Source organism: Vicia villosa, linkage group LG3 (genome assembly GCF_029867415.1).
Source record: "Vicia villosa cultivar HV-30 ecotype Madison, WI linkage group LG3, Vvil1.0, whole genome shotgun sequence".
NCBI classification, from domain to species: Eukaryota; Viridiplantae; Streptophyta; class Magnoliopsida; order Fabales; family Fabaceae; genus Vicia; species Vicia villosa.
This window is the reverse complement of record NC_081182.1, coordinates 6,053,602-6,197,780: the sequence shown is the minus strand read 5'-3', so window position 1 is coordinate 6,197,780 and position 144,179 is coordinate 6,053,602. Positions and strand designations below refer to the sequence as shown.

Below are 144,179 nucleotides of genomic sequence, written 5' to 3'. Positions count from 1 at the left end.
AGAATTGAAAGAAAGAGTACTTCAGGAAGTTGCCAATTTCTTGGAAGTCATTTGATCTCCTGGTATAGCAAGAAGCAAGCAACTATTGCTCTATCAACAACAGAAGCAGAATATGTCGCTGCTGCTGGTTGCAGTACACAGATGCTCTGGATGAAGAGTCAGCTAGAAGATTATCAGATATATGAGAGTAACATTCCTATATTCTGTGATAATACTTCTGCTATATGTTTATCTAAGAATCCTATTCTTCATTCAAAAGCTAAACATATTGAGATTAAACATCATTTCATAAGGGACTATGTTCAGAAGGGTGTTCTATCTTTAAACTTTGTGGATACAGACAATCAATGGGCTGATATCTTTACAAAACCCCTGGTTGAAGATAGGTTTAAGTTCATTCTGAAGAACATCAGTATGGATTTATGCCCAGAATGAGAAGATGAGAAGTTCTTATGTATGAGTATCTTCTGAAATGAAAGTGGATTATTTTTTAATCAGAAGTTCTGATTGAAATCTTTTAGAAATTATGATTCGGTTATTACTCACGTTTCATTGTCTAAGTTGATTCAGAACCTCTTTTAAAGCAAAACAGCTGTAACGTTTTATCTCGGGATGGTAAACCTGTCTTTACTGTTCATGGGTAAGCGCGCGTGCAGTTGAAGGGACGCCGACCATAGGTAACTGTGCTAGTCACCTCATTTGTCTTTATTATCTCTCCTCATGTCACGTAACATTAAATGCTATCCATCATTTGTTTCATTTTATTTTCTTTTAAATACTCTTCAAACGCTTCTCCTTCCCTCTTATATTTTCTCTATTACACTCTGTCTCTGTTTTCTTTCTCTATCTCTTTGCATTCATATCAAACCCTAGCTGTTCATTATCTACAAATCCATCATGAACTCTTCATCAAGCCCAGGTGTAATACGGTGAACTGACTTTTTATCGATCGAAAATGTCGCGGTTAAGCATGAGTCGCCACCGACTTTTATTTTATCCAAACAAATTCAGAAAGGCTAAAAGAAACAGAAAAAACCTTTTAAATAAATCTAAGTTCGGGGGGTAATTTATGCAAAGGGAAGGTGTAAGGCACCCTTTGCATCCATGGTTTTCCATGGGCTCTTAATTGCTTTGCTTGCTCGTTTTCAGAAAATGTAGATGAAAGAGGAAAAATGGACTTTAGCTCGTAAATGAGCGTAGCCAGTTTTTTTGAAGAATTTTGAGAAAGAATATAGAAAATAGAGCATGGCAAGGCAATTAGGGGCAATTACCTTAAACTTAGATGATAGGTCTCTTTTAGCCTTTCAGAATGAAAGGGTCTATCCTTGCCATAAGAGGGCAGGAAGCCTTTCGTTTGGAGGTAGAAGGGTCATCGAATTATCATTCGCTCAAAGACTGACCCATGCCATAAAGAGGCAGGTAGTCTAAGAGGAAGGATTAGAATAGCCTTTTTTCGTAGGCAACCAGAAGATACCTCAGCCTTTTTCGTAGGCAACTTCCGAGGGTCGAGGTCATGTTAGTGTATCGAAGGCAGCATCATTAGGGACCATGACCTTTAATCGAGGCAACATGGCTGAGGTATCCTCGTATTCGAGGGACGGGCTATTCTGCACAAAATACGAGGCAGCAAGGCAACAAGGCAACAGGCAACAAGGCAACAGAGAGGTTACCCAAAAGCGTGCGTGTGTGCACCAATCACGTGATTCAATTCGGAATATATTATCTTATAATTAGTGAGGCTAATTCAATTTAAAGTTGCACTCCCTAAATTACTAACCACGCAGTTTAATATAAAGCAGTAACAATAGCAATATGGGGAAGGGGAAAATGAAACCAGCGGATCCCCAATAGGGTTTGGCATAAGTAATAATAAAAAACAGAGTTTAGGGTTACCAACGTAGCTTTGGCAGTTTGACAAAATTTTATCTTTGATGGATGAAGGTGGATGGGCAGAGGCTAGCCTTGAGGCATGAAGCATTGACACTGACCAGATTGTGATGAATCCTAAAAGATGGGCATAAAGAAAAAGGATGCAGTGAGTGTATGGCTGACTCATTTATATTTAAAAGTAAATCATAATTTATTTTATAGGACAAAAATAATATTTAAAATAATAATCAAATTAGGGACTTAGCTTTTGATCTGGCGTGGCGCGTAGGCGGACGAACCCTGATGGTAACCCTGAAAAACTGCATAAGGAAAAAGAAAAAAAATCAGTGTAGGAATGATCCTCATCAAACCTCGCAAATCCTAACCCTAAACCTCTAAGGTTTATTAAGAAAACTTGTTGTGACCTACAGGTTTTGTAAGGCTAAAATATGGTTAGCAGATAACACTAACAACAGTGATTAGTTATCATGTTAAAAAATAACAAATGATAAGATAACAAATGATAAGAAAAATACGTACAACCCACAATAATTTTTTATAGTTTTATAATACCATTATTTTTAATATTATGAGGGAAATCGAATCTTCGATTAAATAAATTCAAATGGCATGAAAATATTAATTTACTAACAAAATGATTTAAACAAAATATATTATTCTAGGAAAGAAATAAATAAAACAAAAGATTCATGTAATTTAAAAGTAAATAATAAGAAGAAAAAAAAAACTAAACAACTCAGCTTTTGATCTAGTGGAGTGCATCCCTGAAGGTCTATGGTAGATGCACAGCTTCTGAAGCGTAGGATTTGATGAAGATTGGATCCGACGATCTTCGTGTGAGGGTGCATCACAGACTTTTATGGTGCACGCGCGTAGGATTGGTGTTTAAATGATTTGAAAAATAAAATGGTCACACCTGGGAATCGAACTGGCTCCCCTGCTTATGAAAGCCTTATCAAGTGCACTGCTACCACTTGGCCACGATGCGCGTCTTGTTATCTCCTCGCACGGACTATATTATGAAGGAAAACGCGATTCCTAGAGCCGCCGCCTGCGCGTGGCTACTTCATCTTCTCCGGCGGAATCAATTTTCCGGACCTGCAAAAACGCCAAAGACAAAAACAAGAAGGACCCTTGTCCACTAATTGGGGCCTCCCGAATCCATTGGTGAGGTCCATTCATCCTGAAAACCTCTCTAAACCATGATACGAACATAATCTAAACATATGCCCTAACAATGGTATATGGTGATACCTGCATTTGAAATTCAATCAAACTATCCAGAACGCATCATAGCACTAGTATAAACACAAATAAACAATCAATTCATATGCAACATGTTTATATGTATGAATTCGAATTCAAGAAATTTCGGTATGTTTATGAATCTATATTTCGCGTTTCAGAGTACCATGGTCCATGGAGAAGGTCGATGCATGTTCAGAGAGGACCAGGGAATTGATTGGAATCCTTGGAAGGTCCTTCACCGAGCTGCAAGTCGCAAAACGAATCTGAAAGTTCCTTCAAGTTTTCAATGGTGACTATGGCTCTTGGAGGCGGTGCAGAGTCAATGGTTATGCAGAATCGATGAAGATGATGATGGCCGCATCGGAGCCGTGTTGTTGTTGTCATGCCGGCTGCTACTTTTCTTCTTTACCTACACAGGAAACAAAGTAAACAACAGAGGCAATAAGGCAATAATTTTCTAAAATTTATTTTGAGTCTTCCCTCATTGATGAATTGTTGTTGTCCATGACTTTGTATTTGTGATGTTTTTTTTTTGAGACGTGGATCATGGATTCGTTGACAAGGACCTTCTACGCTTTCGATTTTGTTGAGTGGAGATCTTGTGAAATTGTTGATCGGAACAACAGTAATAGCATAAGGGGTTAGAAATTATCCTCCTTTTGTACGTGTGATTCTAGCCAATCCCCCCCAGAACAAGGTTTTGTGTAAGGTATATATATAATGATAAATTAGGTTAAAGAAAGACATGGGCTTGGATTTTACGATAATAAAATAATAACCGTGAATATATTCTAAACAAAAATTATAAAATTATAAAGCTATAAAATCTAATATATTCTAAACAAAAATTATAAAATTATAAAGCTATAAAATCTATATATTCTAAAAAATTATAAATCTAACGAAACTATAAAATAACCACATTCTAATAAAACTATAAAATTATGAATATAAAAGTAAAATAAAGACATCATAATAAACTATATATGAAACAAAAGGATAGAAAACATATTTTGTGATTTTTTTTTGATAAACAGAAATTAACTTAACATTAAAGTTAGAATAAAAATAAAAAGAATGTCAGTAGTGGGTTTCAAACCCGTGACCTTGTACCTGCAAATCTTACCTCTTTACCAATTGCGTCATGTCATCTAATTGAAATAAAAAAATGACATTTTGCGAATATATGAGGGCAAATTTTGGGGTATGACAGCTGCCCCTGTTCAATTATCTTAAACCTGAAGATGTAGAGTGGTTTGTGTGCCATTCGGTATCTGAAGGTGGAAGATGATTGAACACCAGAATACCAAGAAATTTGCCCTATTTGAAGTAGGGACTTCTGTCGGAGATGGGCTTGTAGATGCCATCTGGTAGTTGTTGGAGTATGGATTGTTGCGAAGTTTCTGCTTTTTGCTGTCTTCTTTCTTCTTTTCTTTTTTTTTTTGTTTGAATGTTGAGGAACCGTCAAAGGTGTCGACTCAAGTCTGTGTTGGGTTATTTAAGGAACCGTCAAAGGTATCGACTTAAATTTGAAATACGTCGTTAAGGAACCGTCAAAGGTGTCGACTTAACTCTTGATGTGGGTTGTTAAGGAACCGTCAAAGGTGTCGACTTAACTCTTGATGTGAGTTGTTAAGGAACCGTCAAAGGTATCGACTTAAATTTGAAATACGTCGTTAAGGAACCGTCAAAGGTGTCGACTTAACTCTTGATGTGAGTTGTTAAGGAACCGTCAAAGGTGTCGACTTAACTTTGAAGCATATCATTGAGGCACCGTCAAAGGTATCGACTCAGATATGTAGATAGATTGTATAAGGAACCGTCAAAGGTGTCGACTTATATCTTGAAGTATGTCGTTAAGGAACCGTCAAAGGTGTCGACTTAACTCTTGATATATTAAGGAACCGTCAAAGGTGTCGACTTAATACTTGGAAATAGATTGTTAAGGAACCGTCAAAGGTGTCGACTTAACTCTTGCAAATAGAGATAGTAGTATCCTGAAAAGTAGGGGTTAGTTTTCTTATGTCATGATGCATGCGTTTATGTAATGAGTATCTCAAAATAAATGAGAAACTTTGTATGTTATGGATTTGTTATGCAATGATGTATGCGATGTATGAATATGTTTGTGTCGTATGGTATGCGAATATGATTTAGTCGAGAAAATAAATCTCCAAGTCTTTGTAGTTTGGATTTCGTCTTGAAGATACTCAGCTGGGGATTTATAATTTCTGCTTGGGGATGATCAGTAACTTGATGTTCCCTGATTAGGGATTAGAGATATTAATAAACCATGTTGGAGAAGAGCAAAGTGTTGGAGAACCGATAGTGTTGAAGATGTAAACTCTGTTGGGGAGTCATGTCTTTGTCGGGACGAGAGCATTTGAAGATGATTGCTCTGTGGGGATATGATCTTGTGAACCTGGCTCTATGGGAAGACGTGGATGTCTTGAATGTTGCCCCTAGTATTATAGTACTTGCCATCCCTGGATTTTGATTAAGACACTCCACTGAGTATTGATCAAGATGTCGAACTGGACTTGCATAGATTTGCCCCTGCTAATAGGAACTTTGGAAAGATTCGCCTCGCGAGGACTTTATGAGATGTGAACTATGGGCGATATGCCCCCAGTAATCATAGGCTCATGACAATGTCTTACTTAGATTGGGGAGTAGCTTTAGATATGCTTGGATGCATGCCCCTGATTGTTCAAGCATCCATGAGAGATTCTCAGAATCTTGACTTGATTGCCCCAGATTGATTGGACGAAAACATGTCATGCCCCTTGTATACGTAAGAGACAGGGCTTCCTTGGAGTAATTTTGTCTGTCGGGATAACTTTCAATCATTAGTTGTACCCTGTGCAAATTCTTTCTGTTGCTAACATTTGAAATTATGTAGCAGAATATGTTTAATAATGTATTCATGAGATGCAATGCATACGTTTGTCTTGAGTTTGTTGAAAAACATTAAAATTGGATATGTAAAAGCATGCTGTTTATAAAAACGTGATGTTTGTAAAAAAAAACGAAGTGTCAACTCAGCATTTGTGGTAAACCTTAAGGAGTCAGGATACCTTTTTTGTGACAGTATGCTTTCGAACTAACCATGCTTCAGTTAGGACTTTTAAGGGTTGTAACGTGGCTTGGTTCACGGTTTAAGAAACGAAGGATAAAGGCTCAAAAATTGATTGTACCCACCCCTCTTCGTGATGATCTTCGATCCTAAGCTCAGTTAATTCAACTTGTGCATTCAGGTTCCAAGAGACTTTTGGATTTGCACCTTTGATAATGATGATGGTTCACAAGCAAGGAAAGCTTTTGAGATGGCAGTCGCTTCTTCCTTTGGTAGTCACAACATTGTGTTGTATATTGACTTCTCTTTTTTCATCTTTTTGATATCCCTAACTTTTGCCTGAACTGTTTATTTCTGAGATTACAGTCAGCGGGATGCCTTGATTTTGCCTAAGTCGTCTTTTGATTTTTGACTTAGCAGGCTTTTCTTTGTATATATATTTTTTCATTTTTTTCTTTTGAAGATATTGACTGTCTTGTTTGATGATTGATGAACCATCATTGTCTTTTGATTGACATCTCCAACACTTCTTTGATGTGTATGGTTGAACGTTTATGATTGAAACCTTTGTTGGAAGGTGTACTGAATGATTCTCTTAAAATAGAATGCACAGCCAAATTAACTGAGAACTACCCTGCCCCCGGGTTATGATCAAGGGTTTTAATTAGTACAAGAAAGAAAACTTCTACTTCTTAGGCTCAAAGGGGTTAACGAGGGATTAACATCCTTATATCTCCACTGTTTAGGAATTGAAACAATGCCTGTACATCGTCAGCATAGTCCGCTCGACAGCATATTGTATGAGGTTGCGGTATCGTTTTCGTCATCCTCCCTTAAAAGGCTTACAACTTAGCAGGAGTTGAATATCACAAAACACATGCAAAGTAAAGACATAATTTAAAATGAGTGATAGCGAAATAATTTATTCAAGACAAATATATGCAATGCATTGATGATGATTATTAAAACATATAATTTCTATCATAAGTCAGATGTTTAAACAAATAGAAAAGAAACTTGCAAATGAAAGTAGATCTAATGATCTCAAAGTTCGTCCGTCTAGACGTCAATCAGTCTTGTCATGACTAGGCATAGGAGCGGTGATCACCACAGGAGTTTCAGGAGGGTTGAATTTGATTTCTCCGTCATTGATCAAATCTTGAATCTTATTCTTCAATGTCCAGCAATTGTTTGTGTAATGTCCAGGACTGTTGGGATGGTACGCGCACTTCGCATTGAGTTTATAGTGGAGGTGTTAGAATTTGTTGGCTCGATTGCCCTGAGCGTCTGGATCATATGAGCGAATTGATTGTTGTGACTCAGTTGTCGTGACTCAGTTGTCGTGATTTTGTTGTCGTGACTCAGTTGTCATGATTCCATTATCGTGACTCAGTTGTCGTGACTTTGTTGTCGTGACTCAGTTGTCGTGACTCAGTTGTCGTGATTCCATTATCGTGACTCAGTTGTCGTGACTTTGTTGTCGTGATTTTGTTGTCGTGACTCAGTTGTCATGATTCCATTATCGTGACTCAGTTGTCGTGACTTTGTTGTCGTGACTCAGTTGTCGTGACTCAGTTGTCGTGATTCCATTATCGTGACTCAGTTGTCATGACTTTGTTGTCTTGACTTCATTGTCGTGGTCTTTTCTGATTTGAGTGTCATGATTAATTCTTTAATGGCACGCTTCAACAGTCTACCATCCTTTACACCATAACCAGGATTGTTCGAACAATAAGCGCACCTCGCATTATAATTGTACCCCAAGAATAGGAGTGCCTTTAATTCTTCTTGCCCCTTGGGTGAGTTCAGAATCAAAGTCTGGGATCGGGTATTCCGAGCCTGGAGGTGTTTGACTGATTGCTCGAAATCCATTTATGCTGAAGTAAACAACAAGAGAGGATGAGATACCTGTTGTGAGAAACCTGTTATGCGATGTTATGAATGCAAATGCAATATTTTCAAGGATCTTTAGGCATTTAGTTAGCAACATTAGAAAATGATTTGGTCGCGCCTTTGTTTGAAGAATTATGAATTTTGTCTTTGAACGTCTTTTTTTGAGAATCAAGCTCACCATATCGAGTGGGTCATCGCCTCTGATTCGGGATACTTCTGAATTTGAAGGTGTATGGCTAGAGGAAAATAAATCCTCTTGCCCCTTGATAGGTACTGTGTCTCTGAATCGTAAGGTATGCGGCCAGAGGAAAATAAATCCTCTTGCCCCTTGATATGGATTCAGTCTTTGATAAGGGCACCTGAAATTGTGCGCCCTAAATTCCTAAGATCCTTGAAAGGGTTAGTTGATCATGTTATGCTTATGATGTCATGATGTCATGATGTTATGCAAATGAAGTTCATTTGGCATAGTGTGAGATAGTAAGGACAAACGAGTCCTTTTAACAAAACCTGCAAGGAAGCGAATGTTAGTAGCAAACGCAAACAAGTCACACAAGTCACGCAAGTCACACAAGTCACACAATTTTGGCTTAAGGCTTGCATGGAGTCTGATCAGGTGTCCTTCCCAAGGGTATTTCTATGGATAAGGAGATTTCAGCAACGGGTTCTACCGAGTTACCCAGAATTGTCAGCCCTCCTAAAGCACCCTCGAACATGATACATACATATCATGCAATGATACTTTGAGAAAGAACCTATCTGAGCTGTAGTATCGGGTAGCGACTATGCTCTCAACATACATCAAGAGTAGTCCCCCCACTACGTTCCTAAAAGTCAAGATGGGTTAAAGGTAATTAAAGGTCCTTAAGCTCCGACTCACCCACGGACATCCGCACGAACCTCCCTCATACAAGAGAAGCATGCAAACACCCATAGAGGCCTAACTTAAGCGTGAACTCTCATATTGACCAATCCTCCACATACATGAAGGAGGTCGCCATGACTATGCCACTTCCTATCTTAGATGTACTTGAATCCGGGTGTAGGATTCGTCCTTCAGTTAATTCCCAAAACAGCCCTGAAAAATAAAGCAAGCAAAACAAACAATAGAATACAATTAAGTGATCCTAAACTTTTAAGGTAACCCCTCTTTTTATCGAAAATCCCCAGCAGAGTCGCCAGTTCTGTAATACGGTGAACTGACTTTTTATCGATCGAAAATGTCGCGGTTAAGCATGAGTCGCCACCGACTTTTATTTTATCCAAACAAATTCAGAAAGGCTAAAAGAAACAGAAAAAACCTTTTAAAGAAATCTAAGTTCGGGGGGTAATTTATGCAAAGGGAAGGTGTAAGGCACCCTTTGCATCCATGGTTTTCCATGGGCTCTTAATTGCTTTGCTTGCTCGTTTTCAGAAAATGTAGATGAAAGAGGAAAAATGGACTTTAGCTCGTAAATGAGCGTAGCCAGTTTTTTGAAGAATTTTGAGAAAGAATATAGAAAATAGAGCATGGCAAGGCAATTAGGGGCAATTACCTTAAACTTAGATGATAGGTCTCTTTTAGCCTTTCAGAATGAAAGGGTCTATCCTTGCCATAAGAGGGCAGGAAGCCTTTCGTTTGGAGGTAGAAGGGTCATCGAATTATCATTCGCTCAAAGACTGACCCATGCCATAAAGAGGCAGGTAGTCTAAGAGGAAGGATTAGAATAGCCTTTTTTCGTAGGCAACCAGAAGATACCTCAGCCTTTTTCGTAGGCAACTTCCGAGGGTCGAGGTCATGTTAGTGTATCGAAGGCAGCATCATTAGGGACCATGACCTTTAATCGAGGCAACATGGCTGAGGTATCCTCGTATTCGAGGGACGGGCTATTCTGCACAAAATACGAGGCAGCAAGGCAACAAGGCAACAGGCAACAAGGCAACAGAGAGGTTACCCAAAAGCGTGCGTGTGTGCACCAATCACGTGATTCAATTCGGAATATATTATCTTATAATTAGTGAGGCTAATTCAATTTAAAGTTGCACTCCCTAAATTACTAACCACGCAGTTTAATATAAAGCAGTAACAATAGCAATATGGGGAAGGGGAAAATGAAACCAGCGGATCCCCAATAGGGTTTGGCATAAGTAATAATAAAAAACAGAGTTTAGGGTTACCAACGTAGCTTTGGCAGTTTGACAAACTTTTATCTTTGATGGATGAAGGTGGATGGGCAGAGGCTAGCCTTGAGGCATGAAGCATTGACACTGACCAGATTGTGATGAATCCTAAAAGATGGGCATAAAGAAAAAGGATGCAGTGAGTGTATGGCTGACTCATTTATATTTAAAAGTAAATCATAATTTATTTTATAGGACAAAAATAATATTTAAAATAATAATCAAATTAGGGACTTAGCTTTTGATCTGGCGTGGCGCGTAGGCGGACGAACCCTGATGGTAACCCTGAAAAACTGCATAAGGAAAAAGAAAAAAAATCAGTGTAGGAATGATCCTCATCAAACCTCGCAAATCCTAACCCTAAACCTCTAAGGTTTATTAAGAAAACTTGTTGTGACCTACAGGTTTTGTAAGGCTAAAATATGGTTAGCAGATAACACTAACAACAGTGATTAGTTATCATGTTAAAAAATAACAAATGATAAGATAACAAATGATAAGAAAAATACGTACAACCCACAATAATTTTTTATAGTTTTATAATACCATTATTTTTAATATTATGAGGGAAATCGAATCTTCGATTAAATAAATTCAAATGGCATGAAAATATTAATTTACTAACAAAATGATTTAAACAAAATATATTATTCTAGGAAAGAAATAAATAAAACAAAAGATTCATGTAATTTAAAAGTAAATAATAAGAAGAAAAAAAAAACTAAACAACTCAGCTTTTGATCTAGTGGAGTGCATCCCTGAAGGTCTATGGTAGATGCACAGCTTCTGAAGCGTAGGATTTGATGAAGATTGGATCCGACGATCTTCGTGTGAGGGTGCATCACAGACTTTTATGGTGCACGCGCGTAGGATTGGTGTTTAAATGATTTGAAAAATAAAATGGTCACACCTGGGAATCGAACTGGCTCCCCTGCTTATGAAAGCCTTATCAAGTGCACTGCTACCACTTGGCCACGATGCGCGTCTTGTTATCTCCTCGCACGGACTATATTATGAAGGAAAACGCGATTCCTAGAGCCGCCGCCTGCGCGTGGCTACTTCATCTTCTCCGGCGGAATCAATTTTTCGGACCTGCAAAAACGCCAAAGACAAAAACAAGAAGGACCCTTGTCCACTAATTGGGGCCTCCCGAATCCATTGGTGAGGTCCATTCATCCTGAAAACCTCTCTAAACCATGATACGAACATAATCTAAACATATGCCCTAACAATGGTATATGGTGATACCTGCATTTGAAATTCAATCAAACTATCCAGAACGCATCATAGCACTAGTATAAACACAAATAAACAATCAATTCATATGCAACATGTTTATATGTATGAATTCGAATTCAAGAAATTTCGGTATGTTTATGAATCTATATTTCGCGTTTCAGAGTACCATGGTCCATGGAGAAGGTCGATGCATGTTCAGAGAGGACCAGGGAATTGATTGGAATCCTTGGAAGGTCCTTCACCGAGCTGCAAGTCGCAAAACGAATCTGAAAGTTCCTTCAAGTTTTCAATGGTGACTATGGCTCTTGGAGGCGGTGCAGAGTCAATGGTTATGCAGAATCGATGAAGATGATGATGGCCGCATCGGAGCCGTGTTGTTGTTGTCATGCCGGCTGCTACTTTTCTTCTTTACCTACACAGGAAACAAAGTAAACAACAGAGGCAATAAGGCAATAATTTTCTAAAATTTATTTTGAGTCTTCCCTCATTGATGAATTGTTGTTGTCCATGACTTTGTATTTGTGATGTTTTTTTTTTGAGACGTGGATCATGGATTCGTTGACAAGGACCTTATACGCTTTCGATTTTGTTGAGTGGAGATCTTGTGAAATTGTTGATCGGAACAACAGTAATAGCATAAGGGGTTAGAAATTATCCTCCTTTTGTACGTGTGATTCTAGCCAATCCCCCCAGAACAAGGTTTTGTGTAAGGTATATATATAATGATAAATTAGGTTAAAGAAAGACATGGGCTTGGATTTTACGATAATAAAATAATAACCGTGAATATATTCTAAACAAAAATTATAAAATTATAAAGCTATAAAATCTAATATATTCTAAACAAAAATTATAAAATTATAAAGCTATAAAATCTATATATTCTAAAAAATTATAAATCTAACGAAACTATAAAATAACCACATTCTAATAAAACTATAAAATTATGAATATAAAAGTAAAATAAAGACATCATAATAAACTATATATGAAACAAAAGGATAGAAAACATATTTTGTGATTTTTTTTTGATAAACAGAAATTAACTTAACATTAAAGTTAGAATAAAAATAAAAAGAATGTCAGTAGTGGGTTTCAAACCCGTGACCTTGTACCTGCAAATCTTACCTCTTTACCAATTGCGTCATGTCATCTAATTGAAATAAAAAAAATGACATTTTGCGAATATATGAGGGCAAATTCTGGGGTATGACACCAGGAAACCATGAAAATGATCAAAAAAAAAGAGAAAAGCTGTTGAAACATCTTCTTCCAAACCCAAAAAAGATAAAGATCACCTATGACCCTCTCAAGGTGAATCCATTCGAAGCAAAGTTGTCTGGAAACTATTCTAGACGTGTGTTTCAACCCCCTGGTGAAAGCCCTCCATCATCTCCATCTTCTTCCTCATCTTTTTACCTTCAAGACTCAACTTCCTCTTCATCAAACCTTTCCTCTCCCTCAACCCATTCCAAAGAAATCTCTTCATCTTCACCTGCTGAGAATGTTGTTTCTGATAGAGATTGTGGAAGATCTGCATCAGAATCAAGTCTCCCTGACCCCTCGCCTGGAAGCCCAAGAAGCAGTCAATGATGCGTTTCACTCCTTCATGGCAAGGAAAACTGCAAATTATGACAGGGTTCAAGACATGCTGGCGCAGATTTTGTCTTAGCTAGGGTCTTAGTCTTTGGTCTTAGTAGTTTTCTTTCCTTGTTGCATCTGCTTGTTAAACATCTTCTCATGTAATATCTTTTGATTATCAATGAAAAGTTTCTTTGTTTTGCATTTCATTGATTTTGTTTGTCGTTTTATACATCTGAATCTTTTGATATATTCTTTTTGATGATATGACAAAAAGGGGGAGAAGATAAATGATAAATGATTTGATTAATCTATCAGTTGCTTGGTAAAGCTCCCACACATTTACTAACAAGAACTGCAAGTTCTATATGGTTTAAGTGTTTTGCAGGTATAAAGAAGTGAAGAGAATCTTCAAAGCACACAAGAAGCAAAACCATAAGAGGCGTTATTCTGTAAAAAGAATAAGCTTATGGAAACTGAAGCAAGCTGAGTGCTGTCAAGCTTCAGAAATCAGAAGCAAGAAAGAAGAATGATCAGAATTTCTGATAATAGAATTTGATCCAAAATTTGTCTATTTGCTCTGACAAAATTCTATTTGCTCTGATACATTATTTTAGCCTATATGGCTCTGATACATATCATGTGTTCTAATATACATTTTATGTTCTGACTCGTTCATGCTGACTTTTATCGTTTAGTTTTTGTTCTGTAACATTTCAGGATGTAGAGATGCTCTGATGATGCTCTGGTACATTCAACAATGTTCTGATACAAATCTAGCATGAAGTGATGTTGGTAGAAATTCAAAGCTCTGAAGCTATCCGAGGGAAGCAGAAATCAGAAGCTGTGAGTGTTCTAAAGATCCAGAAAACTCAAGTTCTGAAGCTGTCCTAAATGGAAGCAGGAATCAGAAGTTGTGAATGTTCTGATGATCAAAGAAATTCAAGTTCTGAAGCTGTCCTAAACGGAAGCAGGAATCAGAAGCTGTGAGTGTTCTAAGGATCTAAAGAAATTCTAGTTCTGAAGCTGTCCAATGGAAGCAGAAGTCAGAAGCTATGAATTCTCTGAAGACAGAAGCTTATGTGATCGTCTCTACCGAAATAATCAGGGAAGTCTTTTATTAAAGTTCTTCGAGTATTTATTTCAGGGGGAGATTATTTATCTCAGGGGAAGATTGTTAATCTCAGGGGGAGACATATTCACATGCTTATGATATAGCTGTGTAATTTGTCTTTTGCCGACTGCTCTTTCTGATCGCAAATTCATATCATTTATATATGTTTTTGTCATCATCAAAAAGGGGGAGATTGTTAGAACAAGATTTGTTCTGATCAATTATCTTAGTTTTGATGATAACAATAATATGAATTTTGCTTAAGATAATATGGTACTCTAATCCAATGCAATTTCCTTTTCAGGAAATATATAAAGAGTATGCATAATTCAGCGCTCAGAAGCTTTGTCTCAAAGGGTTCAGCATGCAACATCAGAACATGGTCTGGCAAGACATCAGAAGATGGTTGAAGCAGAATCAGAACATGGGTCTATGGAAGCATCAGAAGAACATGAGATCAGAAGCACTGAAGTTCTGATGGTATCACGCTCAGAAGCACTTCAAGGTCAGAAGATCAGAAGATGCTTTGCACCAAGCTGTTTGACTCTGATGATATTCAAACGTTGTATTCACAAACATCAGATCAGAAGGAAGTACATGTGGCAGGCTACGCTGACTGACAAAAGGAACGTTAGAAGCTATTAAAGGCAACGTCAGTAGACACAGCGTGAACAAGGCTTGAGGTAGTTGACAAAAGCGTATAACATTAAATGCGATGCTGTACGGAACACGCAAAGCATTAAATGCACTCAACGGTCATCTTCTCCAACGCCTATAAATATGAAGTTCTGATGAGAAGCAAGGTTAACAAACTAACACAATTTCTGTGAATATTAACTTGCTGAAACACTGTTCTATTCAAAGCTCAGAATCTTCATCTTCATCAAAGCTCACAACATTGCTGTTGTAATATATTAGTGAGATTAAGCTTAAACGTTAAGAGAAATATCACAGTTTGTGATTATAGCTTTTAAGAAGCAATTGTAATACTCTTAGAATTGATTACATTAAGTTGTAAGGAACTAGAGTGATCGTGTGGATCAGAATACTCTAGGAAGTCTTAGAGGTTATCTAAGCAGGTTGTAACTAGAGTGATCGTGTGGATCAGAATACTCTAGAAAGTCTTAGAGGGTATCTAAGCAGTTGTTCCTGGAGTGATCAGTGTGTGATCAGAAGACTCTGGAAGACTTAGTTGCTGACTAAGTGGAGAACCATTGTAATCCGTGCGATTAGTGGATTAAATCCTCAGTTGAGGTAAATCATCTCTGCGGGGGTGGACTGGAGTAGTTTAGTTAACAACGAACCAGGATAAAAATAACTGTGCAATTTATTTTTATCGGTCAAGTTTTTAAAGCTACACTTATTCAAACCCCCCCTTTCTAAGTGTTTTTCTATCCTTCAGTTGTTACAATGACATTTTTTTAAAAACTAAAAAAATGATTGTATGGATTTAGGAGAGCACTGACTCCACATGGGGAAGGTCTAGATTAACGTAAGCCACAATCGTATTGTTGAATATGAGGAGATGAATGAGACAATTACGTGTTTGGTCTTTACTCTTATTCATCTTGTTGTGAATTTAAAGGATTTAAGGATGTACCGATTATAGGGAATCCATTTGAATCATATTCCATATGCTTAAAATTAAAAATCATACTAAAATCGTTCTTGAATTGACTAAGAGTTATGTTGGTTGTGTGTTGGTGTTTGGATTTGTTGGTTCTACTGATGGAAAATATCATTATTTTTATATGGATGTCATAGGATATTGAGGCAATAATAGGTTATAGTAATGTTGTTGGAGGTTTAAGTAATCAAATTTTGGATAATGCATTGGAATGTATTGTAGAGGTGGACAAAATGAAGTTTGTTATTGGGGTGTTTTTAAGTTGTAGTTTGTTTATAGAGTTGTAGTGTACGGAGGATGTTGTTGAAACTGAGGGTAAAGTAATTTTATTGTTGTATGGGTTGAGTGGAGTGGTATGTGTGTGGGTTTTTGATGTATGTTGATGGTTTTGGAAACTGTTGGTTATAGTATGGTTGAGTTTGATGTTGTTGGATCTATGTGTTTGGATATGGGTTGTTTTTTGGGATAGAAATTGAAATGTGTGTGTGTGTGTGTGTGTCGCTTTTTAAGGGATGGACGAGATATGTTATTGAGTGGAATTCGAACCACACTTACAACGGTCATTAAGAAATTGAGCTTAAACCAAGACATATACTCTTTATTGAGCTTAAATTCTTCATCCTTTATCGTGCCACTCGATACAAACTTTTGTCAACTCCTCCACTCCCCTTGCTCGTCTTTGTTAAACACAATACAATAATGTTGTTGTGACTTCATAATATTCATTTCATGATGTTCTTTAAGGCAACTTGGTGAATCGAGTACCTCTTGCTGGTAGTCAAATTGAAGTTTCACCCAATCTATCTGATGCATTTAAATAATAAAGAAACACATCAAATATGTTGTTGCATTTTAAATCAAGTTATTGTTATAGTCACTTGAATTATAATCATTACATGACCTCCATGTAAACTAAGACATAATATATAATGCTTGTTAGCATACAAAATTTGAATTACAAAAATAACCAAGACATTGTACTAAACTTCATACGTGAGATCAAAGACAAAGAAATTTGCAAAAAAAGTTGCTAACACGGGTAATTGTTCTGGGATGGCTAAAGGCTCAAATGGCTAAGGTTTAACTCATCTCAAATCCACTCAACTTGACCTAAGGTATAGAATTAGTTCACACGCAAAGAACAAGGTACATTCTCGGATCTATATTTTTTGAAATACTCATCTTGAAACTTGAACGGACTTAGGTGTTGTAGCGCTAACCATGTAGGTCCACCCTACACCACCGTGACAGAGATCAGCACCATCGTTTCAAGATCATCATCTCTTCAACTACATCCATTTATAGTTCCTGAACGGAACAGTGGAGCCGTTTGCGAGAAACGACTTCTGATTTCTACGATTTCCATGATTTCATATTCAATCTCGGATTTACTAGTTCGTAACCTCCCCAAGTCACTAAATCTAGAATATTCAAAAGCGAACATGAAAATATGTTAGTTTTGATCAAATTAATCACAGTTTTAACAATGATTCTTTGGATTCCGTAATTTTTCGTTCCATCGAGAACTTCGCAGAACAAAAAAAAGGATCTTAGATCTAGATCTAGATCTGCACTAGTGATTTGAACAAATTGCCTCGAAGATCATGTTGAAGGTTCACGATCCATCCTCCATCTAATGTCATGTGTATTTCCCGTTGCTAATGTGGTATTCACCGAGGCAGCGCCGAAGATATGAAGAGTTCATAGTTAATGCCAGACATCGCTAGGTTCACAGTTATTAGTCCTCAAACAAAGTTGAATATAAATTTTAGCATGTTCTCTCTTCTGACGGTTGGCTTGTAGTTCCTCCTCTATCAAGACGAGAGGGGCATAGGGACCTCGACACGATTAACCTCTTTGCCAACATTTGATAAAAGGACTTCTAATGAGTTAGATGAAGAAGCCCCTTCCTCTAGAGGATTCCTAGATACCCTTTTAGGATCAGAATGATCATATATAGATATTACCTCTGGTTCCTGATGATCATAATTAAGAGTATGGAGATGATAATCAGGTGATATCCCCATTCTCGAAGCAAAAGAGGTATCACGCCAAGAATCACTCACCAAGTTCACAACAATATCACTCATCTTGACTAGAAAATATGAGGGATTTGAGATGTGATTTTGATGAAGCATAATGAATAAATGAAGCAGAGTTTTGATTGAAGAGTTGTAATCACTCTGATTAATGCTCGCATGGGATAAAACTCGAAGGTGTTCTAAGACAATGAATACGAACGAACTCAAATAGCAAGTATTGCAAAAAAAATTCCAAAACCCTCAACTCCTCTTACTTATAGGTGAAATGAAACCATAGGAACGATCCAAATTAGCTAAGAGAAAGGGTTAAGAGATCAACCGCTAGATTTCTCATTGGGAAAACATGCAAGCTCGAGTGCACTCAAGTGCACTATAAGCCTCTTCATGCCCTAGCATGTCACGTCAGCACACAGGCCAGAAGAAGGCTATTAAATATTTCAATGATGAAATTGCATTTAATGCCCTCACTCCCCACTAATTTTTCAACTAATTCCAAGTGTTCCAATTCTATCCCACATAGGACAACATTCTGGAGGCTGGCCAACGTCGCTTAAGGCGTTCCTCGTCTCCTTCAGTGTCCCACAAAACCTTGGGGGAAATTGTTCTTGGTCGATCAAAGGTCCAAATCGCTAAGGCCTAATTCATCTCAAATCCACTCCATTTGACCCAAGGTACAAAATTATTTCACACGCAAAAAGCAAGGTACATTCTCCGATCTCCATTTGTTTACAATACTCATCTTGAATCTTGAACTAACTTAGGCGTTGAAGTGTTAACCATTCCGATCCACCTCGCTCCACCGTGATGGAGATCATCACCATAGTTTCAAGATAATCAGTTCTTCAAGTGTATCCATTTCTGACTCCTGAACGGAATAATAACAATCTTTATTTATCCTTACTGCTACAACTTTGACTAATATCTTTCAAATTATATTTTTTGTATTGTATATACAATATATGCATTGAGCGAGCCTACATTTCAATTCTACCACGAGGAAATGCGTCAGCAAACCTATAAGCTTTAAGTTGTGAGAAAAGTATTTTGAGAGAAACGTTAGCAGAAGTGTATAAACGAGGTCGACAATGGGTCCACATGACAACCTACCTTGTCGAGTCAATAAACTATAAGCTTACGTCTACATACAACCTACCCTATTACAACTTTGGTAAAATTAACATACTATAGGTTTGAATAACTGTTTGAAAAGCGAGGATATAATTGGACGAACATGTTGGTTTCCGGGAAGTTTACACAAAAACTTGCAATAAAGAGATTGTGTGGAAGATTGGCTAAAATCCAACTCACAATGTTATGCAATTTGACTGTCAAAGATTGTATTTCATGATCCATGAAACTGTGAACCATAATGATGGTCATCCAATATGACATTTTAATGTCGACCTCCAAAGACGGTGGTGTAACTGTGGGAAATTATGTGTCTTGCTCACATGTTATTCTGGCATGTTCTAGTATTCACCAAGATTAATCTGTGCACATACCAAATATGTACAAAGTTAATAACGTCTTTAAAGTCTCCAAACAAAAAAGCTTCCTTAATGCTCCCCATGAAGATTATTAGCCTCAATATGAAAGACACACTCTTTACTACAATGATACAATGAGCCTATGCAAATGAAAAAAATAAAGATTGCCCAAACACTACAAATATTAAAATCGAAATGGACAATATTGAAAAACACAAAAGAAAATGTGAGTTTGCACACAAAATTAAGATGTTAACTATATAAATGTGAAGAAGAAGAAAAAAGCCAAATTTTTTAAAGATTTTTTCTTTACCCACCTCCCTATGGGGTCGCCCCCAGCGAAATTCCCAACTTACCCCTGCTTCGGAGATTCATCTCCGAAGTTATTTTTTTTTAGATTTCGGAAATGCATCTCCGAAAACACCAAAAAATTGGTGTTTTCGGAGATGCATTTCCGAAATGCATCAAAATTCAGTTATTTTTTACAATCAGGTAAGAAAACCATTACAGGACAAAAATTGTAATCAACCTGATTTGAAATTTCGAAGTGCCTTTTCTTTCTCCCCCACCACTCTCAGACGGATACCTTCTAAGAAATGTGGTAACACTTTCCTACTTAAAAGCCTGCTCTCTCACCCATTTTTCTTCCAATCACATCCAAAATTATTTTCGATCTTTACTCCTTTCCTCTACTCACACATTTTCTCTCTCTTGTAACCGCTTTCATCACAATGTCTCGCCGCGGTCGAGGAAACCATCCCGAAAATTGCCGGAGTCAACCATCTCCTGCACATTCTCAACAATCATCCACCTCCTCCGGACATCCACCTCCTACTCCTACATATGTTGCAGCTCCGGTTGTTCGTCCACCTGTTGTAGCGCCGTTTGTTCCATCTGTTGCAGCGCCGGTTGCTTCCTTGAGTTCGGCTCTGATTTCCATCGAGAGCCTGACTGTCGAAGTTAAACAGAAGGCTACTCTAGAGTCAGCTCCGTCGTCTCAGAAGGCTGTTAGGTTCCCTAACCGACCTGGTTACGGTCAATTGGGAAGGAAAATTCAAGTTCGTGCTAATCATTTTCAGTTGCGAGTGGCTGATAGGGATCTACACCACTATGATGTAAGTATAGTTTGCTCATAAGTTTTTTGTTGTTGTTTATTATGTTGGTAAGTTACAATGTGATATGGATTTCTAGAGGATCAAGACTTTCTAACCTGTTGCAGCGTCTCCTCCATCGTCTTCATCCGATTAAATAAAGCGAATCGTTCTTGTTTGTTATTTTTCTTCTGTCCAGACCTTATTTCGGAAGTGCATTTCCGAAATCCTCCAAGGGGGTGAATTCGGAGATGAACTTCCGAATTCACCAATTTTCTGAAAATTAACCTTATTTCGGAGATGCATCTCCGAAATCAATATTTTTCATTAAAATATTCACCTTTTCGGAGATTCATTTCCGAAAACACTTTTTTTCCAATAAAAGTACGTTTTCGGAAATGAACTTCCGAAACAAGGGGTATTTTTGTAAATTCGCCAGAGGTGACCAAGAAGGTTAGGAGGTTGGTTAAGAAATTTTCTTTTTTTAAATAGATGGGCTAAAAGGCTTATTTAAAAAAAATAGAATTAAAAATTAAAATAAAATCAAAATAGAGAGACAAAAATGCATTTTAACCAAAGATAAAAAATATTTCTTGGGTTAGAAGTTTCAAACAAATTTTAAAAAGTCAAAACTCAAAACAAACAAGTTTTAACCACATACAGAATAAGTATTTAATCAAAGTTAACTTATCTTTGAACAAACTACAAATGATCATAAATCAAAATCCATTTCAAATCTCTACTATAAATAAAATGGCTAAGACAAAAAAATTCAAACACACTTTTCTTATATATAATTAAAAACACAAATTTTAAACAACTTAGCTAAATGCACTTATACATTCCCAAACTAAATATGAATCCAAGTTTCATCTCCAACCATCTAAATTATCAGAAAAGTTGCATATAAAAACCATACCAAAACAAATGAATTATATAACAAATGTGACATAAACTATAAAGGGAGTAACCATGGCATCAAAACGTAGGACAACCTTCAGTCTCTATCCCTTTAGCAGTAGGACACTTAGCAAGAGGACAATGCTCATCTTGTCCCCACCAGTCCAACGTTATTCCCTTATTTGCAACCGTAAAATAAAGAAGAATAGTAACAAAAGCCAATCCAGCATCTAAAGCAGCAGCAAGAACATAATTGTACCTTTTCCACCACTTCTTATGATATGTATACACAAAAAAGTTGAACGTAATTGCAACCATTAACCAAGAATTGAAATTCACTGTGCTAGCTGGTGGCATAGCTGCAGTTGCTCCAAGTAAGACAGGAAAATGAATGTGTGATATCCATTTTTTATTCGGAAAGGCTTTTGTTAAAGCCCATACAACTATTGGGCCTGATAGGCCTATCAAGAACCACCAGTTGAGCTTTGAGTAGTTACCTAGCGGGCCGAATATTCGTCTTGGGCCGACTAAACCCCATATTACAGATGCGTCGAAGAACACGTTGTCGCCCGGGCATGTCCACGGGCTACCCTCGGGGAGTAGCTCTTCGTGACATATGCCTTTTATTGAACCTAGTAACCACCATGCAACACTGACGTTCACTGTTCCAGCTATGATTGTGCCTATGATCTGAACTATGAACATTGATCTTGGTGGGACTTTCATGTAATGTCCAAGCTTGAAATCAGATAGAAATGTAACAGCTTGTGCCATGCTTATATAGCCGTATGTCTTGAAACATACATTGGCTATTGGTTTGCCAGGTGAAATCACACCCATAATGTATTCGGTAATAATATTCAAACCTGGACTCTGCAAATAGAAACAAAACCATGTTAAGTAACATAACAAATTTTTAAGGAAAATGTTTCATGTACATTCATATATGTGCGTCCGTGCGATATTTGGTTAACTCTGTACAAAAATGTGGTTAATTCAGTTGAATAGATGTTTATTTCAATTCACTGTCAAAATTATGGTCAATTCAACTATACGAATTAACCATATTTTACAACGCGGATTGAACTAATTATCTATTTTTACCAGATTATTACCTGATTAGTGGTGGCAGTTATGATGCTAATGGGAAGAGTGAACATGAGAGCAAGTCCAGAAGCAAAGATGAGTGCCCACCAAGGCATTTGTATTTCATCTTTCAAGAAAATACACATCACAAGTGCAAGAACAAACGAAATCAAAAGCGTAGCATGAAACCACCAACCAGGAATATCTTCATACCTCTTCATCATTCTTGTATGAACATCTTCCTTTCCCGTTCGCGACGACATAAATTGATGATATATCTCCTTTCCGTTAAATATAGCAACATGAGTAAGAGCAGACACAATAGCAGCAAATCCAAGCCCATAACTAACAGCGAAAAAGATACTCATATTTATATGACCTTGCTCCTGATACGCGTTCATATCGATCTCAAACTTATCGTTAACAATACCGGTGACATTGTATCTACTACCTTGAGCGGTGAATAATACAGAGGAGAATATAGGGAAGTTTTTGGCATTATAGACATTTAGTCCCCAATAAGCAACGGGAATGATTATGTAAACTAGTAAAATGTAGCCAACAAGGATATTGATGGTTGCGAAGAAGGGTGTGATGAGTGGATTTCCGAGGAATGCAGCAATGGTGGTCCAGTCGAGCGAAAATGAGCCGAGGCCAAGGCCATTTCTTCCAGAGCCAAGTTGATGAGCTGTTACTGAGTTTGGGAAAATCCAACAAACCCATGAGATAACTGATAATGTGGCAAATAGGTAACCTGGTACAATGTACCATGCAAAACTGCAGACAAGTGCTATCACAAAGAACTTTCCTTTTGACATTCGGTTTTCATCCTTTTCATGTATAGCCCTGCAATACATACAATCAAAATAATCACTTATAATAAGCACCAAGTTTTCTTTGAATGAGCACAAGAATTTATTACTTTTAAACAATAGGGTTTTATAAAATATTTTTACTCTTAACTATTGTTAAAAAAGACTTTTAATTGTTTTATCATGTGAATTCAAACTAACTTACACAGCTTTTAAAAATTTAAGACAATAGTGCAATTTTCTTTCGAAACATATATTTATTAGTATCTCACTCAATTATTTTATTTTTTAAAATTTGATAAATAATATAGTGTACCGGCAAAAGATAAATATTGTGCATATACTAAAAAAATCAAAACTCTTTTAAAGATAAAATAATCCACTACTTTTTTTATAAGAAAACAGTCTTTACTATTTTTTTATATAAGACAAGTAGTAGTATTATGTAGTATTGCTATTTAGATTGATCACATTTTTTGACGCGTCTTTCTCACATCCTTTTTAAACATAACAACATCATTTTAAGACAATGGGTATATAAAAAGATTTTATTACTTAGAAAGATTTTATTAGCCTAGTAGTTTATAACATTTTATTTTTTTCCTTAATTTTACTTACATTATTAATTTAAAAAATTAAAAATATTTTTTTTTAATATCATTAGTCCAAGTATTTTTATAAGAATCAACTAACTTTAAAATTATTACCTATAATTTCATCGGTTAAAATTCAATTTAGCCATGTTTATAAAAAACACATTTATAAATTCCTAAAAGAAAGAATATATAGACATATAAAGAAAATTCAATTTAAATATTTTTCACATACATAGTACATATATCAAATATTGTACATATATCAAAAAATCAAAACTCTTCTAAAAATAAATTGTTTACTATTTTTTTTATAATAAAACAACCTTTACTATTTTTTTATATAAGACAAAGTATGCAGTATTGCTATTTAGATGCTTATATTTGAGAGGTTATTCAGAAAAAATATATAAAACAAAAAAAATAACCCATAGCACATAGTATTACTATTAGTAAATCGTAATAAATATTCAAGAACCATATTAGCTAGCCGTACCTGAACAATGAAACTTGTATGAGGGTGGACGGCCACCACATCTCCGCCGGCTCCACCACATACTTCTTCATTATCCCCGCCCATCCATACCCTAACACCTGCCATTAATACAATAAATTAAAACATAAAAATAGCAAAAATATTTTAAAATATCATATAAATAATATTAATTTTTTAAAATATAAACAGAATATTTTCTGTACAGACTAATCTCTGGAGCCTTAACAATCATAATAGACCGCAAACACATTCTAACAGATTTAAAACTGATGCGTGCAAGGAGCTGAATTCAAACTCAAACTGAGAACATCTGGTTAATATAACTTCATGCAAAATAAAGTTACAAGGTGATGAAAGAGAAAAGCATTAATCAAGCTTACCTGAGTAGTGATAACAAGAATCCAACACGTAAAGAAAGCGATTTTCCGATAATAAAAAGCGCGAATGATATCAATAATACTAATGGCATAAGCAGTTCCACCAACATTCGCAAATATAGAAATCAGCACGTGCTCCTTCACGTTGAAAGGACCCGGGTTCAACGAAAACTCTCTCGCTCCGAACCCAACGATCCGAAACTTTCTTTCCGGCAACACCCTCGCCATGAATCGGCCAATAGGCAGCGTGGCTACTTGCACCGATATCGTCGTCACCGACAAAGGCTCCGCTCTGTAACTGAAGAATGTGTTCAAGTAAGAGAGTAACACCACTGAGATTATCCCCAGTGTCCACATTCGAAATGTCCATACCGGGAGGTTCGGGTCGTCGTCGGTGGATACCACCGCGCGAACCTCCTCGATCGGTGAAACGTCGTCGTCTATTACCGTACCCATGCTATGCTATCTACGTGATATGATATCTCTATAAAACAAATTTCTGTTATTTTCTACACTGGTTCGTTTTATATTTATATTGTTATTATTTTTTTCATTTTTTTTATTATTGAATATACAATTATGTCTATATTTTCTTTTCTGTGCTGATACGGTGAAATGAATGTGAAAGGTGAATAGAGACCCTTATTCACTATAAATTTAATTTATTTCTGTAAATTGTAATCTACAAAATGTACAGTTGCCTATTTTTTTATTATTATCATAATATTTTTTGGATAATTTCTTTGTTTACCGTTTTTCATAATTTATAATAATGTTTTTAAATTTTTATCATCATATTTTTGGAAACTCCCTCGTTAGATGACTCCCAAAATATAAAAACTTTTAATAACGTTGAATTTAGTCGTATTTTCTTTGATTCTTAATATAAAACATTTCTTTATAATTTTGATTATTATTAGTAAGTATTTCTTTTTAAAGAACAAATATTTTTCGTTTCTAGAAATTTCAAAAAATATGAAATTTATACCAAAATTTATTCTAATGGGTTGAATTTGGCGATACTATTTCTAATTTCTAGTGTAAAAAAATAGAAAACTTAGATACAATTCTTTAAATATGATTTATATTACTTTCTAATGAAAAAATAACAAGTATACTTAAATATCTTTTATGGAGTGAAAATAGAAGAAAATTACATGTGTAATAGGAAATTATATACTTATCATATTTTCACTGAAAAATAGTAAAAATTACAATTAAGGAATTATATCTAAATTTTCTACATAAAAATTGACAAAATATTATTTTTGGTCCCTTAACTATACCCCAAGGTCCATTCTGGTCCCTTATCTCTAAAAAGTGTCAAGGTGGTCCTCTAATTGTTTAAAAAGGACCACGTTTGTCCTTTCTGTCAGTTTCGTTAGTCAAAGCCTGTTAAAAGTCTACGTGGTAGTGACATGTGGATCTGACCAAGTACTGTGACGGATTTAGCGTCGGAAAAACGGACGCTAAAAGCTATTTCTGGATTTTAATTATTTTTGTTCATCTTCTTACCCAAATTTGTCCTTAAAAAAACACAGAAATTTAAGGATAACGACAAAAACCCAAAATTTCTTAATCAAAATACAAAAATAATTCTTCCCCAGATTTTAATTATTTTTGTACATTTAATTCAAATTAACAACAAACATGAAATTAGTAAAAAGAAATATTAAAGACAAAATCAAAAAGGGATTAGGGTTTCTGTGAAACAAGTTCTTTGAAAACTCAGACTCCCTCTTCTCTTTTGCAAGTGCGCCGATGACGACGGAGAAATTTTCTCCGGTCAGCTTCATCTCTTGCGAGAGGAGAGGGATCACGGGTCTGGAACGTGCAGATCTAGGAGGTTGAGCTTGGTGTCGTACTGGTGGTGCAGTCGCGGCGGATCTGAAGCGACTCCCAGCGATGATGTTAGTTTCATGCGCGTTGAGGAGATACGATCGGAAAGGGCGAAGATTTATAGTGCGTGAACGGTTCCGGCCCGAATCTCTTTCTTCTCCAAATTTTGTCTTCTGTTTTAAAATCTTTGCTCTACTTCTTTACTCTTTTCCTGCAAAATAGACCTTTGTATAAAAGATTACGTTAGTTTGTTAATGAGTTCTATGTCTGGTTTGAATGGTGTAATTGGCTTAGGTTTGTATGAAGTTCCTGTGATAAATCAACGGTTTTGTGTTTTGAAATAAAGTTTGGATTTGTTAGTTTGATGATGAATGTTTGTATGTGAGTTTGAAGGGAGGGAATACATGAGGTGTAATGATCATGGTTATGGTTGTGTTGAATTGATTCTTCGGGGACTACTTTTAATCTGTTAGGCAAAACTATTTTGATTAAGAAATTCTAGGTTTTGTTGTTATCCTTAAATTTCTGCGTTTTTTTAAGGAAAAAATTGGGGAAGAAGATGAACCAAAATAATTAAAATTCAGAAATAGCTTTTAGCGTCCGTTTTTCCGACGCTAAATCCGTCACAATACTTGGTCAGATCCATATGTCACTGCCACGTAAACTTTTAACAGACTTTGACTAACGGAACTGACAGAAAGGACAAATGTGGTCCTTTTTGAACAATTAAAGGATCACTTTGACACTTTTAAGAGATAAGGGACCAGAAAGGACCTTGAGGTATAGTTAAGGGACCAAAAAAGTATTTTGCCTAAAAAATTATTTTATATATATATATATATATATATATATATATATATATATATATATATATATATATCACATACATTCACGAGTATGAATAAGTGTTTTTATTTCAGTTGGAAAATGAATTTTACCACAGTTTTATGGGACGAGGTAAAGATGAGTGTGATAAAAAGTATGTCACTTTTTTTTCGGTTGAAATGTCAACCAAGAGGAAAGTGGAATTGATCATGGATTTTCAATCTCCATCAATAATATTTTTTAACATCATCATCTCATCATCAAGAATAACAATTCTATTGGAGTTAACAGCGAAAAACCTCCATTGAAACACAAGATGAAGATGAAAAAATTGCAGAGAGAAAAAGAGAGAAACTGTAACTAACTTTCTATCTCAAATGTGAAAAACTTAATTTTGTTACATATGCAACTATCAATGGATTTATATATACTAACACCCAAATGTAAATGCTAATGAAATGAATCTTAAATGCAAGTTAAACTCAAATGCATACTAAATGCAACTTAACACCTTGAATTTGAATTACAACTAACATCATCCCTTAATTCACATTCAAGTTAAAATCAACAATACCAATTTCATCCCTCAAATTGATTAAGTGTTCGATCTTGATAGCCTTGATCAGCACATTTACAAGTTGCTTCTGAGTGCTATAGTGAACAGCTTTAAGCACTTCATTTTGAACTTGATTTCGCAAAAAAATGATACTTAGTATTTGTATGCTTACTTCTCCCATGCAACATTGGGTTCTTGGTTAGGTTTATTTCTCACTTGTTATCAATCATCGGCTTGATTGGTTTACTCACCTTGGACTTCAGTTACTACAGTAAATTCATCAACCAAACAACTTGACAAGCTGACACTTCTCCAGCAATGTATTCAGCTTCATAGATTGACAATACAACCATTGGTTTCTTCTTGGAACGCCAAGAAATGGAAGCACCTAGATACATAAACATGTGAATTTTAATGCTTCTTTTGTCAACTCTGTCTCCACACCAGTTAGAGTCGAAATAGTAAATTAGCTCAGCATCATCTGATATTGATACTCTGGATGGAAACATAATTCCATGTGTTACAGATCCTTTTCCATACCTGAGGATTCTGACTGCAACTTGGTAATGTGACCACTTTAGTTTACTCATAAACCTACTCATCATTCCAATTGCATAGCATATGTCAGGTCTGGTATTGCACAAATATCTCAGAGAGTCAACCAACTATTTGAAGGTTGTAGCATCTACATTCTCACCATCTAGATCAGGGTCTAGCTTATGGTTTGTTTCTGCAGGTGTGACTGCAGACTTAATGTTCATCATATCAAACTTTTTCAACAACTCAAGTTCATACTTCAGTTGATGTATAATGATTCCCTTTTTAGAGCGTAGAATCTTCATTCCTATAAAATATACCATATTTTCAAGGTCAGTCATATCAAAAGCATTCATGAGCACCTTCTTGAACTTGTTTATCTCAACAATACAACTTCCTATTAGCAATATGTCATCTGCATAAAGACACATCAGGATCACATTGTCATAATAGGTATGTTGCACATACAAACCATACTCCATTTCGCATTTTATAAACCCCTGATGCCTAAAAATGAATCAATTTCTAGATTCCAAGCTCTTGGAGCTTGTTTAAGTCCATTCAAAGTTTTATGCACCTTGTAAACCATCCCTTCTTTGTTCTCTATCACAAATTCAAGAGGTTGTAACACATAAACTTCTTTTTGCAATGGACCATTCAGAAAAACATATTTTGCATCTAAATGTATCAGAGGCCAATTCCTATTTGCTGCTATAGCAATCACCACTCTAATTGTTTCATGTTTGGCTACAGGTGCAAACACTTCAAAGTAGTCTAAACCAGAGTTTTGTAGAAATCCTCTAGCAACTAACCTTGCTTTGTATAGTTGACCCATCTGACTTCAACTTTATCTTGAAAACCCATCTCGCACTAATGGCTTTCTTGTTCTTTGGTAGAACAGTCAATTCCCATGTCTTGTTTCTTTCAATGACCTCAAGTTCTTCCTTCATGGCTTTCACCCGCACTTTATTCTTGAGAGCCTCGTCTTCTTCTTCTTCTTCCTATATAAAAGGTGAATCTTTTAGATTTAGATCAACTTCTTCTTGGTGGAAAGAGATCTCCTTTCTGGGTTCTGATCCTGGAGCTAGACTTGACTAGTTTTTCAATGGCGTGTCTAAGAAGGAAGAGAACCACTTTCGCACTTATTTATATGCTAACATTTAGATATGATTGAACCCTTTGAAGAGTTAGTATCCTAGACTTTTCTAGATTTCACAAACGAGAACTAACAATTAGGTGGATGGGTCATATGTTTGGAATTTTAGATGGAGAAGATATATTTTGTCTATGACCTCAATCTGACTAAATCTCTCTTTCATCATGTGGATACAATTGCTCTATCTTAGTAGGTAGAAGGTGGATACTTATAGATGGGACAAGGATTAAGATAGGGGTTATGTCTCAAGATTTAATGACTTTAGCGCAATGTTTCTTGCATTGTAACAAGGAGACTATACCTTTCATTCATCTTGGTATATCACTTTGAAACAATCCTCAGAAAGATTCCGCATTAGAATCCATTATTAGTATAATCTCTAGGAGACTAGATTAGTGGAGTCTCGTAGGTTTGTTAGTTTGGGTAGGAGATGGATCTTCATTAACTTTGACCTCAACTCCATTTTAATTTTCTATATGTTTTTTGAAATATGCCAAAGAAAGTGTGGACGAAAATTATGAGTCTTAAAGGAGATTTCTTTGGGGAGGCGTCAATTGAAGGTTTTAGATATCTTAGGTGTCGCGGTCGGCCAAAAATTGTACCATCGAGCGCATCGCACGCTCGAGCATACAACAGAGTCGCCACCAAATTTTATTTATTTCAAAAGGAAAGGGAAAATATCAATAAAACCCACGTAGAAAGGATTAGATGGTCATTGTAACCAAATTAGGGTTCAAGAGTCGGTTATGCGAGGGGAAGGTATTAGCACCCCTCACATCCATCGTACTCGATGGGACCCATTTAGTTGGGTGCAGTTACCGTGCATAGATAAAAATCTATGCACCATGCATAGATTATTATGGACCCTTGGATCATTGGATCAAATTCTAGACATCAATTGTTATTACTCAATACTCAATACTCACCACTCAATACTCAATACTCAATACTAGATTAAAAACATGATCCAATGGCTTATGTAGGCTTATGCATGGTGCATAAGTAAAATCCTTATGCATATTAGCCTAAGCCCATTTAGTTATTCTTGTGATTGAATGCTAGCGTGATGTTTACTTGCGTTCTAATTATTATGCGAAGAAAGAAAAGAAAAGATTTTTGGATTTTTTATTATTGTGATCGCCAAGACATTGTATCTTGTGCCTACGTATTCCCTCGTGCAATGGGAAAGTCAGAGCGTCGTATAGTTCGAGGTAGAAAAACTACGATTTTGGTTGATTGATTTTAATGAGCGATGTATGAATCGCTCTTTGTGATATAATGCTCTTTGTTAAGTGGACCAATCTTTCCCTTATAGATAATAGTCTTCAAGAACTTTCCTCGTCCAATAGTCTTAAAAAGTTGTAGCATCTTATTTAGGAGAGTTAGAGCTCTTTCTAAGGTGGTCGTGTTTTTTTGGAAACTTTTTTAGTATAGGATTTCCACTAAGGAAACTCTTCGTTATCATTGGGTGATTGCCAATCAGGGTGACAATTCATGTATTTTTTTATCACACTTTGTCGAAGTCAACCAGACAAATTTTGGCGTTTTGTTTGAGTTTTTCATATTCTTAAGGGATAAGAATAGAGTTTCTCTGAAAATTTCTTATAACTCATGTATTTTTCTTGAGTGATGAACGGATTCTATCCTTTACCTGAACTGATATAGGTTCATGGGACTGCTTTTCCAAGATCAAAGATTGATTTTGGTTTGCAATATGAATAGTACGTGGTAGGTTTACAGCTAGTATTAGTTGCATTAGTGTTTAATCATTTTTGATAGTTTATTCTTATTTTTATATATTAATATAAGAAAATAGTATATACATTGACAATATATATTAATTTTATGCTATCAACCAATGATCATCCTACATCTTGTCAAATCAAATTAAATTTTTTAACTCACTTGTTTGAATAACATAGTGAGTAGGGGTGCTCGCGGTGCGGTTTGGGCGGTTTTGACGAAAAAAATCATCCGAACCGCAAGAGAAAGAATAGTATGGTTTGGTTTGGTTCGGTTGACTTTTAAAAAAAATCCGAACCAAACCAAACTAATGCGGTTTGGTTCAGTTCGGTTGGTTCGGTTTTTTACAAATATTTTATTGAGCCATACATACGCATATATATATGACAACATAATTTTATATTTAGACATTCATACACTAACAAATAACAACAAAACTCGTCATATTTTGACAAGGGTTAATTGCCCCCTGCCATATGGGGTGTAGTTGAAAAATCCCCCTGCCAAAAAAAAAGTTTCAAGAAGTGCCTCGTATTTTGAACCTTTTTCACGCAACCTCATTAAAAAGTCTGATGTGGCAATTTTTTTTAATTTTTTTTATTATTCTTAATGACGTGGTTGGCTTAGGTGGCATTTTTATTATTATTTTATTGCTTGGTTTTTGAAATGTTAAATATAAAAGCTCAAAAACATGGTCCTAGTGGGTGTTGAACCCAAGACACAAAGCAAACATGCCAAACAACATTACCAATAGGCTGCGTGTCTCTCTTTGTTGTGTATTTACCTTAGCTAAGTTATAATATTACTCTGTTAACGTTAATAACTTTAATAGTTAATTTCTAACGTTAAACTAAATTTCTAATGTTAATTAAATTATAAAATATAAACTAAATTAATATAAATATTAATTATTATTTTATAATTTAACTAATTGATATTGTTTTTATAATAATTAGCATTATTAATTAACTGTAAACAAATATTATTACTAACCTTAATATTATAAAAATGTTTTACAAATAGTTACTGTTATTGTAAAAATAAGTCTTCATAATTTAACTATTAACAATTATTATTATTGTAAATTATAATTTACGTTATTAGTATTAATATTTATATTAGCATTAATAATTCTAATTTAATATTAATTAAACAAATATTAATTAAATAATAAAAATATTGTAAATTAAATATTTGTTTAGTTACTGTTAACGTTAAGCATTAATAATTAATATTACTTATATTTTAAATTAAATATAAATATTATTTTATAATTTAACTAATTGTAAAATATAGTTTAATTAATTGAGAAAATGCGTGGGCATAAGAATTAGCGTTGATTAGTAAAAAAATATTATTTTACTAATTTAACTAATATTTATATATTTTATTTTATATAAATATATAAATATTAACGTTAATTAGTAAACAAATATTATTTTATTATTTTATAATAAATTTCTTAATTAATAGTTTATAATAAATATTAATTATTATTTTATAATTTAAGTAATATTACTTAATAACATTAACTAATAAATATCAACTAATAACTAATACTGTAATTATAAACTAATAATATTTATATTAATTAATTATGAAAACATTAACTAAGCTATTAACTAAGCTATTAACGTTAACACAGTAATATTATAACCTAGCTAAGGCAAATAAATGCTAAAAAGGAACACGCAGCCTAGTGGTAATGTTGATTGGCATGTATGCTTTGTGTTCTAGGTTCAACACCTACTAGGACAATATTTTTGAGCTTTTATATTTAACATTTCAAAAACCAAACAATAAAATAATAATAAAAATGCCACGTGGTATTAAAATAACTAAAAAATAATAAAAATGTCACCTAAGCCAACCACGTCATTAAAAATAATTAAAAAAATTTTAAAAAAATTGCCACATCAGAATTTTTAATGAGCTGGCGTGAAAAATGTTCAAAATCAAATTTCTAAAATTTTACGAGGCACTTCTTGAAACTTTTTTTTTGGCAGGGGGATTTTTCAACTACACACCATATGGCAAGGGGCAAAATAGGTATTAACCCTTTTGACAACAATTTTCCATGTAATATGTAAAAATTAAATTAGACAAAAGTGGAATATTAAACAAAAAATAATAGCATAAAACAATATAAAATTATTATAATGAAACAAAAAAAAATAGAAGAGACGAAAGATTAGTGAAGGTGAAAAAGAAAAAGAAAAAGTGTTGAGAGATTAGAGAAGAAGATGTGCGATAAAAATGAAACTGAAATACGGAACATTTACATAAAAATGAGAAGGTGAAAAAGAAAGAATATAGGAGAGTAAAGATTATAGAAGAAGAGGGAAGATGTATGTGGCAAAGAAGGTGAAATAACGTTATTAGAGATTTGAGAAGATCGGGACTGAAATTATATGTGTAAGGATGAGTATTCATAAGGCTAATGTGTATAATAGGTTTAATTTTGGGTTGGATGTGAGTTAAGTAAAATCTAGGTTGTAACATAATGCGGTTTGATTCGGTTTGGTTCGGTTTACAAAATACAAACCGCAAACCGAACCGAACCGTGCAGTTTTGTTAAAAAATGACCCAAACTAATCCGAACCAAATGCGATTTTTTGCGATTTCGATTTGGTTTGGTTTGGTTTGCGGTTTTTTATTGGGTTGGTTTGGTTTTGAGCACCCTTAATAATGACATATTCTCATGGGGATGACAATGTAAATTAATTAGTGAATCTCCATTATCTTCTATTAATAATATTGGTGATCACTCTTGTAACCTAGAATTTGGTTGAGTACTACCCATTATTCATTAATAAAAGGTCATATCATTCTTATTTTTTTCTTCATAATTTAAAGATAATTGAAGAGAAAGAGAGAGATAATATAGAAAATCAATTGATGATATATACTTAAAAATTGAGGACCACTTTTTAACGTAATATATTTTACAACACCGCGTACGTCTTTTATGCATTCCGTTTTCACCGGTTCGTATTACAGCTTATCTTCTCTTTCTTTTTTATTTTTTCAAGTCATTCTCTAAACGACATAACTTGAGACAATACGGTGATAGTGATGATAGGCAAAAATAAAGATGATTGTCTTTTTAATATAATCAGCAATCAATTTACTATATATTTGCAAATTCAATGATACGTCAGTTTAGTAATTTTTTAATTTTTTTAAGAGATTAATTGCTATGTATGATCAGTGTAAAAAGTTTTACATCATTACTGCATCATTACTATTCAATTGTATTACTTTAAAAAATTAAAATAAAAGTCAAAAATGTTAATTTATCAAGTGGTTGTGATTAATTGATAAAGTAAAACTTCTTTACACTCTCAATTATTTCAATTAAATTCTTTTTTTAATTAAAATTTTTCGCTAAATTCTCAATTAATAAAATTAAAAAATTAATAATAATTAATTAAATTATTATTTTTATTAATTAATTCTCTTCAAATTAATAAATACATATCAATCGTTCCAAATTTATAAGAAGTTGTTGATTGAATCATCTATTGATAAACTATTTGTTAACACATTTTGTTAGCTAAGGTTTAAAAGGTATGTAGGTAATACTAATCAATTTATTGTCAAACTTTTCTTTGATTAATATCGGCAAATCTCGATATGTTGAACATGATTATCGACAATTTTTTTTTTGTCGTGTCTATGTTGAACGTGATTATGTATAATATTGATGACCAATTTATTATCACAAAATAACTTCATAGGACCTTCATGCTTTATTTTCAAAACTTTCATCACCAATTTCATCCATAATAGTTCACAAGTTCTTAGTGTCATAACCATGAATTTTGCTTCAGCACTTGATCGAATAACTATACTTTGTTTCTTCCTCCAAGCAACAAAGTTTTCAACAACAAAAATACAATAATCTGAAATACATCTTCTATCAATCATAGAACCTACATAATCAGGGCCGGCCCAATCAATCTGGGGGCCCTGTTTAAAATTTTAAAAAATAGACAAAAAATAAAAATTTATACAGAAATTTTGAAAAGATTTTGGAAGTTTAAAAAAAAAACATGATTTTACACCTACATTTAAAAATCTGGTGTAAAATGTTTTTGAAAGTAATTATTTCATACCTGTATTTAAGAAAATAGGTGTAAAATGTATTGTATTTATAATTAAAAAAATAAATGGGCCCCCTAAATTTTGGGGCCCAGAGCTACAGCTCTTGCTGCGCCTCCTAAAGGCCGGCCCTGCACATAATATTGAACATCAATGTAAGTTTGCATAATACAAATGAATATGTGTAATTTATACATCTCTAAGTAAGGGCGTTCGCTTTGGAGTTTGTGTCAATTTTTCAGACAAAAATTAATTTGATCCAAATATAAATTTATTCGCGGTTCAGTTTGATTTTGGATGACTAGTTAAAATAATCTGATCTGAACTAATTTCATATGATTTAATTTGGATCGTTTTTTTGTTATCTAAATTATAAATTATAATTTTTTATTAGTATTAATATTTGGATCAGATTTTAATAAAAAATAGGCTAAATTACAGTTTTGGTCCCCCTGTTTTAGGTTTTTCACGATTTTGGTCCCCCTATTTTCTTTTTAAACAGTTTTGGTCCCCCATCCCAATTTTGTCCATGAACAGTGCATGAACAGTACATGTCCGTACATGAACAGTACATGTCCGTACATGAACAGTGCATGAACAATTGCATCAAAATTGGGATGGGGGACCAAAACTGTTTAAAAAGAAAGTAGGGGGACCAAAATCATGGAAAACCCAAAACAGAGGGACCAAAACTATAATTTAGCCTAAAAAATAAAATTAAAAAAATAAAAACGATCAATTATATTAGAAACAAATGAGATATTAAAAATAAATAGATAAAATTAATTAATAAATGGTATTAAAATATATTAAATATCAATGAATAATAAATTTATGTAATATATCTTTAGTGTTATATTTGTAAAGGACCTAGCTAAGACGATGACTATAAGTCACCCCATGGATTTCATATCGCCTAATCATGATAAACGTGTGATAAGATATTTCTTGGGCAAAGAGGGAAGTCGTGTCATTAACTGACTCACACCTCCTTAGAAAAAGGGATTTAATGATCCACCATTGACTAGGTGGACGATGATCTTTCTCAAGAAAACCATGGTCCTAAAGCCTTTATATATACTTTTTCCCCAAAGGGGGAGAAAGACAAATCTTAACTCATATAGATCACACCCCACATACGCTTATATATAAGAATACCACTCACGTATTGACCCTTTCACCTCATATGAGCAAGTCCTTTAAAGCACCACAAAACACCACCGTACAAGGATTCTCGTCACTGTTGGCAATCCTTAACCACCATACAACACAACATACCTACTAAGGCATCTAAGTGCCTCAGCCCTTACAAGGATAACACACACACCTATACTTTTTTACGAGTACAATGACACCCACCGTAGGGCTCCGGTTAAACGAACCTGAGTCACACCTCCTTTACTCTAACTCCTTCCATCTTCCCTTTGAAGAAGGTCGATAAGACTCTACATTCCAACACAAACACCATTTCTAGAGGTTTCGTTGGTGGAGGTAGCTCTAGTTCTTCCCGAAGGAAATAAGCAGGACAAGTGCTTGCCGAAAATGCAATATATATTGGTTTTCCCGTAGACGCGCGAGGGAAAACACGAGTTAACATCACCTTTTTCAAAGAGGATGCCCTCAGAGTCAATCCTCACGATAATGACCTCATGTTCATCACTATGTAACATGGAAACTCGGATATCAAGACGGTCTTGATAGATCTTGGTAGCTCTGCTGATGTCCTGTCCTAGGACGCCTTCTAAAAACTACAGTTCGACCCTAACTATGTCAAAGTGATCGGCGGCTTGTTAACAATATTGTTAGGTGAACATGTATAAGTAATGGCCATGTAACCTTAGAAACCACATGTGGCTAGGGTGCAGACGCCAAGGCGAATGATGCAGCTACCTTATTATAGACGCCTCGTTGCATCATAACATCATTCTTGTGTGACCCGTCATCAACGCGCTAGAGGCTGACATTTCTATCATGTATGTGGTCCTAAAGTATCCACTTCTTGGAGGGAGAGTCAGTACAATCCGAGAAGACCAACAGATCGCTCAAGAGTGTTACCAAAGTAGCCTAGCAACATAGATGGAAAAGCTCTCCCTTGTTTCCCTTCCCCCATATGAGGTTCCAAATACTAACCTCGAGTGTTTGGATCCCATGTTAGACGCAGAAGAGGAAAGGCTCACGCCCATAAAGGACTTGAAAGAGGTTCAAATAGGCCTTTTCGCTCATCAGGTCACTAAGAGAGACATTTCACTCTCTGAGGAGGAAAACATGAGCTATTCGACCAATTCATTAAGAATGTTGACTTGTTTTCTTGGGCTCCCTCTAATATGGTTTGCATATACATCAAAGTGGTGAGTCATCGCCTCACCATTCACCCTTCTAGTAGACCAATGGCAAAAAGGAAAAAGTAAGTTGGCGAGGAGAAGAGGGTTGCCATTCATGAATAGGGGGAAACTATCCTACGCCAGGTTCATCATGGAAACAAAGTCCCCCACATGGCTAGCCAATGTAGTTCTAGTACGAAAAACTAACAACATATGGCGCATGCATATATACTTCACTAATATGAATGTCACATGTCCTAAAGAATGAAACCCATTATTAGACATAGATTGCCTTAATGATGGATCATCAAGCTACTTCACGTTGAGCTTCATGGTTGCATGCTAATGGTATAACCAAATTCGAATGCCCCCCTGGAAGCCCCTGAAGTAACCTTTACGTCGAATCATGGTAAATGATACTACAATGACATGCCCGTTGGCCTTAAGAACACCAACGCCATCTACTAGTGGCTCATGGAAGTTGTGTTTGCCTACCATACAGGGAAAAAACTGGAGGTCTATGGAGATGACATGATAGTGAAAACTATCGCAGGGGCACAACCATGCAAAAGATTTAGATAATATCCCACAGTTAGTCAGGAAGTACGATATACGCCTAAACCTGGCCAAATGCTCATTCGGAGTTTAGGCTGGGAAATTCTTAAGTTTCATACTGACGAGAAGAATCATTGAGGCCAACCCAGATAAATTCCAAGTAGTCATCACCATGAGGAGCCCCACTAATGTAAAGGAAGTACATCATCTTATAGATCGCCTTGCCACCTTGTCTCGCTTCCTCTCCCGCGTAGGCGATGAGACTTTCCTTTTAGTTGTCGCCTTAAATAATAAAGAGAGATTCGAATGGACCACTGAGTGCAAAGAGGATTTATCCAAGGTGATGATCTTCCTTACATTGCCTCTCTTCCTCACTCGCCTGAGGGAGGAGTCATTAGTACTCTTCTATCTCTCGGTTATAGAACAGGCGATGAGGTCAGTCCTTGTTTAGAAGACATACAAGACAGAGAGGCCAATGTATTTCTTAAGCAAGGTATTCATAGGTTCCAAAGCATATTATCATAAGATTAATAAGCTAGAGTTAACCATTATCATCGCGGCGAGGAAGGTGAGACCGTACTTTCAGGGTCACAAGGTCTTTAGGAAAACCAAATATCTTATTCGTCAAGTTTCGAAAAGCCATATCTTGCAGGAGGATGGTATCTTGGGCAATGGAAATCTTGGAATATGACATCCAATATGTCTCGAGGGGTAGCATCAAATCACAAGCTCTAGCAGATTTCATGGTGGAATTTAGCTCCCTTGCAGATTTCATGGCGATATCAAAAATTAATTTTAAATATTTTGATTAATTACTTTTAATAATTTATATTTTAAATTTTATTAAAATGATTTCTTAAAATTTTACAAAGATAAATTTTTAAGTTTTTTTTTTTAATTTAAACAATTTTTTATACCATCTTTGTCCGTGTATTGTATAAAACTCAAGAGGTGCCATTAAACTTAACTAACACAATATCTTAACATTCACAAAAATATAATCCAATAATAAATAATGTTACTTTTTTATCACCTTGGTCGAATAATAACCTAAACACGCACGTCAAAATTTATTTATTAATAAGAATATTCATTAAAATTAAAATATTAAACACAAAACAAATTCAAATTTCATGTTTGAGGTGAAGCTCCATTCCTACGATTAAATATACGATCATTTCTAAAATTCTGACAGATGGGTTGGTTTCTTTGATGTATTTTCTGGTCTCAAGAAATTAAAGAGGCTTTATTTATGGTAGAAACATCTAAGACTATACTTTCCTGGCATATGAATCAAACAATGTGTTAGATAACAAAAATAAGCATGGTAATTTAACTACAAAAGTAGATATTGCAAAGACTTTTGACACTATTAGGTGGGAGTTTCTTTATTATGAATTGAAAGAAATGGAACTTGCTTCATTAAGAAGATAGAGAAGATTACAAGTTGTTTATATACACAACTAAGTGATGCATGTTTAGCTTATCATGCACTGCCTATATACAATCTTAAACTACTAACTAACTTCCAGCTGTATAACTAATCAATCAGTTAGGTAGTTACACTCTCTCCATTTGTGTCTTCATTGTTGCTTGTTGCTGAAGGAAGCTCAGGTTGTAACACCCTCCCACAAGTTAAGGGCTGATAAATGTCAAGCATCATTAACTTGGATAACAAACGATTGAATGGTTGAGGCAGCAATGGTTTAGTAAAGAAATTTGCAAGTTGATCTTTTGAAGTACAAGGCAGCAATTTCATCAAACCATTTAGCATCTTCTCTCTCACTATATGACAATCTATTTCTAGATGCTTGGTTCTTTCATGGAATACAGGATTAGCAGCAATGTGTAATGCACTCTGATTATCACAATATAGTACTGACAACTTTGTACACTCGACATGCAAATCTTTGAGCAAGTACACTATCCATTGTAACTCACAAGTAGCAGCTGCAAGAGCTCGATACTCAGCTTCACTGGAGGATCTTGAAACAGTCAATTGCTTCTTGGTTCTCCATGAAATAAGAGATCTTCCAAGAAAGAAACATTGGCCAGAGATTGATCTTCGAGTATCTGAGCATCCAGCCCAGTCTGCATCTGAATATCCCTGCAGGGTCAATTGTGAGTTTCTTGGTAGGAAGATACCCCTCCCAGGACATGACTTCAAATATCTGAGGACCCTTGTAGCTGCATTGAAATGATTAGTGGATGGAGATGACAAGAACTGGCTTAGTTGTTGAGTGCAAAAAGTAATATCAGGTCTGGTGGCATTAAGATATAGGAGCCTCCCCACTAGCCTTCGATAAGCAGGAATGTCATGGTATGGACTGCTAGCATCTTGATGAATCTTAGAGGATGGATCAGATGGAGTAGAGACAGGTTTGGCAAATAAGAGTGCAGAATCTTGGAGAAGATCAAGGCAATACTTCCTTTGGCATAAGGAAATTCCTTGTTTGGAGTGAGCCACCTCAATTCCAAGGAAATATTTTAATTGACCAAGATCCTTTATTTGAAATTCATGATGTAACTGTTGTTTGATGAGTTGCATTTCCTGCAAAGAATTACCAGCCAATATAACATCATCTACATAGACTAGCATAATGGTAAATTCATGATGTGTTTGCTTGATAAACAAGGAAACATCTGCAGCAGCTTGTTTGTAGTGGTGATGTTTAAGAAAATCAATTAACCTCTCATGCCATTTTCTACTAGCCTGTTTAAGACCACATAAGGACCTAACAAGTTTGCAAACTTGGTTAGGCTTGGTAGCTGTAATACCTGGGGGAAGAGTCATGTATACATCCTCTTGAAGTTGCCCATGGAGAAAGGCATTGTTCACATCTAATTGGTGGAGATGCCAATTGTGGATAGAAGCAAGAGCAATAACAGTCCTGACTGTGGTTATTTTGGAAACAGGAGAATAAGTTTCAAAGTAGTCTAGGCCTTCAATTTGGTTATAACCCTTAGCAACTAACCTAGCCTTGAATCTCTCAATAGTGCCATCAGCATGGTGCTTGATTTTATACACCCATCTGCAGCCAATTGGCTTGATATTTGGAGGCAGATCCACAATGATCCATGTACCTTTTTTCTCAAGAGCAGATAATTCCAATTGCATAGCTTGATTCCAACAATCATATTTGCAAGCCTCATTGTAGTTTTTAGGCTCAGTAACAGATGAAATAGAGAGAGAATGTTGACAATGAGGTATGGATAAACTGGAATAAGATAGGGAATCTGAGATGGGATATGGCATACCTTTAGAAGATGGATCTGAGCTGGCAGACTGAGAGCATACATAGTGCTGCAAGTAAGATGGCTTGTGAGACACTCTAGAGGATGCACGAGTAGGTAAGGGTAAAGGATCTGAATTTGAACTGTTAGAGGGTGGAGAATTATTTGAAGAATGAACAGGAGTATGAGGAGGAGGAAGATCAGAATTAGTAGCTATGTCAAATGTGGAAGGGTGAAGAGACTCAATGGAGGATGGAGTGGACAATTGGACTCTAGATTGGTCTGAAGAAGAACTAGGATAGTAAGACCAAGATTGACAAGAAGAGTGAGTGTAGGGAAGTATGTGTTCATGGAAGGAAACATTCCTTGATGTGAAGACTTCTGTATTGTTTAAATCCAAGAGAATGTAACCTTTCATGTGAGGAGGATAACCTAGGAAAATGGATTTTCTTGCTTTAGGGTCCAATTTGGTTCTGTGTACATTAAGGCTCGAGGCATAACAAAGAGAACCAAAGACTTTGAAAGAAGAAATCTCAGGAAGTTTGTCATGGAAAATTTGGTATGGTGATTTATTGTTTAGAATGGTGGAAGGTACTCTATTAATGATGTAAGTAGCATAGATTAAGGCATAAGACCAATAAGGTTTAGGTAGTTTGGATTGATACAATAAAGCTCTACCAATATTGAGAAGATGTTGGTGTTTTCGTTCTACCCTCCCATTTTGTTGGGGGGTTTCAACACATGATTTTTGATGGTTAATACCATGAGTAGCATAGAAGGAAGTGAGCATGAATTTAGGGCCATTGTCAGTTCTTAAGATCTTAGGGGTGATATTATGTTGATTCTGAATCATTTTAATGAATTGCTGAATTTTAGGAGCTACCTCAGATTTGGATTTAAGGAGCACAATCCATACAAAACGAGTAAAGTCATCTAGAATAGTAAGAAAATACTTGTGATTATGAATAGATGGTACAGACAAAGGACCCCATATATCTAAATGGAGCATTTCAAATTTAGAGTTTGCAATATTGGAACTATGAGGAAAGGGAAGTTTCTTATGCCTAGCTAAATGACAAATGTCACATGTAGCCTTAGAATCAAATGAGATATTGGGATAGAGTGAAGACATGTGGTTGAGATTTTTATTAGAAACATGACCTAATCGAAAATGCCATAGAGCATTGCTAGGAAGAATTGTGTTGACACTGGTGGAATGAATGTGAGACATGTTGGTATTGGTGAGAGCACCCTTAGGAGGACAGGCATTTACTTGCAGTCTATATAGGCCTCCAATCTGTCTACCCAAACCAATCATCTTTAGGTTGTTCATATCCTGGAGAAAACAAGTATGAGAAGAGAATTTAGCATGACATTTCAATGTCTGACACAATTTGGAAATGGAAATGAGATTGAGTTGAAAATCATTAGAATACAAAACATCTTCCAAATAGAGATCAGAAGAGAATTGTACAAAGCCAGCTTGATTTACACAAACAGAATTGCCATTAGGAAGAGTAATGTAAATAGGATTAATGGCATGAATAGAGGTAAAAAGAGAAAGAGATGAGCACACATGGTCATTTGCACCAGAATCAAGTATCCAATAATTGGCTCGAGCGGATGAACTAAAACTGTTACATACAATACCTGAGAGATCCTCATTAGGAGTAGAAGTAGTCATCAAAGTAGAGATAGATGCAGTAGTGCTAGGAGTGGTGGATGGGATCAAGTTAACTTGTTGAAGTAATCCAATCAACTGATCATATTGAGCTTGAGAAATGTTGGTAGCACTAGCAGCAGATGAAATTGTTGTAGAATTCTCAGGTGTATGATCAACATCAGATGTATGAGTTGTGGAAGCATTAGCCTGTGATTTGTTTTTGTTGAAATTAGGGTGACCATGCTTTTGATAACAGAAATCCACAGTGTGGCCAGTTCTATGACAAAAGGTGCATTGGCGAGGAGGATGCTTATAATGAGGAGATTTGCCTTTGGACTCAAAACGTTGAGCAGCATTCACCATGAGTGGAGACTCATCTTCAGTAACACTAGCAGAATTATGATTACTCTCTTCTTGCACTACTAAGGAATATACCTTGTTAATTGGTGGCAAAGGTTCCATGAGCAAAACTTGAGTTCTAACCACTGAAAAACGTTCATTAAGACCAGTTAAGAATTGCATAACCTGATCTTCAGCACGATACGCACGAACATTCTGCATAGCAAGGCAACGGCATTGTTGAACACACGAGCATGATGAAAGTGGACGGTGTTCATTGAGCTCTTCCCATAGTCCTCTTAACTCAATGAAGTAATCCATAACAGATCGTGACGCTTGCTTCAAGTTGTTGATCGAAGAACGAAGGTTAAAAATGCGAATACGATCAGCTTTTGAAAAACGCTCACGTAAATCAATCCAAACGTCAATTGCATTAGCATGAAATACGATAGTTGAAGCAATTTGTTCAGAAACAGAATTCAATAACCAAGAATGAATCAAATGATTGCACCTTTCCCATTGATTACGATTGAGATCTTGATGTGAAGGAATATCAAGATCACCATTGATGAATTGAAACTTGTTCTTCGCTCCCAACGCTCGTTGCATAGACTTACTCCATGCAAGATAATTGGAACCATTGAGTTTTGGTGAGATGCAAACAGAGTTTGGTCCTTCACTTGGATGGATGTAGTAGGGTGAGTCAATATCAGGTGGTGCAACACGCGGAGGCATGATGAGAAATCAAGAACACTGGATCGATGAGAAAGAAGAATCCAAAAGAAGGAATCAGAACGAAGAAGAAAAGAAGAATAGAAAGTTTTAGAAAATTCAAGAAGAAAGATCTTGATGAATGAGGCAAACGAAGAAGATGAATGAAGCAAGGATATGTTCAACTGATACCATATTATGAATTGAAAGAAATGGAACTTGCTTCATTAAGAAGATAGAGAAGATTACAAGTTGTTTATATACACAACTAAGTGATGCATGTTTAGCTTATCATGCACTGCCTATATACAATCTTAAACTACTAACTAACTTCCAGCTGTATAACTAATCAATCAGTTAGGTAGTTACACTCTCTCCATTTGTGTCTTCATTGTTGCTTGCTGCTGAAGGAAGCTCAGGTTGTAACATTCTTCTCAAGGTTCTCAATAAATTTGGTTTCAGTTTGCAATTTTGCAACTGGGTAAACAACACTCTCTCCTCTACCAGCCTTTCTATCAATTTCAATGGCGGGCAACATGGTTACTTCAACTATAAGAGAGGGGTTAGACAGGGTGACACATTTTCTCCTCTTCTATTTTGTTTGGCCGAGGATGTGTTGAGTAGAAGCATTTCAAATTTGGCGACACAATGAGGCCTTGATCTTATTAAATCATTTAGAAACAACTTAGTGTCATCTCACGTTTTTTATGTCGGCGGCCTTATGATTTTCTGCATTGGTAAGCCTTCTAATATCTAATCTCTTAAGAAGTTATTTCAATATTACTCAGTAGCCTCAAGTCAAGCTTCAACCTGGATAAATCCTTTATTTATTCTGGGTCTATCAATGTAAGTCAGCTTGACAGAATTTTAACTAGCACATGTATTAATAAAGGAGTTCTTCCCCTATTTTTGATAAAATTATGGTTAAGTTATCTCCTTGGAAGGGTTCTCTACTCTCTATGGTAGGTAAACTTACCCTTATTAAATCTAGGGTTAGACCATATTTTTCCCCTGGCGCTGTGTTGGCTTTTTATTTTATAACTAGTAGGAGACCCGTGCTGCCGCACGGGTTATTTTCTAATGATGTTGTGTAGCTCCCGACAAAATTAACATATGGCATATGACTTTCATGAAAAGATAAAACTTGCCAAATACTATATTGATAGTATTGTTAAGGTAATGAAAATGAAGGAGTGTTACTCTCAATATAAGTTTCGAACCTTTATAGTAAAATTCAACATGTTATATCATAACTATTGATAATGTCATTGTGCTGAATGATTGCTAATGTAACAGAAGCATATAAATAAGTAGTAAAATACAAAATGTATTACAAAAGCTTATAAAAGTTAAGTTGAGTTGCAACATGAGATTCCAAAATGAAGTGAATGAATTTAACCTGAAATATAGAAAGAAAAAAAACAGGAAGCAAAGTTATATTGTGCTAGAATAATATTTCTAAGTGATATAATATGATGAAAATGGTGTGGTACGTCTCAATAGTTAATTTCACACCTTTCAAATGTTATGGAACACTTCCTTGAATACCACATTGGTGGTAGAGAGCATAAGTTGTTTCTCTTTGTCATGAATAAGAATCCTTAATCCCTTTTAGGATTTGACTCTTGAGATAGCCACATACAATTGGCCATGACTAAAAACTTCTTTAGGCAAATACAATCCAACATTGTCAAGTGACTGCCCCTGAGACTTGTTAATAGTCATGGCAAATGAAACAATAATTGGAAATTGGCGTCTCACCAATTTAAATGGCCATGGAGATTGTGAGGGGGATAAAGACATTCTAGGAATATAAAAGATGTTACCAATATTTTTTCCAGAAATGATCTTTGCTTCAATGACATGGGCAGCAAGCCTGGTTACAGTTAGTCGTGTACCATTGCACAAGCCCTCTGACTGATCAAGGTTGCGCATTAACATAATAGTGGCCCCAACTTTCAACCTGATAGAATGGTTAGGCAATCCTGAGGTTTTAAGAGCATTAAGGAACTCAGGTGTCACATGCTCGTATGCATCAAAGTTAGTTACATCAGATTTATCAATGGAATCACTACTAAAGTATTCTCTCTCTTCTCCTACAACAATTGAAAAATACCAGCATTTAGTAAAGAATGTTAAAAGATTTCAATGTTATATCATATTACCAAAGATCTTTACTATTATTGTTTATAAATTGAACAAAGTCACATATGAATACCTGGAAAAAGGTTTGTGATATATTGGTTGATATCATCAACTACTTCGATTGTTGAAGCCAAGATTGCACGACTTTGAAGATAATTCGAATCAAGATAGTTATGAATGAGATCAGGATATGTATCTTCAACAATTGCCTGAATGGGATCTGAAAAGTTAGAAATTAAGAACTCATCTGGAATACAAATATCAGCATAACCATCATTAGGCTCACACATGGTCCCATCTCCTATATTTAAAATCCACTCAGAAAAAGTCCTAATCTCATCAGCTGTAGCAGTAGGTGGACCACTTTGCAACCTCATGTTCTTTGTAAGCCTCAAAACTTTACAATGATCCCAAATATAAGAAGCATTGATTGTTGCATGGATAATATCAGATCTAGTACCTCTTGGTATAACTGGGAGAATCTCTCTGAAGTCACCACCAAAGACAACAACCTTACCTCCAAATACTTTTTTAGATGCATGTGTGGATCCACTCATAATATCTTTTAAGGATTTGTCCAAAGCTTCAAAGCAGAACTTGTTAGCCATTGGAGCCTCATCCCAGATGATTAAATCCGTAAACTTTAGAAGCTCGGCAAGATGATCTTTTTTTTCAATGTTACAAATAGAAGTCTCTAAAGTGGGAACAGGAATCTTAAATCTAGAATGAGCCGTTCTTCCACCTGGAAGCAACAAACTTGCAATTCCACTTGAAGCAACCGGCAAAACAATTTTCTTTCTAGACCTAAGTGCTGCTGATAAAGTGTTCTACATAAAGGTCTTACCAGTCCCACCGTAGCCATATAGAAAAAACACCCCACCTTGTTGCCTATCTACAGCATCCATGATTTCCTCAAAAATGCTTCTTTGCTCATCTGTGTACAATGGAGGCATCAAAACAGGATGTTAATAGAAAACCTTGTATTTGTGTCCTATTCAAATGTTTATTCAATATAGTCATATTACCTGTAAGAGAAGCATACAAAGTATCAAAAATGTGTTGTTGACCAACAACCTCGTATTGAAGTTCATCGTAAAGTAGCCTATTGCCAGTAAAGGAGACGACATAATCTTTTGGATACGGCATCGTCTTGAAGTCTTTTAGAGATCGATTATTATTTTGCAAAAGTGTTTCAATGGCCATTAATGTGCGTTCTTTTAGCTCAGCATCGGTCATTGTCAGGCCTAAGAAATAAATGTTTAACACAAAAAAATGTTATACAAATATAGAAATGCTTAAAGTGACAATACTTATGCCTTGTGACCATTTAAGCAACACGAACCAATTATGAACCCATATTATAAATAAATGAAGTATGTGTTGCAATTCCCCAGCCAAGGTTTTTCATATATCACGTATCCAAACCTCTCTCAATAATTAACATATGAAGTTTGATTTTCCAGCATACAATAAACAGGGAGGTACACATGATATATATTATATATTGCCATAGTTTAGTTGAATATGTAATGGTATTGCAAGCAGAAAATATTATAATGGAATTGAAACTGCCTGAAACATGGCAGCATCTCACTTAAAAAACAATTATACTAATAACTACGAAGTCATGCACGCTGAAATCCAAACTTCATATGCAATGCATATATTCATGGACTTGTAATCTACCACTAAACATGTATTATGCAAGAGACCCCTATTGTTATGCAACATGGCAGTGACACTAAAAATAAGCAATTGGTTTAAAAAAATAGTACAGTGAACCCAAACATAAAATACCTTGATTTCCAGCGAACAAACGTTGATCATAAAGAATGCCATCCGATAAATACATCCAAGTCTTCCTCCAAACATGTTCTGGTCTATTCATGGATGCAGATAACAACATTGTCACAAATAACTTCCGTAAAAATGGACCGGAACCCCAAAGATGTGCCTCTTTGATCGCCTCGACAAATTCTCGGTCATCTTGTAGAAATCCCATAGCAAAGCATGCATCCCTAAAAGTTTTAAGTTGTTTGCCGTCAACTTTCTTGATGTCATTATAGCATAAAGGACCCTTAGTGACCGTGAGCATCATCCGCAAATAAAATAATTCACCGGTGCTTTGGGGAACCCAAATGAGTCGTCCAAGTATACCCTCGTTTCCTTGGTTTCCATGTGCGACTTCTTTTATGATAAACAAATTTGGAAACAAAATCACCGTAAGTTAGTAATCTTGCTTCCTCATAAGTTTTGTTTGCCTCAAACCAAGATGTAAACATTGACTCGGTTACACTTGGTTTGAGTAAAACATCACCAACTTGCTCGTAGTCTTTGTAGTACACGGAATTTTCACCTTCCATATGGAAAAACAATCTTTCTACGGCTGGCTTCCTTCCATGTATAGAATAAGAAAATATCCTCCAACATGCTTCACTTGGGGAGATGTATCGACAATCCAAATATTGCTTGATTTCGTCAACGTTGTTTTTGTCCTGACCTTGGATGATTGCAGAAATACGATCCGAACCTTTGTTAATATATTTGAAGAGGTACTTGATGGAAGTACTTTGGTTGCACCATTCCATGTTGATGTGGGCTTCGTATTTCAACAACAAACTTGGATTATGAGGAACAACATGACCACTGTGAAAGATGATGCCGTGTTTTTCAATTGTGTGACCGTTGTTTCTTCTCCTATAAATTGGATAGCCCTCATGGTCCACTATAGTTGTAGGTTGGAATTTCTTAGGATAAAACTTGGTGCACTTGTTATCTTTCATGCAAGGTGATTTGAGATTTGCCAAACCACAAGGACCATGGACCATGTGAGATTTTACCAAGTTGTACAATCGAGGGTGTGTTTTGGGATCAGGCACTTCAGCACTTATGATCTTGTCAATGTCTTCAGGTCCTGGATATTTGTTTGAAGGATGCAAAAAGATCAAAATATGGGCATGAGGCAATCCTCTCTTTTGGAACTCGATGGTGTACATATCTATCATGGGAACTGTCGCACGCTCGCGAAATGATGAACAGAGTCGCCACCAATATATTTATCCCAAAGAGGGAAAGGAATATCAGAAAACCTGGAATAAAGAAAGGATAAGAAAAGGTCTTGCGACCAGAGATAAGGTACGGGAGTCGGTTACGTAAGGGGAAGGTGCCAGCACCCCTCACGTCTGTGGTACTCCACAGGATCCACTTATGTTTGTTCTATTCTAAGGGTGTATAAATCTAAAGCTTAGTTACTAAGGGAATGCATGCAAATGAATAAAAAGAAACACGGGGAAAATAAGGTTTATAAATAGTTGTGCTCGCTTAGGCCCCGCGACCTAATGCCTACGTATCCTTTTCAGGAATCAGAGCGCCGTAGTTCGGCTCTTTAGTTTTCGTTTGTTTTTGTGTTTTTTAGTTGAACAGTTACATTCGCACTCCGCTGCTCGACCTCTGGAGTCTTAAGCTGGGAATGGAGCGGAAATAACGTGTCCGATTAGGAGAAAGAATGCCCTGAAGGCAAGAGAAAGAATGCCTCGGAGGCAAGAGAAAGAAGAGAGAAAATTGGTTTGTGTCTTTTAGATGTAATTCCATGATGAACAAAACCCAATACAAGGCTTCGCGTCACTTCCTTACTTTGTTTAGGTCTGAGCCTTTATTAAGTGTTTTAGATGTTTTTGGTTGGGTATTTTTAAGGGAATTTACTTTGCGATTCGAATCACATAAAAATGTATAATGATCGAGAAGCAGATTAGGGAATGAATCCCACTCACTTCTATCCCATTATGTAATGTTCGAGAAACAGATTAGGGAATGAATCCCACTCATTTCTATCCCATTAGTTAATGTTCGAGAAACAGATTAGGGAATGAATCCCACTCATTTCTCTCCCATTAAGTAGTGACCGAGAAACAGATTAGGGAATGAATCCCACTCATTTCTATGCCACTAAGTGATTGAGAAACAGATTAGGGAATGAATCCCACTCATTTCTCTATCACTTTCTTAATGTGATTCGCATCTTCCTTTATTAAATGTTTTAAAGTTGAAAAGGAAAAGAAGAAAACTAGCCTAAAATGAATAAATAGCCTAATGTCATGATTATACCTAATTGTTAGGATTTTAAGGGAAAAGACTAACCTAAAGGTTATGGAGATTATAGGTCCTAAATCTAAAGGAACAAACAAGTAAAATTACAAGCAAAAATTACAAGCAAAACAATGATACAAAATTAGTGCAAAAATGACTAAAAGAATGACTTGAAATATGGTACAAAACATAGAAGCAAATGATATAAAATATAGTACCAAAAGTGAATTAAAGGACTATTATTTTTATTGATTTTTATATGACAAAGACAAGAATTCCAATCAAGCACAAGAATTAAAATACAAGCCTAAACTAATATTTTTTAGTGATTATTTTTCTATGTCAAAAATGTGTATTAAAGGCCTAAAATTGATAGTGAAGAATTAGTGATTAATCAACTAAAAGAAATTGGTAAAAAAGACTAAGTAAACCTAAAATTATTAATGGAGAATAAAGAAAACAGGGGGTGCTAATTGAAAATATGGGTGTGAAGAGCAATTAAGCGCGTGGCCCAGCCCAAGGGCGTTTTTGTAGTTGCAGAATTTTGTTGCCAAAAAAATGGCGTGGGCCTCAGGGGGAGAGGATGGACATGGCCCAAGAGAATTGTTTTGATCCAGATTATTGAATATTAGTTTTTTAGCATCAGATTATAATTCAATTAAAGTCAACTAGCTCAATTAATTAGAAACTAAACCTTATGTTATTATTAATATGCGAGTTAAACCTTATAATAATTCTAACTAATTATTAATTAGCATTAATCAGACACAGAATTACAAAAGGGGAATTAGGGTTGTGACTGTGCGACGATTCAGCTCACGTATCCTCTCTCTCTCTCACGAAGAAAACGGCGCGGTGAACTTCGCACGTATCTCCGATCAAACAAGTACAGCGCCGCCGTGAATCGAACCACGAGCGTCGCTCTCCCTCGCCTTTCATCTCAGTCTCAGATCCTAATTTGTATCTTTCTCAGATTCTCCTCTCTTCGTCCCTAATCTAATGTAAAACGAAACCCTAGGTCTAAGAAGAAATGCAATTAAGCCTCCACGATTAACAATCGAGGAGCGAGATCATGGGAAAAATAATCAGAAGACAGTAATCTACTGTATGGCATCCAAAAAAATAGCGTAAAGAGATGAAGAGAGTTTGAGGAGTTCGCGTTTACCTACCGGAGTCAGTCCGGCGCTCCTTCGACGGCGTCGATTTGGCGAAATAAACGCGAGGAAGTCTTCACTTCAGGTACTCTTCCGTTATCTTTCTACTTCTTGCGCTATCTTCTTCTTCTTCTTTCCGTTCTTCTTGCAATTTTCTTGTTGCGTTTCGTTGGTTGATTCTGAAATCGTGAGAGACGAGGATAAGGAGATTGAAAGAGGTTCCAATGAATCGCAGTGTTGGAGTCTAGCTCTATTGGAGGAGTTTCAGAGGTTGAAACTCCATCAATAATGGTGATGAGCTCTAGTGAGGGTTGATGGATTCTGAGTGAGAGTGAGAAAGATGAAGATGAAGTGAGATTGATGAATAGAGCATGGAGAAAGTGGTGAGAAATGGTGGAGAGGAATGGAAGCAGAGTGGTGAAGATCAATGGAGTCCAGAGGCTTGAATGAAGGAGAGGTTAAGTTTATATAGAATGAGAGTGAGAGGATTCAGTTAGAGGAGAGTCATTGTGAGCCCTTGGATTGAGAAGTTTCTGTTATGATATTAAGGGTGAGAGATTGAGTTGGTTATTGTAGTTTAGAAATCGGTTATAATTCTGTTAGAGATTTTCTAGGTTGTTATAATTCTGTTAGGGGACGGTTATTGATGGTTTGGAGGTTAGTTAGGTAGTTATGATTAGTTACTAATTGGTTTTGACAGTTATGAGTTAGTTATCTTATAAGAATAGTAAATGTTAGTTGAAAATTCTGTTAGCATGTGTTGTTATGCTAAGTCAGAAAGTTTGAATCAAGTAGAAGAGTCAGTTGTGAGATTGTTAGTAAAAAAACAGTTAACTGTTTGTTTATGACAACACTGTTAGTTGGTTAAAAAAAGGGGAGATGTGAAGTTGGTTACTGATTGTTAGGGTAGTTGAATTGGAAGTTGAAAAAAACAGTTAATGGTTATGAATAATTTTGTTTAGTTAGGGATGCAAGTGGTTCTGTTCTAACTGAATGTTAGGAAAGTTGGTTAAGGTTAAGGTGACATAATTTGGTCAGTGTTAAAAGAGTTAAGAATTGTTAGGTATTTGTTAGTGAATTAGTGATGAGGATTGATGAGAACTCTCTGATAGGCTTGAGAATTGATTCAAGCTGAGCTTCAATTTCTCTCCTTATTTGATTTTCTGAGCTTTGATGTCAAGCTATTCCTTTGTGTTGAAGGCAGGGGCTAATGCTCAATAACTTAGTGTGCCTTTATTTCCTTCTATTTGTTGCTGATCTGGACTGCAGTATGATGAACTGTGTGTGGATGTATTGTATTGTGATTTTGATTTTTTGAATGATCAATTTCTTGAACATGAACTGGCTGCATCGAATGAACACCTTGAATTTGAATAGTTGACCATTGCTTGACTGTATGAATGAATATTTGATCACTGTTAATGTTTGGAACTGATATGGAATGGTTTTCGTATGTTGCGGGTTGCCGACTCGGTTTTAATTGGAAGCTGCCAGTATGTATTGGATCTATTTCTTTTTAATGCCATGATATTGAATGTGATGATGTTTGGATTTGTTGGATCGAAACTGGCTGCGAGTTTCTGAATTATGTGCATTTGTTTTGACTGAGTTTTGAATGGATATTGCAGATTAATGGTTTAGGATAAGGTTATAAAGGAAACTAGTTAAAGGTTAGGTTGCTGTAGGTTAGAATTTGCAGGTGTAATGTTTGAATTGAAAATGATGATGATAATGATAAATATAAATGCCAAACTATGTGTATTTTTTACTGATGTATGGATGGTAAGAACATGGTTTTGAGATACTTTTGTAAGGATCAATTTTGGGTATTTGAATTGCGACGTCGTAACGTCTTGGCTGAACTGTATGAAGGTTTAAATCTGATGGAATGGTGAATAATGAGGTATACGTGTGGCAGTGTGTAGATTCTGATTTGAATCATTTTTGTGTATATATGCAGGTGCATGATACAGATTGGAAGCGGCTCGGTGAACGCAAAAGGCTTGGCATAGTAGGATGAGGAGAGTGGATCAGGGCATGGGATAAGGCTTGAAGATAAGGAGAAATGTGAAGATGGAATAGAATTGAAGATTATACTTAGAAATTAGTATATACTTTACTGTATAACATTCTTGTGATGTAAGGTGCAACTGGACAGAAGCGAATGTGGATGTGGTTGTGTGATGTAAATTATAATGATTGTTTTGCCATACATTTCTGGATTTTTTTTTATAATGATATTGACTTGGAATGAATGAATGAATGACCCATCTCATATATATGTTGACTTTGAATAAAATGATTATTTTCTCTTTTCCAAATTCAATAACTAAACTTGAATGAAAACCTTTGAGGCAAATGTGTATTGTATAACATTTAAATCCAAACTCAATACTTGTGTCCCGATTGAATCTCAAATCCGTAAAACTTTGTATTCGAAGCAAACTTGATATGCACAAGACCTTGGTTTGATATACCCAAAATAGATGAACTCATTATCGTTTTACTGCACAAACCATGATTCATTCCCTGTACCTCAATCGATTGTAGGACCCCTTGAATTGGTGAGAGATAGAATTAGAAAAATAGAGTTGGAGAACGACTCAACATATTGTTCCGCATGTGAATAATTATTAAGAGCCATAGAGGAGTCCTTACACCCAAGATCCTTAATCTCACTTCAAATTATTAACGAATGCGTGATTTTGTTGATGACCTAAAAATGCAAAATGAATGAGATATGTAAGCCAATTAAGAATAATTAGATGGGCAAATTTTGGGGTGCAACAGCTGCCCCTATTTAATCGTCTTAAACCTGAATGTAAGATTGGCGCTAGCCTTTCGATCATTCGAGGTAGAAGAAGATTAAATACCAAGTGAACCTGAAAATTTGCCTGATGAGAGATAGGATCCACTAGGGAAAAGATGGTGTCAACTCCACTGAGGAATAATGTATCAATTATGGATGAACAAATTAACTCTGGGTTAGAAATGAAATGCACATCAACTCTGGGTTGAAAAAGAAAAGTGGGTTAACTCTGGGTTGAAGAAAAAATATACATTAACTCTAGGTTGAAAACGGAAAGGGAAATCAGTATTAGTAGGACAAGATATAGGTATCAACTCTGGGTTGAGGAAGAAGGAAAGAAGATCAACTCTGAGTTGAAGGCAAAAGGTAGACATCAACCATGGGTTGAGAGAAGGTGATTCAACTCTGGGTTGAGCAAGGAATTGGATAATGACTATGGATTGAAAGAGGACAGATGAATAATTAGAAATAACCGTTAACTCTGAGTGGGAAGAAAAAAGGTGACCGTCAACTCTGGGTTGAATAAAAGATAACCGTCAACTCTGGGTTGAGAGGGAAAGGAGGAAAGATAACCGTCAACTCTGGGTTGAGTAAGAGAAGGGAAAGATAACCGTCAACTCTGGGTTGAGTGGAAAAGACAAAAGATAACTGTCAACTCTGGGTTGAGTGGGAAAGAGAAATCAATTGTGGATTGAACAAGGGACAACCTTCAACTCTGGGTTGAGTGGGAAAGAAAGAGGATAACCATCAACTCTGGGTTGAGTGGGGAAAGATAAAAGATAACCGTCGACTCTGGGTCGAGTGGGAAAGGAATCAATTCTAGATTGAGTAAAAGATAACCGTCAACTCTGGGTTGAGTGGGAAAGAGATCAACTCTGGGTTGAAGAAAAGATAACCGTCAACTCTGGGTTGATTGGGAAAGAGATCAATAAGAAATATCCGTCAACTCTAGGTGAGAGGGAAAAGATAATGGATAACCGTCAACTCTGGGTTGAGTGGGAAAGGAGAAACGATAAGAAATATCCGTCAACTCTGGGTTGAGTGGGAAAATATAATTAACTCGGGGTCAAAGATGAAAGGAAAATCAACTCTGGGTTGAACGCACAAACATCAACTCTGGGTTGAAGAAAGATGAACATGATTGACTTTGGGAGATAACACCACAATGGTAGCTCTGAGTGATCCAGTGGAATATCAATTGAATGTTTTATAGGGACCTCATCTGATGAGTAACCTGGCTTATGCTTCATATGCAAATGTTTGATGCACTTCTGAAGATGCGATGCAATGATTTCTATATGCGGTGTACTGATGGATTGTTCAGGGTTTCTGCTTTGTGTGAGGAATATGTTAAGTGGAGTTCTGACACTGTGCTTGAGATTCAAGGTGAGGTGGATGCCCCTACTTTATTGATGATTGGATCATGTGTGATAAATGATAATGAAAATGCAATGATATGCATGATGTATGTATGATTATGAATGGGATGATTGTTTCCAAGATACTAGGAATGGATGGAGAATGCCTTGCGGAATGGTCATTGCTTGTGAAAGTGTTGGTGAAGGTGAGGTGTTTGACTTGACTCCTCGACATTTGTCTCGACATCTGACATTTGATTGAAGATGAAGAAATGACTTGTTTCTATCTTGCCCCAGCTTGTATGATCTCTTGAGAAAGAACTCCGATATGCTTGAATCATGGAGATTTGCGATGGTCTGCCCCAGTGTAGATCATGGAATGGATGCCCCAGATTGAAAGGAACTCTTCCACCCAATGGATTCTTCAGATATTTGCTAGTTGATGACCAACCTTTGCCTTTGTAAGATTACTCGATGGAATTTCAATGTTGATCTTTCCTTGGTATCAAGTACTTACTTTCAAGTTTAGAGACAATTCTGTTTTGGAAAGATAATGAGAATGCAATGCACATGTTAATCTCAAAGTAAAAGTTTTTATTTGTCAAAATGTTGTACTGATACTAACACAAATGACACAGCAACATTAGGAGTCAGTTTTGACATGATTTCACAGTTTGTATGCTTTCAGAACGAACCCTGCTTCAATTAGGGCTTTTGAGGGTTGTAACGTGGCCGGGTTCACGGTTTAAGAAACAAAGGATAAAGGCTCAAGTTCTACTTAACCCACCCCTTCTTCGTGATGTCCTCCAGTCCTATGTTCAGCTAGTTTGACACGAGTATTCGCCTTTCAGGAAGGATAGTGATGGATGAGGATCCTTTATGGTTTTGATGGAGGTGGCAGTCACCCTTTGGTGCTTTCGTTGATGATTATAACAACTTGTCCCTTGGAGGATTTTTGTTCTTGTTCTTTTCTTTTGCTTTCCCTAACTTTTGCCTGGACAGAAAGTTTCTTTTGATTTTGGTTTTTGTTGTCCAGCGGGATATGCCCTAATTTTTGCCTAAGTCAATTGCTTCAAAGCTTTTTTTCTTTTTTCTTTTGACTTAGCGGGCTATTGTTTTTTTTTTTTTTCATGATTCATAACTTTCTTTTCATTCTTTTTTTTTCGTTCGGGAACAAGTTGTATGACTTTGTTGATTGACTTGACGAAAAGGTTGTGACTGCCTTCTTCTTAGTGGATGGGAGACATCCATTGTGGATTGTGCTCTTCCTTTTTTTGTCGTGAGATCTGAGATATGATTGATCCTCTGATGGAATACCTGAAAGTTGAGCGCTCGGTCGCACTAACTGAAGACTACCCTGCCCCTGGTTAAGATTGAGGGTTTTGTATTTTTGAAAAAAAACTACTACGCCTTAGGCTCAAATGGGTTGACGAGGGTTTCACTCCCTTATAACACCGGTGTTTAGGAATTGAAACAATGCCTGTACATCGTCAGCAGGATCTTTGTTCCAAAAGCATACGGTTAGTAGTGCATGTATTTTTTATTTTCATCATTCTCCTTTTTTAGTTGCTTAAGACAAATGAGTGAAGTATCAATGAACATAATGACAAAGATGAAATGATTTGAGAAAAACATGTATATTGCATTATTTTTATTTATTCAAACAGAATGGGTTTCTTACAATGAGAAGTACTTGATAACAACAAAAGTAATACAATTGAAAATACTAAAGAAATCTATACAATGGCAAGCTTGGCCTTATTCTAATGCAAATGAAATGTTCTCTGACAAACATAAAGTCTTCATGGTCCACTGGTGGAAGCTCCATTGTGAGGTGGCATGGGATTATTGATCACATTAGGTGCCACAGGTGCAAACTCAATCTCTTTTGCATCAAGCAAATCCTGAACTTTGTCTTTGAGAACTCTGCATTCTTCAGTGGTGTGACCAGATCCTCCTGAGTGGAATTCACACTTAGCATTAATCTTGTAGTTTGGAGGGAGGGGGTCAGGAGGAGGCCTAGCTTCCGCTAATTGAATCAGTTTGCGGTCAAGCAAGGCAGCAAGAACTTGGCTATAAGTCATTGGTACACGATCATACACCCTTTTTGGCCTATTCTGCCTCTGTTGACCTTGTCTTTGTTGATAACCTTGTTGTTGGAAACCTTGTTGTTGTTGTTGTTGGACATATTGTTGGTAAGGAACCCAAGGTTGTTGACCAACAGGTGCCACATAAGCTTGAGGAGCGGTGGCGTTCACTTGATAGCAAGGAGCTTGATCTTGAGTAGAAACAGCACTAGTCTCGCCTTCTTTCTTCTTGATGAAGTTACCCTGAGGCTTCTTGTACCCATATTGATTTGCAGCAGCAGCATTGGCGGGATTCTGGATCTTACCAATTTTCAAGCCATTCTCAATTCTTTCACCAATCCTGACTAGATCGGAGAAACCAGAAGAAACACTACCCACCATTCTTTCATAGTAATGCCCTTGAAGAGTGTTCATAAACATATCAACCAGTTCGGATTCAGAAAGTGGTGGATTAACCTGAGCAGCCATTTCTCTCCACCTTTGGGCATATTCTTTGAATGTCTCATTGGTCCTTTGCACCTGATTCTGTAGTTGCAACCTAGTCGGCGCCATGTCAATGTTGTATTGATATTGCTTGAGAAAGGCATCAGACAAATCCTTCCAAGATCGGATCCTATTACGCTCCAGGTTCATATACCAGTTCAAAGATGCCCCAGACAAGCTATCTTGAAAGCAATGGATGAGCAATGAGTCATTGTGGATGTGAGAAGCCATCTTACGACAGTACATGATGATATGGCTCTTTGGACAACTTAAACCCTTGTACTTCTGAAAGTCAGGAGTCTTGAACTTGGGCGGAATAACCAGATTAGGAACTAGGCACATCTCTTCAGCATCCATTCCATAGGCACTAAAACCTTCAATAGCTCGAATCCTTTCCTCAAGAATTTGATACTTCTCAGCGGATCTCTCAACGGGTTGAGCTCTTTCAGCAGTTGGTATTGGATGCATTTCTGGATTGGCAAATTGAGGACCACAGAAAGCAGGATAGGGAATCTCTGTATGAGGAGGTGGAGTAGGAAATGGGAAAATAGGCCCAGTCATAGTTGGCACTCCAGAAGTTATGGGCATGGATCCTCCTTGGTTTAAAGCTCCAAGAGTATCAGCAGTCATGAAGCTAAATGGCATTCCAAGAGTAGCATTAGTCCTTGGTTGGAACTCAGGTGGATTAGTAGAAGGTGGAATGACATCAGGTTGACTAGCAATAGCTTGATTAGCACCAGCGGGAATCTCTTGTGCAACTGGAATCCTTTCATTTCTCAAAGCTTGGAGGGCTTCTAAAATAGCATCAACCTTGCCTTTCATTTGGTCCATCTCCTCTCGAATAGCAGCTTGATCTTGTTCATAATTCTCCATGATTCTTCTTCTGTGAGCTCTTGTCAGATATCGGTGTGGAGGAATCGTCTTGACGGATCTGATGGAGAGGAAGAGTGGTAAGAGTCTTGGTAACCATGGATGCACATGCATGAATGCAAAAATGTCAATGATGATGCAAATGCAACATAAATCGGATCAAGGATCAAGGCCTCTTGGATAACAACTTCTCATGGCCAATAAGATATGGTCGAACCCTCCAGATTCAGAGGTTCGACGTTGCTTTCTGGATAAATAGCTCGTGCATAAGTCAAAGATGGTCGAACCCTCCAGATTCAGAGGTTCGACGTTGATTCTGATAGATCACCTTTGCATAAGTCACATAAGGTCAAACCTTCCAGATTCGGAGGTTCGACGTTGATTATGATAGATAGTCTGAATGGCATAGGGTAGGATGGAGGCATGTTTTCCTGCAAAACAAAATTTCCCAACCCCTCTCACAGGTATGGTCTAGTATAAGGTAGGTTAAAAGGTCTCCAGCGTTAACAGTTCTCCTGAAACACCATCATTGTTGCAAATACATGCCAACAATGGTATCCCATTTGAACCTCAACTGGTCGTGGGTCTCATGATCGCAATCAACAGAACCTGACATTCTGTTGGCGTCATGACTATCCACTCTATCCTAGGTAGCCTAAGTATCACTCTGGCCTGGGTATTGGGCCTTTTACCTCAAATCAGTAACATCCCATCCCAACAGACAGCAGAATAATAATCATAGTATATGAAAATAAAATGCGATGCATAAAGAAATAAAGCAATAAAGCAATAAAGTAATAAAGCAATAAATAAACACCCAAAGAAAAGAAAACAAACACAAGCTAGGATCGACTTGCTAAGAATGGACCAGCACAGGTCTATCACATCCCCAGCAGAGTCGCCAGCTGTCGCACGCTCGCGAAATGATGAACAGAGTCGCCACCAATATATTTATCCCAAAGAGGGAAAGGAATATCAGAAAACCTGGAATAAAGAAAGGATAAGAAAAGGTCTTGCGACCAGAGATAAGGTACGGGAGTCGGTTACGTAAGGGGAAGGTGCCAGCACCCCTCACGTCTGTGGTACTCCACAGGATCCACTTATGTTTGTTCTATTCTAAGGGTGTATAAATCTAAAGCTTAGTTACTAAGGGAATGCATGCAAATGAATAAAAAGAAACACGGGGAAAATAAGGTTTATAAATAGTTGTGCTCGCTTAGGCCCCGCGACCTAATGCCTACGTATCCTTTTCAGGAATCAGAGCGCCGTAGTTCGGCTCTTTAGTTTTCGTTTGTTTTTGTGTTTTTTAGTTGAACAGTTACATTCGCACTCCGCTGCTCGACCTCTGGAGTCTTAAGCTGGGAATGGAGCGGAAATAACGTGTCCGATTAGGAGAAAGAATGCCCTGAAGGCAAGAGAAAGAATGCCTCGGAGGCAAGAGAAAGAAGAGAGAAAATTGGTTTGTGTCTTTTAGATGTAATTCCATGATGAACAAAACCCAATACAAGGCTTCGCGTCACTTCCTTACTTTGTTTAGGTCTGAGCCTTTATTAAGTGTTTTAGATGTTTTTGGTTGGGTATTTTTAAGGGAATTTACTTTGCGATTCGAATCACATAAAAATGTATAATGATCGAGAAGCAGATTAGGGAATGAATCCCACTCACTTCTATCCCATTATGTAATGTTCGAGAAACAGATTAGGGAATGAATCCCACTCATTTCTATCCCATTAGTTAATGTTCGAGAAACAGATTAGGGAATGAATCCCACTCATTTCTCTCCCATTAAGTAGTGACCGAGAAACAGATTAGGGAATGAATCCCACTCATTTCTATGCCACTAAGTGATTGAGAAACAGATTAGGGAATGAATCCCACTCATTTCTCTATCACTTTCTTAATGTGATTCGCATCTTCCTTTATTAAATGTTTTAAAGTTGAAAAGGAAAAGAAGAAAACTAGCCTAAAATGAATAAATAGCCTAATGTCATGATTATACCTAATTGTTAGGATTTTAAGGGAAAAGACTAACCTAAAGGTTATGGAGATTATAGGTCCTAAATCTAAAGGAACAAACAAGTAAAATTACAAGCAAAAATTACAAGCAAAACAATGATACAAAATTAGTGCAAAAATGACTAAAAGAATGACTTGAAATATGGTACAAAACATAGAAGCAAATGATATAAAATATAGTACCAAAAGTGAATTAAAGGACTATTATTTTTATTGATTTTTATATGACAAAGACAAGAATTCCAATCAAGCACAAGAATTAAAATACAAGCCTAAACTAATATTTTTTAGTGATTATTTTTCTATGTCAAAAATGTGTATTAAAGGCCTAAAATTGATAGTGAAGAATTAGTGATTAATCAACTAAAAGAAATTGGTAAAAAAGACTAAGTAAACCTAAAATTATTAATGGAGAATAAAGAAAACAGGGGGTGCTAATTGAAAATATGGGTGTGAAGAGCAATTAAGCGCGTGGCCCAGCCCAAGGGCGTTTTTGTAGTTGCAGAATTTTGTTGCCAAAAAAATGGCGTGGGCCTCAGGGGGAGAGGATGGACATGGCCCAAGAGAATTGTTTTGATCCAGATTATTGAATATTAGTTTTTTAGCATCAGATTATAATTCAATTAAAGTCAACTAGCTCAATTAATTAGAAACTAAACCTTATGTTATTATTAATATGCGAGTTAAACCTTATAATAATTCTAACTAATTATTAATTAGCATTAATCAGACACAGAATTACAAAAGGGGAATTAGGGTTGTGACTGTGCGACGATTCAGCTCACGTATCCTCTCTCTCTCTCACGAAGAAAACGGCGCGGTGAACTTCGCACGTATCTCCGATCAAACAAGTACAGCGCCGCCGTGAATCGAACCACGAGCGTCGCTCTCCCTCGCCTTTCATCTCAGTCTCAGATCCTAATTTGTATCTTTCTCAGATTCTCCTCTCTTCGTCCCTAATCTAATGTAAAACGAAACCCTAGGTCTAAGAAGAAATGCAATTAAGCCTCCACGATTAACAATCGAGGAGCGAGATCATGGGAAAAATAATCAGAAGACAGTAATCTACTGTATGGCATCCAAAAAAATAGCGTAAAGAGATGAAGAGAGTTTGAGGAGTTCGCGTTTACCTACCGGAGTCAGTCCGGCGCTCCTTCGACGGCGTCGATTTGGCGAAATAAACGCGAGGAAGTCTTCACTTCAGGTACTCTTCCGTTATCTTTCTACTTCTTGCGCTATCTTCTTCTTCTTCTTTCCGTTCTTCTTGCAATTTTCTTGTTGCGTTTCGTTGGTTGATTCTGAAATCGTGAGAGACGAGGATAAGGAGATTGAAAGAGGTTCCAATGAATCGCAGTGTTGGAGTCTAGCTCTATTGGAGGAGTTTCAGAGGTTGAAACTCCATCAATAATGGTGATGAGCTCTAGTGAGGGTTGATGGATTCTGAGTGAGAGTGAGAAAGATGAAGATGAAGTGAGATTGATGAATAGAGCATGGAGAAAGTGGTGAGAAATGGTGGAGAGGAATGGAAGCAGAGTGGTGAAGATCAATGGAGTCCAGAGGCTTGAATGAAGGAGAGGTTAAGTTTATATAGAATGAGAGTGAGAGGATTCAGTTAGAGGAGAGTCATTGTGAGCCCTTGGATTGAGAAGTTTCTGTTATGATATTAAGGGTGAGAGATTGAGTTGGTTATTGTAGTTTAGAAATCGGTTATAATTCTGTTAGAGATTTTCTAGGTTGTTATAATTCTGTTAGGGGACGGTTATTGATGGTTTGGAGGTTAGTTAGGTAGTTATGATTAGTTACTAATTGGTTTTGACAGTTATGAGTTAGTTATCTTATAAGAATAGTAAATGTTAGTTGAAAATTCTGTTAGCATGTGTTGTTATGCTAAGTCAGAAAGTTTGAATCAAGTAGAAGAGTCAGTTGTGAGATTGTTAGTAAAAAAACAGTTAACTGTTTGTTTATGACAACACTGTTAGTTGGTTAAAAAAAGGGGAGATGTGAAGTTGGTTACTGATTGTTAGGGTAGTTGAATTGGAAGTTGAAAAAAACAGTTAATGGTTATGAATAATTTTGTTTAGTTAGGGATGCAAGTGGTTCTGTTCTAACTGAATGTTAGGAAAGTTGGTTAAGGTTAAGGTGACATAATTTGGTCAGTGTTAAAAGAGTTAAGAATTGTTAGGTATTTGTTAGTGAATTAGTGATGAGGATTGATGAGAACTCTCTGATAGGCTTGAGAATTGATTCAAGCTGAGCTTCAATTTCTCTCCTTATTTGATTTTCTGAGCTTTGATGTCAAGCTATTCCTTTGTGTTGAAGGCAGGGGCTAATGCTCAATAACTTAGTGTGCCTTTATTTCCTTCTATTTGTTGCTGATCTGGACTGCAGTATGATGAACTGTGTGTGGATGTATTGTATTGTGATTTTGATTTTTTGAATGATCAATTTCTTGAACATGAACTGGCTGCATCGAATGAACACCTTGAATTTGAATAGTTGACCATTGCTTGACTGTATGAATGAATATTTGATCACTGTTAATGTTTGGAACTGATATGAATGGTTTTCGTATGTTGCGGGTTGCCGACTCGGTTTTAATTGGAAGCTGCCAGTATGTATTGGATCTATTTCTTTTTAATGCCATGATATTGAATGTGATGATGTTTGGATTTGTTGGATCGAAACTGGCTGCGAGTTTCTGAATTATGTGCATTTGTTTTGACTGAGTTTTGAATGGATATTGCAGATTAATGGTTTAGGATAAGGTTATAAAGGAAACTAGTTAAAGGTTAGGTTGCTGTAGGTTAGAATTTGCAGGTGTAATGTTTGAATTGAAAATGATGATGATAATGATAAATATAAATGCCAAACTATGTGTATTTTTTACTGATGTATGGATGGTAAGAACATGGTTTTGAGATACTTTTGTAAGGATCAATTTTGGGTATTTGAATTGCGACGTCGTAACGTCTTGGCTGAACTGTATGAAGGTTTAAATCTGATGGAATGGTGAATAATGAGGTATACGTGTGGCAGTGTGTAGATTCTGATTTGAATCATTTTTGTGTATATATGCAGGTGCATGATACAGATTGGAAGCGGCTCGGTGAACGCAAAAGGCTTGGCATAGTAGGATGAGGAGAGTGGATCAGGGCATGGGATAAGGCTTGAAGATAAGGAGAAATGTGAAGATGGAATAGAATTGAAGATTATACTTAGAAATTAGTATATACTTTACTGTATAACATTCTTGTGATGTAAGGTGCAACTGGACAGAAGCGAATGTGGATGTGGTTGTGTGATGTAAATTATAATGATTGTTTTGCCATACATTTCTGGATTTTTTTTTATAATGATATTGACTTGGAATGAATGAATGAATGACCCATCTCATATATATGTTGACTTTGAATAAAATGATTATTTTCTCTTTTCCAAATTCAATAACTAAACTTGAATGAAAACCTTTGAGGCAAATGTGTATTGTATAACATTTAAATCCAAACTCAATACTTGTGTCCCGATTGAATCTCAAATCCGTAAAACTTTGTATTCGAAGCAAACTTGATATGCACAAGACCTTGGTTTGATATACCCAAAATAGATGAACTCATTATCGTTTTACTGCACAAACCATGATTCATTCCCTGTACCTCAATCGATTGTAGGACCCCTTGAATTGGTGAGAGATAGAATTAGAAAAATAGAGTTGGAGAACGACTCAACATATTGTTCCGCATGTGAATAATTATTAAGAGCCATAGAGGAGTCCTTACACCCAAGATCCTTAATCTCACTTCAAATTATTAACGAATGCGTGATTTTGTTGATGACCTAAAAATGCAAAATGAATGAGATATGTAAGCCAATTAAGAATAATTAGATGGGCAAATTTTGGGGTGCAACAGGAACAACATAAAAAAATTAGAAATGATGATAGTAATTGTATTATTAAGTATCAGTAAAGGGGTCAGAAGTAACTCACAGGCAAGCACTTTCCCAAGAACGCCTTTTTTGGTTAAATCTGAAAGCAGTTGATCAAATTTGATCTTGAAAACTCTCGAAATGACATCCGATCGATCTTGAGGCTTCAGATGTAGAGGGCCAAGTACTCTTTGAATCTCAGGCCAATTTGGGTTACATGTAAAAGTAATAAACAAATCAGGAAAACCGACTTTACTGCATATAGCCATCCCATCATAGTACAATTGATCCATAAACCTACGACCGCCGACAAAGGAGGAGGGCAAAACAACTCGTTTACCTATGCTTATTCCTGGAGCTTGACTTTGATCGCCTTCTTTCTCTAAAGAGTTGTACTTGGACACCCGAAGCTTTGGTTGATTTTTACGTAGCCATTCTAGTTTCTCGGACTCTAACATCGTGTAACCATCGACCAGAAATTGCTGGAACAACCTTCTAGAAGATAACAAAGTCTTAGCTTCAGATAACCTTGTCTGAATGCGAAAGGCAAGCCATTCGTGTATTGTGAGCCTATTTCTTATGGAGTTTTCGTTTCCGGCCAAGTCTCTGTGTGCTACATCAGGTCTATAACCGTCCTCACCATAAGGAAATATCAAAGGATATTGGTAAGCCATGTAAGCGGCATGCAGTTCGTTGATTCTTTGAAGTCTTCCTCCCTTTGTATGCATTATGATATCCCTCATTTCCGCAGTGTCAATATCACCAACAACCAAAGCTGCCACTTCAGACACAGTTGGTTGATTATACACCCTCCCATCAGTGGATCTGCTGGAAATAAGACGCAGCTTCAAGTTTGGAGTTTCCCCATTATTTAACCATTGCCTTGCCATTTGAAAACTCTTGGCATGAGGGTTGAATTCGTACATCATGGTTGATAGCTGACTGACAACCAATGGATCAAAGTCCTCTTTGTTCCTTGACATGGGGAAAAAATGAAAATTAGTTAAATACTTTTAACAACAGAAACAAAATTTACAAATAAGAGTATGATATGTTACAATGAAAGCTAAGGGTTTCCAAAAATAACCTTAGTCCTTGCATTCTGTTTTCGACTTCGTTCTCTGTGTCATAAATATATAACTGAGCAAACTTAGCTTTTTGACCTTGAGGAGGCAACAAACTTCCAATTCGGTGACACGTTTGACCTTGTATCCTTAGGGTTGGAGGCCCACGTCCATTGTTAAACTGATTGTCCACCTTTGCTCCCGGTGACGTGAATGCAAACATCATATTGTACACTCGGATTTGTTGTTGAAACTTGCGGCTAACTAAACTATCGTGATCAAATAAAAGTTTTGCAAGGGTTTCCGGAGGCTGTCTAAGTAGTGGGAGTTCGACTTTCCCGTTCCCACAACACATCATAAACTTGGGGTTGGCGGAGTGAGAGCTTTTATGCATCCTCTCTTGATACCACATAATCGCCTTACAATGACGGCATTCAATAAGAGGGGCTCCGATATCGTAATAATCTACATAAGCATGAAATGCAGCAATAATTTATAAGAAACAGAAAATTATAACTGAATCTGTTATTGATATTTGCTCACTGTGTTTAAAAAAAGATACCTTGTGAATTGCCTCCAGCATTATCATGAATTGTAAAAGGTGCATCATTATTTTCGTCTTCCGAACATAAGTCATCATCGGATAGATATGCTGTTATGTTATCAACCATAGAATAAATTCTAAGTAAAAGAAGCTAATAATGCTAAGTAAAATAAGCTAATCACATGTGCAAGGATAGTTGACAGTTTAAGGGACAATAGGTGCCTTTTACACAATCTGGAGTTATAAGGTAAATGCACGGTGTACTATATTAAGATATCAAACTTACTTGCAAAAGGGTCATAGTCGCTATCACTGTCGGAGTCACTATTAAAATCCAAATTGACTGTAGGTGTAAAAATCGGACATCTTGGCTCCGCGGCATAATTGGGACCATGTGTGGACTTTGATGTTGGCTCTAAGTCGTCACCGCCAATTCTTCCAGACTTTTGAGGTACTTGCAGCCCAGGGGCATTAGGTGTAACGACATCCCTGTTTGAGTTCACAAACCACAATGAACTGTTAAATTAAGATATCATTGAAAATACTTGTCAAACCTATGTAATAGAAACACATGTTTGGTACCTTGAACTGGATCCTTCACATGGAATAGAATGCTGTTGGCTCATATTTTGTTTGTAACAATCTGTGTTCAGATTTAGAGAGAGGTTTGGATGTGTCATTTTTTTCCTAGGTCTGCCCCTTCCTGGTTTGTGAACTGTTGAACAGCTGTACATTGAAATCCAAGATCAGTAAGACTAAACATACACACATTAAGGTGATATATAGGGTAATTTTATTATCATTTTCAATTTCAGCAATTTCTTAATGAGTTTTGTCATATGGCCTTGTTTCACACGAATGTGTATAGAAAATGCGCCAAAAGTGGACAACATACACTGAATTTAGAATTTTGATATTAGAATTTACCTAGTTGGTAAGTTTGCATAGACTGTATTAAAATTGAAATTGACCGTAGGTGGAAAAATCGGACTTGTTGGCTGCGCGGCATAATTCGGACCATGTGTGGATTTTGAGACTGGCTCTAAATCGTCGCCACCAATTCTTTCAGTGTTTTGCGGTACTTGCAGCCCAGGGGCATTAGGTCTAACAACATCCCTGTTGGAGTATGTAAATCACAAACTAATATTAACTTCATGGTCATTGAAAATACTTGTCAAAGTAATGTTTTAGAAAATTATATTTTGTACCTTGAACGGGATCCTTCACATGAAATAGAATGCTGCAGGCTAATTGTTTGTTTGGAGGTATCTGTGTTCAGATTCAGAGAGAGGTTTGGATCTGTGATTATTTTCCTAGGCCTTCCCCTTCCTGGTTTGTGAACTGTTGAATACCTGTACATTGAAATCCATGCTCAATTAGACTAAAGTTACAAATATTTAGGTGCTTTCCATGGTAATATATCTTATTTTTCAATGTATGCATGCAGCTTTATGATTTTTTTAAAATGGTCCAAATGCATGTAGCTTTGTGTGTGTGTGTTATTTACGAATGTGTTAGAATTTTGATATTAGAATTTACCTAGTTTGTAAGTTTGCATAGAGTGTATCATTTTGTGTGGCAATTACATCCGTAGTCGTCGGTAAAGGAAACTTTCTGCACAAGTTAAGCGCCATATTTGGAACTCCATAGTGATTTTTAGGCCGTCCCCGACCTGTTTTGGAATCTGATGGACGTCTGTTAACAAAGACAATGGGTAGTACATTAGAATATCCACTATAGACATATAAGAAATTAAATATACAATAATGGATGAAACAGATTGTATGAAGGAAAGAATAATTACAATAACGTGGCTCTATTAGAAGAACTTCCGGCTGCGGCAACGTTGTTTTCATGAAGAGGAAGCGGCTGCTGGTTAGCTTCCAGTGTGAATTCAGTAACAGTTTCATTTTCCTTAAGTGCAGTAGTTGAAGCAAACTTTGAGAACAGATTTGTCCCTAGGGAGCCTATCTGACAGCTTTTCAAATTTCTGAAACCGTGTCTGGACAGGCTAGGTTCCGAACCTACATCACGTGGACTTGGAATAATAAAGGGTTGATGAATTGGTGTTCCTGTAATGCTGTTTTGGAATGACGGAGTCAGCTCGGACAAAGGTTGTCTCGGCGTGAGGAAGGAAGGATTATTAACCACAGTTTCCACACGTAGTACTGGCTGAGGACTAAACTTTTGACGTTTGGACCTATTTTCCTTCAAAATAATTGCTCTTCTTGCGCGTGACTTTTTGGATGAGGCAATTTTGTCAATATTATCCATATCTATAATCACAAAATGATCTACAACAGTAAGCCATTCTACAATTAGTAAACGTTTAATGACGACAGTGTTAAAACAAAGCATTCGTAACAACATGTGGCTGCAACCTGACATACTATATATCTTGGGTAACATTTATTCAGCTATTGAGAAGTAAATAAAGCATGCATTAAATACTAAATGGGAGAGTCAATTTTGTGTAATCTCTATGGCTTATAACTGTTATAATATATTTGACATGGTAGGTAATGCATTTAATAAGGTAGATGGGGCAAACATTAAAGGCTTCAACAAACTTCATCTAGTATAAAAAGAAAGATATAAGTGTTATATAAAAGATTACAAAGATGTCTGAAATTTTGAACAGAGTTTCAAAGCCCTTTGCAAGGATGCTGTGCTCGTCCTAAACAAAATAAATTTGGTTGCATTAGAAAACCAAATGCAAGCACAACTCTGCAAAGGTAAAGCCAAGGATTAACTACTGTTCTATAATATTTTGACAGTAATGGTCCTGTTTCTTGTTTTTTCCTGCTCATCTAGTTGCATATTATTTCATTCTATTCCTGTTCACCCCTAATTACAATGTCTCTATTCTTTCAATCTAATAATTTTCATCCCTAACATTGCCTCTGGTATGTACCTAGGTTTATTGGTGCATAGTAATTTCACAGGAAGTAACATTTGATTCACAAGCAATGGTAAAATAAGTTTGTTTCAGCTAAATCCAAGGGAAATTATTACAGAAGCATACATACATCAAGAAGTTAGGCAAGCTCAGATTTTAACCTGGTGAACTTAGTCCAACTTGTGGTGTCGAAGTTGTTTCTCATATAGATTGGAGGTGCCAAAGTGTTTCATAACAAATAAATGTAAACAACTGTGAAGTTTTGTGCTCAGTGCCAAGCCAAGCTCAGTTATCAATTGAAAATGTTTAGGCCAAGTATGTCGTTGTTTTAAGTGAGTCACATTTCATAATTTTGTGTAATTTGATTTATCTTCAATAGAGTTAAAAGTTGTGCATACTAATTATATGTTTAGGACAAAAATAGTTGTAGAAAACATTTCCAAGTTAGCATGTTAAACAACAAAATGTAAATTTTGTATAACTCCATATAAAATGGTTGTTTCACGGTTACAAATAGGAAACTATTGCAGACCTAGGCTGCTAGGACATCATGGCATCCTGCAGCAGTGTGCTGGCTACTTGTTTAAAGTTAGACTAAGTTAACTACTATATACCACATTTCTTGTGCCTGGCCACATCACTAATTAATGTATATATGAAATACTGCCATTAAATATACAAAAATTCTGAATAAAGTTGACTTACCGTGTAAAGAAGTAGATAGCATTTAAGGTGGATGTGACATATTACTCTAGAATATCCCAAAATGCTGGACTGTGTAACATCCAGCTGCTGTACCTGCGCATGAAAGGACAGTTTTAGAGCTATGATGCAGTTCCCAATGACTTATGATGAAAAAGGAAGCTGTGCATTGTACAATAGAGAAAGGTGAATGTGACTTGCTTGCACTAAAAAACGTTAAAACATGGTGAACAACTTAAATGCATCAGTTATAAAAATGCCCAGCCATATTTCTTAAGGAAATAGGTATTCTATGAGTTTGGCCAACACTATTTTAAATTTGCAGCAAAAAAAAACTATCAACCATTGTGTATTTATCACTTAAGAAGGTGTAATTTTGTGTAAGTTTACAAACCAATATACAGTGGAAAACAGTGTATATACGCACCAGTAAAGATAGAGATTAAACAATTAACATTTTAGTGCTTTGCAAATGGGGCAATTTTTGATCATTATAATTAGTATGATTATATTTAATGTGTTAATTAGGATTATAAATTGTAAGTGTGGCTGAGATACTATGCTGTAGTAAATAGGATCATGGCTAAGTCTAAATCTATTATTGTAGGATGTGCTTATTTGAAACTCAGACATTTTTCTTAGATTATAAGAAAGCTTGCATTGTGTATAAACTGAATTGATAAGTGGTAGGAATTATTGATACTAGAATGAATACAAAACATAGGTCATAATAATATTAGGAGTTAAAATAGTTAAGATTAACATGGGAAACATAAGTCATCATGAGATTGGTCACAAAATAAATGTGTTTAGTTAGTGGATTATATCCTTACACATCCAAAATGCTAGAATCAGCAACAAAAAAGAGACAAACTGCTGAAATAAACCCACCAAATTATTCTTTCTTCAAATGCTTAATCTTCTTTCCAGTCTTGGCCTTAGTGGCTGATTGTTTGGGAGTTATCTCTTCGGGCTGGATTAGATCGTTAAATGAGGCTGAATCTGATACCCTCTTGGCTGGAGTACTGTTGGAGCTTGCCTCCGGGCTCCAAGCCAGGTTAGCAGCCGAGTAATGCTCAGCACAGATTGATTGCTCAGAAGTTTGTGTGAGCTATAAACATTACATGGAATTTAGTCAAAATATAGCACGGGAATAAGTACTCGGACAATACATTATGAAACAGATTTGGTATGAGGGAGTTAACAATAGTTCTTATTTATAAAAGATAAGATATAATTAGTTATTTCTAACCTGGTTTGGATTGAGTATCGGAGCAGTGGCATCATTTTCAAGAACGGGGTCACTTGGCATGCTCTGTAACAGCAATAAATGGATGCGATGTCAATGGAAAGAAGATTTTATCTTGTAAATCGGTATGAATATGGTTTAAAAAAGAAAGATGAAACAGAACTTGTACCTCATCCGGGGTGAGGTATTTGTCAAACTTGGCGTATAGACCGTCCTCGTCAAGTATTTTCACGATAGAGAATTGTTGGAACTGTTTTTGATACTTGACACGGAACACAAATTGTTTATTCAACAAAACATCTAGATGAGCAGGCCAAATTTTTGGGTTGTCCTCTCCAGCCTATTCAAAACAACAATGCAGCCAATAGGATTAATAGTCATGTATAATGGTTAAAGTAAGAAAAGCAAAATGCCAATGACAATCGTCACCTCCTTCATAATCCCTCTTAATTCCTTAGCAGACTTTTTTGTAAAAGGGATACAATCCTTATCCCAAAAAACAAAGGTTCCATAGTGGTTAGCATAGACGACTTCAACCTCAACTTTGAACCTACGACAAATAAGTGAGTTTTAGGTCATAGGACACTATTATAGTAAGATATGCATTCGGGTAGAAGGGCAAGAATAGGTACTCACTTAATAACAGGATCAGGATCTGTATTTCCAGATGAGCCAGCATAAGACTCAAAATACCATCCGTTCTTGGACGCTTTGAAACCGACGGTAGTCCCAATAGTGGTTGCGTAAGAATCCTATTGCATCAAAGAGGATTGAAATCAGAATTCAAATGTTAATGGTGTGGTACTGAGTTTGAAAGAAGCAATTCCTGTTCAAAAGACAATCTATGTAAAAACAGCCTAACCTTTCCTAGTTCAGAGATTGATTGGATAGTCTTGACTTCAGCCAAGTTAGTCCAGAAACTGTTTGCAGATTGAATGGTCGAATCGGCGGTTAATGATTGGGAAAGCGCAGGTATACCGGATAAAGCAGTTGCTCCAAAACTGTGAAAAGGCAAAATTAGTCATAAGGAATGCTATTAATTTGAATCATAGTATTTACTTTCTTGCATAGTGGAATTGTTAGATTACCTAGCTTTGAATTCGGCAACCTGAGGATGATCCAAGTTAATGTAAAGTCTAGACCCGTTCCACGCGTTCGAAAGAGACGGCAAACCGGAAACTACAATGCAACGTTATAGGTTGTAAGAAGGACAGTGCAATTGATAGCAAAATATAAACATGAAGAATATGAAATTGATAGCAAAATGAAAGTGCACCAATTGATAGCACACTGAATAAAGTTTACAGTAGTTAAATATCCACATCAAGAATATAAAATTGATAGCAAAATGAAACCTGTATTTGGCTTGCACCAGGCATGGGTCAGAACGATAATTGTAGGCCCAGAAATGTTGTCCGGGGTAGTGTAGTTCATGAATTGCTTGCCGTAAGCCTCCCATAATGCCACCTCGATAACATTGCCTTCGACATCACGCAAGGTAATATTGACGCAAGATTTTCGACCAACGCCGCCCATTTGTGTCCTAACTACGTCTTGCAATACCCCTATAACATCTGATTTGTGTGCAGCAAATAAAGAAATTCATGGTGCATCAAATATCCATGGTGCAGCAAATAAAGCAAAAATCATAAACGGACATATTTCATGGATATTGTGACTTTGCAGAAGGAGGAAGAAATAAATAATCAGTGTGCAAAAGTCATAGAGTGAGATCTCACCATACAAAAGGTCATGCTTGTAGTTCCCCTTGAGAAAGTTGTCAATGGGATGAAAAATGTATTTATGGGCCGGGATGTCGGGTAACGCCACCTTGGTCATAGTAGTACCTCCGTTGAAGATGAGCTTGAGTGGGTGAGAACAAACTTTCAAAGGACCTTCGTTGTCAACGGGCTCTCCATTATACACAATAAATGTCTCATGCTCCTTGACTTGTTCAAACCAATCTTTGAAATCTCGGTTCCAAGTGGTCACGTGTATCTTATCACCCTGCGAAATACATCGTGTAACAATGTTCATTTAATAGAAAAGCACAATAATGGAAGCACAATAGTCGAAAGTTAAAAAAGCACATAAAAACCAGGTTTAGATTCTCAGAAAAAGTTATACCTTTACATCTTGAATGACCATCTCAAGGTGTTGGTGGCCATTTTTCTCACTAACAACCCAAAGATCCACAACCCTAATCATCATTTTCCAGACTTGGTTCCCCTTGACCAGATCCTTTATGAGGATGGGAGCCCTTGACATTGTTCCTGGGGTAAATGGCAAGCATAACTAATCAGTGAAAAGCCATAAGTTTTTTGAATGAAAAATCACAGTAAAGGCAGTTGGAAATCTAACACTGAAATAACTCAAACACAATAAGACAAACAACTCAAAAGAACATCAGATTTACAGATGAAGATTTTCATTTGATTTGCAAAAGAAACAAATCAAACACCCACTGCAATGGACAGTTTTGAAATCGGTATTACAAAACGAAATATTTCAAAGCAGTTCAACTCAAATGCAGATGCAAATAGCAACACAAAAAGCACAGGCGATAAAAAGGAAAAATGGAGAGAAGAACGGACGGTTTTGGAAACGAAACACTCCTGCTTGAAGAAACGAAAACAAATGACACAAAAAGCATGGAGGAAATAAGGAGGGTTTCCGATTGATACCTGATTGTTGTTTGGTTGCCGGCTTGAGAAGAAATAAGGAGGGTTTCCGATTTCTTGAGTTGACAGCAATGGAAGTGTGGAGGGGATGACAAACTTACTTAATTATAAATTTATTATTTTGGTGTATTCAAAACTTAAAATATAGTACCAGTGGTAGTTGAACCCACGCACATAGGACACAGCCACTACTGCCCAACCAATAGGGCTAGTTAAATTTGTTGTCTATAATGGTTGGATTAAATGTATATGATACAAAAGTTTTCTCTTACATAATTATTTTGATAAAATTTTATACTAAATAAATATGTATACTATTTTAAATTAAAAATATTATATATTTAATGTTATAACACATAAATAAATTAAATTTTTATTAAATATTTACATAAATATATTTAATTTAAATTTATTTTATTTTATTTTCTTTCAGTTTATTATTAATGAAATCAAGAAACCTATTTTTCATATTTAATATTTTCATTTTAATTAATAATTAAAACTAACGTTAATTTTTATTACTGAGTTTAATTTAGTATATATACTAACGTTAATTTTAAAATAAATTAATATATTAAAATGAATTTAATATAAATTAAATTAAATTAAATTCATATGAAATAAACTCAAATATATTACAACATTTACTGAAATATATTAAACTTTATAAACATTTACTAAAATAAACTGAAATTAATATAAACTAAAACTGAATTAAAATAAATAAATTAAAATAAAATAAAATATATTAAACTAAACTTAAATATACTAAACTGAAATTAATTAAATTAAAACCAAATTAAAATAACTTAAAATAAATTAAATTTACAAAATTAAAATATAACAATATTAATTTAGTTTATTTATAAATTTATTTAAGTTAGTTTTAATTTATTAAGTTTAATTTAAATTAATTTAGTTTTAATTTAATTTAATTAAGTTAGTTTAGCTTAAATTTATTTTAACTCAATTTAATTAAGTTAGTTTTAATTTTTATTTAATTTAATTTAAATTAATTCAGTTTTAATTTAATTAGTTTAGTTTAAATTTAATTAAACTTAGTTCTATTTTATTTAGTTTACTTTGAATAAATTTAGTTTTAATTTAATTAATTTAATTTAGTTTTAATTAGTTTAGTTTAATTTTAATTTAATTAGTTTAGTTTAATTTTACTTAGTTTAGTATAAAAACTGAAACAAATTCATATAAACAATAAAATAATGTGTTAATATATATTTAGTTTGCAATTTTAACAAACCAAGTAGTAGTACCCAAGTGAAAAAGCAGGCATCCCTTTATCAAGCATGTGTTGGATTCGTATCCTTTGTAAAGGTAAAATTTTGTTTGATTTTTCTTAATTCTTATCCCTTCAATAATTTAATAACACGTCACATATTTTGTTAGACCAAATATACTCAGAGGGAAAAATGATGGAATCTACAAATGGTAGGGACGAAATATATTTTTTTTTCTAGGGTTGTTTTTGAATTCTCCCCAAATGGCAGGGGGCAAAATGTGGTTTAACCCTTAAATCTATAACTCATAGTATGATAAATTACACCAACAACATTTATTTTTGGCCTAAGGCTCTGTTGAGAAAAATTGAGCAAGCTTGCGGGAACTTTATATGGTCTAGAGACATTCACAGTAGAAAGTTATTTATGGTTTCTTGGAAGAAGACATGTCATCCGTGTTCTACGGCTATGTTTGGGAGTTTGGAGAGGAGGGGGAGAGAGGGCTTCGAAAATTGATTTTTTTTTAAAATATAGAGAAATTTTTTATGTTTTTTGAAAAAAAGATTTTGTTTAGAATGATAAAATAATATTTATCATTAATGGATGTTTACTTTTTGAAATACTATAATAATAAAAATTATATTTGAACATTTTGTCTAAGCCCTCCAAAACCCTATTTAAATATAAATTTTGAGTTCCCCCAAATTAGGGAGTTTTTGTGTTATGAAGAAAATCAAATCCTCCAAAACCCTCAAAACTAAAATCTTTCTATTCCTTTCCTTCAATCCTTCCTATTTTTCAAAACTCTCCCCTCCCTACCCCTCTAAACTCCCAAACATAGCCTAAAGGTGGCTCGGGTCTGCGTTCATTGGTTAGAATAAATGAGGCCACAAATCTCAAGCTCATGTGGAATCTGAGAACTAGCAAAGAGTCTTGGGCAATCCTCCTAAAGAAGAGAGTTTCCAATAAAAAATGAGTCATTAGATATCTCATCTCCTTATCAATTTGGACTAGAATCAAGTCTGAAGCGTCGTTCTTGACGATAACTCTCGTTGGGTCTTAGGCACGGGAATTGACATAAATTTATGGACAAATTCATGGTGCGACCAACCCTTGATCCTTTCTACTTCTCTTGATTTCCTCAACACCAAAGATATCAAAGTTAACACAATTGTCTCTGATTTCATTTTCGAATGGCAATGGAATTTCCATGTTTCCTGGAATTTATGGTTCCATGCTTTAGTTCATAGTCTGCCTCCTATCCATTTCTCTCAAATCAACTTATCAAATCAGCTAGTGTGGAATCACAACATGTTGGGAAGCCTCACCCTCAATGATGCATATTCTTTTAAAGAAGGTAGTATCCTGAATGCTTAATGGCCATCCTTCTGTGGAGCATTGACATTCCGCCTAGCAAGTCGATGTTAATCTGGAGGCTATGTCACAGGAAAATTCCTACCGATTCATTGGTCATGTCGAAAGGGATCTCCTTGGCTTCTATTTGTTGTTTAGGAAATTCATCTGTAAAAATGCGGATCAACTTTTTTTCACTGCTTTTTTGCAAGTTCTTTATGGAGGTGGATGAAGGAAAATGCATTGATTAATTCTGATCCCAATTCCATGGCTGATTGGATTGAGCTTTGTAGTAATAATAATTCTAATTAAACAGGAATTGTGTTAAAGGCTGCCATCACCTTTACAATCAATCAAATTTGGCTCATCAGGAAGAAGTGCAATCATGAGAATCTTAGGCACAGTAGAAGAAACTCCATCAACAACATTATGGATCAAATTATGTTGAATGGAAACAATTCTCAAAATCTCTCTTCCATCTCAATGGTTGACTTTGTGTCTCTTAAAGGTTTTGGTGTTAATATTCGGCCGTCTAGAGCTCCAAACATTTACAGAGGTTCTCTGGTCTCCTCCGATGCTAGATTAGTACAAGTGTAATTGTGATAGAGCATATTGTTCCATTACAAACGATAGTGGGTGTAGTGACATTTTTTAGAACAACAATAGTGATTTTTTGCCAACCTACACAGAAAAGCAAAGTTTAGGTTCAACGATTTTTGCATGGTTCACTGCAGCTTTAAAGGCAATTCATATTGCGATTTGTCGTGGTTGGCAAAAGCTTTGGATAAAAACTGATTGTTCGATGGTCGTCAAAGCTTGCTCCAACCCTAGCTTAATTCCCCGCAGTCTAAGAAATCGGTGGCTGGAGAGCACCGGTCCATCTAACATCTCTAACTGTCTCATTACACACATATATAGAGAAGGAAATTCTTACGCCAATTTTTTTTTGTAAATATTGGCCCCAACGCAAATTTCACTATATTGTTTGAATCCATTCCTCTAAGAGTTAGAGACAATTTTATAAAAAATTGATTAAGTATACAATTTTTTAGGTTCTCATAATTTTACATGGAGTTGATTGTTTCCCATCTTTTATGTTATGCTTGTGACACCTTTGCCTTTACTAAAAAAAAATATTTCTCACCCTATTCACTTTACTATTTTGTTAAATTTGTTTCTTTGATGTATTAAAGCAACTCTTTCTATTTAGAAATAATCAATTAATTTATTCATTAATTAAAAAAATTATGAAAGTTGAACAATGGTTCATATAATATACAACAAAAAAGTTTTTATAAATAAAATTTCAAAAAAATATCACAGTTAGGTCAGGTTCACCGTGTCGGAAATCGGTGAATTCAAACTCAACCCTGAAGAAACAACGAAATGGTGAAGGGCGTAATCGGAGAAGAAACCCGATTCCAACCCATCGATGATCGTCTCACCAAATCCGCATCTCCAGCCGAGGCACTTTCTCTCTCTTCATCTCTCTCTCAACTCTCTCTCTCAACTATCTAACTAACCAACTTCATTACAGGTAGGTCTACTGATCGGAAAATTCAGCTCCACATTGGATCGTGTTTTCCTCTTCGATTTGATCCCAACTCCTCCCAATGATTCCGGTGAACCCGCTTCTTCCATCACCCAACCTGATAAGAAAACCGCTTCCAAGTCGAAATCTCAAACCCTCGATTCTTCTTCTTTGTTTATTGATAAGGATTGGGTTTCCGAACATGCTCGTCAGGTTCGTTTATCGTCTCTGTTGAATCGTAACGATTATTGTTTTTTTGATGTTTGTATTTGCTGATTTTGATTTCAATTGTGTTGTTATGCAGGTTTCTAGAATGTTGGTTGGTGGGATTAAGGTTGTTGGTGTGTATGTTTGGGTCAGTGACAGTGCTTTCAAGAATTCAACCATTATGCTTTGCCAGGTATATACATTTTACCAAATTCCGGTTAATTTGGTCGTTAGCATGTCATTGTTGTGCTACTCTCTAGCTATGAAGCAATATTCCATACATGCGTATGTTTGATTCTGCGGTGAAAACAATTGATTTTAAATTAATTGATTATGTGAAATTGATTCTAGTTAAAAAGTGAGTTAAAGGTAAAATTATTTATGTTTTGATAAATTTATGTAGAAATGAGTTGAAGAGGAAATTTCAATGTATAAATCACATTAAACTCAAAAGCTACCAATTCTAGCTTTAAGTAGGATCAATTCAGGAAGCAAAATCAATTATACGTTAGAAGAACCAAACCCATCAATCATTTCAAAATCAATTTTACACCTCTAGAATTGATTTCGACTCTTCCAAACGCTAAACCAAACATACACTGAAATTGACACATAGACACTGATACTAATATAATTTCAGATGATGAAAGTAATTAAACATAACCCCATGTGTTGTGTCATACACCAGAGGTGTCTTAATCCGACGGTGCTACATAGCTCTCTAGGTTTGGTATTTAGACATTTTTACCCTTTTTCTCCCTTGCAGACAGTGAAGGGAGTTGCTGAAGCAGCACCGCTTTCAGAGGCTAACTGGGGTGAAAGACTGCTTCTTCACATTTGTTATGGCCAGAGAAGGTAACCCAAATTCTTCTATTTTTTAACATTTCCAAAGGGGTCATTTAGCTGATAATATATATTTTTTGTTTCTGGTTTGATTTGGTGTTTGTTCTATTACTATTTGTGCAGGTGGAATTGTAGAAACTGCTCACTATCTTCAAATATTACATCTAGCAGTCTACGCCCTTGTGAATTTAAACTGGGGAAGGTCTTAAGTTCTTTTCAAACTTTTAGATGCATGCACAACTTTAACCTCAGGTAACAACCTCACAAATTTAGGATAATCTTCTATTTTTTTACTAGAATTCAACCTCTCTTAATATTAAGTTTTTTTATACGGCATCATGTCTTACAAGGTTACCTATATTGCATGATGGTGCATCCAAGTTCCAGACATTGAGTGATTTTCTTCATCATGCAATATCTCTTCATGCCAAAGAGCTTTCAGATGCAAAAGCCCTGATCGATGGTAAATTGGTAAACTATTTCACTTCTCAAGTTTCTTTTCACCTTTTCGCTATTGTTATCATTAGTCAGAAGTAAGAAGCCATTAAGTTGTTAATTCCTTAGTTGCAACGTATTTACCTCTGACATGTGTATTTATTGTGATACACTAGCTTTCTGCTCTGAATATTGCATGTTCCAAAATGGTTTTTCTCTGCAGATTTAGTTTGAACGTTCAACAAGAGTAACATTTTGATATTGATCTCTTCTTTTTTTCCCTGATGCACATGAAAGCTATATCTCACAGATTGTGGATATTGGGTTGAGGTTGTTAGAATAGAACAAAGTATCAATGTATCATATTACATCTTAATATTATCTTAAACTGTCTTGTTTTAGACTCAATTGTAACATACTAGAATGATGAAGACAATTAAAAAAAATAAATGAATAAAATGTGGATCTGCAAGTAGGTCAGAAAATTATAAGCTACCACTTATAGAAATAATGATGTTCATTGTTCATTTCCTACATGATATAATATTAAGAGAGGTTGCTATTATTTGTGGTTTGGGCTGGAATTTCTTCAAAGTATAATATGCTCATTTTGTTTTGCATAAAAAGAAGTTTAACATTCAAATTTTGTTATGAAAGTGATTTTCTTCCACCCGCTCTAGGTTTTGTTAATCTTCCTCTGATTTTTTGTTTTTCTACCTCTTCTCACACATTTGCGTTTGTATTGCATTAAACTGTACACAACATTTCTCTGTTATGATTATTTCATTAAAAATTGTTTATTTTTCTACAACTTTAGGTTCTTGATGATGAGCCATGCTCATCGGATGGCGTGCATGAAGTTGAATTGCTTATACCATTTTTGAATAATAGTTCTATTGAAGGTATATTTTCCATCAATCTTATATCATATGAATATTCTCGTTACATTAGCTCTTGTTAATTTTCCAGTTGGTTTAGAACTTCATTTTCTCACATTAATTGTTAATATCTTATAAAGCATACAGCCAAAAAGATGTTTCTGGTATTCTTTCCTTTAGTGGCACAGTATGTTCTTTTGCATACCTGAATTCAAAAGAGCCAATTTCACAAGCTGTTACTGATTTAAAGGTGAGTAATTATAATACATGATGAAACTTCTGCTCTTTTATTCAAGGGCTCTCTTAAGTTTGACATTTGTTTGGAAATATCTTCCCTGAAGTATGGTTATTTGGATGTACACCCTCTCATGTGTTTATGACTCCCCTTTAATCATTTCCTGATCTTTTCTAATATTGTCATGGATCACAATTCTGTGCACAGGGAGATATCATTACGAGCCTGCAAAGTAGATTGGATATAATCCGTGATGAGACAGATGTTGATTCAGATAACCATCATGATGTTGGAAGGCAAATAAGTGATGATGATGTATCAGTTGAAAAGCCTGTTTCCCAACTTGTGCTGCATTTATTGAGGTAAGTAGTTTGTAGTAGTTTCTATCTACAACGTACCACTCATTGATATACTCGAGTGTTTTTTGAAAGTAAATCTTTGCGTGCGTGTACGTAACATCTAGAAGTGATAATAAATTCAATCCATTTATGATAATTGGTACATTGTTATTTTGGCTTCTGAACAGAAAAGAATGCAGTCTTCCATTTCCTAGAAGAGTTTTCGCACCATGGTTAGCAGGAACATATGTGTGTGATTACTTGCAGCCTTCTGAGACTGTCGAGGTTTGGTTTCTATCTGTGCGTGAATTTTGTTGACATGTCTGATTTAGTTTCAAAGTCAATTACTTGCGATTTGTTCTTAGGTTTTAAAAGATCACTGTATGGAGTTGTTATCCATGAAAGCTCCAACCGAAGTCTCTACAATTTTGGAACCAGAAAAAGAAGTCATATCTTTCAAAACTAAATCTTTCTGGGATGTAGCAGTGCCATCTTATTCAGAAACTCACCTCGTTGAGGACAAATTGAAACTTGATGGCAGAGGAGAGAGTTCTAGTAATAAATCTGCGAAGTCAGGTCAAATTAGTGTTGTAGCAGCTGGTCTCATCCTTCTACTATCTATCTTAGTTGGTTTTGTGTTATTTGTCCTTAAGCGTTGATGGCTTTATCTCTGCATAAATTCTCTCATCTCTCCAACATGAATGCACATTTTTGCATAGTTTCCAAAACTGCAGGCTTTGATAACTTTTATACTTTCAAACTTTACAGCAGCCGGTTTGGAATTTGTTTTTGAAGGAATGAGGAAGATCTTTGCATGGTATCAACAGCAGTAGCAAAACCATCATCATGTATTTGTGGATTATGGAAAATTTAATTTCAATTTTATCGCGATAATAGCAGGATATATATTAGACTTAAAAAATGAAGGTATAAATATCATGCTGTATAATGGTGAAATAAGATGCACTGTTTGCTATATGCTCTTAAAACACATCTTCCTCTGTTTGTCTTTAACATTAAAAAAATGGTGTCTTTTGAATTATAAAAATCATGTGTTTCTGTTTTTAATACTTAAAAATTGCTCAATGATGAACTTAAATATAGTATTTTACTAAACATCAAGAGTACAAATATAAATTTATGGCCTTTTGATGCCCAGGATATGGGTTTAAAATTTTTTATATTATGTCTTTTTTTAAAGTTGTCGATTTATAAGAATATAAAAAATAAAAAATTTATAAATTTATTCTATTTTGGTTTAACTAAATATGGAAATTAAAATCCTTCTCATTTTATTTTGGGATGATTCTATTGTGTTTCTCTTATCATAAGAATTGAAAACCCCGAAATTCTCTTGAAGCCCTAATTTTCCTCTTTTCTTAAAACTAAAATTGGCTCCTGTTTGAGGAAAATAATTTGTTGCAAAGATGGTTAATTGATCTCTGTTCTGATTTTGAGTTGTAAATTTGTAAACCTCAATTTTAGTCTCAGACCCTCCATATCGAGAGAAGTTCACAGAAATCAAAGCACAAGATAAGGGTCTTAGAGTAGTGAAGAAAGCACGAGATGAAGTGAAAGAGATTAAAAAAATCAAGGAAACTTGATGAAACATGCATTGATGAGTTAAAATACTTAAAAGCAATCATCAAAGGGGGTCTTAAGAATCCACCCTCAAGGTCCACTTATAATTCCAATGGAGAGTGCACATAATTGTGAGATCCCATTTCGAATTTAACTAGATCAAACAATAAAGTTTTATTCCATTTCATTCTATATCAGTTCATTTCATTCTATGAATCCAAACAAAGTTTGAAATTTCAAATAGCGACTGATTCACACTCAAATTTCAAATGAGTGACAGTTTTAAAACAACTTTTACCATGGTTCTGAATTTGGTCGCCTTTTTGGCTACTATAATATTTTTTACTAAGATCCTTTCTTTCTAAGGTGAAAGAAGGGGCCAGAGGTTAAAATGTATCATGAGAAAAACGGGAAGGGAACTGGGAAAGTAAAAGAACATATCTAATATTTCCATGTAAAAATCAATGGCCATTAATGAATGTTAAATTGGAGCAATCGGAGTAATCATCATCTTGAAAAGTTGACACCTAGCTTTCTTTGCAGAAATCATATAACAGAAGAAAATCTTCTCATGTTACTTAGTTGGCTCATTCGCAGCATGTTTCTCGTCAGCAACATCACTGGGAAGGTCAAGGCCGTGTGGAATCTTGCCAGGAAAGTTGGTAGAGGACTCATTTGATCCAATCATCCTGCAAAATTGAAAACTCAGAAACTGAATTTTCTAAAGAAGCCTGAGTATAAGTTGTTCTGTAAATTCGATGCTCACCCTCTATCGATGATAACCACTGAACGCAGCTCACAATTAGCAAAGCTGTTGAAAAAGAAAGGCAAAATTTTACAAAGCCACATTATTAATATTAATTATATGTCATATATCCCCATATTTGATTTCATAAAAAACAGTTTTAAATATCAAATAGTACATCAAACCAGAGAGACATTCAAATTATAGACAGTGTGGGTTCAAGGTTCAACTAGTTGAACTGGCTGTTCGATTTTTAGAATATTGTAAGAAAAAGATGATACATTATTTTTAGATGAATACTTACTGTGTGCAGATTTCACTCTTCACATTTGGATGGCAATCATTTCCAAAAGCACTTAGAGTATGAAATAGAAAACCACTGTGAGTAACAACAGCAATCTCTTTTTCTTTACGAGTCCACAACCTGGATAAATACAAAAATATGAATAGAATAGATATAATCATAGTAGACTAATATAACTATCTGTTTCAGATGCTGTGCAATGCACTAGAAAAATAAAAACCAAATTGGGCAACCATAGGCATACTCTGGATTTCTTGATATTATCATAGTAAGTGCAAAAAGATCAGGTAAAATCTTGATCATAGTAATGTGGACCTTTTTTTCAGTGTGCTCAAGCTTTTGGCTCTCCCTACTTCTTTTTCAATAACAGTTTTACTAAATAAGCATAGTCACCGACATGAAAGGTGACTCATTTAATCACTCACCATTCCAAAAATTTCAGTCCCCTGGCAGCAACTTCTTCATTCTTCTCTCGAATATCAGGTTTCCACAAAATGTCGTCATCAGACTCAATCTAAACATAGTTCATACTAAGCATGAGTCATGTTTAACCAAATACCAATCATACCTTAGCTTTTATCCACTTTTTGAGATAATCAAAATAGATCACTTACCAGTGAAAAATCAATTGCTGGAAACATGTTCTTGTACTCAGTGATGTCTCTTCTCTTATCACAAGGATGCACCCCCTAAATTACCCAAAAAACATAACACAGAGACTAAGGGCCTGTTTGAAAGGCTTTTTAAAAACTCTATTTTAGTTTTTGAAAATTTAAAAACTAAAAACTTGTTTGAATATAATATTTTACAAATGTGTTTTTAAAAACTCTTCACAATTTTTCAGTTTTTAAAAGCAAAAAACTGAAATGGCTAAATTGTGTTTTGATTTTTACTTTTCAGTTTTTAAAAACTAAAAACAAAAACTATTTCAAACAGACCCTAAGTTTAATACAATGCCATTCTCTTATAAATAATAAAATATAGTATCCATTCAAGTTGGAAACTTCTCTCTACTCATCATAACCTAATCTAATTACTAGCTACACGATAGAAACCAACTGACAGAAAATAAGGAAAATAATTGGATAACAATACAAGTTGAGCCAGCTTATTTTGGACTTCTCTACTTCTTTAAAGTAGAAGTTGGGCCAAACAATATTTTTAAAAGCTCTTGATTAAAAAAGTAGCTTATTTGTGCATACGCAAATGAAGAGCTTTTGACAAAGCTCCACTTCTAGCAAAAGTGGAGCTTCCTACCCTCTCAAATAACAAACCCACCACTATAAGCACATAGGCCCCAAGAATTCTGAAAACCAGTCATGTCGATCTATTGTTCAATAGGAAAAGAAAGGAAAATAGTGGCCAGATATAAAATCTGGGTAGACAGTAGACTTTGATACTAATCTTAGAATTTGAAATGGCCCAAACTCAAATCCAAAATCTAACTCAAGTGGTGAGAAACTGAGAATTGCATAAGGCCTTATAAGAACTACGTTGACCATACTTATAGTTAATGTGGGATCCCAACATAAACCTCATGTCGTCATCCTACACAGAATCAACAACCTTGAAACTATTTAACATGACTTGCAAATCTCATTTAATGATAAAATAAAGTAAAATGAACTGGATTAAGGAGTTAAAGATAAGGGACTGAGATATATAGTTATTATCTTATCGCAGCTCCCAATAACCTGATATAATGATTTCTATTAAATTCAAGAAACATGATTGACATAATAGTTGATACAATAGCCCAGATTCCATATTCCAAAGCAATAAAATCTTCATTATCACATACCAAATGCTCTCGGCAAAGCTCTACTGCTGTAAATGGTGGCGAATTCTGACTAGAAATTGCAGAACGAGAGCTATCCCCCACATTCTGATTCATCAGAGGAGTGGCATCAATCACATCAGTGCATTCCCCACCACCAAAGACTCCAACTGCTGTTTGCATGGTCCTGAAATTGAAATATCTAGCAATTAGAATAACCCCCTCACCCCACCTGCACTTGAAGGAAAAGTAAATCTAGCAGAACACTCTTGTTTGTTTGTGGATTTGCAAAAAAATCAACATTATGTGAAAATATCAACGTGATCTCACAAGATTACATAATATGAGACATTTCCTCTGAATATCTGTGCTGTTAGATTATTGTCAATGAGTCATAGAGTAGGCGTTGGCAGAAACTTCAGTTTCATTCATCCTAGGAGAATCAGTAAAACATTAGACTTTAATAATAATTTAATATTTGTTGTTTTACATATGGTCATTTGAGTTTAATTCTGTCCTCTAATTATCACAACACAATTACAAGAGTCTATCAAATTCCTGATTTGTAAAGGATTTCTTCTATGCCTTTACATTATAACATTTCTTCTTTCAATTCACATCACCTAGGCAATAAGTAACAAATCTTGACAAAATGCAACTAGTGCCAAAACTATGGGAATCCCAAATTACAATCAAACTATACCTTAACAAGGGGGAAACAATAACGAGTTCAATTCTTTCGGAAAGACCGCTTCCCTTAACATGCTCTTTCAGATTATCAACCTGTCATACATGATTTTAAAAAATTAACCTGAAAAATCGAGGGAAAGGACCAGCTAGAGAGAGAACTATACTATAATGAGATGATCACCAAGGCAAATTTCTCTCATGAGAAACAAACTGCAGATATACTAAGGCATAACGCTGATACCAATCTCTATAGAAAGTCTGAAGCATTTTTCTTCTTAACTGGGAGATTCTACATTACATAGCAATTACCTGTTTCCAGCCTAGAGGGGTCAGGCTTGCATCAAAAAGATCATAAGATAAGTACGCCTTAGGGTCCTTGTCACCTTCAACATTGTGAAACCCTTGGGCATGCCTAACCTGTATACATGATTGGATAAGTTCACTGTATACATGATTGGATAAGTTCACAGTTGACAATACTATTGAAATTAAGCAAATGATCTTCCCAATAACTAAAAACATAACATACTCCAATGCATTAAGCTAAAGTTGCCACAAACCAGGTGAAGAGTTTTAGTACGGTGCAATGGATAAAGAATGCCTTGACCCGAGGAAGTATCCATATCTACAGAGACAGGAAAGAAAAGCCGAAAAGAAAGGGTGACTGCCAAATCGCATCATCAAACTAGTATATACTGTGTTAAAGCAAAACTGCATGCCTATATATTGTCTTCTTGAACAATAACCAATAGCTCTAAAAGCACACAACACAAGTTTGTTGATTGCCCCCTCCATCTAACAATAAGTGATACATTTTCAAAAACAAGTTATCAATTGTACTATATGAATTGTTATGCATCACTCCCAGATCTTTTTTTCCACTTTCATTTCCGGCCATGGCAAATACCAACAATAATTGATAAGGTTAATGTGGTAAGATTATTATTACTCTTTTTTCTTTTATGATATTAAGAAACAAGAGTGTTCTTAGCACTCCTCTTATCTTAATATGTGTGATAAACATGTCACTCAAATCTTGCAGTCTTGAGTTTATAATTTATTTTTATTAGGTTATAATTTTTTAATAAGCAAATTTAAATAGCATACCAGTGTTGTTAATATCGGATCGCGGAAAATATCGGATCACCAAAAATCCAATATGAGAAATATCGGATATCGTAACGGGCAAATAATTTTTTAATAAGCAAATTACAACTTATTTCCTCCATTTTTTTATTATATATCCATTGGAGAAAAATATTTGTTCCAAATTATAAATTGTTTTACGATCCCAACTATATGTTCATCAGCTATAAACTAGGTTCTATACAAGGTTTTAAACGCTCTGCAACTGCGAAAAACGGTTGCGATTGATGCCAATATCAATACCGTTATTCACAGTTTTATGTTAAATAAATTGTAGTAATTCAAACCGCGACGACTATAATCAGTGTCGCAATACCTATACTTTCAAAATTCAAAAGCCTTAACAACGCAACCGTTATTTAAAACCTTGGTTCTATATGCTATAGTTTCACCACTATTTTCTTTGGATGTATCTTTCTAGTAAGAGGAATCGCGATATTGCCCTATCCTACACAACGAAGATTAAGCTTCAAGTCTAATCTCGCTTCAATTATAATCACAATGATGATTTCTAGATTTGATTCAATATCAATTAACGTCAATACAATAAAACAACAAGATGAAAAGATTAAGTCAGGTTAATCTAAAGAAAAATGAATGAAAGAACTCAGAAAACGAAGCATATCAAGAATCAGTAGGGTACTATTTCTACATAATAACCAAAAACGAACAATTCCTCACAGAACCATCGTCACTGGTACTATATCATCGGAAAAGAAAAACTAGATCGTCGAGAACGTGTATGAGAATTCACGTACGTAGCAGAAGCGAAAAAATGGGAGCGAGAGAGAAAGAGAAGTGTACCAGATGCGGTTGAACAAGAGATGCGAAGTGAATGGGAAGAACGTTGGGGTGCGCGGTGGCGAGATTGTGAAATACGTGTAGGGACAAGAGTGGAATTGTTGAATAAGATAAGGGTATTTGGAGGAGATAGAAGAGTTATAGGCATGGCGTGAGTGAAATAATAACTCAATAGAATAGAATAAATTTGTTGAATTTGGCTGAATCAACAACTGCCTCTTTGGATGGCTTATCATTTGGTTCACACATGCCACGTCATTAGATGGGTCACAAATTTAATTATATAATTTTTTTAAAAAATAATAAAGAGGATCTAAGTCCAAAAACAAAGAAAAAGAAAGACTACAAACATACCATTTTAGAGATAGTTATTTTTTTAATATTATCATTTAACAAGCTCATAATATACTTCCGCGCAATATTAAAAACTCTATATTTGGAATCTAGAGTGCAACCTACATTAACTAACGCGTCAGTACACTTGTCCGCCTTTCTAAATGAGCCTTGATTAACCGTCATATCAGCTTAATTATGACCAAGACTTCAACCTTACTCGACTTTCTCTTCTCTATAGCTTGCACTATATCCATGAAATCCACATTAATCACAACACTACACAAACCTAACGACTTAGTGAGATTAAGCCCTTCAAAAACACTCCAAAGCTTTGCCATAAAAGCACTGCAATGCCCCAAAGATTTAACAAAACCACCTAATCAATGTTCTCGCACATCTATTACTAGCTCCACCACAACCAACTAAATTGTTTTCCTTGCACGCACCATCTGCATTCATTTTCACAATATTTCTAGGAGGAGGCTTCCAACCAATCATATGAATCGATTTAATGCTATCCATAAATGTAGTATTCATGTTCTTTGCAAACTCACATTCCTTTAACCTTTGAAAGATATAAGGTTATGGGTCATAAGGTCTCATAAACGATCTTCAGGCTCTTCTTTATTACACCAAATCCACACAGAATGGCACACCATTGCCCAATAACCCATCCATTATCTACCATCATTGCTTCTCACTTTGAGATTCAACATGATCCAAATTGATAATCTTGCATGAAAAAACCCATAGAGTACTCTGCTAGGCACCATTTTCTCCCATATTTGCATGGCTTTAGGGCAATCTCAAATGACTTGCATGGTAGATTCACAAACATTCTCACATAAATTACACATAGTGAGCCTTATTCCTTTCCTGCTTTTACAAAAGTAGGTGAGGAATTTGTCATGCTTTAAGAGCCACACAAAACACTTTACTCTTTTTGATAGAAGATGGGTTCAACAACTACTACCAAATCTAGGATTTACCAATGAATTAACACAAAACAAAACAAAATAATAAATTTGAACAATTTTCTACCATTTCATTAAGACATTAATCCTTTAAATACAAGCAACAATCCTATTGGATTGTACTAATGTGCCTAGCCCACTTGAAGTAATAACAATATCATAACAACAGAAAATAAAAGCATATTATTCTGTAATAAAGTTTTGCATCCACTTGGGCTTGGGTCTAATTCGTACGGGTTTGATATCATTGCTACCCGGTCCAAAAACACCCTTATCTTCAAGGTTGGGTTTAAGAAGTGATTTGGTAGGTTAGAAAGTTGCAGCCCATTTGAAGAGGAACCGGTGGGAACAGAAGTGGCCCAGTTGAGGTTGGACACAATTGGATGAGTAGGGAAACATGTATACTTTACACTGCAGGGAGGTGCATGTTTTCCAACTGGAAGGAGTGAGTAGTCACTTCGGGACTTCACAAGGGAAGGCGTGTTCGGCTGAGAAAAATGTTGGATATCGGGAGTTGTACCATCACGTGAGGAAAGGGTTTCAACATGCAGAATTTCCAATGGTTTGGATTTAATGGGCAGGGAATCCAAGGCATCCATCGGTCCATATTAAAGTGGAAGGTGAACCTTGGAACTCACTAAGTCATTAAGTGTGGTACTTTTTCTAAGAGCATAAGAGTTGGACTTATCAGTTTGAAACGTGAACTCATCCAACATTTGAGTTCTATCTCCATGTTACAACATTTGAGTTTTCTGCTTTCTCTCTTTTCGTTCTAAGTCATTCAAAACTTCACCTTCTATCATAACTTCTGAACATGTGATATTTTCTTCACCATGAACAAGGGTGCTTTTAAGGTGATGCATGTGGGGTTGATATCAGTGGAATTGCTAGGTCCTAAGTGGCATCGTCGGAGCCTTCGAACTCAGGTGGAATCAGAGTGAAATGTGCGGTGGGGTCGGTACCATAATAAGTGCGAAGTTGAGAGACGTGAATCATTAGATGTATCTTAGAAGAAGAAGAAGATTCGATTGATATGCCACTTTTCTGATCTTCTGTTGAATCGTGAAGGGGCCGAAGTAACATTTGGATAGTTTATGAGATACACGGTGGTGCACTGACATTTGACAATATGACTAGAGGCGAAGCAAAACCAGATCTCCCTCTCAAAAGGTACACTCGACTCTCTTTTGATTACTATGAGTTTCCATTTGTTTTCTGCTTCTTTTAAGGTTGAGTTTAACTGTTTACATGATTTCATCTCTCTGTTGCAGGGACACATCTAAAACATAAACATTGATAGATCCATGGATGTATTTGGGAAAAGAAAGAGGAGGTCGTCCATAAAGTGCTTCGATGGGGGACATGTTGATAGACGGATGATGAGTAGTATTGTGCCAAAACTCTACTAAGTGTAAGTATCTAAACCACCTTTTTGGGTTGTCATTTGTAAAGCATTGCAAATACATTTCCATGCAATGATTAACGACCTCTGTTTGCCCCTCTGTTTCAAGATGATTGGAAAAACTATACTTCAATGTTGTTCCTTGTGTGCGAAACAACTATTTCTAGAAGGTGTTAAGGGAAAGTGGGTCACAATCTGAGACAATAGAGGATGGAATACCATGTAAACGACAACTTTTGACAGAAAAACGAAGGGCCAGATCATTAGCATATTTTTTTGCTAATGAGAGAATGATTAAATGAGAGAACTTTGTCAGCTTATCACAAACAACCCAAATAACAATGTGGCCAAAGAAATTCGGTAAGTGAGTAATAAAATCCATTCTTAATTCATCCCACACTAGTTTTGGTATATTTAATGGTTGCAATAGTCCATGTTTCTTTTTAGGCGTGTATTTTTTGTGTTGACAAATTATGCAAGTTTTAACAAACTCCTTGGCGTCTGTGTAAATTCCAGGCTAGAAGAAGGAAGAAGATATCCGAGCCAAGGTTGGTTGAAGATGGAGTGACCTCAATTTGGTGTTGAATGATTCTCTGTAAGGGAAATTTTTTGGAGTTCTTGGGCAGCATGTAGGTAAATGTGATTCGGATAGTATAAAAGCTCATCTTTAATTTGGTATACTACTTGCATTGAGGTGTCAGTTCAAACTATGTCCATTAGGGTTTTACCTTCTGGATCTAGTTTGTAATATGTCTTTAATTGTGTCAGTAGAACAGGAACTGGAGAAGAGATGGAAAGAAAAAAGACTTCCTCATCTGTTTGTCGCCTATTGGAGATAATATGACCTAGGTAATCAACACTAGAAACAACAAAGACACATTTGGATAATTTGGCATAGAATTCATTAGTTAAAAGCAACTCTAAAATCAAGCGTAAATGATAAGCATGATCAATAATGCATAAACTGTATATTAAAATGTCATCGACAAATACTAAAACAAATCTTTGTAGATAAGGGTGAAGCAAATCATTCATCGCTTCTTGAAAGGAACTAGGAACATTAGTCAGACCGAAGGGCATAACCAAAAATCATAGTGCCCGTCAAATGTTCTGAATACTGTTCTGTGAGTATCTTACGAAGTTACCCGGATTTGGTGGTAGCCTGATTGAAGATCAATCTTATAAAAATAGATGCCAAACTAAGTTAATCTATGATTGGTATGGGTAAACGGTCACGAATAGTGACTGCATTGAGGGCTCGATAGTCAATGCAAAAATGACATGTACCATCTTTTTTTTTGGACTAATAGCACAAGGGAAGAGTAGGGGTTGTTACTAGGTTTGATGATACCTTCATTAAGCATGTCTTGAATAATTATGGTCATTGCCTCTTTTTATGAGTGGGGGGTAATTGTACGGTTTGGCGTTATCATGGGCAATGTTTGGGGAAATGGGAATATGGTGATCATGTGGTCGTTTGGGGGGGGGGGAGGCTTGTGGCTGCTTAAAAATAGTGATATAGGACTTGATAATAGTGGAAATTTGTTTGGGAAGGGAGATGGGTAGTGACTTAAAGGAATTTGTGGTAGGTTGAGGTTGGCTAGAAATAAGATCTGGTGAAGATTGGTAAAATAGGAGGTGGATAGAAGCGATAGAGTCTTTATGGGAAAGGTGACAAAATTGGTTGTATAGAGAGGGGGAGGGAGGGGATTTGGGGTCACCCGTGATAGTAATGTCATTATTTTTGTAGGTGAATGAAATTTCCGGGATTGAAAAGTCAGCAATGAGAGGTCTAAGGGTTCTTAACCATTCCATACAAAGGACTACATCAACTCCTTTAATAGGAAGTAAATGGAATGGAATAAAAAATAGGTTTTTTTGTAAGGTGATTGGGACTTGAAGGCATAGACATGAGCATAACAATTTCGAACCATTACCAACCTTAACATAAAAGTTGGGAATTGGGTTAGATGGGATTTTGAGATGTTGGGCAATACGAGGCTTTAGAATGTTATGAGTGCTGCCCGTGTCAATTAAAACGATAATTGTGAGTTCTTGAATAGAGCCTTGGAATTTAAATGTTTTAGGGGAAAATGGTCGTTGACAGCTTGTGGGGAGAGTTGGAAATAGGTGTCATCAGGTTCAAGTGTTAAAGTGTTCACATCACTGTTTTTTGGTGGTTCTTGTGTGGATGGTTCCCCATCATCAACTAGTAACAAAAGATATTTTCCTGTAGAGAATTTGTGGTATGGTAGAAATTTTTCATCACAATTAAAGCACAAACCTTGTGCGCGACACTCCTGCATTTGGGTATTAGATAGGCGTCTTATGGGAATTTTTAAGGGTTGGAATGTAGATGATTTTCTATGGGTTGGTGTAGCGTGTAGGGGATTGTGTGATGGAGGGGTTGGGCGGTTAAAAAGGGTTGGAATAGGGTTTGTGAACTTTAGGTTTTGCATCACGAAGTTTGGATTCAATTAGTTTTGCAAGCCCAATAACTTGAGAAATAGAAATTGGTTTATGAATGATTATTTTGTTCTGAATATCTGGTGCCATGCCTGAAATAAAAAAATTGAGAATAGCCTCATGAGACAAACCAACAACTTAATTACCCAATTTTTCAAATGTTGCTTGATATTCCACAACTAATCGAATTTGTTTTAACTTAAACAATTTCGCTTAGTGATTAGAATATGTGGAAGGACCAAAGTGTGAATCCAAAGCTCTAGTAAAAAAGGACCAATCTAACCATTGTTTTGATTTTGATGCATCAATTTAAACCAACATAATGCTTTGTCTTTCATATAAAAGGACATCATGGACAATCTATTTTCGGGGGGGAGGGGGGATTGGTAAAAATTAAAAAAAAAATATTCTGCTTGAAATAACCACTCTAATGGATTTGAACCATCAAACATAGCAAGTTCTAATTTAAGGGTACGGAAAGGGGGTAATGTAGGAATTTGAGAGATTTGTATGTAGGGAATCTAGTGGGAAAAAAGAATATTATAGTTTTGGGTGAGTGTAAAAGCTATTAGGAAAGGTGGGTAGGATGGGAAAGGTGGTGAGAGTTGTGCAGCAATATGTATCAACACAAATGTGAGAGTAGGGTATGGGGTTCTGTGAGAAAAGGCTGTTGAATGTCTTAACGCGTGTGTGGGTAGGGGAAATCACATGAGAAACAAGGTCTGTAATCATAAATGTAGATGAGGGTTGTTGAGTTATACCTGAAGAACTAGTTGTTGAGTTATACCTTTTGTGCAAGCAACTTGTTAAGATTGGATATGATAGATTCATAGCGAGAATTAGAAATCTGTTTATCACTATCCATTTTTTTGTTGATCTGTCCAAGGTGTTGTTGAGTATGCTCCAGATCTGTATGAACTTTGTCAAACCTTTCATCTATTTATTGTTGAGTTTGGTTAATGACATTATCTAGGTGAATGTGAGAGGTTTGGACAACTTGTTCCACAATTTCTTGAAGAAAAGATTGGGTAGGTTTGGGGCGAGGGGTATGAATTCAAGATGAAAGCACCAATGATAGAAGATAGGTTTAACAGCTACTACCAAATCTAGGGTTTACCATTGAATAAACATAAAACAAAAAAAACTAATAAAAAAACTAATAAATTTGAACAATTCTCTGCCATTTTATTAAGACATTAGTCCTTTAAATACAAGCAACAATCCTATTGGATTGTACTAATGGGTCTAGCCCACTTGAAATAATAACAAAATATCACAACAAAAAGGGAATTTCTCATTGCACCCATATAGGGTGAAAAACACTCATGAAAACCCCAAAATGTCCTTCGGACATGCATATCCGAAGGCACCCTTTTCATATTTTAAGATATTTTGAGCTCAAGAATGACGACGATTTAAAGGTTATGTGGAAAACTTTTCAACAATATTCTTTGAAGGGTTCGATCGAGTTGGATGCAAAACTTCAAAGATTAGCAGAAGATGTTACCAAAATGTTGTGCTATTCTCAACTACCCGTTTATAACAATATGTAACTTTAAATTTCTGTTAAACTATTTATGTAATTTCAATTATTTATGATAAATCTATGCTTTGTTGTTTTGTTGTTATGAATTCTGTCCCAAACATAATTTCAGATATGCACATCCGAATTCACCTTTTTTCTAAAAATATGTGACTTCAGAGATGCATATGCGAAGACACCTTATTCCAAAAAAAAAGTCACTTCGGAGATGCATATCCAAACGCACCTTTTTTACCAAAAAATATGTGACTTCGGATGTGCATATGCGAAGTCACTTTTTCTTTAAAAAAAATATATCTTCAGAGATGCATATCCAAAATATAGAGGTACTATGGAGTTTTCACCGGAGGTCTGTGAGAAAACATATGGGTGCATGGAGAATTTCTCCAATAAAAAAATATAACAAAGTCTTGCATCCACTTGGGCTTAGATCTAATTCGTATGGGCTTGCAATCACTCTTTGAAACATTAAGGCTATGTTTGGGAGTTTGGAGGGGAAGGGAGGGGAGGGTTTTGGAAAATAGGAAGAATTGAGTGAAAAAGATAAAAAGATTTTGGGTAGGAGGGGTTTGGAGGGTTTGAGTTTATTCATAACACCAAAAACCCCATAAAATAGGGGAACTCAAAAATTGTATTGAAGGAGGGTTTTGAAGGGCTTACATTAATATTCCAAATATCTTTTAGGTTGTTATAGTATTCTGAAAATTAAAAATTTAGTAATGATAGTGACTCTTTTATCATTCTAAACAAAATCATTTTTAAAAAAAATGTCAAATATTTTCTTATATTTTTTTAAAATTTTGTTTTTGGAAGCCTTCTCATCCCCTCCCCTCCAAACTCCCAAACATAGCCTAAGGTTCTAAATCATCATCCACACCCCATCCACAGTCTTATCAAAATTGGATAGAACTCTATATATTTTTAACTTAACTGAAAAATGCCACCATTAATACCGGCCACAATAAAATCATCGCTTTCATAATTTGCTTTTGGAGGGAGACGCGATTAAATTTTACGCAACATCACTTGAGGCCTCTAGTTATACGTCTTCTGCCAATTCAATTTTAACTATAATTATTTGTAACTATATTGTAATTAATTCTAGTTATAATATTTTTTAATTAATTATTTTTATAAATAATTATCTGTACATATTATTTTATTTGATTAATTTTTTTATATGTGCATTTGTTTAAGGGTCCGTTTGGTTGGGAGTGGATGGAGGGAAGGGGAGGGGATATTTATAAATATATGTGTTTTGTTCATTTTTTATAAGGGGATAAGGGGGAACAAAATTCCTCGTAGACTCACTTTTGGTCCCCTCCAAATTGAAAAAATTTGGAAGGGAGGGAAGATTCATTAATTTTTTTTCTATTTTATCCTCAATTATTTTTCTTATTTCAAGATTGTACTTATTGAATTATTAAAGATTAGGTTTTTTCTCTGTGTTATTTCACGTTTCACTTTTCTTCTATTGTATGGTTGTTATTTGTGCTTTGTTGCTTTCAAGTGAATTTTTTCCTTTTTATTTTATTGAACTTCTCTTTTTGATATTTTATTGTTTTTTTAATAATAATAAAATACTTATACCAGTTCTTATTTATAATATATAATAGTAATAAGATTTTCTTATTATACTATAAATAATAATACCAATATGCAAATATAATATGTTTATGTTATAAATAAAGGTTTTAAGTCTAATATTATTTGTCCAATTTTTTTAACATTCTAACATTATTTTATTTACTTTTAATTATAAAATTTTTTATTGGGTTGGATGAATCATCAAGATCAGATAATAGTTTGATTTGCGTTGAAGATCTATAATTCAACTAATGTGCGTTGTTGTTTACTATTATAATATGGTTTATGAATGAACAAGTTTTAATTTGATGAAATTTATTCAATATTGTTATTTAGAATTATAAGTACAAATAACAATATTTATAAGGATAAAAAGATGATTTGATTTTAAAATCCCCCTCCCCTTGTGAACCAAACATACATGTTGTTAAAAATCTCTCATCTCCCCTTCCATTCTTTGAACCAAACATTATTTAGTTAAATTTTCTCCCCTCCCTTCCCCTCTATTAAATTTCATCCTCTCTCCTCCGTTAAACTAAAGAGACTCTTAATGTGATGACTCTATAATATTATACATAAGTTAGTGATTAATATTAAGTAATAATATTACATTTTAATTAGTTAATCAGTTTAATTATTATATTGAATTAATAGTATTTTAAAGATAATATTTTAGTTGAAAGAGAATAAATTAAAATGGGTGAATCAATCCAATTCAAGATTTTAAAAGTATTTTTCAAGTCATATGAAATCACCTCAAAATGCTATCAAATCCCTAAAATATAACTCTAAGAGTGTGTTTGGATGAGATAATTAAGAATTTTTAAGGAATTTAAAATTCTAAACATTTCAAATGATTCAATTGAAAATCATTCAGTTTTAAATTCTTTTGTTTGGATGAAATATTATTAGGGACTATTTTGTAAATTTAGAAAAATTAATAATAAACAATTTAACAATCAAGTTATGGAGCAATTTTAAATTCTTTACTTTTTTGTGCCATTTGAAATTCCTTAAATTTAACTTGAATAAAATACTTTACAAATTTACATCATTTTAACAATTCTCCATACTTTTCATCCAAACAATGGATTTTGGTCAATCATTTTCAATTCCCTTAAAAAATTAATTCCTTCATTAGAATGCTCCATCCAAACACACTCTAAAAATTTTATCCTTTGTTTTTTCAATAGAATTTCTACTGTATACAACTTCCTTTTAACAAATTAGTAAAAATTCATATTTATAACTAATAAGTTATTAACGGATTTAAGGTATGATCTATTAAAACAGATTCACAAACAAATCTAAAATTGTCATTACTAAAATATGTCTCTGTTTATTCTCTTTTTTCACCCGTGATTTTAAGACATATTATAAAAGAATTGATGGTGGAAATGATGTTGCTTTTGGATTTTAGGGTTGTTGATATTGTAGTTGAGGGCCGAAATCTTGCTGCTGTTGTAGTAAATGGTGGAAATCTTATAGGGGTTGTTGTTGGTGGAAATGTTATGCTAGCAGGTATGTCAATTGATGGATGAAATTAGAGAACACCACTGGAGGTTTTGTTGGGGTAGGAACAACCACAGAAGGTGTGTCAGCAGCCACCAAAGGATCAGTTTGGTAGTGAGGACTGAGGAGAATAGAACATTAGGCTAGCACCCGGTGCAACTCCAATCACATGTTGTTGCTCTTGTTGAATTTCACATTCTTTGTCCATATAAAATTTTAAACTATAACTATATTTGACTAAATAATCATCAACATAAAATAAAATAATACATCATTTATACAGACTAACTTTTTATATATATAATTATTTTAATATAATAGAATTTATATAATAATCACTCATTACATAGTTAAATTACTCATTTCATATTTACATATACCTAGGTATTCTATTAATTTATTCATATGTATAGAACTTAAAATAATTTATGTTGTATCTATATTTAGAGGTGCAGCTGGAATAAAAAATTAATATTTCATTAAAATAAAACACCATTTAATAAGGATTTTGTATCCAAAATATCACTCATTTTGAAATAGAGATAGTCATCATTCAAAAATCTATTATCTATTATTAATATATAAAAGCAAAAGTACTTGGAAATACCATTTAAAGCCCTCTGATAAAAACACTAAAACTTTTCTTATTCCATGGATAAAAAAGACTTTTTGTAAAATAACTCAATATCATGCATTTGGCATTTATTACGGGTGATGTGGCAGCACCCAATAATTTGTTGCATTTTATATTTTTTTTATTCCATTATTAATTGAAAGATTGGCAATTAAAACGATACATTTATGCAGCCGAAATTAAAAAGCCATCATAAAGTGGTTTTACATTTTTCAAATGAAAGTTCTCTTTCCCTATGTTCAATGCACGAGAAGCTCAACCAAGACCATGAGTAAAAGTTAGAAAACCCTTTCACTATTTAATTTCACCCTAAACAATGGATCTGAAAGCAAAACACATATCTAAATTCATCCGCCCCAAATATCGCACGGTTGAATATTTAATTTAGGGTTTGAAGCTTTATGAAGTCATAATCCATGGCTAATCATCATCGTTCTCCAGGTTCTTCATAAAAAATCGTTCTTCCACCTCAAGAACTCCTCGATGATCTTTGCAGGTTAGTAATTTTCATTTTCTACTTTCGGTTTGATTTTTTTCTGCTTTTTATTTGCATTACCTAAGGAATTCTATGATATTTTTTTTCCTGATTTCTCTGATATTGTTTTTGTTTACTCTTTTTTATATTAGTTTCAAGTTTTGTTGAAATGGTTTGGCATGAATTTATAAAAGGTCAGATGAACGACGATTTCGACTTCGCGCCCGCCTAATCTTGCTGCTACTGTAGTATATGGTGAAAATCATGCTGGTGTTGTTGTTGGTAGAAATGTCGTGCTTAAAGGTAATTCATTTGGTCTATAGGATCACTCTGATTGTTGATTTTATTTTATAGATGCTTAAACATATACGTATGTTCATTTTGTTTGATTCATTTTTCAGGAAATAATTTTGGTTTTTAATACTTTAGTTGCTTCTATCTGGATTTGAAAATGAGAAAATACTTCTTATTTCATAAGTGATGCTTGAGGAAAGATTTGGTCAATTTTTCCACTATGTTTTTTCAAATTTGACTAGAAATCTCATTACTTTTTATGTTTTACCCATTGTTGTCCTTGGTAATTGCTCTAATATATTTATTGATTGGTGGATGAGGATTAGATCTGGGGCATAACCTTTTTCTTTTACCATTTTTAATTTTTATATTGAGGTTTGTCCAGTCTGTTGATTCCTATCTATTCAAGCAATAAAAAAAGTATCTACAATATATTTGTCTAATGAAAACATATTCTATATAGTCATCTTATTGTAGAGCAAGGAGGAGTATGAAGCATCCCTTTGTTTGTGTGGAAGCCAAGTATGTTGTGGGAGCTACTTGAATTTGATTGGTGAAGTAGCATTTCAAAAGGTTTGTGCTATTTCAACTCTTGATAAGAAAATTGAAGGAGATATGTGATATTTTATCATGTTTTTTTCTATTTGTACAGAGATATATTTGATACTCTGCATTTGAACCAGATCCAAATTTTTTTTCACCTTTTAAAAACTATGATATTTTATTTCTAATTACAATTATCTTTTTCACCTTTTAAAATGAAAAAAAGAACCAAGATCCAAATTAATGATATTTCTATGATGTTGTATTTCTAATTACAATTATTTTTTCACCTTTTAAAATGGAAAAAAGGAACCGAGATCCAAATTAATGGTATTTTTATGATCTTTTATTTCTAATTACAATTATCTTGGTTATTTAATATCTACACATGCTTAAAAATTATATAGAGTAGAGAATCATATTTAAATAAATAAATAATTTTTTTCTGCTACAGCTGCCTTGGAAATTCTCTCAATGGACGGTTTTAGAGAAATTTTGGAAAGGAAGATGCAGAGTTAGTGTTGAAGCAGAATGAGTCTGTAGTGCTTGATATCATTCCAAACAATTCTTGAAGATACTTTACAAATTGACATGTAGAAGTGTATTATATAAAAGATATCACTTAAATATGTAAAAGAGTTAAAATTGTAACTTTATAGTGTCATTCCATGTCAAATAGTGTGATACTGTCTGCGGTTCTTTTTAAGCTATAGTTTTTCTTTTGTCTATAATACCCTTAATTTTTAATCCTTTCAATATACTTCTTCTCTCTCATAATAGTTAATTTGAGACAATTTTGACAAAACTATAATTATTACTATTAAACATGAAATATTTGTTAAAGGTCAGACTTAATATCACATATTTAAGTCACGGTTTTTTTTTTTAAATTTCAATATAAAGAAAAACTTTATCATACATGCATCACATAATTCAAAATTTAAAACGAGAAACTTTTTAATGATTTTAACCTAAAAACGAAAAATTGAAAACAATTTATTATTAATCAATACTTATGATTTTATTATAGGTCAATTTTTATTGTCAATCAATACTTTTGAAAATAATTAAATTCATTAATTATGGTCAATTTTTATTTTTAGGTTTTCAATTTTCATTTGGATAATGATATTTGTAGCGAAACAGCTTGCTCACGATTACGACAAGCTATAGGTATATATGGTGAATTGGGACTTTTTACTTTTATCAATACATTGTTTCAATACAAGGTAGACAATCCAATGGTTATGTTTATTCGTGATCCATTCGTGAGGTTTATTTTCGTTATAAATAGCATCACTTTTTTTATTTATATGTTTGAAAACTATTTATTTAAAATCTGTAAATAAAAGTTTTATACTATTTTTATAAATTATATTGTTGATCCAATTTAAAGTAAGGGATAATAAATAAAATAAATTACTTGTGATTGATGTAATTGAAATTTTATTTATATCATTTTACAAATCTGCTTATAAAATCAAATTAATAATAACCAAATTGTCATTTTGATTTAATACCAATGTTTTTTTTAATTTCTTAATAATCTAACTAAATAAAATATATTTAAAAAAATCCTATCATTCAATTTATTAAATCTAATCAATTATTATAAATTTTAATTTTCTTATTAAACCAATTATATATTTTTATTTAATTATAATATGTTTTATTTTGAAATTTTTATTAATAAATAAAACAAATAATTTTGAAATTATTATTATTGAATGAAATTATTATTTATAATACAATTAAAAGTTCGGTATATTAGTAAATTTATACCTAAATTTTTGAATTTCTATAAGAAATTAATAAATATGTATTAAGTTGTATAAAAACTAAATTTCAAATTATTATACAATATTTTAATTGATTTTAGTTATTCTTAGATCTGAATTTTTTTAAAGTTATGTAATTTGCTTATACTACTAATTTGTTTTTTTATTTAATTTTTTTATTAAAATTAAAATTTCTAACTTGAAATAAAATATATTTTGTAATTATTTAGATTATTAGAAAAAGGTTAATAAAAACAAATCAAAATTAATAGAGATAAAATTTATAACTTTTTACTACAACTTATACCTTTTTTTATTCCAACGTTAAATATTTAGTTTTTCATTATAAAAATATAAGAATAAAAATTATTTTGTAATTATTTAGATTCTTATTTGAGATAAAATATATTTTGAAATTATTTAGACTTTTATAGAAAGTTTAATAAAACAAAACAAAATCAATTGAGATTTTGTAATTTTTGTAAACTTATGAAATAAAACTTCTCAGAATTTTTTCAAATTAACTTCATAATTGTAATCATGTTAAAAATATGTTAATGGGTAGTCATGAAAATTTAATGACAAATGGTAATCATAAGAAATTATGATAAAAGATAAAAATTTATTAATATAGTCAATTTTATAAATTGAATAATCTACGATTGTTTTTATAAACGAGAATAAGTTACAAAGCATTTTAAATTTGAGATTTTATATTTATTACACTATCCAATGGAGACTACTTAATGTGGTTATTTTAAATATATGAGAATAAATATATATTATTTACCATACATATGTTTTAAATTTCTATTTCTTCTTTTATAATTTTACATATTCAAAATCTAATTACTCTATTAACATATTCATATTTTTATTATTTGTTTAATTTTTAAATATTTTAAATATACATTAAACGTAGAAACTTTTAATATTTGACGGGAGATGTCATATATTTTAGGTTTGAAAAAATGAGCTAATATCTCAAATAGGTTTAATAAATTTTATTCTCTAACTATGTTTAATTTCTTAAGCATTTGACGGGAGCTGTCATACATTTTACGTTTGGAAAAATGGGCTAATATCTCAAATAGGTTTAATAAATTTTTAAAATTAACTCATTTGAATTCAACTAGGGTTTCTTAACTCATCTGAATTGACGGGTAGATGTGAACGTATCTATGAGATATCAGTTATTGACGGATCATTTTAATGTCTATCTTTTAACTATTTCTTTTGCTATTGTTTTATAAATTTGAAGTTATAAAAATAATTGACGGGTAGATGTGAATGTTTCTATGAGATATCAGTTATTGACTGATCATTTTAATGTCTACCTTTTAACTATTTCTTTTGTTACTGTTTTATAAAATTGAAGTTATAAAAATAATTGTACGATTTATTATAAATATGAATCAATGCTTAAAAGTTGATACATATTATTAGTATATAATTGAAATTACGTGAATATTTATGAACGGCAAAATAAGCTATATTATGTTTGATATTCCAAACACATGAATTAAATTTTGATAAATGATTATAAGTTATAAATATATTAATGTTATCTAACTTAAAATATGATGTCATATTTAATAATTTAGTAATTGATACGTGTAATATTAATTCATATGTTTATTGTTTTTACTTAAAGAGCTAAAAAAATTTGATGTATTATTAGCTCTTTCATTGTTAACTATTTTGTTTTTGGGATTAACATTGACTAAAATTTGTTTGCATTTTGCTTAAATATGTATGATTGATTTTACTATTATGTTTTTGGGATTAACATTGACTAAAATTTGTTTGCATTTTGGTTAAATATGTATGATTGATTTATATAAAAGAACTTTACAAGTGATATTTGAATACACGTAATGTGAAACTTCGACCAGACCCGTGCGATAGCACGGGTTTCCTACTAGTATAAATAATATATAAAAAATTATATATATATATATATATATATATATATATATATATATATATATATATATATATATATATATATATATATATATATATATATATATATAAATTACTTACAAAAATATGTGAACCAAATATAATAACACCAAATATAAAAGATAATCTAACTTATTCGAAACAAATAAAATAAAAATAGGTAGCCACATGGCTACTTCATTATTGTGAGTAGCAAATTCTTGTAGACAAGCATTTTAAATTGGTTAGAGAAAAGGCAAACACTCCACAAAAATATATAAGTCAAGATTATATAGATTAAGGACCCATTTCTAAAGCTAAATAATAAGAATGAAAATACAAACATTACACAATTCAGCACTGATATTTTTAGTGGACTAACTATTAAATGTAGGCAATTAGTAGATAGCATTGTTTTTCAAATTACAGTTGTGTCTCAAAGTAGGTATTAGCTGTTCGAGTTCATGAACTTCAACAATGTCAAATTAATATTTGTCAAGCTATTGTTCAGACTAGATTTGACAAAAGCCAATTAACCATAAATACAAACATAGGAGTAGTAGTTAAGTGATGAGAGACGACATAATCTACTTAGACCACTAATGGGTGTTGAAAATATTTTTCAAATAGATGAATGATTGTAATGGATGGTTGAACGGGGTGTCGAAAGTGCCATGAATTAGTAATTTATGTTGAAAACATTAACATGTTGAATGAGAAATGAGTGAGATCACTTCTAATACTTTGTAAAATTTTATTGGTTGTTGTGATTGTTTATATTTTTATCCCACCTTAATTATTTGGAGTCAAATATTTTATAGAAAATCAATTTTTTATTTTCACCAAAATTCATCATTTTCTCTCTCTAATTTTTCTATTTAGAATATAAAAAAATTAAATTAAGAATATAAAATTAAAAAATAAAAATAAATTATTAAATTAGAAAAAAATTAAAATAAAATATTTAATCTTAATTATTTTAATTTAATTTCAATCGACAATTTTTATTAATATATAATCACAAAAACATAAAAGAAAATAAAAATATGAAATAAAAGTGGTGGGATAGGATGTTGAATTTTATTAAACAAATAATAATAATAAATATAAAAATAATAATATAATATTTAACTATAACTATTAATAATAATAATATAAATAATAATAATATAAATAATAATAATAAAAATAATAATAATAAAAATAATAATATAATATAATATCCCGTTATCACTGTTATAAAAATTAGGGTTAATAACCATTTTTCCTCCAGCCATTTGAGGCGAATCCCAAAAATAACTCTGTAAAAAAAAACATAAATTTCATCTCTATAATTTGAAGATTCCCTTGTGTTGGTCCTTAAGTGGATCTAATCTCATGAAATGGTGATGTGGACATGACATGTTGGCAAGGTTCACAATTAAGTGAGATTACGTGCCTTTATAGCAGATTAAAATATATTTTAACAAATTAAAATAATGTAAGATCAACCAAAATTTTCATCAAATCACTTCGTTCACCCCCTGAACACCTAAATTAGAAATCTTGTTTTCTTCATCGTTTCCTCCAAGGTTACGAAGCCTCCTTTGGCCAACCGTGACGCTTTCTCATGTACGTTTGGGTTTTGTTCTCACTAAATCTCGAAGTTTCGTCACCGATACTTAACATATGCATGCCATTTTTTCCATCTGTAGGAATGACACCGTTCAACTTAATCTTTCACCATGGTGGTGAGTTTGTGCGTGATAGCTTTATTTTTTACAGAGGAAGAAGTGAAACTATTGTTAGTGGCCAAGATTCAGACACATGGTCGTATTAGGAAATTATGATCTTAGTACTCGAGTGTGATTACGACTGCAGTGAAATCCAAATGTGGAGGAAAATAGAAGGCATTAATAAAGGATTCTTCCACCTGACCGAAGATATTCACGTTACGGATATTGCCAATCATTCTATTTTGCACAATGTTGATGGGCATATTTGGCTTGAGCACATGGTTGGAGACAACTCAAAGCGGACACTTAATCCAAATATTGTTGATGTTGCTGAAGAGAGTGATGATGTTGAAGATGAATACGGTGTAGGGATAGGATTTGGGGATAGCGGGGAAGAAAGAGTGAATGATGACAACGAAGGTTTTATGGTTGTGGGGGTAGATGGACCCGATGAAGGTCGTAGGGTTAAAATTAGAGGTAAGAATTTAAGGTACCAGTTAAGAGCTAACAAGGATGCATCAACTGTAAGGTTTCCCAATAAACTCAGGTTCCGCGTTCCTTCAAAGTCATTGGTGGAAAACCTAGCTCATCAAAGGTTGTAGAGCAAGATGGAGATTATGAAAGTGAAGAGTTGGGTAGCTCTGATCCAAGTGTTAGTGACAATGAAAGGACGCCCAAATATGAGAAGTTTAGAGGGGATTTGCTCAACAAAGACTATGATTTCAAACTAGGTATGGAGTTTAACTCTCTTGTTGAATTTAAGGATGCTATAAGAGAATGGTTTTGTTTTAAATGATAGCGATATTAGGTTTGTGAAAAATGAAAGTAATAGGGTTAGGGTTGAGTGTAGGAGTAAATGTGGGGTTTTAGCACTTGAGATCTAATGATGGGAGCAGCAAAAGCAACATACCTTCAAGCTTGGGAGAAAAAGATGTCTGAGTTAAGGCAACTTGATAAAAAGGCTTGGGAATGACTAATTGGTGTTCTAACCAAACTATGGTGTAAGCATGCTTTTAGTCATTATCCAAAATGTGATGTTCTGATGAATAACCTTAGCGAGTCTTTAAATAATACCATATTGCAGGCTAGAGATGAACCAGTTATCACTATGTGTGAATGAATTAGAAATTATCCCATGAATAGGATGCTTGTTAGTTTAACCAAGTTAGACAAATGGAAACATAAGATAATGCCTATGCCTAGAAAATGATTAGACAAGGAGGTGGTAATGAGTGGTCAGTGGATTCCTACATGGTGTCAAAACATGATTTGGCAGGTTAACCACATATTTGATGGTCATCGACTCTTTGTTGATCTTAGTAAAAAAAATGTATATGCTGCTTTTCGGAACTTGTGGGCATTCCATGTAGACATGCCATAGCTGCCATGATTTATCAGAAATTGGATCCAGAGATAATTGTGAATGTTTTTTTATAGTAGGTAAACATATGTTAAGTGTTATTCATATAGTATGAGTCCCACTAATGGAATGGATATGTGGCCTAATGTTGATGTTGAGGATATGCTTCCACCTTCATTTAAGAAAGGTCAAGGTAGACCAAGAAAACTCAGGATTAGAGAACATGATGAAAATGGATCAAGGATGAGAAGGCCTGGTGTTAGTTACTGGTGTACTAAGTGTGATAGTATTGGTTATAACTCAAGAAAATGTCAGAGTAAAGAACAAAACTCTGCTACTCTAAAGAGAAAGGTGTGTATATTGTTTGATTATGTTTTATCTTTCACAACTTGCTCATTATTTCATTTGCTTATGTATAAGCTTTGATGTTTTAGAGAAAGGAACCAAGGAAAGTTCTTGCAAATGTGCAAGAGGATGACCATGCAAATGTGTAAGAGGATGGCCCTACAGTTGACTATTTTGAGGGTGAAATTGATGCAGCAATTGAAGCAATGGTGACCTAAGTAAAAGCCGAATATCAAGCAACTCAGGCATCATAGATATTGAATCCAACACCTACAACCATCTCTCCAAAAAATAAAAAGCAAGTGGCCTCTAAGAATAAATGAAGACAATGACATGTTTTTATATTAATGCAGATAGTGTATTTTGAATGTATGGTGCCTTGAATGTATTGAGTGTATGGTACTTTTACTGTATTGTAATTTGAATTTTTGTACCTTGCATGTATTTGTAGAACAAGTCATGGTATTTTGTTTAACAAGCCAATGTTTATGCTATCCGATGTGTATTTTGTTAACTTCAATGAAATCACTTATCATTGTTTATGATGTCAAATGTTTATAACAGGCCAATGTTTATCAATGTTTATGTTGTCCAGTGTTTATAACAAGCTTAATAGTCCAATTACAAAGCATAACAGTCCAATTATGGGTTACTTATCAAACCAATGTTTATAACAGGTCCAAACACAGGTCAATAACAGGTCCAATTATAGGTCACTTATTACAGGTCCAGTTATATGTTTAACATGTCCAATTACAGGTCCAATGTTTATGTGTGATGCATAAACATGTTATAGGTCCTAAAATAGTCAGTAATGTAGTTCAAACAAATTTAACCAAACACATGTATCTCATTGCATTCATATTCAGATATTACAAAGGATGCCACTACATGGGTATAACACGAATCTTTTACCTCATAACAATGGATCCTACATGTGCACAACACATTCTACCTAGTACTAAACATTAAAGCAAAACAAATACAAGATGCAATTAGAAGGTAAGTCAGTGCATTAATGGACTTCTGATCATTTGCAGACTTCATTTTTAGTTTCTCAATCGTCTTCTTGTTCATTGTTTTCCCAAACTCATGCACGAAATTCTTGCCAAACTCAACTCCATATTTCCTCATAATCTCCATCAAGTTTACACTTTCAGTTCAACCTCCAGCATACATTTGTTCATCATGTTTTCCAGTATCAAGTTTATCGTCCCAGTGAAATAGATTACAATCATCATCATTCTGGAAAATAAATGAAACATATGAAGATTAAAAAAAAAGTAAATCTGAAAAAATAATACTATACATGACAAAAGGAGATATGAATAAGGGATATGAAGAAATTTGAACAAACCCCCCAATATTTGAACTTCCAATATCTTCTTCCTAGGTTTGAGCTTGATTTCGAAACAAATATTCTCACTGGAAGTTCGTGCCCACAAATTGGAGCTTTTCTTCCACTGCATTTGATACCTGAACTGGAGCTTCCTATCATCGGTGAATATAATTAGGGAATAGATGAAGGAAACTTGGAACATTAGTTGCGTATACGTAAAGGATGAAGATGAATAAAAACTTAATCTGAATTTTTTATTTTTTATTTTTCATCCTTTAATATTTAGTAAATAAATAAATAAATAATATAAAGCCACATGATCTCACTTAATTGGGAACCATGACAGCCTGTCATGTCCATATCACCCTTTCACGAGACCAGATCCACTTACAACAAATTTAATTAATTCTATTTATTTATTAATTAAATATATTAATTAATATATATTAAACTTTAATAAAATAAAAAAATTTATTTTATGATGAAATTAGATAATACTAAATAGCCATATACAAAAATAACTTTTCAACTCACGGATCACCATCAAATTAATCCCTATTTTATTGTAATTAATCATTTTCATTATTAGAAATAAAAAATTCTTATTCCGAAATGTCAAATTTTTTTTTCCTCACAGACCATTATCAACAAAATACTTATTTTATTTTAATTGACAAATATCGTTATTTGAGACACAAAATTCTTATTTACAAATGTCAACATTTTTTTTTTGTTACCGATCACTATCAACTAAATACCTATTTTATTTTAATTAACAATTGCTTTTATTTGAGACACAAATTTTTTAATTTTAAATGTCAAAATTTCTCTTTTTCTCACCGGGCACTATCAACAAAATACCTATTTTATTCTAATTAAAATGGTCTTTATTTGATACACAAAATTCTTATTTTCAAATGTCAAAATTTTTCTTATTTTTACGGGACACTATCAGCAAAATACCTATTTTATTTTAATTCACAATTGTCTTTATTTGAGAAACATAATTCTTATTTTTCAAATGTTAAAATTTCTTTTTTTCAAGGGTCATTACCAGCAAAATACCTATTTTATTTTAATTAATAGTTATCCTTATTTAAAACACAAAACTCTTATTTTCAAATATCAAAATTTTATTTTTTTTCTTTTTCCATTTCACAGACCAATTTTTGTATAACTATTTAATACGATTGAATTTATGTTATCATATTATTTAAATAACTCATTTCAATTTATATATATATATATATATATATATATATATATATATATATATATATATATATATATATATATATATATATATATATATATATATTACAATTCAATATGTAACTAAAAAATTCATTAAAAAAACTGTCAAATAATTTTTTATTAATCTTTATAATCTATATCACAATTAACATTCATAAAATCATTTTACTACCTTTATAACTCTAATTATAATTGAATATTATAAATTTCTAAACTATTTTTTATAGAAATTAGTAATAATATAATATTCAGATACCATTATTAAAGATAATAATAAATATTTTATATAATTCTATATTTTATACAATTCTATATTTAGCTTCCAACTATTTTTAATATTTTATACAACTCAATATTTTATATTTCTTTCAAATATAACTAAAATATATTTTTCCTATGAATAACTGTCAATTAAAGTTTCTTACTACTAGATTGAGCAAAGTTGTTAATGAGGTAATAGACTCGAGCCAGTAAGCTTTTATTTCAGGCGGAGTTATTCATGATAACATCCTTATGGCATATGAGCTTTTTAGAGGTTATAACCGCAAGCATATATCACCTAGGTGTGCCATTCAAATGGACATCCAAAAGGCGTACGATACGGTAGAATGGACAACTTTGAAAACTATTATGAAGTAAATGAATTTCCCTAGTAAATTCATTGCTTGGTTTATGGATTATGTCTGCACAGTCTCCTACAGATATTCAATAATTTGCTAGATCACTGAATTACTTAAAGCGAAGAGAGGTCTCAGGCAGGGAGATCCAATCTCTCCACTGTTTTTTGTTTTGATTATGGAGTACTTACACAGAAGTCTGACTAAACTGCAGCTGAATCTCAACTTCAACTTTCACCCCCATTGTGAGAAGCTCTGTATAATCAATATTAGTTTTGCTGATGACTTGATCATGTTCACAAGAGGAGATACATTGTCTGTTAGCATTATGATGAAAGTTTTCAAGGATTTTTCACAAGTCACGGGCTTAAAATCTCACCCTGTCAAATGTAAGTTATATTTAGGGGGTGTCCGCCATAATGTGAAGCAAGAGATTATGTTTGAAACTGGTTTTAAGGAAGGGGATCTCCCTTTTAAATACTTAGGTGTCCCCTTGGCTAACAGAAAATAACCATTACCCAATGCCAACCCTCATTGAAAAAGTCACTGCTCGTGTCAAGCATTGGTCTGCCCGCCTTCTTAGATATGCAGGTAAATGTCAGCTAATAAAGAGTGTACTATTTGCTATCACTGCACATTGATGCTATTTTCCGTAGCTTTCTATAGAATGGCTCTGAGTGCAGTAGAAGGGCACCGATAGCTTGGGAAATAATATGCAAATCAAAAGTTGCTGGAGGGCTAAATATAGTGAGCTTGCAACAATGAAATCAAGCGACCTTGGGAAAACTGTTATTGAATATTCATATGAAAGTAGATCACCTATGGATTCTATGATTTGACACCTTTTACTTCAAAGGTTATGCCATCTTGGACTGGAAGGTTACCAACTCCAGTTGATGGATTTTGAAGAAGATCATCAAGCACAAGGACATCTTAAAAACCAAACCTTACTGGTCGGAAGTTGTTAAAGTAGTAAAGTATAAAACTGGTAGTATGTATAAGGCCATATGTGGTAATAGTGATCAAATGAGATGGAAACGTATCTTGTTTGATAATTTTGCGAGGCCTAAGGCTTGTTTTACACTATGGATGACATTGGTGAAAAGACTACCAACAAAAGAGAGGTTGCATGAAGGAAGAAGATTTGCAACACTTGCTGTTTGATTGTAGGCACACTCGAAAAATCTGGACTGAAATCCTCGGGTGTCTGAAGGTGCAGCATACACCAATGCAATGGGACCAAGAGATAGATTGGCTTATCAAAGTAATAGAGAAGAAAGACGTGCATTGGAAGTTGGTGAAATTGGCACTTGCAAAAACTATCTACGAAATTTGGCATGAGAGAAATAACATCATTTTTAATGGATGCAGTATTGATCCAAAAACAATAGTTTGGTGATTTTGACATCGTAATTTTGAGTTACTATGTAGAAAATAGTTTGATGATTTTGGCATTATATATATGAAAAACAATATTGTGAAGCTTTTTTAATGAGGTATGCACGTTTTTCTTTTTTCCTTTATGTCAACTTTAATGTATAAATTATAAAATTAATGGTTTTATAGTTTTTTGTCTAAAAGTTGATCATATATATGTTGTCTAAGGTTATATTCAAACACTTTACGTCCTGAAAATGTGTTTGAAGTAAGATTTAAGGGTTAATAGTAATTCACCCCCTGTAATGTTAGCGAATTTTTCTTTTCCCCTCCCTACCTTTAGGCAATGATTTTTTCAAAAAATCGTTGCCAAAACCTGCCTTTGGCAACAGTGGGGGTAAACCAAAACACGCTCATATTACAGGAGGTAAACTACTATTAACCCTTGATTTAACATGAGCTGAACATAGAACATGTTGGAAGGTAATAAGCCTTTGAAATATTCTGATTTAGAATTAAGAGCTGGATATAGTTAAACAAATAATTTTTAAGCTTATTTTCCCTCATGTCACCATAATATTTTTGGCCTACGGACACGCTAAATATTTCCACAACTCAGAAACTGTGGCCACATACATGCTTTTGCCATGGTTTTCAAATCATAGAAGTATGTTTTAAAAGTTGAATCCGGAGTGTGAAATTGTGGCCTTTACCTCGATTGCCATGGTTAAGTAAATGTATATATTTTAAGGCGTAAAGAAAAACTGCGGCCTTATTTTCCCTCATGTCACTACAACATTTTTTCTCTAACCTTTCTTCTTCCTCTCATGCTCTCTCAATCATTTGTTCCTCTCAAAAACCCTAACGCAACAAAAACTCCACACCACCAATTCCAAACCCTAACTCAACTTTCCTCTAATCATCTTTATAGGTTAGTATTCTTAAACTCTCATATGTGATAGGTTTTAAACCCTAACCTCAACCATCCACCCAGAAACATTCAAACCCTCATACGAATTACCCAGAAAAACCTCTTCATCATTCATCTGTTCATCCTTCATCTACCCATAAACCCTTATACGAATTACCCAGAAACATTCAAACCCTCATATAATTTTTTCAAATTTTGGCCAAAACACTAACCTCATTCATCTGTTTATCCTTCATCTACCCATAAACCATCTTTACCCCTTCACCATTTTGCAAATCTTCTTCAAGATTTCACCGAAACCCCAACTCTCTTAATCCCTTCATCCTTTTTCGGCCCAGAAACCTTCAATTTTTTTTCCTCTCATCACACCTTCATACATTCCTTTACCGTCAAATTTCAAATTGAAGAACAAACATACCTTGATTTCTCAACTAACCCATCGAATTCCGTTTCTCTTCTCTGCTTCTCCGTTTCTCCTCATCTCAGTTATAATATTTTGTTTTGCACTTAACCTAATATATATTTTGTTTTACAGTTTTGATTCCGTTGAACCAAGAGAAGCTTCCGTTGCAGTCGATTACCTGTGCTAATACAGTAGGGTTTCATTTTTACCCGTATTGTTATAACTGTTGTGTTTATTAGGGTTAGATTTTGTTGTGATGAAGATATTGTTAGGGATAGATTCTGTTTGATGCATGTTGGCTGATGTGAACTGATGTTTGTGTGCTAGAACTGATGTTTAAATTGTGAACTGATTGTATATATATTGAAAATAAGCATTGAAAACCATTTGGATATCTTCATCCTTCTTATAGAAAGTGTCATTCTCTCCTTTAGGCTTTAACAACTTGCTTGTTGTCCTCCTTAATCATCCATATATTTTCAAATTTGAGGTTATTGGTGTTGTTTTAGTTTTTGTGCCTGTTGTGTAAATATTCATCAAAACATAGAAAAATATGACTATTAGAGGTGTAGGTTCGAAGGGAATAGATTCAATTGGGTCAATCTTCATCAAAACATCAGAAGCATACTTTAATAAATGACTATTAGAGTAAAGTTAATACTTTTCCAACCAGGAATTAGACATAGTGAATCTGTCCAGCCTTCGAACCCTATGTCATTCAGATTTCAACTCTTAATAGTTTCAGTAGCAAAAATATATATTTTTGTAATATGTTCTTCTAGGTGTTTCTGTTAGGAACAAAAATATTAATTATATTATAGTAATTTGTAAGCCATTTAAATATTTATTCTATTTTTGTGATTACATATAAGTTTAGATGTTAATAATTATATTTTAATTTTGTATATTTTTGTACTTATTTTATCTTAGTAATACCTTAATTTATATAATTTTTGTAATTATAGGTTTGATATTAGTAAAATATTTATTTTATCTTAATAATTATATTTATTTTATCTTAGTAGTTATATAACTTTAAATTAGAATAATGATTATTTAAATTGTTTTTTATATTGATTATGATAATATGGATAAAATTAATCTTACTATCTAATTTCTTAAAATAAATTTGTATCACTCCTAAAAATAATACTAAATTTATTTTTGATGAGGTTATAACTTTCTTATTTTTTTTATGTTTATATTCATTAATTTTTACTTTAACAAATGAATTTTACAATAAATTTCAGTTATATTGATTATTCTTAATGAAAAAAATATAAAAGAAAAAATAACAATTATTTTGTTGAGTAATCTAAATTTAAAATTGTAAGTTTAAAATTAATTAATTAATTCTTTTGTATAAATACAATATCAGAAAATATGTATTTTTATAGTAAAAAAAGTATAACAAATAAGTACATCAAAGATTGGTGGGATGGAAAGAAAATCTTTTAAAACAATAATAGGACAATAGTAATTGATAAAAAGTGTGACTAAATCAATTTATTAATTAAAACTTGTGAGTGAGTGGATGATTGTAGTTAAAAAGTAAAAGTTAAAGAATATGAAAAGTAGTAGTTTAAAGATTGGCGTCATGGAATAATTTTTTTATAAAAATAATAAAAAAATAACAATTGATAAAAGCGTGTAATTATACTAATTTGTTAATTAAAATGTTGCATTAACATAATGACTGAGTGCATGATAGTATATACATATAAACAAAAGCTTACAAACTATAGTTATTTAAACTTGCAAACTTAATTTCAGATATGACTCTCAATTTACTAGTACGTATTTTATTTCAAATAAAATGAACATAAGAGAAGTGTCTCAATGTATAGGCTTAGAGTGATTTATGTTATATATATACATTTGATGGTGTAACTGGAATAAAAAATAAGTTTAATATTTTTTCCGGTCTTGTTTGTTAACTTTAGAGTTCATTTTGATCTTCTAATTTTAAAAAATTTATATTATTCCCTTATTTAGAAAATTTATATTATTCCCTTAACTCTTCAAAACATACAAAGTTAGTACTTTTAATCTAATTAGCAACGAAAATTTTTTTAGAATCTGATTGATAAATTCATCGCTAGTTAGACAAAAAGAATTAACATAATATACTTTGAAGAATTAAGAGACTAATAGAAACCTTTTTAAATTTAAAGGATCAAAATGAACCCGAAAATAACATAAATGAGGAAAAAGAATATTAATCCAAAAAATCAATATTTCATTAAAAATACAACATCACTTAATAACACCTTTTCTTTTTCCAAAATATCACTCATTTTAAAGTAGAGATAGTTACCATTAAAAAATATAAATAATATGCTTTCTCTTTTCTAATTATAAGATTTTTTTCAGAATTTTATTTACCTTTTAATATAAAAGTTTTTATTTATTTATTTTTAAAAATTGAAAACTCAAAATAAATATATCTATAAATATGGAGACAAGTTTGTAGTCGGGTTGCATTGTGGATTGGATTTGTTTTTAGGTTAGAGTATAACATTGGGGGAGTGGTTCGATTTTTTCAAGAAGAAGAAAGTTAGAAGTGGTAACGAAAGAGTTATTTGATTAACTATTTGTTGGTCCTTGTGGTAGGTGAGAAACAGTTTGATCTTCAATAATATAGTATGCTCTATTCCAAACATTATTTGGCATATTAAAGCAATAGCTTGGAAATGGTCATTTATCAGAGATATTTCTTATACCAAATACAACTTCTACGAATTCTACAAAGTTCTTTTGTTGTATTTAAATTAAGTTTTATTTGGTTGGCAGTTTTTCTGATACCTTTAATTTTGGTCTGTTTTTGTATTGAGCTTGGCACCCTAGTACTCCATTTTGAATATATTATTTCTGGCTTTCAAAAAATAAAATAAAAATACTATATATATATTTTTTTAATTTATGTCTTATAAATAAGGAGTGTCCGATAGTAAGGGTGTTCAAAACCAATATAACCCAATAGAAAATTGTAAACCAAACCAAATCGAAACCGCAAAAACCATATTTAGTTTGAATTTGTTTGGGTCATTTTTTAACCAAATCGCACGGTTCGGTTCGGTTTGCATTTTGTATTTTGTAAACCGAATCAAACCGCATTATGTTACAACCTAACTTTTTCTTAACTTACATCCAACCCAAACTTAAATCTATTATACCTCAGCCTTATGATTACGAACAATTTTCTCATCCTTACACATATGAATTTAGTCTCGATCTTCTCAAATCTCTTATAGCATTATCGCACATTCTTTACCACATATATCTTCCCTCTTCTTCTCTAATCTCTACTCTCTTATATATTTTTTTTCACCTTCTCATTTTTATGCAAATGTTCCCTATTTCAGTTTTGTTTTTATCGCACAAATTCTTCTCTAATCTCTCAACTATTTTGTTTTTTCTTTTTCATCTTCACTGATATCTTGTCTCTTCTATTTTTTTCATTATAATAATTTTTATATTGTTTTATGCTATTATTTTATGTTTATTATTTCACTTTTGTCTAATTTATTTTTTACATATTAAATGAAAACTTGTTGTCAAAATATGACGAGTTTTGTTGTTATTTGATATTATATGAGTATCTAAATACAAAGTTATGTTGTCATCAATATGTGTATGTATCATACATACACATATTGATGACAACATAATGTATGACTCAATAAAATATTCATAAAAAACTGAACCAACCGAACTAAACTAAACGCATTGGTTTGGTTTATTTTAAAAGCCAAATAAACCAAAATAAACCGCACGATTTTTTCTCTTGCAATTCGAATGATTTTTTTTTCAAAACCGCACACCGAACACATTTACCCGATAGGTTAATTATTACTATTACTACTAGGAGAGTCTACATACAACTACTTGTATTTATATATCAAAAAAAGGCTAGAGAAGGAAGGACCTACCTTGTAAAGAAAAAAAGGTTGTTAACTTTACAACAAGGTATTTAATGTTAACCCTAGATGTACATGTCTCGTGGCTAACTAAAAAACAAAGCACAAGAAAACAAAAGTTGTAGATGAAAAAATATTGGTGGTTTTGGTGCAAAGTCCAAAATAACAAATAAGATAGTAATATTTAGGGGTGGACAACGGGCCGGGTTGGGCGGGTTCGGGCCCAAAAATGACACCCACCCCAACCCGCGGTTGGGATCCTAAGACCCAATTCCGCCCAATTTCATTATCGGTTTTATCGGATTGGGTTGAAACGGGTTGCGGGTAAATATGGGCGGTTTTGTCGGGTTACTGAACTAGTCAAATTTTGAGGTGTAAAACTAAAATGTATCAATGAAATAATTTTAATTACTAAGTTAAAAATCAATACATATTAGAAATATTCTCACTCAATTTTGAATCATGCCATGATTGAGATTCAATCGATACACATTTGTAACTAAATCAAATGGTAAATAGAAAAATTTGATTATTAAGTATTAACATTTGAAGTCTTCTTCAATTCTAGAAGAATGTCTCTCCATTAATTTCTTTCATCAATCTGAAAAATCATAAATGAATATATATTATAAATAAATAAAAATTAAATAAAATTAAGTGAGATATAAATTTGATATTAAAAGATTGACCTTAATTATATTAAAATTTAACATTGATCAAAATATGTAAACACAACCAACATTTTTAAAAGTAGACAAAATCATAAAACATATGATTTTTAAAAATGAAACTCCAAAAGCATTCATGACCATACAAATGCAAGCTCCAATGTTATAATAATAAAAGAATGTACAACTTATTTAAAAATAAATTACATTCTTTCAAGTTAATGTAATCTAAAACACAGACATTAAATGGGGTAAGTTTTAAGGTCTTCACTATACCCATATAAACACACACAGAAGAAAAAACAATTTGCTTCTATAAGATAATGAGAGAGAACAGAGCTTCCTGTATTTATTTTTTTTCTAAATTTATATTGATATCATAAACAGAACATAAATACAAATATCTTTGTAATCCTTCATAAAGTTATAATTTCTGGATAATATACTTGTTATCTTTAACAAATTAAGAGTAATCAATATACAACAGGAAAGAGTCCAAACATATTAATAGATGAAAAATGAAAGGAAATAACATGTACTAGGGAATTAAAAAAACAAAAAAAAAAGTAAATTAATTATCAAACATAAAGATAAAAATTGAATATCTTACCTTTAGATCTAAGACATAGAGATAACAGATCCGTGAGACATCAACTGTAATATGAAATTTAAAAAAAAAAAAAAAAAGAAGCAAAAACAGAAGATAAAATGTTAGTTTCAAAATAAGGTAAAATGGAAGAATAAAAATCAAAATCAAAATATAAAAACCAAAATTAATTTAATATAGATCATTGAGAGATGAGATACTAAAAATCATACAACAGAATAGTAAGAAAAGAAGAAAAAGAATTAGAACCCTAAATCTAAAAAATAGAAATGTAAATTAAAATCTAATAAGAAACGAAAAGAAAGATGATGAAGTTTCATGAAGGTGAACTCAGTGTGGGGTTGAGGGAAGGTAAAGATTCATTAGAAAGAAAGAGGTGGCGGCTGGTGTGGTGGGTCTAGGGTTTTGTAAAGAGAGAGAGAGAGAGAGTGAATAATGAAAAGTAAATGTGTGAGTTCATCGTGTATGTGTAATGTGAGTATGAAATAAAATATTAAAAATTTAACTTCTCTTGTGTGGGCGGGTGAGGGCACCCACGGTTTTACTTTTTACACCCGGGCCCGCCCATGTGCACCCAAGCCAACCCACTAGTTAGACCCGGTAAACCGAAGGCCCATTTAAAACCGCCCAAATCTCTTTATTTTTTTCGGTTTTTGCGGTTTGGGCTGGGCCGCGGGTCCTTGTCCACCCCTAGTAATATTGTGGGCTGTCACATTAAGCTGAATCTTATAAAACAATGGAAAAGAGAAAAATAAAGAAAAGTGGCAATCAAGAATACCACTTTGTGTCGGAGAGGTAGGAAGAAAACTGCCGCGGTTTTATCAGAACACCATTTATAGTTTTGTCCTTTTTGTACGTGGCTGCTTAGGTTTTGTTGCTTTCTCTTTAAAAATTGGATATTAATTCTAATACATAATGTAATCTGTAATTTTCCATTTGATATTATGATTAGCTCTCAAGATTGTGCAGATACTTGTGAAAAGTACTTATGGAGAAGTTTATAGTCACAAACATACACAAGTCATAAAAATTAGAAAAAAGAAATGTTTTATTAAAAATGATAAAATATATAGTTTCTCTACTTATCATCTTTTTGAGAATGTATTTAAATCAAAGGGGCAAAACGAGTTAAGTCAGCATAACAATGATTATTCTAGATCGCATTTTTAAATATGCCTGTTTCGTTTTATTTTTTTACAATCTTTTGTTGGATGGACTTAGATGAGTATAATATCCATCATCAATACAAAGTACAATAAGTTTAAAAAAAAATTAAGATATGGATGTGGTATATATAGTTAGACAACCAAATTATTTAATTAAAAAGTAAAACATTACAATAAAAATTAAAAAAAGTATTTTTTTTGGGGTCAAGTTACGTCAATAAGGAAACTAAAATATATAACATACAATATATTAGTGTATAGTGAAAATAAAATAATGAAAGGTAAATGAAGTGCCACTACTACATAGGTGTATTTTGTACATATACTTCATCATTTTAAAATTATTCATGTATCAGAGTTTGTGATGGAAGTCTTACTCGTATATATGTTGTTGAGAATAATATTTTAAATATAAATTTAGATTTTATATTTAAATTCTGTTAAACCAAAATTAATAGATAATTGATAAGATAGTTTATAACATATTGTCTTATACACACAATAGTTTAAAAATTAATTGATGATTTATAGCAAATAAATTAATTCATTAACTAACTTTGTAGTATTTAGTAAAATTAAAGGCTGAATAAATTTATAAATAGAAATGATTGTAAGAAATATATTTTATTAATATTTATTGTTTAATTAAGATGATAAGAGTAAAATTAAGGAAAAAAGGATAAGCTACAAACTACTTGAATTATCTTATCATTAAAAGCTATTAGTGTGAAGCAGAAATGATGATATCAGATTTGATCAGCAACTTCAGCAATAAATTAAAAAAAAAAAAGTTGAGACTACCTTGCTTAATGCACTTAAATTAAAAGGAGAAGTTTAGGCAACAAAAATATGAGACTAAGTGGTTTATTGATGATAAGAACATTACTTTTTTCATAGAATTTCTAAACTTGAAGGAATTAGAAAGGCTACGTGGTTTAGTGATGGTGATATGAACACTACTTTCTACCATAGAAGTGTTAAAATCAAAGATTCCAAAAAAATCACCTCTAAGTTGATTCATGAGATTAATTACATCTTGAATATTATAGTGTTGATTCCTAAGAGCTCTCAAGCTACCAAAATGAACCATTACATATAGGGGTCTGCATGGTTGCTTGTTTTCAAAAACCAAATCATAACTATTTTAAAATTATTTAAATGGTTTGGATTTATAACCATAACCACATTTTAATCAAAACTGGTTATAAAATCGGTTATAAATTTGGTTATGATTATATAACCGGTTTTTAAAAAAAATCCAGTTTTAAAAATTATTTTTTCCGAAAATATTATTTTTTAAAAAAAATTTAATATTTTGAGAATTAAAATATTTGGATTTGGATAATAACCGGATAATAACCGAATCCAAAATAATTTAACCGGTTAATAACCATTTAATAATATCCAGGTTATATGAATGGATAACCAAACCATTAATAACTAAACCGGTTAATAACCATTCAATTATATCTGGATATTTAAAAGTGGTTTAAGTTTGATTATGGATTTGGACATCAAAATCGGATATTTTGCACACCCCTAATTACATACTTATTATCTCGACCAATTTCAAGTTTAAAATCATTACAAGAATTTTAGAAGACAAGCTTGTAACTCTATTGGAGATTGCATTTGTCTTACCTATGCAATTGTCAAAATTCTTAATTAAAGATTCTTTGGTGGTAATGTGATAGTTAAAATTGATAATAGAAAAGTTTTTGATACTCTTGAGTGATATTTTTTAATTGAAGTCCTTCTTGATTTTGATTTCTCTTCATATGCCAGGCTCTCCATCTCAATTAATGACAAATATGTTGTTTTTTCTTGTAAATGAGGTGTCAGCCATTGTCATCATCTATCACCTTTTTTATATCTTGCAAAAAAGGTAGTTAGTATAAGGATCATTAGTTTGGTTGAAGTGGGATCCTTAATTCTTGAAAATTTCTTTAGCCACCTCCCTATGGGGGTCACCCCCAGCGAAAATCCCAAAATACCCCTGCTTCGGAAATGAACTTCCGAAGCGTTTTTTTTTTTTTTTTTTTAAATTTCCATAATTCGGAAGTGCATCTCCGAAAACACCTCATGGGGGGTGTCTTCGGAGATGAACTTCCGAAAACACCTCATGGGGGTGAATTCGGAAATGAACTTCCGAATTATGCAGAAATCGTGTTTTTTTTTTTTAATGTTTTTTCTTAAACTGTCTCGCATTTTAATTAAACGCAAACGCCAAATAAAAATAAGCAACAGATAAACTGAAAATACTAAGATGATAAATCCAATCCAAAAACACTGTGCGAAAGATACAATCCGAAATCAAAACAAAACAAAACAAAACACGTCAAACAAAACAAAAACACGTTATTCTGCCCGACGAGCGTTACAAAATACACATCAAACAAAACAAAAACACGTTATTCTGCCCGACGAGCGAACTCCTCCGAATGAAGATAATTATACCAATCCTCATCCCACTCAGTCTCAGAACCATCAGCGTTGATCATGACTCTCACGCCTGAAGACTGAGCCTGCACGTCCGAGCCATGGACCCCCAGGGGACGAGAAGCAGAACCAGTCAAAACCTTCTTCTTCTCCTTCACCTCCTTCACCTCCTTCACTCCGCGAGAGCACGAGGTTGAAGAACCCTTTCTTCCCTTAGCGCCACCCATTCCTGCGTAAAAATGAAGAAAGAAAGGTCCATGAGACCTCCTTTTATAAAAGAAGAAAGGGGACAAAAACGCTTGGGAAACAGACAAGTCATTAAAGAACAAAGACGTTGGAAACCAGCGACACGCCGTCAAAGAAGTCAGAACGCATGCACACAAACTTCAAAGAAACAGGCACAATAAACAAAGGCGTTAAAAATAAAGTACTTGCAAATTAAAACGGACACTCCCTACCCTCTCTAGTCGACGCAGTCTGGGTCTCCCTACCCTGTCTGATGCGTGCTGGTTGGTTGTCTGACATGTTCCTGTAAACAATTGAAATCGATTAATATGCGAGACAAAATAAAAAACTAAAAAATTTGAACTTCTGATACAATTCGGAAGTTCATTTCCGAAAACTGGGATGGAGGTGTTTTCGGAAATGAACTTCCGAAACATCCCTGCGATGGAGTTTTCTGCAACTTCCATGGCAGACCCCAAAATCAAACATAAAACCAATTCAAAAAGCTTCTAAACAACCTAAATACTACTAACAACCAGTCCATATATCATTTATGCAATTGAAACCCTAAATAACATGCATTTGAATAATGAATCTAACAAATTTAAAACTTACAAATTGAGTGATTTGTGGGCTTTTGAATGTTGTATAGCAATGTGATTGGAGCCTTGATGCAGCCTTGGAAGTGTGTTTGCACAAATTTTCGCCTTTGCTTGTTTTTGATTTGAGTTAGGGTAAATGAATGGGGGAGGGGGAGTGTTTTGATAAATCTGCATAACGCGCAGCATTTCGGAAATGAACTTCCGAAATACTGTTTTCGGAAATGAACTTCCGAAATAAGACAATTTTTTCAAGAAAAAAGGCGTTTTCGGAGATGCATCTCCGAAAACACCTTTTTCTTGCATTTTCGGAAATGCATTTCCGAAGTCAGGGGTAGTATGGGGTTTTCACCAGAGGTGGACTAGAAGGTAGGGAGGTTGGCAAAGAAATTTTCTAATTCTTTGTTATATGATGTATATGTACGGTTTGATTTTTTTTTTTAATTTTTTTTTCAAAGGCACAATCTCTAATATGCAAAACCTCAAACAACCCTTTGCAAAACCTTCAAGCCTTTGCTCAAAAAATTAAATTCTGTGTGCGGGCTCCTGGGAAATATTAATGTTGTATGAACGGTTTAACCACCATCTCTTTTACAATCATCACCTCTCCTACAACGACATATACTATGACTAAAAGTAAAAGAAATTTTAGAGGTGCCATAATAATGGCCAAGTTGACAAAATGCTGCAACATCGGTATTCCGTATTAGGTTGTTGGTTGATTTTTGTTTAAAAAATAGTAAATGTTATAATAAAAATAGAAAATTTCTTTACCCACCTCCCTATGGGGGTCACCCCCAGCGAAATTCCCAACTTACCCCTGCTTCGGAGATTCATCTCCGAAGTTTTTTTTTGTGTAGATTTTTATAGATTTCGAAGATTCATTTCCGAAATGCATCAAAATTCATTTATTTTTTACAATCAGGTAAGAAAACCATTACAGGACTCAGACAGTTACCTTCTAAGAAATGTGGTAACACTTTCCTACTTAAAAGCCTACGTAACAAAAATTGGGAAGCTCCACAGCCACGCGCTAATTCCATTTTGTTACTTACAGTACGTAGTACGTATTTTTATTAAAAGAATAAAAAAACCTTTTGAAATTTCGAAGTTCCCTTTTCCTTCTCCCCACCACTCTCAGACGGTTAACTTCTAAACACTTTCCTATTTAAAAGCTTCTCACCCATTTTCTTTCAAAATATCCCAAATCATTTTCGATCCTAAGTCTTCTTCTTTGCTTTAACGTTTTCTATCTCTTGTTACTGCTTTCATCACAATGTCTCGCCGCGGTGGAGGAAATCATCCCGAAAATCGGCGGAGTCAACCATCTCCTGCACATTCTCAACAATCATCCGTCAATGCTGCAGGATCAGGCCGTGGTGGTGGTGGCCGTGGCTCTTGCGGTGGACGTACCTCCGGTTCTTCTTCCTCCGGACATCCACCTCCTCCGTCATATGCTCCGGCCCTGGTTACCTCTCCTCCGTCTGTTGTTGCAGCTCAGGTTGTTCGTCCATCTGGTTCAGCGCCGTTGGTTCCATCTGTCGCAGCGCCGGTTGCTTCCTTGAGTTCGGCTCTGATCTCCATCGAGAGCCTGACTGCCGAAGTTAAACAGAAGGCTACTCTAGAGTCGGCTCCGTCGCCTCAGAAGGCGGTTAGGTTCCCTAACCGACCTGGTTACGGTCAATTGGGAAGGAGAGTCGGCTCCGTCGTCTCAGAAGGCGGTTAGGTTCCATAGCCGACTTGGTTACGGTCAATTGGGAAGGAAAATTCAAGTTCGTGCTAATCATTTTCAGTTGCGAGTGGCTGATAAGGATCTACACCACTATGATGTAAGTATAGTTTGCTCATAAGTTTTTTGTTGTTGTTTATTATGTTGGTAAGTTAAAATGTGGTATGGATTTCTAGAGGATCAGGACTTTCTAACCTGTTGCAGCGTCTCCTCCATCGTCTTCATCCGATTAAATAAAGCGAATCATTCTTGTTTGTTATTTTTCTTCTGTCCAGACCTTTTTTCGGAAGTGCATTTCCGAATTCCTCCAAGGGGGTGAATTCGGAGATGAACTTCCGAGAACACCACATTTTCTGAAAAATAACTTTATTTCGGAGATGCATATCCGAAATCAATATTTTATATTAAAAAAAAACACTTTTTCGGAGATACATTTCCGAAAACACCTTTTTTTTCAAAAAAAGTACATTTTCGGAAATGAACTTCCGAAAATAGGGGTATTGTGGTAAATTCACCAGAGGTGACCAAGAAGGTTAGGAGGTGGGTGAAGAAATTTTCTAAAAATATTACAGACTTTAAGAGTTACGTGACATTATTTGGTAGAAATAATGTGAGCAATTTGTTTGATGATTGGAGCCGACTTGAAAAATAGTATATGGACTGATCTTGAAGTATTTATTTTAACTTTTATTATTTATTTTTAAAGTATATATGACCATTTATTTATTTTTTATTTAATACTAATATCAACTTTATTATGTTTATGTAGAATATTTTTATTCTTATAAAAGATGATAAGCTGATAAAGAAATTAATATCTTATGCTGGTGAGCATTGGAGGAACTTTAAGACATAACTCACAAAGAATTATATAATAAATCTAAAGAGTAATGACGTAACACCTTCATATGTGACTTATTGTTTTTTTGATAAAGACATTTAGAAGAACTTTGTCGAGTCTCGTAACTCTCTTGTGTTCCTGGCTAATAATCAAAAAAGAAAAAGAGAATGTGACTATATATATATATATATATATATATATATATATATATATATATATATATATATATATATATATATAGTTTTTGTCGCTCACAGGTGTACGAATCAATTTAGATACGTAGAAATTTCTTACCGTTAATCTACTGATTTGATCTAGGGCAATTTATTTGACTTTTTAATTAACTAGGGATAGGTAATTAGAAGTCTTTGTTTTCGAACTAATGTACTTAGAATTCCTAATTTAACTTTGAATTAGACTAAGGAATTAGGGAATTATTGTCTAGATTAGTGCGCTGCACACCAAGGAATTAAGTGCAGTGGTTTTGTTAATTCACAATGAGATAATAATTTAATTAAAACTAAATAGATACACATTTCATAGACAAGTAAAATAAGGGGATTCAATAAAAAAAGAACTAATCACATTTCTAATCTTGAATTTCATCCTTTTAATTTCTCATTTTAGAACCGATTTTCTAAGGAAACCACCCCCCCCCCCCCCATTTTGATTATTTATATTCACACATAATTCTCTTGTTAAATTACAATCCTCGTGGAGACGATATTCTTTTTTTACTTTGACATTATCGGTACACTTGTCGAGAGGTCATCAAGTTTTTGGCGCCGTTGCCGGGGATTGTTGATTTCAACAAGGTAATTTAGTGCGACACTTTAAGTTTTTAATTTTTGAATTTTTTTTATTTTTTATTTTAGTTTTAATTCTCATTATACTTTTATTCTGATTGTTGATATTTCTTGTTTGTTTAGGCAAGATACTGATTCGACGCTGATATCGATCGACCCAAAAATCGAAAGAACAGTGTACGCAATTTGTAGAGAAAAACTAGAAGCGCTACAAGTTACTGAAGAAGTAAAAGAAGAAAGAACGGGGAATATTGCAGGAAAATTGACATTGAGCGGATATCTCTTGAGTTTCAACAGACTAATCTTGTTACTTTTAACATTAAAATTGTCGTTCTTGCATATTTGAAAGATAACTAGTTTGATGGAAGTGCTATTAGAGATCCTTGGGAGCAGTTGGCTTGGTCCTATGAAACATTTTCTATGTGCAACCTGGATGGAGTAACTGGGAGTCAGATTAAGTTGAGTTTGTTTCAATTTTCTTTAATTGGAAGGACAAAAGACTAGCTACATTGTTTACCGAGTGAAATCATTCAAACCTGGACCGAGTTAGAAGAAAAATGTTTAGAAATATTTTTTAGGGATAATAGGTATTTACCCCCCGTACCATATAGGCGAGATTCGATTTACCCCCTATTAATATTTTTTTTGGATTACCCCCTTGAAATATGAAAAGTTCTATGATTTACCCCCTAGGACCCCCTTGTAAACTTTTTTTTTTGATTTATCCCCCTGGTTTTTCACTGTTTTTTACACGTTTAGGGGGGTACCCTAAAAATACAGGGGGGTAATCCAAAAAAAATATTAATAGGGGGGTAAAACGAATCTCGCTATATGACAGGGGGTAAATACCTATTATCCCTATTTTTTACTACTTCTTAGTTTGTGGAAAGTAGGGTTAAAATCTCAAATTTTGAGCAGGGTGATACGGAATCTCTGTGTGACTCATGAGATAGATTTAAATTATTACTAAGGAGATGCCCCAATCAAAATATGAACAACATGGAACAAATGCATGTTTTCTTTAGAGGTTTGAAAATTCAAACAATAGTGATTCTTGATGACTCAATTGGAGGTACTTTATGAACTAATAATAAAGATGAGGTAAGAACGTTGATTGAGAATATGTGCCAAAATGAAAATAGTTCAAGTGATCGAGCAGTGAAACAAAAAGATGTTCATGTAGTTGACTCAAACAAAACATTATTAGCTCAAATGGAGGTACTTTCTAAAATTTATTTGCATCCCAACTCGGTTAAGCAAATGTGAGTCAAGTTCAAGCACTCATGTATGATCTTCTTGGGGAAGGGTATGCTAATGGAAACTATGTATCAGAGGGACATATAGAAGAAGCGTACTATGATGGAAATTTTCAAAGAGGTAACTCGTATTCTAACAGTTATAATTTAGGTTGGAATGATCACCCAAATTTTAGCTAGAGTAAAAACCAAGGAATTCATAAAATTCCTCAAGCACCACCACAAATGAATTCATCATCACTCGAGGAAGCCTTAACCAACTTCATGAAAGCCAATCATGAAAGCTTCAAGCAAGTAAGCAAGTCTTAGGATAACATGGTTAAGACTCTGCAAGAGATGACACAAAATTAGATCCTGACAAACAATAACACCGAATCATCCATAAAGAACTTATAGATGCAAATTGGTCAATTGTCTCGACAAGTGGTAGCCTAAGCTAGTTCAAGTGGGAGATTTATAGGTAATACCATAGATAACCCAAAAAATGAAATGTGCAAAGACATCAAGTTGAGAAATAGTGGGGTGTTGCCTGAACCAACAGTAGTGCGGAAAAGAAAGAATCTAGTAAAGTTCAGCAAGAAAGTGGTAGTCGAGAAGGAAGTTAAGAAATGTTCTAAGAGATAAAAAGTGTGAATAATAGTGATGATGAAGTTAAAGGTTACACCCTTGACCAAATCATTGAAAAAATTTACCCTTCAGAAGAACCAATAAATAGATCTTGACCAAACCAAATCTAGAGCTGCCCGGTGATATCAAATCACCTTATCTGATTCTGAAGAAGACACGTAAAAAGGAAAAAGAAGTGAATCAGTTTAAAAAGTTCATGGAGATGTTGAATAAGAGATACAGGTCAATATCCCATTTGGTGAAGCCCTTGATGATATGTATATTTATGCGAAGTTCATGAAAGAGCTCTTATTGGAAAAGTGGAAGTTAAAGCATGATGAAAATATCGCTTTGGCCGAAGAGTGCAGTGCAATCATCTAGAGGAAGCTTCCATCAAAACTCGTTGATCCAAGTAGGTTTACTATTCCTTGTTCCATTGGTTCACTAACCATTAATCAAGCATTATCTGATTTAGGAGCTACCATCAATCTGATGCCAATATCCATGATGAGAAAGTTGAAGTACGAAGAACCAAAACCAACACAGATGTCCTTGACACTAGCGGATCGCTCGATTACATATCCATATGGAGTTCTTAAATATATCCTTGTTACAGTTGATGGACTATTATTTCTAGTTGATTTCGTAATTCTTGACATGTTTGAAGATTCCAAAACACCACTGTTGTTAAAAAGACTTTCTTAACAACAAATAAGGTTGTCATTGATGTAGGAAAACTTTTAAAACTTCTACTTTCAAAAATTTAAATGTTTTTATTTTTATAACAAAATTATAATTTTTATTAAATTTTAAATTTACAAATTGATTATAGTAAAACTAAATATCTTTTAAAATTATATCAATCACCAATATCTACAAGTCTAAAGTTTCAAACCAAAATTTCAAAAGAAATATTTTTTTATTTATTTTGATAAGCTAATTCTAAATCACTTAAACTTTTTTTTTTAATTATTTTAAACGTTAATAATTATTTGTTACACTAAATAATTCAAAAAAAAAAAAATTCTTCAAAAGTTAAATCTTTTCAAATCATAACATACCATAAATATATAAACTTTTAATTTTATAACTTTTCAATATTTTTTTTCCAATAATTCTATTCACAAAAATCTTCAAATATTATAAATTATTTAAATAAATTTGATTTCATATATTGTTTCTGATAAATGATTCATTTTCAATAATAAGATTTTTTTATCCAATAAATACTCTAAATAAAAATAAACACTAAAATTTTAGAACAGTTTCTTACTTGCTAAAAATCTACGATAGAGTTTTTTTTATTCGTCCTGTAATCTCTTAACTCTTATGTCAACAAACCATGATTTTACGCAACTATTAAAATTTGAAAAAAAAAAACAATTATTAAAATTTAAGTTGCTTTACAACCATTATTTATTTTTACTAATAAAACTTTTACTGAACTTGGTTGAATAACTTCCTTTCAGCATAAAATATAATTTTCCAAACAAGAGAATTAAGAAAAATTCAAAAATAATTTTAGAGATTTTACGAGGCATGTCACTATTTGTTCTCTATATGTTTTAAATGCCACCAAAAATTATAATTAGGTAGAGAGAGTGAGTTCTCGTGTAGAGAATGAGAGAGGATATAATTTTTATTTCATTCAACTCTTGGAAATAATGCATAATCAATGTTAATTATGGACACTTTGTTTCTTAGGAGAAAAAGAGTGAGGATGAGAAATGTTATTGTGTATGTGAAAGAGTAGAGGTTACAATTTTATTTTAATCATTCCAATAACTATTCAGTAACTAATTCAAGAGTAGTTTTTTTTTTTTTTTACAGAAAATAAATAATATTCATTCATTCAAATCGATAGAGTACATCGCTGCAATACAAATTCAAAATCGCCAAAAACAAAAAGGATGAATCTGCGAACAAATCCACAGCATCCATGTTAATAGCATAAAACGGCAAATTGCATATGCCTACAAATATTAATGTATTGACTGTATTGAGATGTCCGAAATATTCATGCTTCCGGATCTGTAGCGTTGACGGCACCAAAGTCATTGATTGAATCTGCACTAGATCGAAACTAATCTTTCAACCTGAAACAAATGAACACCGCACAAAAACGGAAAAACAAAATATCCGCACAAAGACGAGAAATCAAAATACACCACAGAAATATGGGAAATCAAAACAAACGATGACCCACGAAATCACAAAAAAGACAAAAAGAAAAGGTGTGAAAATCACTTATTTAAGTAATAGATAAACAAAAACGATTTGGAGGGGTGATTTTGGATCAAGAGTAGTTATTCATCCTAAAGTTAAATTATTCATTTATTTCCAAATTAATAGTATTAACACTACTATAAAATTATTCATCCTAAAGTTAAATTATTCACTATATTATTACAGCAGTCTAAGCAATAGTAGTAATAACTCACTTAACGTACTTGAATTTATTTATTTTTTTATTAAAAGGCATTTTATTAAGGGCTATAATAATAATAAAGCTTAAATGCACATTTGGTCCATGTAAGTTAGCGAGTTTTTGATTTTCGTCCTTGTAAGTTTTTTTTTCTGGGTCTGAGTCCCTATATTTCACTTTCGCGTTTGTTATAGTCCCTAAAATAAAAATCCGCAGGAAAATTCGTAGGAAAATCTGCAGATTTTCCTGCGGATTTTGGCTTTAGGGACTAAACCGCAAGCAAAAAGTAAGATATAGAGACTCATACCAACAAAAAAAACTTACAGGAACGAAAATCAAAAACTCGCTAACTTACAGAGACCAAGAGTGCATTTAAGTCTAATAATAATGAAAGGTTACATACTTTAAACTCTAGTACCAATAATTTTTTATTTTTTCGTTACGAAAAAGGCTTGTCCTTATTAAAATTAAAATACATATTACCACAGTGAATACCAGAAACCGTTGTGAATAGTTCTTACATTTTATTACGATTTTTGTTACCAACCGTGGTGATAAGTATCATTATAAAAAAAATGCTCCCCAGCCACGTGAATTTGTGACGTGGTTTCCATGCAGCTAAAAAAATTTATTACTAAAATAATGAAGATAAATGGTAGGAGTCAGACTTTTAAAAAAAAAAATTGCGACGTGGGAGTCATGTCGCAAATTTTAAATTAATATAAAAATAATAAAAACTCTAATGTTCAGATGGAGGGATTTTTGAAATTTTGAAAAATTCAGCTGTGACGTGGTATACACGTCGCAACATTTTAGAGGGGAAAAATCCGACCCATACTTGACTTGGTTAAGAATTGTGCAGCAAAAGCAATAAATAATTTTGATCGTGTAAAATCATGTAAAATCGTATAAAATCATGTAAAGTCGTTGGATTTTACTCTTTGACCTGATTTTATTTTTGTTTTGTCAAAATTTATAAATCACATTTTATATTTATGAATTTTTAATCTTATTTACATTCATACAGGGGCGGTTCTAGAGCCCAGCCAGCACGGGCACACGCCCGGGCTCAATCCCGGGCTCAACCCCTATTTTCTTTGTACTCCTCTGACTTAATAGTCGATTTTTAAACAAAATTATGGGCAAAATTAATAAAAAAAGGGTGTAAAAATTAAAACAGATGTATAATTAGTGGGGTAAACTTTTTGCCCAGGCTGTCTAAAATTCCTGGCCCCGCCACTGCATTCATATCTTGGTTATAATATCAAAGAATCTTTAATATTTGGAGATTGATTTAATCAAGTCGAATATGAAAGCTCTAATGAAGATGATGTTGTAGAAGAATTTGACTTTTGATTAAGTTGAAGATGAAGATGAAAAGATTTGTTCTTTATTTGAACTTGAAAAACTTATGAAACTATTGTTTTTTATAATCTTTTGGATTTTTTATGATTTGGTAGACAATTTATGTAATTCGATACAATTTTGTGAATATTACACTTTATTATGATGATATAGTATATTTTCGCTTTATATATATATATATATATATATATATATATATATATATATATATATATATATATATATATAAAATCTAAAATGAAGTAAATTCTATGATTTTACGTTTCGATTTTACATTTTGATTTTACGTAGATAAAACGAGTCAAGATAAAAACTCGATTCTGACATCTTGCTCTCAACTATGTCTGTCTTGTCCCACTCCATTTTTTTAAATTTTTGTAAGACAGATATAAATAGGATGGAGATGCCCGTTTGTCACATGTAATCTTAAATTTATATCTCATCTCTTATCAAACACTCCACATTTTCATATTTTGGGATATTTAGAGGTTAAATTGATTCGTGCACCTCAATAAGCATTGTTGTTACTTGTTAGTTTGTTAGTACTTAATTTTTCTATGCTTATGTTGGTAATTATTTACTACCAATCGTTTTGGGATATTTGAGAACGGTGCAAGCATATGGTTGTATCTTGGATTACTCACGCTTTCTCTTTCTATTTATCAAAGAACTATATTCTTTAATAATACCTTGATCTTTGGTTCAATTTGCAAAGAAAATAAAAATAAAAAATAGACCAAATGAAATGCCTTTGATTCTTTGATCTTCTTTGTAATGTCCATTCCATGACGGAAGATGAACATTCCTTATCTTAATACTTGAACGATAAGAAAATCATTTGGGACCAATTGTAAGATCTTTCCCCATTCTCTATTGCACATGCATCAATACTTGCACATGCAAACCAAGCGTCTCTGTTGGGCATACACCAACAATAAACACGTTATTTATTTTCTAAAAGATCTCAATGATATCTATTAAATGTGCACACACAAATATTCCTCATGGGTTCTTTTACCTCTATTTTTAAGGATTATTTTTAGTCATTCAACAAGAAATTGCCAATTCCCATTCCACTTTTGATTTATTGCATTTGCTATTAATTCCAATCATAGTTTTGGTATTGGCAAGAATAATTCAGATCAAGTTAAAGGTTGTGGCAAAGAGCAGGGCCGGCTCAACCCAACGCGTTTTGAGGCCTAAGGCAAAATTTGATTTAAATTATATTAAAAGTAATATTTAAAAATTATATATATATATATATATATATATATATATATATATATATAATTATTATTTATTAATATTAATATTATTGTATAAATAATTAAAAGATTTGTTTTAATGGCCACAATATGATTCGAACCCATGTGTTAAAATATAATTGTTAAGATCATTCACAACTAAGCCATTGTGTTTCCTGCTATTTTTGTGAACTGCTTATTTATTATATAGAAGCTGAGACCTAATTTTTCTGCATTTGAGGCCTATTAAAAGGCTCGAAAATTTAAGGCCTAAGGCGATAGCCTCACTTGCCTAGGGCTTGGGCCGGCCCTGACAAAGAGTTATCTAGAGTTTCTATTGCTTTCACTATGATCTGAGATAAAATTTCATTTATAGTGTTTTCTTTTACAAACACTATTAAAAAATATCACACGCGATTTATAGTTCTATCTCAAAAATATTTTATAAATTAATTTAAAAATTTAAATGTTGTGAAATTGAAAGTTCAATCGCATTAAGAATTGTTCATATCAAACTCATAGAGAATAATGATGTGTTAGACAAATAATAAAGACAACCAAATTAAATAGCTTCCATGCAATAAGCCAGACAATGTAAGTAATTCTGCATCAAGTAAGAGAAAAATAAAAGACAGGTACACATAATTTGTTTATCGAATTCGATCAAACAAATATACTATGGAGGAGAAACAAGTAATATGATTTACTATACTTTCAAAAGTTGTTATAAGCAATTACAAATGACTTACAAGAAAATAGTCACTCAAGTTTTCAAGAACAAACCCTATTTTGTATGTTCCTCAATTTCTCCAACTCTCAACATATGAATCACACAATCTCAATATGCTTAGATATCTACAAACATCTCCCAAATTCTAAAATTCCAAGAAATTTTTACTTTTTCCTCTATAATTTGGATTACTAGCTACCATCCCTTGCCTCTGTGTTTGTCTCTTAACTAACAAAAGTGATAGAGAAACATATTTATAACCGATGAAATCCAACATGTCTAAAATAAACTCAAAAATAACTCATCACAAAACGTATCTGAGAATTAATTTGACCTGGCTTGAGACTCGTGACTCGTCGGACCGCCAACTTGTACAACCACACTAGACCACTGTTATTAACCGTCACAACAACGTAGGTCGTCCGTCACCAGACCGCGAACCTTGCCTAACATGCGCTGGACCGGCGCCCTCTAGCTTCAAAATTGCCATTGGCTTCCCTATTGCTTTACATGATTATGAAAACATTGAAACATCTTTTCTTTCTCTTTATTATTTACGATTTTAAGGCACACTTCCATAAATATCCAACTTAACTTAACACCGATGGTGATACCAATTTAATAATCAACCACCTTGTTGCTCTCGCCAATGTTGAAATCACTATTCAACAGTCACGATCAAGTCCAAGCCACACTTGAACCTTTATCTTGGCCACTTGCATTGTACCATATTTTTCTATTTAGATATTCTAGCAAACCCACAAGTATTGGTCTTCATGTTTGACTCCTTTTATTTTCAAATGCCTCATTGAAAATTCTTGTTTCTGAATTTTGTAACCCTTCAGCCACATTAAAAGTATAACAACTATTAGGTCCATGATTTTAGGATTGGCAGAATTTTGCTAAAAAATGGTGCTTGAAAGATGTTGAGCAAAATATTATAACATCTTAATCTTCTGATACAACTGAGTATGAGCTTACATTGAAAACCAAATGTTCTGACAAATGTCGTGACATTCTATACCAGAAAATGTACAGGCTGGTTTAACTCTAGACATATTTGATTTGATGTTGTGATCTCTTTTGGATTTATCTAAATGACTTACGCAGGTTAAGAAGATTTAATCTGGAACAAGTGAATCAATCTCCATCAGAATTAAAGTTTCTAAAATTGGATGATTGAGACAATTTAGGAAACTTGAAGATTTGTTCTAAGATTCGAAAAAAATTATTCTGCAGATTTATTGAAACTTTTAGCTTGTAGATCAAGTAAATAACTTTGAATAGATAAATAATTATAAGCTGCAAAAATGAAATAGCTTGTGGCAGGTAGTCCGATAGAGAAAATATGATATCATGTGATCTAATGGATCTTACTTAATATGGAGTTTTGGGTCTTCCTAATATACCTATCACATCTAAAATTTTATTGAACTTAATGCATGCATATAAACGGTGACGGACTATAGTATGATCGATAGGATATAATACCATGCTAGAGTTAGAGTTTATTCTAATTCAACCTTAAAAAATTGGTCTGTGAGGTGAGAGGTGACACTCTTTATAAACTTTTTTCAAACTCTATCACTAATCAATGTGAGACTTGAGATCTTCACAATATACCCATTCACGCTCAATACTATTGAATTTGGTGAGTGGACATTAACGACGGCGTCTCATGATCCGATCTATAGACAATGATATCATTTTAAAATTATAGTGTGACTTAACTTTACCTTGAAAAACTGACTTGTAAGGTGAAAGTTGTCACATTTATGTTATAAATTATTCGAAGTGGGACATATAAAATCGATTTTTAGTTTTATTCTTAAGTCAGTATGTTTAAATCAAGTTAAAATCTTAACCTACAAACTGTAAATTAACGGCTGAAGTTTTTTTTTGGGTTGAAGTAACAACTCCCATACACATATTGACACACGCACACATTCAAATGAAAATGAAAGGTTTAAAATTAATTAGACAGAGTTAGATAATAGATGACCTAGTAACTAGTAAAGGTGTAAAAGAGAAAACGATCTCAAAGTTATATTATTATTGTATACTTTTTGGTTGATAGTAATATAATACTATGTCATAACACATTGCTCGCAAGAAAACAATATATAATAGAATCTCTAGAAAAGAAGTTACTAGCTAGTATGTCAACAAAATTCCAATTGTTTTTCCACCTCTCCCAATTATATGGATTGTAAAATCAAATATTCAAAACTATATACTTAATTAATTAAAGAATTTGAGCTTCTTCTACTAGATTGATAACACATGTTAATATAAAAATTTCAAGCTACTAGCCAAGCAATTTTCAAACATGAATAGCCATGTAACTGCAATCCATGTAAGCGTAGCCAAACTCCTTAAAAAGTATGAGATTACAGCAAAGCTGGATGGAGACATTTTTGTTACCTTGGGCAAGTTTTTCGATTTATAGGAAGAAGTTACAAAAACTTTTTGTAGTCCATTATTTTTATTTTTAAAAGATGACATCAAAGATTTATCAAAAACTGTCATTTTTTTTTCTAAGCAATTTTATAGGTTTTAAATTTAAAAACTCATAAATATGTGGGGTAAGAAGGTTGACTGCACGTATCGAAGAAGAATTCACGCGTTAGAAAGTGTTTTAATATTTTATGCAATTTTTTGATTAAAAGTCCATTATAATTTTTCTGTATTTAAACACTCTTGAGAGTGGTTGTCAAAATTAATTTTTATCAAAATAATATTCAATACTTTTCTTTATCTGATAGATTCTAGTATTTTATCTGATAGGTTTGTTGCTTGCAAGCTTGTGCCTTCATCCTAGCTTTAGCGCTTGCTAATCTATAGTGTTTCTACCTGCATCAGGTGGCATCAGAACAAGTTTTCTCCTGTTTCTTTTTGTAGCTTGATCATGGGAGATCAACAAGTGACCAGAGCAGATCTTAAAAAAATTATCGTGGCTTTTACCACTGCTCTAACTACTTTGACTAAACATTTAACGACTTTAGCAAATCAGCTAAAAAACGGCAAAAACTACATGAAATAGCGAGGACACATGGGAGGGGAATAAATTAAGGTTTTGCGGGTGGAAACAATTGTGATGTTATTGTTGAAACACTACTACATATAATACATTTCATGACGAAACTTTCACCTCAGTCATAAAAAAAAGTATTATGCCAAGGTGCGTCATATTTTATTTTTTTTCTAAAACTAAAAACAACATATTTCTTCGGTTTTTAATAAAACCAAGGGAAAAAATAAATCAGGACACACTTCGAATCCCGGCTATTGCAGTTTATATTTTTATTTGTTTATAAGTGAATACTAAATGATCTATCTCTTTGGTTTTCTTAAAAATCGAGAGATAATATAATCATATTATATTATAAAAGCACTGGTTAAACAAATTTTACCTTAATCCTAATTTATATGTTTCCAGCCCAAACTAGTACGCATCATTCTTGGGATAGATTGCAAGATAGAAAAAATCTTCAAAGTTCTTCTATCCCTGAACATAACACTTTTCGCCCTTGCAATCTGTCTCACATAATGGTGTTGATGTTGTATTTTTGGAACAACTCTTAGTTAAAGAAGATTGGAAAAGTTCCCTATGAAAGATTGCAAGTGCAGAAAATCATTCTCGCTTTCAGGTTAAACAAAGAAGGTTGTTCAACCTTTAAAAAGATATATGCAACAAAATATGGAATTACACCGATGATGATGAATCTGAATTTTTTTATTATTCTATGTAAACAATGTAATTTTAAAAAAAAAATAGACATTATTCACCTCGGTTTTATTCTAAAACCGAGGGACTTACTTATTTTATTTTATTTTTCTATTTAAAATAGAAAATACCTTTCCCCTCGGTTTTTTTAACAACCGAGGGAATATGTTACACAACTACAATCTCCATACTACATTCTTAAAGGAATAACGCTAAAGATATTGCCAAGATATAAATCCACAAGAAACTATCTACATCAACCACTATATACCTTTCTTGTGAAAGCATTTGCCTTGATAACGTTTGCTCAAGATAATGAAATTTTGGAACCTAAAAAAGCTTGGAAAAGTTCTCAATGATGAATTGCAAATGCAGAAAAAATATTTCTAATTTTTGGAACTGATATTTTCTTACTTGAAGCATGTAGCCCTTTAAAAGTTGATTGCATGAAGTCCCTAGAACTTTAAAATAATGAGCACAAATTGTATCCAACAGGATCTTGATTAGAGCAAATATGTGTTGTTTTCCAAGAACAAACGCTACTATGACAATACTGCATTGTTCCAATAATGTAATTTAATATTCTGTGTAAAAAATATAATGTTCAAAAAAGGCTTATACACCTTTTTTATCCCGGTTATTATTTTGGTGTGATGATTGAGAATGTTGATCACTGTCCTTAAACAAGTTTGTGTCGTCCATTTCATGAGTATCAATGCCTAAGATACTTCCATTAGTGACCCGCGTGAAACCTAATAGACATCCATGATAAAGGAATTTTGAATATCAATAATTTTAAGGAAACATATAACATGAAAACTTTGAAGCGTAAAAAACTCGGTAAATTTCTCTACGATGGATTCCAAGAGCAGAAAATACATTGTGTTTAATGTTTCTGTTCTTCAATAATCAATTTTTTACGGTATTATTCAATAATTATATATTCATTAATTTAACTAACCCTTTTCACTTTGATAAGACTGTTAAAGAATCTGAATGTTTATTTCCAATGGTTATTAAAGGGTTGGTGAGACTGTTAAAGAATCCAATTGGAAAAAAGTCTAGTTTCTTCGTGTTAACGCAAAGTGAAAAAGAGCTTGATAAGACTGTTAAAGAAACTGAATGTTTATTTCCAATTGTTATTAAAGGGCTGATGAGTGTTGTAAAGGAGGAAACAACAATTCGAGAAGAAGTACTAAAGATCCTAGAGGATTTCCAAGAGTTGAAAGGAGAAATTACCAAATGATTTTCCTCCTATGTAAGATATTCAGCATAAGATTGACCTCATTTTGGGGTCTAGTCTACCAAACCTTCCTCACTATCGTATGAGCTCTAAAGAGAACGAGATATTAAGGGAGTCGGTTGAGGATTTATTGAAGAAATGATTCATTCGTGAGAGCATGAGTCCATGTGCAGTACCAGTCCTTCTAGTCCCTAAGAAAGGAAATTAGTGGCGAATGGGTGTTAACACCAAAGCCATCAATAAGATAACTATCAAGTTTCGATTCCCAATTCCTAGTTTATAAGACATAATGTGAATGAGTGTTATCTAGTTCATTTAAATGCGAGACAATCAAGCAATGGTCCTAACGGTGCATAATGTTTTGAACATTCAAAGGATGGTAATTTGAGAAAAATGGGCACGTCCATCCACAAACTTTTACTCATGAAAAGAAAGGAAACAAATCGGTCTTCAAATATTTCATTTACTTGACGGGAAAGAAAGGGGCGAGAAGACTACAAATAAAAATTCTAATAAAAAAGAATTATCCAAATCCATTGTTAATGAAAATGTATGAATCATGGTAACTTCCCTACATGTATCAGGTTTGATTCCCACAAAAGATACAATTTCACAAATTTGTCAAGGGAAAAGTTGTCCGAGAGGAACTTAAATATCTGTTGCAAACAGTTGTGCATGATTTTTACACGGAAATAAAGTACTTTATGTTAGAGTTGAGTGAAAACATGTATGAAATGTAGTTGATGATCTGATTGAGTTTTTTAGTGAATTGTTTAGTTATATTAGGGAACACAATCTTGATACTATGGCATGTAAAGTTAATATTTGGGTGAATCTGAGTGATGCACCTTCAGATGTTTGGTGTGAAAACTATTTCAAAAATTACATGTTCTTTTAAAGAATTTTAAGTAAATGAATAACTTAACATTGAAGAAAGTGGGGTTGGACTACACAAAAAATTCTTATCCATATTCCATATTCATATATTATTAATTCCATGGATAAAATAATGATAGATGTGCATTTATAATTATAAAATTTGGGGAACCATTCTTTAGGGGATAGAAATGGAGCTAAGCAATACAATATTTTGGAAGTAGAGCGAAACTGTGATGTGAAAAGGGTTATAAAACCTCTTAAATCATTAAGAAAGAATGTGTGGTCAAATCCATAATCTAGAAAATGAGTCCTTATTAACATTGGTGAAGAATCCAAATATGAAGCTGTCATACCCCAATTTTTGACCCTAAGATCATACATTGGTTGTAGTTTAATCATCAATCAAGAGTACCATTGTGAGACTCCATTCTTGATACTGTGTTTATCTCTGAGGGGAATCATCAAGCACATTTAGCTTTTAATTTGTTTTATACTAACCAAAATCTAAAAATATGTATTTTGTCTCTTTTGTTTATATTTTACAGGTAAAAGATCGGGCAAAAATCAAAACAGTGCAAGAAAGCAATTTTTGCAAATTTTGAAGATGGAAATCGATTTACCCAAGGGGGAAATCGATTTCCCTGGGGCGAAATTCAAAAAATATAAGGAGGGAAGTGTGACATCATTTTGGCACCTATTTTCTTTGATCATTTTTGTCATTTTACCAATTTTCCATCTCACCAAAATTAATTCCCTTCATTAAACCCACTTAAACCCCATTTTACCATTTTTACCATTTAAATACCATTTAAACACCAATTAAACACAAGTTAATTAACCAAGAGCAAAAAGACCAAATTACCCCTACTCTTGCTCCCATCCTATAAATAGAGGTCTCTACTCTCTCATTTCTCAAGCTTGGAGAGCCAAAAAAGTTCTTGCAAATTCATTTCTCACTCTTTCCAAAACCCTCACCCAAAGTTCATTTTCATAGAATTAGTGAGATTCACATTGAATCTTACTAGTTTTGAACTAAACCTCCTACATTTCACTCTTTTCTTTGTTTGTTCATCTCCAATTTTGAAGGATTTACACATTTTTTGCTTGTTCTTGAAGCTACTTCAACATTTGGTTCAAGAATTGGTAAATTCCTAAACTCTAAGATGTAGATCTTTGTTGCTTGTGTTCAATGCATCTTTGATGCTATATTGGTCCTATTTGATGGTGAATTGGTGGAAAATTCGTGCTCCAATGGATATGATCATAAGGTGTTTGTATGTTTGTCTAAATTGAGTTTTATAGTGCATAATGCTGTTTTTTTTCAAAACTGTGCGCAGGAAATCGATTTCCTCCAAAGGGAAATCGATTTCCATTCTGTTTTTTGCGCCTGTTTTTGAAGTCTGAAGGCAGGAAATCGATTTCCTACAGAGGGAAATCGATTTCCTTAAGGCAGAATGCTTGTTTTTGTGGTTTTTGACTTGTTTTTAGTTCTAACTCTTCTTCTACTCCTTTCTTTGATATTTTCTTTGAATCACAAGTTATAGGCTTAATTTCTCTCTAATTTCAATGGACTTAGGGCGTCGATAGGATGAGAATTCAAATCCGCAATATTAAGTGATTGAAATTATGGATGAAAGGAGCTTTTAAATGTGGTTCCATATTTTATTTCTTTTTATTTTGATCGATGAAAGTCTTAATACCTTGAGAATTCTTATGGATTCTTGGTAAAGACTAGATCGCTCCCTATTTTTCTTTTCGTGCGGTATTGCTTTCGGAGAGTGATCTACATATCGCTTCTCTCGCATGCATTAGCACATAAAGTTTTGACCGGCCTCGTTGTAGGGTGATTTCTACATAAATCACTTGAGGATCTGCTTAACATAGCGCAATATTTCGTGTCCCGAATTAAAAAAAGATCAAATATGGAAGAGAATTGTATGCGGTTGATTTAAGACTTATGGAGATTTATTGTGTAGTCGCTATGATTTTATGAAGCTTCTGATAAATGTCCATTGAATTTAAATCCGAGAACATCCTTCACTCACCATCGATCTTTATTACTAACTTTGATAACATACTTGACAAGTTTCAAGATGGTTATCTTTAACATCTAACAACTAACTTTAATTTCCGATATTTATTATATTGCTCTTTATATTTCTCGCTTTATCGCTTTATTTTAACATTTCATCATGTTTATGTTTCCACCATTTTCTCTTTTTCCATTTGGACGTTTATATTCCGCTATTTTCTCTTTGTCCATTTGGACGCTATGTTTATGTTTCCGTTATTTTCTTTTTGTCCACTTGGACCATACTTTATTTTTATGCTAAAATACTAATAAACAACAAAAATCTAAAAAAACGTTTAAGGTTCTCTCTTGGACTATTGGTTACTATCTCGAGCATTTTGGAGATTCGGGCTTATGGACTTAGTACCTCTAGACCCTTATTCTGTTATTACTCTGTTGTTATTATGTCTGTCTGGCATTGGATTATTGTCTGTTTGTGTATGCAGGTATTTCCTTGAAAGTCCTTGATGGTTAATTCCAAGGCATTGAGATAAGGATTTTATCCGAAAACATCCGTTACTCTGCCCGATTTTCGTCAGAATTTTAATGTGCTCAATGCAAAGTGGTGCTAAGATAATAAGTTCATCTGGATCCCCAAGTGGTAATGTGTTGGTTTAGTATTGATATTCCAAAGGATGGGAAATCTACCTTGACTCATAATGTCAAGTGTAGATTTCTTCTTCGGTTAGACGGTTTCTTCTTCTTCTTACATTTTCAAAATTTTCTCCCTTTTTTCAAAAACCTTCTTATGTTTGTAACCTTTTCAAAACCTTTCTTTAAAAATATCTTTTGCCCTTAGTGGCCTTTTCTTCAAAAATTTAGACACGACTAATTGTTGAAACGAGTGGCGATACCCCACGATTTTGAAATTGATTGATATAATGAGATATTTTCCGCGTGAGAGAGCTAGTGGCATACTCGTTGATTTTATCCGAGTTGGAGCCCTTCTTTCATTTGCGATGCAAATAATTCGTTTGTTCTCATGCTCAAGATCAATGGCTGAGTATTTCTCTCCGACGATGATAAAGTGTTTATTCGTTTTTTTTAAAAAACGTTTCCCTTTTAAGCGGAACTACATTAGCTCTGACTTCTCCATTGCACCGAGGAGGTATGTAGGCACAAGACTTAATGTCTTGCCGAGCTTATTTTAAAAATAAAACAAACTCTTTTTAGCACACACGACACAGATTTTCGAAAAGGTTCCTGTGGAGTACCACAGATATGAGGGGTGCTTAAAACCTTCCCCTTGTATAATCAACACCCGTACCTAAGATCTCTTTCTTGTTTTAAACTTTGGGTTTTATTTCGTTCTTTTCCCATTTCCTTTGGAAACAATAAAGTGCGGTGGCGACTTTCACTGAAATATTGTTGAAAGTCAATTAATAGCTTCGATCTCAGATTTTCCCCGCTACAGAAGCAACATTAAATGATTTTTTCGTAAAAAATAAATGGCTTAATGCGTACCGCAAATATGATTAAATTAAGAACAAAGTATATGTTTTATTAGTACTTATTAGATGCACTACATGGTTTTAAATGATGATGTAAATAAGATTGTAAATGATGTTAGGAGGAATGAAGACGGTTTTGGTATAAATTTAAACGTGGTAAAGGAGAGATACTTAATGAAATTATGATTTTGGAGGATATATATATATATATATATATATATATATATATATATATATATATATATATATATATATATATATATATATATATATATATATATATATATATATAAAGAGAAAGGAAATAAGGGGGAGGGTAAAAATTGGTTGCTTGTTTGCGTCAATAGAAATATTATGAGTTATAATATAATAAGGTTTTGTGGTTTGGTATAAAACGAAGATGTAAAATCTTTCACTTAAGTAAAATGTGCGGATGTGATTTTCATTCAAGAACTAAAAGTAAAGTTATAGTGGAATTTCTTAGTGAAATATTATGGAAATGGAAGGAATTGAGGTTCTCTTTTAGGCATTTGGATGAAAGATTATTGAGATTCTTAAGTTTTATAGCATCAATCCATTGCAGGTGGAATATTCAATGTGTATCATTCCTGATTTAGTAGTAACTGGGAAATTAAAGTTTAGTGAGATGGTGGTTTTGAAAAACATTTAAGCCCTATGCGACAATGATGAGAAATAATCGTGTGAAAGTTTCTTGGACATTTCATATTTGCAAAGGGGGGGGGGGGGGGGGGGGGGGGTCTTAAATGATTTTTTTGGATAATTTAATTCTATATTTATTGATCAGTGTTTGCAGCAATTGAAATGTAGTGGTTGAGTTGAATAAAATCACAATATAGTGAGTAAAATTATTTTATCCATGAGCAATGG

At 33.8% G+C, this 144,179-nt stretch overlaps 5 protein-coding genes, 3 long non-coding RNA genes and 1 pseudogene across 10 annotated transcripts; 4 read left to right on the top strand and 5 right to left on the bottom strand.

Annotated features, from left to right (window-relative positions):
- Positions 1–21,246: 21,246 nt before the first annotated feature.
- Positions 21,247–25,184, bottom strand: LOC131654805 (oligopeptide transporter 2-like). The gene is made up of 4 exons (XM_058924736.1): positions 24,716–25,184; positions 24,336–24,433; positions 22,464–23,280; positions 21,247–22,221 (listed from the first exon to the last, which is right to left on the bottom strand). The coding sequence occupies exons 1-4, from the start codon at positions 25,166–25,168 to the stop codon at positions 21,427–21,429; spliced, it is 2,163 nt and encodes a 720-aa protein (XP_058780719.1). The 5' UTR covers positions 25,169–25,184; the 3' UTR covers positions 21,247–21,426.
- A 20,441-nt stretch (positions 25,185–45,625) lies between these two features.
- Positions 45,626–48,535, bottom strand: LOC131657464 (uncharacterized; annotated as a pseudogene).
- LOC131660152 (uncharacterized) lies at positions 46,519–66,843 on the bottom strand. Of its 2 annotated transcripts, XM_058929314.1 has the most exons (5): positions 66,315–66,843; positions 65,289–66,202; positions 48,238–49,438; positions 47,466–47,684; positions 46,519–47,374 (listed from the first exon to the last, which is right to left on the bottom strand). In XM_058929314.1, the coding sequence occupies exons 1-3, from the start codon at positions 66,701–66,703 to the stop codon at positions 48,555–48,557; spliced, it is 2,187 nt and encodes a 728-aa protein (XP_058785297.1). In that variant the 5' UTR covers positions 66,704–66,843; the 3' UTR covers positions 46,519–47,374; positions 47,466–47,684; positions 48,238–48,554. The 2 variants fall into 2 exon arrangements, with proteins under 2 accessions (XP_058785297.1, XP_058785296.1); XM_058929313.1 differs by having other exon boundaries at positions 47,466–49,438.
- On the top strand, positions 51,260–53,957 carry LOC131660154 (uncharacterized). Its single transcript, XR_009300747.1, has 2 exons — positions 51,260–51,765; positions 53,641–53,957. It is a non-coding gene; the product is annotated as an uncharacterized LOC131660154 (long non-coding RNA).
- On the top strand, positions 62,002–64,698 carry LOC131660153 (uncharacterized). The gene is made up of 2 exons (XR_009300746.1): positions 62,002–62,507; positions 64,382–64,698. It is a non-coding gene; the product is annotated as an uncharacterized LOC131660153 (long non-coding RNA).
- A 4,488-nt stretch (positions 66,844–71,331) lies between the features above and the next one.
- On the bottom strand, positions 71,332–73,953 carry LOC131657463 (uncharacterized). Its single transcript, XM_058926860.1, has 10 exons — positions 73,813–73,953; positions 73,533–73,692; positions 73,041–73,259; positions 72,774–72,864; positions 72,548–72,686; positions 72,322–72,437; positions 72,115–72,235; positions 71,855–72,025; positions 71,689–71,751; positions 71,332–71,547 (listed from the first exon to the last, which is right to left on the bottom strand). Exons 1-10 carry the CDS (start codon positions 73,951–73,953, stop codon positions 71,332–71,334), a joined length of 1,437 nt encoding a protein of 478 aa, XP_058782843.1.
- Positions 73,954–78,256: 4,303 nt separating this feature from the next.
- Positions 78,257–82,412, top strand: LOC131660150 (uncharacterized). 2 transcript variants are annotated; one of them, XM_058929310.1, is made up of 12 exons: positions 78,257–78,421; positions 78,492–78,698; positions 78,790–78,885; positions 79,459–79,547; positions 79,659–79,787; positions 79,886–80,006; positions 80,788–80,872; positions 80,989–81,098; positions 81,291–81,445; positions 81,610–81,706; positions 81,787–81,997; positions 82,190–82,412. In XM_058929310.1, the coding sequence occupies exons 1-12, from the start codon at positions 78,341–78,343 to the stop codon at positions 82,252–82,254; spliced, it is 1,446 nt and encodes a 481-aa protein (XP_058785293.1). In that variant the 5' UTR covers positions 78,257–78,340; the 3' UTR covers positions 82,255–82,412. The 2 variants fall into 2 exon arrangements, with proteins under 2 accessions (XP_058785293.1, XP_058785292.1); XM_058929309.1 differs by having other exon boundaries at positions 81,787–82,412.
- A 745-nt stretch (positions 82,413–83,157) lies between these two features.
- On the bottom strand, positions 83,158–88,649 carry LOC131660151 (phosphoglycerate mutase-like protein 1). The gene is made up of 10 exons (XM_058929312.1): positions 88,469–88,649; positions 87,079–87,143; positions 86,828–86,935; positions 86,532–86,611; positions 85,853–86,015; positions 84,666–84,740; positions 84,477–84,565; positions 84,052–84,171; positions 83,769–83,813; positions 83,158–83,691 (listed from the first exon to the last, which is right to left on the bottom strand). Exons 1-10 carry the CDS (start codon positions 88,611–88,613, stop codon positions 83,577–83,579), a joined length of 1,005 nt encoding a protein of 334 aa, XP_058785295.1. The 5' UTR covers positions 88,614–88,649; the 3' UTR covers positions 83,158–83,576.
- A 10,415-nt stretch (positions 88,650–99,064) lies between these two features.
- On the top strand, positions 99,065–100,367 carry LOC131654804 (uncharacterized). The gene is made up of 3 exons (XR_009299575.1): positions 99,065–99,415; positions 99,547–99,697; positions 100,166–100,367. It is a non-coding gene; the product is annotated as an uncharacterized LOC131654804 (long non-coding RNA).
- The last annotated feature ends 43,812 nt before the right edge of the window (positions 100,368–144,179 follow it).

Bases quoted from the DNA above. Each gene is read 5' to 3' on its own strand.
- LOC131660150 (XM_058929309.1), top strand. From the start codon at position 78,341: ATGGTGAAGGGCGTAATCGGAGAAGAAACCCGATTCCAACCCATCGAT. The intron at 78,422-78,491 runs GCACTTTCTCTC...ACTTCATTACAG, and splicing joins AATCCGCATCTCCAGCCGAG to GTAGGTCTACTGATCGGAAA. The intron at 80,007-80,787 runs GTAAACTATTTC...CTACAACTTTAG, and splicing joins CCCTGATCGATGGTAAATTG to GTTCTTGATGATGAGCCATG.
- LOC131660152 (XM_058929313.1), bottom strand. From the start codon at position 66,703: ATGTGGTATCAAGAGAGGATGCATAAAAGCTCTCACTCCGCCAACCCC. The intron at 66,203-66,314 runs GTTATTTTTGGA...CCCCATGTCAAG, and splicing joins AACAGAATGCAAGGACTAAG to GAACAAAGAGGACTTTGATC. The intron at 49,439-65,288 runs GTGAGTTACTTC...TTCCCATGATAG, and splicing joins TCTTGGGAAAGTGCTTGCCT to ATATGTACACCATCGAGTTC.
- LOC131657463 (XM_058926860.1), bottom strand. From the start codon at position 73,953: ATGTCAAGGGCTCCCATCCTCATAAAGGATCTGGTCAAGGGGAACCAA. The intron at 73,260-73,532 runs GTACTACTATGA...CACACAAATCAG, and splicing joins CAAGCTCATCTTCAACGGAG to ATGTTATAGGGGTATTGCAA. The intron at 72,865-73,040 runs GTTTCATTTTGC...GTTGCATTGTAG, and splicing joins CTGGTGCAAGCCAAATACAG to TTTCCGGTTTGCCGTCTCTT.
- LOC131660151 (XM_058929312.1), bottom strand. From the start codon at position 88,613: ATGCCTATAACTCTTCTATCTCCTCCAAATACCCTTATCTTATTCAAC. The intron at 84,566-84,665 runs GTAAGTGATCTA...AACTATGTTTAG, and splicing joins CAGCAATTGATTTTTCACTG to ATTGAGTCTGATGACGACAT. The intron at 83,814-84,051 runs GTAAGTATTCAT...CTTTTTCAACAG, and splicing joins AAGAGTGAAATCTGCACACA to CTTTGCTAATTGTGAGCTGC.
- LOC131654805 (XM_058924736.1), bottom strand. From the start codon at position 25,168: ATGGGTACGGTAATAGACGACGACGTTTCACCGATCGAGGAGGTTCGC. The intron at 24,434-24,715 runs GTAAGCTTGATT...TATTAATGGCAG, and splicing joins TTCTTGTTATCACTACTCAG to GTGTTAGGGTATGGATGGGC. The intron at 23,281-24,335 runs GTACGGCTAGCT...TATGTATTGCAG, and splicing joins ATACAAGTTTCATTGTTCAG to GGCTATACATGAAAAGGATG.